The sequence below is a fragment of the Mustela lutreola genome, chromosome 15 (assembly GCF_030435805.1).
Source record: "Mustela lutreola isolate mMusLut2 chromosome 15, mMusLut2.pri, whole genome shotgun sequence".
In the NCBI taxonomy this organism is placed as follows: Eukaryota; Metazoa; Chordata; class Mammalia; order Carnivora; family Mustelidae; genus Mustela; species Mustela lutreola.
In genome coordinates, this window is record NC_081304.1 from 20,542,666 (window position 1) to 20,660,081 (window position 117,416).

The window sequence follows — 117,416 nt, forward strand, 5'->3', positions numbered from 1 at the left end:
GTGTGGAGGGAGCACAGAGATGGAGGCGCTCTGCTGAGAGCCAGTGATACAGTCCTGGGTCTGCCATCAATTCACTGTGTGATCCTGGGAAACCTGATGCCCTCTCTGCACCTGTTCTCCTATGTATTTAATGAAGAGGATGGGCAGACCAGCTCTTAGGTCCCTGTTGATTTGAAACTTCTATAATCACATGAAAAACAGGTAAGAATGCTACTGCCCCCAAACAGGTAGGTCATATGGCTCAAGAGAGGAGAAAATCTGTGCCTGCCTCTCCCCTCACTCTCTAAGAATTTAGAGCTTTCTAGTTTGGGACATTAGAAGCTGTATTTCTTCCTTCCTACTTCTCCTGGACCTCTATAGAGGCTTGTCTCAATTTTTCCAGGTACACATGCTCGTTGTTTACGTGATGAACAGGATCTAGAACTCTGGGGATAAAAGTAATCTATCTACTCTTCCATTCTCCCCCATGTTTCCCCCTTCTGCCCACCCTCCCACCATCCAGCCATCTATCCACTCATCCATCCATCCAAATGTCCATCTATCCATTTATTCACTCAGTCAGTTTAATGAATGACTAACCTCAGTGTTGCCCTTGGCAGACATAGTGATGTAGCAGACTTGGTCTCTGTCTTGAGGAGTTCACAGTCTAGCCAATTTGCTGTTCCCACCTGTTCCCCTTGCCTTTACAAATTCTGATAAACAGCCTCTAGACATCCTGTTTCTTCTACCCCAAACCTCTTCCATCTATTTATCCATGTGCAATCTTAGCTGCGCAGGGAAAAATTCAGTTTTCACCTCCTTCCTGAAGTCTTTCTTGATCTCCTATAGCCTTATGTCATCTTTCCTTTCCTTGAATTCTTCTATGATAACTTTGGATGTGGTAGTTGACTGTGGGCTCTTTGAGGAGAAATATCTCATTGATCTCTAAACTCCACAGTGTCTTTTGTAATATATCTTTAAATATTTGTTGAGTGAATGAATGAATGAATGAATGCCACACTGAACATCCTTGCTGAAGCCCATGAGAGTTCTGTGGGTCGTACCAGCTGTTGGAAGCTCCTTCTATCTCTTAAGCGTCTTCCTGGATGGAGTCCTCATCTCTTACAGCTCTGCCTGGCTTCTTGCCCTCCCAGCAGGGAATCATAGCAGGGGAGCATGAGTTCCATGCCATCTCCTCTTTTTTTTTTTTTTTTTTTTAGATTGTGAACATCACAGTGAACAGTAATAAGACTCTCTTGGATATTGACAACACTCGCATGACACTGGATGACTTCAGGATGAAGTGAGTTCTGCTCCCACTCCCTCTGTTGTCATCAGTCTTTCCCCACCCTGTAGTGCTGTGAAGGTCCCTATAGGGACAGGTGCCCTCATTCCCTACTGTGGCTGGTGTGCAGGTATGATATGGAGAACAGCCTACGAAAAGGAGTGGATGCTGACATCAATGGCTTGCGGAAGGTGCTTGAAGATATGAACATGCAAAAGTCTGACATGGAGATGCAGTATGAGTCTCTGCAGGAGGAAATGATGGCCCTGAAGAAGAATCATGAGGAGGTACGGCCCTGGGTACTTGTGGCTTATTGAGGAGAGGGAGGAACAGAAATACAGAGACAGTGAGGGGACAGCTATGGGGCACTGCTTGGGAGACACCCTCTCCCTGACATATGAGGACACTTCCAGCGCCTCCTTTGCACTGCCTATGATGGTGGTTGTGCTTTACCTTCACAACTGTGCCTCCTTTTTGAACCTCTGGGGAGGGAGAAGGTGAAGGCTACAGGTTGGTGGAGAGGATCTCACCCCTTGACTTCACATCTCCTTTGTTCCTGGCAGGAGATGAATCAGCTGACTGGGCAGAACTCTGGAGATGTTAGTGTGGAGATAAATGCTGCTCCTGGCAAAGATCTCACCAAGATCCTCAATGACATGCGTGAAGAGTATGAGCGGATCAGTGCTAAGAACCGCAAGGACATTGAGGTGCAATATGAGACTCAGGTGAGCAGAGTGGGCTGTCCATTCAACCTCTCTCTCTCTTCCACGGATCCCTCCACTCCTCCACCCCATCTCTCTATTCGCCCACCCCTCCATCTCTTAGTACAGCTGTCACCTATCCATCTTCATTCATTAAACCACAAACATAATTATTGGGTAGCCTGTCGGTAGCAGGTTTTATGTGAAGTCCTGATGTCTCAGAGATGAGCCAGATAAGACTGCTGCCCTCAAGAAGCTTATGGATTATTACATATGTGAACCAGGCAGAGCATGAACAACTCATGTAAGGCTATGTGCCCTCAGAATCTAGTAGAGGTACATAGTATGCTTCTCATGCCACACTGAGCTCTCTGATGACTCCCTTCCTCCTTGGGCCTCCAGTGCTTAGCATAGACCCTGGCACACGAGAGCATGGTCTATAGTGTGTATGTGTTTGGGGGTCAGTTTGAAATAAGGTTAGAAAGGTGGTTTGGGGACAAGTATGAAGAGTCTTGAAGCCTTGCTGAGAGGGAATGTTCAGTTGGGGGAATTTGATTACCCTGGCTGGCTAGCAGACCCAGAACTCAGGATTACTTGTCTTTGTTTTTGGTTCACTCTTGGCCCCAGAGGTAAAGGTCTGGGGGTTGGGTGCAGAACTTTGCCCATGGAAGTCTCTGGTGCAGCCTGATTCTCATTGAGCTCTTGGATTTTCAGATGAGCCAGATGGAGCAGGAAGTGATGACCAGTGGCCAGGAGATGGAGTCCAACCACAAGGAGGTGACCCAGCTCCAGCGCAGCATTCAGGAGATGGACATTGAGCTGCAGTCTCAGTTCAGCAAGGTTGGTAGTTCTGCTCTAGACCCTCTGTCAGGGTGAAGCACCGAAGGCTTGGCATGATCCCTGGAGTGGGAAGGGAAGGGGCTATGATGTAGCATCCCTCTTACAGCCTCCTTCTGCCTCCTAGAAATCAGCCCTGGAGAAGTCCTTGGAAGACACCAAGAACCGCTACTGTGGCCAGCTGCAGCAGTTGCAAGGGCAGATCAGTAACCTGGAGGGCCAGCTCACGGAGATCCGGCAAGAGATTGAATGCCAGAATCAAGAATACAGCCTTCTGCTCAGCATTAAGACACGGCTGGAACAGGAAATTAAGACCTACCGCAACCTCCTTGAGGGTGGCCAGGAGGACTTGTAAGTTCCCTGGGACTCTGTGGAATCCCTAAGAATTTCTATGCTCCTGACACTATATCTGTCCCTCTAGATAGAGGCATCTGGGGAAGTTCCTGTACACAAGGGTCTGATGGGTTGATGTAAAGGAACCTCAAGGCATTTGGGTTTTGGGAAAGGAGGTTGGTAAAGATGAGAGAAGGGACTAGTCTTTGCTCCAGGGAGAGGGAGGCTCTCTCTTCAAGTTGTGATGCCAGCCCGGCCTGTCCTCTGCTTTGCAGAAGGAAACCTTAGGAAGACTCATATTTGGGTCTTGACTCTGTCCAGGTCCATCCTTGAATATGTATGTGGGGTCACTAATTTTTCTCTCTGTGTTATCTTTCCTTCTCAGTGAATCTCATGAATCTGGACGAAGCCACTTTGGAGGTGGCAGAAATAGATATCAAGGTGGAAGTGGAGGCAGTCATGGAAGAGGATCCTGGGGAGGAAGTGGTGGCAGCTATGGTGGAGGAAGCAGTTCTGGAGGAGGGAGTGGAGGCAACTATGGTGGAGGGAGTAGTTCTGGAGGAGGAAGTGGAGGCAAGGGAGGAAGTGAAGGCAGCTATGGTGGAGGGAGTAGTTCTGGAGGAGGAAGTGGAGGCAAGGAAGGAAGTGGAGGCAGCTATGGTGGAGGAAGTAGTTCTGGAGGAGGAAGTGGAGGCAGCTATGGTGGAGGCAGCAGCTCTGGAGGAGGAAGTGGAGGCAGGAGAGGAAGTGGAGGCAGCTATGGTGGAGGAATTAGCTCTGGAGGAGGAAGTAGAGGCAGCTATGGTGGAGGAAGTAGTTCTGGAGGAGGAAGTGGAGGCAGGGGAGGAAGTGGAGGCAGCTATGGTGGAGGAAGTAGTTCTGGAGGAGGAAGTGGAAGCAGCTATGGTGGAGGCAGTAGCTCTGGAGGAGGAAGTGGTAGTGGCTATGAAGAAGGCAGTGGATTCAAAGGAAGTGGAAGATCATCTCAGTCCCAGTCCTCTTCCTCCAAATCTGGTGAATGTGATGATAAACAAGGTAAGGGACAACTCTAGCTTATGAGGTCAGGGGGACATGGGTTTTAAGCTGTCAAGTTACCACCCCTTTTTGAGTATCTTTGAGCTTTCTGGGAAATGAATATTCTGAACAGATCTAGATTTTAGGGAGGTGTGTACACTCTAGTGAGGTGTAATACATTTATTTATTTCTGAATTATCATTCATTAATTTTGACAGTTTTGGGTGAGGCTAGGACCAAATCTACACATGTTCTGAGTCTCAATAGCATAGGAGATGGGTTGGAAAGTGTGCATTATCTTATATATTTCCCACCACACTATGAGGTGGGTATTGTTTTACCTATTTTAGAGATAAGGAAAATGAGGTTCAGAGAAGATATGTAGCTTATTCAAGGTCCTAAAACTAACAATTGAGGGACTCAGCTCTGTGGGTCTCTACAGCCAGTACTTTTAATCATCATGAGGGTGGGGAGACCTGGATCAGCATTAGTTCAGGTAGAAAAGAGGTTCAGGTGTTGTAGCCAATGGTTGGCTCATACAAGTCTGTTATATGGTGCAACCATCTAAAACAGATACTGAACATAATAATCTAAATGTAGAAGAGTCACACAGTCAAGTGGTCTCCAGGTCAGAGAAAGTTTCCCCTCTTGTATGTTGAATTTTATAAAATAAAAATTTAATATGAAATTGTAGTAAAAGCCTGGGTAACACAACTGGGAATGTTTAGCTCAGAGAAGCCTTGAGGTGTGTGGGAGCTCTCCTTCTCTAAGGTGTCTGATGTGGTTTTTGTATGTTAAGTGGCACTGCAGGGCCATGGATGTGTTTGAGGCCTTGCCTCAGTATATAAGAAATTTACTAATATTGCTGTTGAGTAGAGGAAGGGCCAGGCTCATGAACCTTCATCCTCAGAAATGGAAGGGTATTGGGGCTGAGACTGGGTGGCTCAGTCAGTTAAGCATCTGCCTTTGGCTCAGGTCATGATCTCTGGGTCCTGAGATTGAGCCCCACATCCAGCTCCCTGCTCAGTGGGGAGCCTATTTCTTCCTCTCCATCTGCTGCTCCCTCTGCTTGTGCTCTCTCTATCTATCAAATAAGTAGAATCTTAAAAAAAAAAAAAAAAAAAAAAGAAACGAGAGAGTATATGTTAGGGCCGCTGCAAGAGAGGTTTAGGAATTAGATGGGGGCCACTGGGACCCCAGGGTTCTTCCAGCTCTTTGAGCTCCAGTCTCCTTGCTCCCAGTGTGCCCTTCTTTCTTTAAGTCTCATTCTCTCTTTCTCCTCTTCTAAGTTCTCTCTTCACACTCTTACCTCTCTTCCTCTCTCCACAGGCTACCAGAATCAATATTAGAGCTCCTGTAAATGTTCCTGGCCCTGCCCCAGCTGAGTGTCCTCCAGACAGGCGGCCTCCCTATGAAGCCTGCTCATTGTCTTCTGGCATCAGGCACAGCTGGCAACGAGCCCCAGAGCTCATTTGGGACTGCCTTGAGTGGGTCTCTCTCTGCCCATTGACTCCCTCCCTTGGGAGGGTTGGGGAGACCTCTCTTCCACTGTCTGGTCTGGGGGTGATCCCACTCCTTGCCTGATTTCAAGTTCCTAATAAAGCATTCCTACTGCAAATAAAACTTGGGCTTTGACTGATTTGTTCTTTGGGATTAAAAAAGAGCAGAAAAGGGGCACCTGGGTGGCTCAGTGGGTTAAGCCGCTGCCTTCGGCTCGGGTCATGATCTCAGGGTCCTGGGGTCGAGTCCCGCATCGGGCTCTCTGCTCAGCAGGGAGCCTGCTTCCCCTCTCTCTCTCTGTCTGCCTCTCCGTCTACTTGTGATTTCTCTCTATCAAATAAATAAAATCTTTAAAAAAAAAAAAAAAAAAAAGAGCAGAAAGGAGGTGAAGGGAGAGCCCACTGAATCCACTTTGAAGCGTGTTAGTTAGGTTTTCTGTAAGTTGACCTTTGCTTGTAACAAAACAACCCAACATTTAGTGAATTCAGATGACAACCATTTATTTAGCTCATGATTTTGCAGTTGGCAGTGTAGACTCGCAGTTCTATTTTCCTTCATGCATCTATGGTCAGCTATAAGTTGGCTAGTGGCTCTGCCTCTGGGGCTTGGCTATGTGTTGTTGGGGCGTTGGGGGATGAGTGAGGCACATGACTCTCATCCTCCAGCTGGCTACCCCAAGCAAGTGTCCCAAGAAAGTGAGTAGAATATGCAAGACCTCTTGAGGCTTAGGCTCAGAGTAATCACTCTGGCCGCATCTTACTGTCCAAAGCAAGTCTCAACCTTGGCCAGATTCAAGAGCAGGGGAAATAGACTCTTCTTGATAGTGGGAGCTACAAAGTCACATGGCAAGGGCATGGATATAGGAAGGGCCATAATTGAGGGCAGTTTGTGCAAATGGTGTGCCATAGTCTATTAGCAGGTCATGTGTTAGGTACAGAGGGAAACAGGACAAAACCAATGTGATTTTGCTTTGGAAGATTTCACAGATGGTAACAAATACAGTGCAAATAAAGTGCTCCAAGGCACAGTAAGGAATATTCCACAAAACAACAGCCAACAATGTTCTCCAGGGATTCTGACCAGGCCTGATACAAAACTCCTTGTTCTAACTAGGGACAGATGGCCCCTCAGCCTATGTTTCAGAAATTACAACTGCTTATCAAACCTTCCCAAAGTTTGGAGGCTTAAAAGAATTACATTTGTTTGAGGGCTTGGTGGGGACAGCTCACCTCGTCTCCACTTGTCACTGTGGCTCACAGGCTAAGGGCTGGAGTCATTTGAAGTCTTGCTCATATGTCTGGCCCATGGGCTAGAAAGACTCAGATGTGGGGCTGGCCCCACAGGGGCTCCTTAGCAGCTCTATATGGAGATTCTCAGTGTGATCCCTCCAGCAGGGCAGCTTTGGGGTAGCCAGATTTCTTCTATGCTAGAGCCGGGAAGAAGCTATTTTGTTTTATTCTCTAGACTCAGAAGTCATGTTGTGTCCCTTCTACTGTAGTCATGGACCTGCTCAGATCCAAGAGAGGAAGCATAGACCTTGCTGTGGGAAGGATTCTAAGATGACCCCAGTTATTCAAACAAACACCGATCTAGGTACTGCTGCGAACGGATTTTGGAAAAGTAATTAATGTTTCTAATGTGTTGACCTTAGACAGATTACCTGGTGGGCCTGACATAGTCACATAAGCTTTTAATTTTTTTTAATTTTAATTTTTTTTTATTTTTTAAAGACTTATTTATTCATTTTTCAGAGAGAGAGAGAGAGCGAGAGAGAGAGAGAGCGTGCGCACAAGCAGGAGGAGTAGCAGGCAGAGGGAGAAGCAGGATCCCCACCAAGCAAAGAACACTCTGCAGGACTCGATCCCAAGACCTTGGGATCATGACCTGAGCCGAAAGCAGACGCTCAACCAACTGAGCCACCCAGGCATCCCCCACATAAGCTTTTTAAAAGGAAAGAGTTTTCTCTGGCTTGTCATAGAAGAGAAAGTCTGAGATTTGAAGCACAAGGTTTTGACATGTCACTGGTGGCGTGAAGATAAAATGTGCATGTGGCAATAAATGTGGATGGCCTCTAGGAGCTGAAAGCCACCAAGAAAAAGGGGATCTCTGCCCTCCAGTTGCAAAGAACTGAATTTTTCCAAGAACAAGAAAGACTTTGGAAGCGGATTTCTCATCGGATTCTCCAAATGAGAACTCAGACTGGTCGATACCTTGATTTCAACCTGGTGATACTCTTTGTAGAGAACCAGCCACACCTGCAGAGCTGTGAGCTAATATATGGGTGCTGCTTTAAGCTTCTGCATTTGCAGTAATTTGTTAAGCAGAAACAGAAAACAAATATAAACTCCATCTCAAGATGGAGGAGTGTCAGTATCACACTGAAGATCAGTGTGTGAATGGGGATATATTGATCTTTGGAAAACACAATTTGCCACGATTGGCCAAATTATTGGGGGAGAGGTTACATAAAGGTAAACATAGGACACCAATGGCACAGAAGCTCAGGAAAAGTCAAGATCCTGGGGTTTATGAAGATGGAAGCTGAGTGGTATCTCTGGGTCCAAGATGGCTCTAGCTGGATGCTGGAGCAGTGAGAGTTTGTGATTCTTTTGCTAGTACTCCACCCCTTACTGTGCAGCTGGTTACTCTGTTTCCTGGTTCTCTTCCTGCTCCTAGTTGTCTTTCTCTCCTACCACTTTATATCTTCTCTCTACCTCTACTTGGAGAACTGCCCATCTTGAGTCTGAGGTTACCCAAGGGAAAAGCCAGAAACTTGTTTTCCCAAACTCCCTTGCAGCAAGGGCATGAGCATGTGACACAGCTCTGCCAGTCAGGTGCTCCCACACAAGACTGACTTGAATGTGAAGGAAGCGCTGGGTAGAATCTAATATGGCAGGAACAGAGCTGATGCAGAGACACATGGTTTATTGGGGCAACAGAAATGGTGGCTCTGCAGGGATATTCAGTGCCCAACATCAACTGTTTGAGCTGCAATTCTGTGCCCAGTAACAATGGCAGTAGTGTTTTCTTGGCACAATCCTTTAGAGTGATTTGAGCAATGTTTCTGGTTGCCTATACCCCAAGTCTGATTCTCTGAATATCCTGGGAATGAAGTACTGCTTTCTCTGTAACTGAAAGCAAACACATTCTGTTATTCTTTGCTTATTAGGGTAAAGAAAAAAGAGTTTTCCACATCAGAGTCCAGGGATGATGGTGGTCTGTTCTGGTAAGTAGACCAAATCTGGATCAATGATTGCTATTGGAATACCTATGTGTTAAATTATAAAGTAATCATTCCCTAATAACTGTCTGTATTCTACACAGGGAAAATGGCAAGTTAGTTGGGAAGTGATCAGAGTCTGCAATGCTGAATTTATCAAATCAGTGGCACTAATCTCTGTCATTCTCCTAGCGGTGTAGTGTAGTGTTATTGGCTCTTCTTACCACAATAATCCTTACTGTATGAATCAGGGAGCCATTTACTGACTATATCGATTCTGCTTCAGACACTAGGAAATAACAACAGGATAGGTCCGGTGTACTATTGGGTTCACAAGAAGCAGACTTAAATCAAAACTCCATTTGCTATCTGATCTTTTGTACAGGTCAGATTCTCAGTTGCAACCAACAAAAGCTACTCTCCCTCTTCTTATTTTAAGAAGTAAGGGATTTGTAAGAGTTCTAGATAACTTGAAAAATCATTAGGAGGGTGGGAGAAAAAAAATCAATACTGAATTTCTAACATCTCCCCAAATGACACATCAGAATGGGTCTGCCAAGGGAGTTGCTGCCTCTCCATGAGTAGGAAGTTTCCAAGTCAGGATGTGGCCAGCTGAATTAAGAAACAGCATCCAAGCTAAGACCTCAGAACCATGTTTTCTCTGTCATCATGCCAGCAAACTGGCTGCCCCAAGTGGAGCCCATTTGCTCAGATAACTCCCTTCTAAGTTTAGGCTCACATGGTACAGAACCTCATTTTAGTGGCAAAGGAGGCTGGGAAATGTAGTTTTTGGATGTACCTGGGAAAGAACAGTAATCAAAATGATATAACATATTCCCACATTAGCTTCCAGTCTAACTGGTAAACCACAGAGTTGTTATGCCAACCTCCAATTTTCAGAAATTAGAGTTAGTGTGGAGTTAGTGTCCAATAATCCACAAAGGTCTGGGTATTTCTCTTCCCCCAATATATGGCTACTCTTGTAAATGCCCACTGGTTCCTGTGGGGAAGATTGGAGGTAGACATACACTATGTGCTTATGATGTTATTGCAAAGACCTTCCTCAAGGATACCTGGACTTCCCTTTATTCAAAGTCCTCTGCATCCCTGAGCTAGTTCTGGTTTTGGAATTAGATGAGTCTGTCATTCTCTATCATGGGGTTAATACAGGCCTCTTTTTGACCCAAAGTTTTTTTTTTTTTGGAGTGTGGGATAGGGAATTGGGGGCACATATGGAAGACCCACTAGTTTATATTGGTCACACATGCTTCCAGGCACATTTCTGTACTCTAAAGCCTGGTAATCTTAGACCTGGCTTTCCCAGACTCCCTTATAGCTATGGCTGTAGGTGTAATTTAGATTTTCCCAATCACGTATGCTTCAGTGGGACATGAGTCGAGTGGGGAGAGGTCTAGAGTGGGCAATGTTTTTGCTGGTATATATCTACTAGGTACTATATGGTTCTGGGGTCAACAGATCCAGTTTTGGCTTACAGATCCCCAGGCTTTCTGATTGTGACAGACCAGGAGTTCCCTTGGGTGCTGGTTCTGTGATGTTAACCTGGGAGCTATTCCTTGAGGCCCAATCTAGAGTCTGCTTCTCCAGTCTTCTTATGATTTTGTAAGCAACTAATGTTCTGTATTAAATTCCTTTCTGTTAAAAAAAAGTGAGGTTTGTTTATGTTACTTAAAATGGAATCCTGGCTGAATCAGGACCCTGGTGGGCTGCTCATATATTTTGGTCTTAGACACCCTTGACCAACTGACCATAATTATAGATCCCTACAGATTTTTATCATCCTATCTACTATTCTAACCCTCCAGCATTAAAATTCCCCTACTTGTCCTCTGACACTTAGAATTCCATTGTTATCAAAATAGGGATCTTCATTCAGTGGGAGTATCTCTCACCCACATCCTCGGAGAACACTGCTACTGTGCTTTTTAGAGATTCTGTGTTCCCTCTTGTCTAGGTATTTCTTTATTTTATTTTTTAAAAAATATTTTATTTATTTATTTGACAGACAGAAATCACAAGTAGGCAGAGAAGCAGGCAGAGAGAGAGAAGGGGAAACAGGCTCCTGTTGAGCAGAGAGCCCTATGTGGGGCTCGATCCCAGGACCCTGAGACCTTGACCTGAGCCGAAGGCAGAGACTTAATCCAGTGAGCCACCCAGGCGCCCCTTGTCTAGGTATTTCTTAATTGCCAGAGTCTACACAGTGTCTTCTGGGCTCTTGTAGTTGGAGAATTGTTAAATGGGTTCCACATGATAACTCCACTCCAACATTCCTGTTTCCCTAACTGGTTGCATTTTTTTCTTCTTTATTAAAACAGGAATTTTCTGGAAACTCAATTTTTTTTTTAAAGATTATACTTATTTACTTGACAGAGAGAGATCACAAGTAGGCTGAGAGGCAGGCAGAGAGAGAGAGAAGAAGCAGGTTACCTGCTGAGCAGAGAGCCTGACATGGGGCTCGATCCCAGGACCCTGGGATCATGACCGGAGCCAAAGGCAGAGGCTTTAACCCACTGAGCCACCCCGGTGTCCCTGGAAACTCAATTTTATTTTGTATAGGCCACCACTGAGTTCAGTGTCTGCCACTCAACTGAGCAAATATTTAGACCCACTCCCAGATACTCGAGCTAGTAGTTGAGCTGTGAATCTCTGGTCAATGCCTCCATACTGGTCAACTCAGCCTGATTAAAAATGAAAATTAATTCTCAAACCCAAGTCTTCTCATTTCTGCTGATACAGATTGGCAACATCTTGAAATTCTCTTGGTGGGTAACCCTTTCTCTCTAAGCTTTGATTTTATAATGTACCTTCTTTTCCAGAGCTCTGGCTTATTTATAATTTTGGAGGGAGTAAAGAGTGGTAACATGGAGTATGAGGATAACTTGGAGTTTGGGCTATTGTAAGTCAATGAAATCCTTTCATATAAGCCCATTCCAATTTTGTGAGTGCCCCTGTTTCCAGATCAACAGTCTAATTTTTATGTAGGAGACTTGGCAAGGTTGTGATTTCAACTGGTGCTGTGACTTAGCAACTTGGGGAATTCCTTTGAGATGAACTCTTACCTACTCCAGCCTGGTAATTACAGGGAATAAGAGACCTTTTTAGTGTAGCCATGGAAAGTTCCTGGTCTTCTGACTGCCCATAAAGTCCAGACTTAGGAATCGGAGCATATTACTCTTTCTTTAATCTCTCCAGTATTGTTAGAAGAAACTAGACAACTCCTATCGCATCACTGCCTCTTTTGGGCTTCCAGAGCTCCATATTTTAATAATATTAGATGAGTAAGGAGGCCAGTGTAGTTGGAAAAGAGCAAGTGAGGAAATCAGCAGTGGAAGATGGGGGTCAGAGAGGGAAGGCATGGCAATATCATAGAGGGCTTTGTGGGGTCACTCTGAACAACTTGGCTTTGATGCTCAGTGAAATGGGAAGATAAGGAGGAGATACAACTCAGCTCATAATGGTGTCAACAGACCTTGTAATTCAGCGTGTTCAGCTTTCAACTGAAGGCCCAGTTGAAAGCAAAGGAGTCCAGGGGCACCTCAGTCACTCAGTCGTTTGAGTGTCTGTCTGCCTTCGGTGCAGGTCATGATCCCAGGGTCCTGGGATCACGCCCCGGATTGGTCTCCCTGCTCAGGGGGGGAGTGTGTTTCTCCCTCTGCCCCTCCCCCTTCTCTCCCTCTCAAATAATTAAAATATTAAAAAAAAAATGGGGCGCCTGGGTGGCTCAGTGGGTTAGGCCGCTGCCTTCGGCTCGGGTCATGATCTCAGGGTCCTGGGATCGAGTCCCGCATCGGGCTCTCTGCCTGCCTCTCCGACTACCTGTGATTTCTCTCTGTCAAATAAATAAATAAAATCTTTAAAAAAAAAAACAAAAAAACGACAGAAAAGGACTCCAAGATGGTAGATGGCAGAGGATAGAAGGAGCCTGAATGCCTGATTTCATCGTTTGGAGGGAAGATTTCAGGAGAGCTGCCCAACCTGGTTGTTCCTTATGTGAGCAAGTGACAAACGTTCATCATGTTAAGCCAGTGAGGTTTTTGAGGTCCTTACAGTTAGTCGTAGTGAGCACGACTAACACACAGGGGTCTCAGCAGAGGTGTGGCACCATCTAAATGATGGCTTAAAAGGATCTCCTTGGCTGTTGCTGGGTAAGTGGTCAAGGAACCAGGGGTGGAAGCAGAGAGACCAGTCTGGAGGGAGGTAATGCAGGCGAGAGACTGTGGCACTCACAGCAGAGATGGTCAGGTCAGTTGGTTCTGGATATAATTTGAAGGTGGCTTCCACAGGATTTTTGAATGACTGATGCTGGTTTAAAAGAAGGGAGTCCAGAATGTCTCTGAATCTTTGGTCTGAGCAACTAGACTAGAGGAATTTTTCCCCACTGAGATGGGAAGTCTCTGACTGGAGGCCAGCTGGGGTGGAAGATGAGTCATTTGGGGGCACGCTGAATTACAAGGTCTGTTGACACCATTATGAGCTGAGTTGTATCTCCTTAAATCTGTATGTTGAAGCCTTGTCCCCTGTTACCTCAGGAGGTGACTGAACTTGGAGATGGAGCCTTTAAAGTGGTGATTAAGGGGCACTTGGGTGGCTCAGTGGGTTAAGCCTCTGCCTTCGGCTCAGGTCATGATCCCGGGGTCCTGGGATCGAGCCCCGCATCGGGCTCTCTGCTCAGCAGGGAGCCTGCTTCCCTTCCTCTCTCTCTGCCTGCTTCTTGGCCTACTTGTGATCTCTGTCTGTCAAATAAATAAATAAAAAAAAATAAATAAAGTGGTGATTAAGTTAAAGCGAAACCATTATGGTGGGCCCTAATCCACTCTCACTGGTGTGCTTATATGAAGAGGAAATCTGGACACCAAGGGGGATGGCAGGGTTGTGCTCTTACAGAGGAAAAGACCACAGGAGAACACAGTGCAAAGGCGGCCATGTGCAAGCAAGGAGAGAGGCCTCAGAACAAACTAAACCTACAACACCGTAATTTCGAATGTCTAGCTTCCAGAACTGTGCAAAAATAAATTCCTGTTGTGGAGGCTGCCCAGTCTGTGGTATTTCTGTATGATAGCCTGAGCACGCTAAGTGAGTCGGACACCCAAGCAGAGATTTCTTAGGAGCCTTTAGTTAAATTCTGAATCAGTCAGGGTTTTTACCTGCATAGATTGGAAGCCACACTCTGAAGCCAGTTTGTTAAGGGATGGTTGGTATGTCAGAGAATCCCCTGGAAGAACTCCCAAAGAAGGAGGCTGGCAGGTCATGCAGCTGGAGGAAGTCCCATGCTTGCCATCATCTGTGGGCCCAGGTTCAGTGGCATGTTCTCCTCGGTGCTACCGCTAAGGCTTGGGCATTACTGCTCTGGGTGTCTCTGTGGCCGCTCCTGCCAGAATGGATGCCATGGACACCTCCTTCATCAGATTATTAGCTCTTAGTTTGCAGGCTTAGGCCAGAGGTTTAGGTTGGGAGCTGGGGTCAATGTGGAACCTCCCCCCCCAACCCATGGATTTGAGTCATGCATCTTTGTTCCAGCTGCCAGGGAGCCTGGAAGGCTAATTCTGGCTTCTACACTGGGGAGGTACAGCCACCACGTGGAGATTCCCTTTGCAAAGGAGCTGGGTGACAAAGACCAAGAGCAAGAGAAAGGGGCAGGGAGAAATATTTATCAAGCTCTTAGCCATCAGCAAGGCGCCGTGCTAAGCGTTTCCTATATATGACCTTCCTCAGTCCTCCGAGCGACCTCATGATGCCGTTCGTGTTTTCGTTTCATGCAGGAGGAAACATGTTTCAAGGGAGTCAATGACTTGCCAAGAAGATTGCGCAGCCTGTAAGGGGTGGAGCCAAGATGTGAATCTAGAACTCTGTTCCAGCAAAGCGGAGATGATTATGCCCATTTTACAGAAGAAGACACTCTAGCTCAGAGAGCTCAGGTAACTCATCTGAGGTGGCACCGCTTCTAAGAGACTGAGCCTCAAATCCAGCTTGGCCTATCTCCAAAGCTGCTGCTCTTCCCACCCTGTCCCACCTCAAATAATTATTGAGCCTCTGTGAACACAGAGGCAAGCAACGCCGGTAAGCAGAAGCTTGTCAGAGATGTCCTGTGTGGGAAGCAGTGACGGCACAAAGAACTGAGAAGATGGGCAGCCTCGCACATGTGGGCTCTTTCCTGGGACCTCAGTTTCCCCCCTGCCAAGAAGGCCCTAGGTCTGTGCCTGCCAAAGGGAAGAAAGGGTATGAGTGGATGGTGGAGGAATGAGGAGTGACAGCTGGATGGCCTGGAAAACCCTCTGGGCTCCAACGGTTCTTGTTCCAAGACTCGTAACTCTCCGGAGCTTTGATCTCACTGAGGCCCCTGCCCCTGCGAGTCTCTCCTGCAGGTAGAGGCTGCTGCTGGCCTCATGGCTTGGGGCTCTGGTGCTCTCTCCCCACCTCAGGTCCAGGCAGGAGCAATGTTTCCTTCTCTGCTCCTCTTACTAGGCTGGGGACCACTGGGACTGAGGAGGGAGTCTCATGAAACCAAGGGGAAGTTCAAGGAGATGGACACGTCCACCAAGTACAAGCCAAGACGCATGGTACAGCGTGAGGTTAGACGTTGGTGAGGAAAGGGCTGTCTGGGTGGCTCAGGCGGTTAAGCGTTGGATTCATGATTTCGGCTCAGGTCACGATCGCAGGGTCGTGAGATTGAACCCCGTGTCGGGCCCTTTGCTCAGTGGACTGTTGGCTTGGGATTCTCTCTCCTCCCTCTGCCCTTCCCCACTATGCTTGCTCTCTCTCTCAAATAAATAAATCTAATAAAAAATAAAAAATGATAAATAAATAAATATTAAAATAAAGTTAGGAAAGGCAAGGCGGGGGTGGGAGTCTCAAAGCAGCCTCTTTAGGAGACTCTCATTAGATCTTCTATTTTCATCTCCTCTTCAAATAATTTCATTCATCTATTCCTTCATTCCACAAATCTTTCTGGTGACTTTTCTGCATTGGGGCCAGAAAGAAACAAAACTGGGGGGAAAAGGGATACAGTGTCTTTTCCCGTGGGGCTCTCCATCTCATGCTGGAGGCAGACGTGAGGGTCGGAAATTGCAGAAAGGTGCTGTGAGCTTGGTCCATGGAGGGTCGAGCCTGGCCAAGGCAGCTGGGGAGCATCCTGTGGCAGGAGCAGGACAGGGACGTTCCGTGTGTCACCGTTTCTCAGAACACCTCATTTCTCACAACAGCCATGGGAAGGAGATACTGTTGCTTCCATTTGTTAATGAGCAGACAGGCTCAGAGAAGGGGAGTCACATGCCCAAGTCACATATACCAAGGCATTGCCCACCAGGACTCTAACAATTTTTGGAACTTTCTTAGGTCAGTGATAGGCTTCCGATGTTTTGAGACAACCGTGCAAACAACCAAGAGTGAGATCTGTAGTTTCTGGTCTCAGTTTCCCCCTGAGGGCATTTTGTCTGAACTTGTTAAAGGAATGAGTGAGGGGATGAAGCCACTGGAACAGTTGGTGCCTAAGAATCCCTCTGCCCCAATGGTACCTGCTTTTGACCTTCATACATTGCCGGGTGGCTTTGATCTTCCTGAACTTCCTAGAATCTCTCCCCCAGTAATCTCTGAACCCATCTTTGCTGCCACCAGCACCCTCAGCATCAAGGACATGCCATTTTTACTTGGACTCAGACCAAACCGAGCAGAACATGATCCTTTCGTGGGTTCCCCTCAGCATGGCTGAGATGTGTTGGGGACCTCAGAGCAGGGAAGCACGAAAACAAAAACCCCATAGGAGAGTGTCAAGTTTGCGACAGACCCAAAGGTGAGGTGGGGGTGGAGAATAAGTTGGCGCCTCCGGGCTCCCTGCTCACGGAGAGCCCCAAGTGGAGCCCTGATCGACTTTGATCAAGTCATTGTCCCTTTCATTCAGCAGGTGCTTATTGAAGGACTGCTCTGTGCCTGGCACGCTACTCGTTGCTGGGGCCACGGGAGTGCCCCATGCAGACACAGGCTCTGCCCTGTGGGGTCTTGTCAAGGAGACCAGTGAGGACCAGCAGCCATCGTGCAGCGTGCTGAGAACCTGCCGGGGGAAGTCTGTGGGGGCTCTGGGACATAGCGGGAGTGCCTGACCTAGTCTTGGAACATTCCGTGGAGGAAGTACTGGTCTAGGACCCAACGCATGATTGGGTTTATCCAGGTTGTGCTGGGCTTGCTGGGGTGGAAGGGTATATTTTAGGCTGGGGGACCTGCACCTGTCAAGGCCTGGAAATGGCACTGAGTGTGGCACAAGAGAGGACCCAGACCATGCTTCCCAAGGCAGAGTGTGAGGAGGGGCTGCTGAGAGACAAGGGGGATTGGTGGGGACGCTGAAGTCTGGGCTTGTTCAACACATGTGCTCAAGTGTGACAGATGCAGGAACCCCTGGCTCTATTGATTAGTGATTCTGAAACTCATCAATTTCTTTTTCTTTCTTTCTTTCTTTCTTTCTTTTTTTCTTTTTTTTTTTTTTTAGGATTTTATTTATTTGACAGAGAGAGAGCAAGTATACAAGCAGGGGGAGCAGTAGGCAGAGGCAGAGGCAGACTCCCCACTGCAAGGAGCACGAGGACGCGGGAAATGATCCCAGGACCCTGGGATCATGACCTGAACCGAAGGCAGATGCTTAATCTGAGCCACCTAGGTGTCCCTGAAACTCATCAATTTCACAGAAAACTCGCATTTCCCAAGCTTTCTCCTTCCTGCGGGGCCTCACCTCTCTCTCCAATGTCATAGCTCTCCTCTGTCACAGGGAAACGCTGCTCTAGTTTTCTCTTGGGTCCGAACACCAGGAAAGCAAAATACTCTTTTTTCTTACCTTGGTTCCCTTCCTTTCTCTTCTTGCTGATGTCTGAGATGCTTTGGAATTTTCAGACGAAAGTTTGGCAACCCAGGGAAGGCTTACTAAAAAGCAACGAGTATTCAGAGCGGATGTAACCCTATGAGATGGAGTCAAGCTTGCAGGATTCAGGGATCGGGAAAGGTTTAGAAAACCATGCAAGGGAAGTGGGACCACTGAAGGTCCTGTGTTCGGGCTGTGCAATCTCCCAATGTCAAATTACTCGAAGGCTTCTCCATTGCCCACATTTCTTACTGTGTGGGGAAAATGCTGGGGGATAGGAGATCTTGGTGGAGGGTCCCCTGTTCCAAACACAGACCCACCACCTCTCCCGCAGAATGTCTACTCCCATTGGGCGGTTCTGGGAGGTTCAGTGACTTGTCTTAGACCAAGAGCTATGGAGAAACTCACGATCCTCCTGGATTTGAACCCGAGTACATGGGATTCCGTGACTAGTGGCTTTTCTTTTGGCATCCTGTCTCAGCCCTTTGCAAAAGATTTAGGGCTGTTTCTAGGTCTCCTTGGATATAGGCTCCTATCTGCCCTGCTTTCCTTGGGTTGATCTCCAAGAGTCGTAATCAATTCCACTCCCAATAGAACTGGATTAGGAAGATTGTCCTATTCCTGGAAGTGCTTAACCATTCGGGTCACACTGTGATTCCGGCAGGTCTGGTACTGGGAGGCAGGAGGCTGAGCTGAAGCCACAGGGGCACTAAGGGCAGGGAGTTGGGCTGGGGAGACGCGGGTGCCAGCTTCCTTCACGGCTGTGGCTGCAGCGGCCCCTTGTGGCCATTTTACACACGGGGAAACTGAGTGTTAGATAAGGGGAAGTACCTTCCCTTAGAGAGATGGCCTCCTGCGCTCGTTTGTTGCCCAGAGATGGAAGGACGCATGCCCGGGGTCGCACAGCTGGAATCCAGATCCTTGGACTTCCAGCAGTCCCCGAACTCCTTCTCCTGTTGTCTCTCTCAGCTCAATGACCTTTCGTTGTGCGTAGGAAGGCCGGGGAGTAGCCTGAAGTGTGGGGTCTGCCCTTGCCCACATAGGTCCCCTCTGGTCCTTCTTCTCGCTTCAGAAATGAGCAGGATCAAGGGTCCGCAAAGAGGGGTCAGGTGGCAGGAGGGAGGGCGCCTGGTGGCAGGGCAGCTTCTCCGAGCGGCCTCTAGGGGCCGCTGTGGCACCGAGTTGGCCGCCCCTGGGCTCCCGCTGCAGGGGCGGAGCAAGCTCGGCACGGGGAGGACAGAGGGCGGGCAGCCGGCCTGAGGAGCGTGGGGGAGCCCGCGCAGGCGGCAGCCTGCCCTGTGCAATGCTGTGTCTGGCTCCACAGTGGACACCAACACGTCTTTCCGTGGCTCAAGATGCCAGACCTCTAATCAACCTTGGGACCCCCTCCTCGAAACTGCCCTTTCCAGAAGCTACCTCTTCTTGTTGAGTTTCCCCACATCCAGGGAGGTGGGCAGGCAGGACCACTGTCCCCGTTACTAGGATGGCGAACAGTTTCAGAGAGGCGGAGGTCTTGGCCAGGTCCTCCCAGCTGATAAGGGGGAGGCTGGCTTCCAACCAGAGCTTCAGACTCTAAATCCAGTCCTGTTTTCTACACTCTCAGGTTGCTGTGAGTTTGGCTCGGGGTAAATGGGAAGGTGTGCTGCGATGGGAGAGGGGGCTTTGAAGTCCCCTCCACTACTACCTGCTGAGGGGGCCTTGGGCAAGTCACTCAGCCTTTCTGTACCTCCTCTTCTCATCTGTAGAATGGGTGGTCATCATTTCCCTTGGGAGGTGGTAGTAAGAAATGGACATAATGATGGAAAGAGGCAGCCGGGTACCTGGTCTAGGATGGCCAGTGTTGTAAATGCTGGAGCCACTAGGCCCTGTCCTCTGTATAACCTTCTCCCTAGGGATCCAGGCTGGGAATGGCAGAGCCCTGCTGTGCCTCTCTGAGGCAGGGGTGTGCTGGTCTGGACTCTGGGGTGCAGAGCGTGGGGCAGGCATTGCTCAGATTGCTGGAGCCACGCAGCAGTGGAGCTGAGAGGGGCCAGGTTGGCTGGGGTCAGGGACAGGGCAGGGTGTGAGGGATGCAGGGTGAGTCACTCACCAGCCCAGATGCTGCAGAGTGAAGGGGAAGGAGTGTGGGGGCTGGCCAGGCCTGGCAGCACCAGGCACCAGGATACCAGGCAGGGAGGGTGGCTGCCCGGCAGTGGGATAATCCGATAATCCAGGATATTCTCTCCAGTGCAAGACCCTTAACTTCATTGCATCGACAAAGTCCCTTTTTGCCACAGAAGGTGCGGGTTCAGGTGTTCTAGGGACATGTGTCTCTGGAGGGCCATTATTCTGCCGACTGCAGGTGGCGCCTGGAGGCAGGGTGGGGCTTAGCCGTGTGAGGGCTGAGGGAGGGGCCGACCGGGACCTGAGGACGGAAGCAGCACCAACCAGCTCCTGGTGTGTGGCTGTAGGAAGCTGTGTTTTGGGGGAACAGCCCTGGGGAAGCTGAAAGGCCAGGGCCCACTCCATGTCTAAATAAACCCAGCCTGCCTCCGAGGTGACAAGGCCGACTGGCCCCTGAAGGGTGGTGGGGCTGGGGCAGGACTGTTCCTCCAGGACTTAGCACTGCTTTTTTCGGGTACGGTGCCCAGAATACCCTGGTAATTGTTTCCCAGGGGTGCCCTCCATTTAGCCCTGCCCCCTCCCACCCATGTGACTCCCACAGCAGACTTCCTCAGAATCCGCACCATCCACTCCTTCCCTCTCATCTTCCTTTCCTGCTCCAAATGGTGGATCTGAAGCCTGTTTCCCCTTTGTGGCCTGCGCCAGCCTCCAAGTTCGGATTATTTCTTCCAGCTTGACTCCCCAGCCACCCTGAACGGTTCCCTGCTCCTGAACAACCCCCTTCGGCTCACTGGTTAGGCCCAGACCATTCTAACAGCCCCTCTCCCCCTTCCCCACTATTCAGCCTCGAAGCCTCAGCTCTTGGGAAGGCTGCCTCGCCCTTACCTCCTCTCCACCAAGCGTGGAAGCTGTGAGCGGCTTCCAAGGGATCTTATATGATAGCCCGTGCCTGCTGAGTGGCCGTCCAGTGCCTGGATGATGGACACATCACCTTCAGTCTTCCTGCCAGGGGTGAGCACTGTTGACTCTTGAAGGCTTACTGTGTGCTGGGCACTGTTCTTCTTCTTCGTCGTCCTCCTCTTCTTCTTCTTCTTCTTCTTCTTTTTTTAAAGATTTTATTTATTTACTTGTCAGAGAAAGAGAGAGCACAAGCAGGGGAGCGGCAGGCAGAGCAGGCAGAGGGAGAAGCAGGGCCCCTGCTGAACAAGGAGCCTGATGCAGGGCTCGATCCCAGGACCCTGAGATCATGACCTGAGCCAAGGCAGCTGCTTAACCGACTGAGCTACCTGGGTGTCTCCCCGGGCACTGTTCTTGACGCACCGTTTTGACTTCTCCCCAACAAACCCTCTGAGACTGATCTTATTGGCTGTAACTGGCCCAGTTATTAAATCTCCCCTATAAAATGGCTTATATGATAGCCCGTGCCTGCTGAGTGGCTTTAAAATAAATAGTGGATCCATGAATTAAATCCAGGCCTCATTTTATAGGGGAGATTTAATAACTGGGCTAGCCTAAGGAAACCAAGGTGTGGCTCGTTTCAAAGGCCACGCTTGTCGCTGTCTCACTACATGGTCACTCATTAATCTTAATGGCCACACAATGCCACTTAGCCTCTGCCTTGTTGTTTGTACAGATCTCTCCTACCCCACTTTCCCCTTGGCGACTATCTGCGCAGCTGGTTGGGTGCTGGGCCTGGGTCTCTCAGCTCTGTGTTCCATACCCAGCACAAGTCTGGCTCAGAGCACAAGCCTGGTCAGATGAGTGAATGGAGAAGTAAATGATGCTTCCCCGGTCACGGCTCTGGGCAGAGGCCACCAGCAGCCACTGAGATCCGGAGGGGCTGCAGGCTTGAGGCTGTGCGAGGTACAGACCCAGGGTTCTGGCCCCTCCACATTTCTTGGCAGATTCAAACATTCAAGTCTGCTTTTTTAAAAAAAAATTACAAATATGTTTTATGCATAGTTCTGGGAAGAGGTAATACACGCTCAGTAGAATATAAAATTGTAAAAGGACAAAAAGGATATACAATGAAAGGGTCATCTCCCTGCCTCCTGTGAATCCTGTGTTCCAGCCCCGGCTACAAGCAGCAGTCTGTGCTGTCACTTTCTTATGTGTCTTTCTAAACATATCCCTGCACTTAAAAACCTGTTTGCGGCTATGTTCTCCCCAGGAGCACGCATACAAGGGGTGGCCATTGATGCACATGGCTCTGCGGTCTTACTTTTTCATTTAATAAAATATTTTGAAAAAATCTTTCCTATCAGTCTGCTGGACACATTCTTTCTGGAGGTTGCACAATATCTTATTGTACAGGAGGTATCCTATGATGAATATACCGGTATTTTCACTCTCGCAACTACAAATAATGTGTCGATGAATATCCTGGTACGTGGTGTCATTTTGCACGTGTGCAAAACTACACCTGAAAGATAAAACACCTGTAAGAATGGTTGACAGGACAAAGAGTGAGATTTAAAATCTTGATAGATATTGCCAATCACTGTTCATGCAGGTTCTCCTGATTTTACCTCTACTGACAACGTGTGGGTATCTGGCTCCCCCTGTTCTCAACATACAGTAAGATATCAACCCTTTTCCTCTTTGCTGATCTGACACCTGTAAAAAATGAGATTTTAGGATGGTCTAAATTTGCATTTCTCTTACTCTGAGGCCAGATGCTTTCATGTATCTAAATGCCGTTCGTATATTCTCTCCTAGGAACTGTTTGATTTTATTTTATGCTCTTTCCCTCCTGGGTTATGGATCTCTTATTCAGTTCTTTGTAGGAAGTCTTTATATGTGTTAAGGATATTGAACCTTGGCCCATGATGAAGGTTGCAAATACCTTCCCTATTGTCATTTCCGCAAAGTCTGTTGTGAAAGGCTAGCTGCTTATCACTTTCCACCTTTGACTTTGGTGCCTTGCCTCCCTGCTTTATCTCTTCCGTAATTATGTCTCCTGGGCTGGGTGTCTTCCTCTTGTGAGACCTGGTTTACAGCTTCTAAGCTCCATGCACTAAGAATTCCCATTTATGTTGGGAGACAATTATCCACAGATCTGTCCCATGTATTCTGTACACCTCGTGACCAGGGGCACTGAATGGCTTTCGATGTGGTCTGTCTTCTCCAGAATGTTTTAGGAGCTGACTGCCTTGGAGGGTAGAGAGAGCACCTTCCACTGTTCCGCGTAATAATGACAATGCTTCCCGCTGGAGCGAAAACCTCCCAGGTCTGCTTGCTGCTCCTTAAAAAAGATCTGGTTTCCCAAAGCTTGGGGTTTCTCACCTGTGAATCAAAACCCATGGCAATATAGAGCACCCAGCTGGGTCAAGCTTTGCATCACCCCATGGTCCCTGATGGACAGGGTGAGGGGTGTCAGCAGCGCAAACACCACACTGCAGCTGCTTGCTATGCCTTGAGCAATCAGATCCTTTGTCTCTGACCCAGGAATCTCTGGTCTGTCAGCACCCAGAAAACTGTGGCAGGCTAACTTGTCAGGTTGCCGAAAGAGTAAATCTCAGACCCTTACGGTTGTTGACAGTTCGGCAGCTGGACAAGGTGAGGCTTTGTTCACCTGAGCCCAAGGTCACCCAGATAGAATGCAGCAAAGCTGGGCCTGGAATTAGGTCTCTTCCTTCTGAGCTTTGGCTATGCATAGCCTTCCCTCGCTGGCAGGGAAGCTGGCTACATCTAGGCTCTTGAGGCAGATTTATCTTCGTGTCTTTCCTATGCCTCCTGCATGGTTCCAGCATGGCGGTTCGATGAATCTCATTCTGACGCTAGTGGTTCTCAAGCTGCAGTGAGCCTCAGAGCCATGGGCATATAGAAGCTGTGGACTGGGGGCGCCTGGGGGGGGGCTTCGTCATTAAACGTCTACCTTCGGCTCAGGTCGTGATCCCGGGGTCCTGCAATTGGGCTCCCTGCTCGGCAGGAGGCCTGCTGGTCCCTCTCCCACTCCCCCTGCTTGTGTTCCCTTTCTCGCTGTGTCTCTCTCCCTGTCGAGTAAATAAATAAAGTCTTAAAAAGAAAAGAAGATGGGTACTTATTGAAAATGTAGGTTCACTGCCAGGGATTTGATTCAGTAACCCTGGGGCGGGGTGGGGGGCACCCAGGCATCAGCGTTTTAAACAAGCTCTTCTGGTGATGCTCCCGCAGGGGGAGTCTAAGGACCCCAGGCGGGGAGTCACTGCTGTGAGCTGGCGGCCACTGCAGTTTGTGCGCAGAGTGACTTGAAGGAAGCTGGCTGGAGACAGAGGAGCCTGGTACTGGGAGAGGCAGTGGGGATCAGCCCTGAGGGAGGCACCGCTGTTGCTGGCTCTTGAGGTGATAAGGCTTGGACTGGGGGGGGCGACAGAGGGAAGGAATGAAGGGGGGTATGGGGATGCTTAGCTGGGATCATGGCCCTGGGGTCCCAGCTTCAGGGCATCCTGCAGTGGCTGTCTGAATCATCTGACACTTTGCATGTGTCACCTTGCTTCTGCATTCCAAAAAAAAAAAAAAAAAAAAAAGAAAGAAGGAAAGAAATCCGGTAGTCTGGTCTGCAAGGTCCTTCCTTGTCTGAGTCAGCTCTGCAGCCTCCACTGTGCTCATCCTTTTTTGGCACAGAGGTTAGAGGTTAGACCATGAATCATAGGGCCAGGCCTCCTGGGTTCAAACCCCAGCTCTGCCACTTACCAAACTCTAAGCTTAAGCCAGTTGGCCTCAGTTTCCTAGTCAGTGAAAGGGGGAGGTTGCTATTGGCCACAGTGTCTACAGCATAGGAGCCCTGATGATTTAAACAAGTCAGTGTATGTCCTGCGCTTAGAGAGTCAGGCCCGTAGTAAGGACTTGATAGATTTGGATCCTTTGTTCCTGGGACTTTCCGCCCATCTGCCACCTCCGTGAGCTCACTCCCTTCACTGTTTATGGTGGTTCGCCCCGGGCTCTACTCAGAGCCCTCCTCCTCTAGGAGGCCCTCCCTGCTCACCCTAGGCCTCCCTTGGGGCGTTGTCCTTCCCTGAGCCCCAGGAGCCCTCTGATTTGCATCCCTTCTCTAACCCTTGTCCGGAACCTGTGGTGTTTACCTTACTCTTCTGTGAGCACGGATCTTCCCTTAGGGGCAGACAGTCCGGATCTGGGACACCTGCCTGTGGGGCCCAAGTTCAGCGGGAAACCAGCTGTGTGAGCAGGGCCAGGTGGAATATCAGCTGCTGCATCAGTTTTCTGATCTGCAGACAGAGGGAGTTGGGCTGATGCACCAGCTACGGGAGTTTCAAAGAGGGAGACCTTCTGCTTAAGCAAAATCCTATGGGAAGCGGTTTGTATGTATGTATGTATGTATGTAGCGCAAGGGAGGGCTGAGCTGCCCTGGGTGAGTGTGCACACGTGTGTATGAGCGTTGAGGTTATGAGTGAGCGTGTGAGCATGTGAACACATAACAGTGAGTGTGGAGGGTAGGCGAGGGTGTGCGAGCGTGTGTGCATGAGTGAGTAGAGTGTGGGCGAGTGTGTGTGTATACGTGACTACACGTGTGTGTGAGTGTGGCTGGTCAGCAGCTGCTCTCTGCTGTGGGCTTTGCGGGCCACGCTTGGAAACCTCTGGGTGAGGAGGTTCCGACACTCCCATCTTACAAGGGTAGGAGTTTGTCTGATTCATCTCGCTAGGCTCCTAGTAGATTTTTTTTTTTTTAAAGATTTTATTTATTTATTTGACACACAGAGAGAGATCACAAGTAGGCAGAGAGGCAGGCAAAGAGAGAGGGGGAAGCAGGCTCCCTGCTGAGCAGAGAGCCCGATGTGGGGCCCCATCCCAGGACCCTGAGATCACGACTTGAGCTGAAGGCAGAGGCTTAACCCACTGAGCCACCCAGGCGCCCCTCCTAGTGGAAGCTTAATGCTTCTCAGTGGTCAGGAGGAGGAGAAGGACAAGGGAAAACAGGCCTGGCAAAACTGGCAAGTTCTATGTTCCTGAAGCCTCCCCCTCCCCTTCCTGAGCTCAAACCCTTCCTTCAGAAACCGCAGATACCGATCTGTGTGTGTGAAGGCGTCTGTTTGGTTTCTGTGTGCCGGGGGCCCTAGCTGTGTGTTTACTGAGCTAGGGCTGATGTCTTTGCTGGATGTTCTGGTCTCCGCAGGCCCCTGCCCTAATCCCAGATGAGGTCTGCAGAGGAAGTATCCCCTCCCCAACTCTAGCACATTCCAAGGGTGGGGGGCTGAGTCTCAGGTAGGACTGGAGGGCTTCCTAGCTGCTTCCCAATGCCTTTTCAGTGTTGGCCTGGTCGGAAGGCCTCAGGTTGGTGCTCAGGCACCTTGGTGAGGGCCGGGCTGGATAGGTCCTGCCTCGACTAGCCGTGAGGTGCCCATGGGAGCCAATGAGGCTTTGTCCTCTGGTAATGGTGTGTGTGTGTGTGTGTGTGTGTGTGTGCGCCTTGGCTGGGGTATAGATACCCTTTCTCTCCCAATCCACTGTCCACTGATACCAGGTGCCTGGCAGAGGGTGGGGCCTCAGCTGTTCTTTCTCTGAATAAAGGGCATCTCACCCATCAGACCCCAGACCTGGGCACTCCTAGTGTTCCCAGCTTCTGGCAGCCCACCTTGCCATGGGATTCTTTGCGGTGTCTGCTAACAAATGTTTATGCTGCAGCCGGCTGGAGCCAGGAGGGGCCAGGCGAGGCCAGGAGAGGGGGGCTCAGCATTTTGTCTCTAGAGCAGCTCTAAATTCCAGCTGCTCTCAAGAATGCCCCCGCGCCCCCCTCCCCCCCCGCCTGTCTTCCTTTCGGAGGAAGAAGCAGCTTTTCCAGAAACTCAGCTAACCTGACCATCCCTACCCCAAGGCTGCGGGGCCCCACTTGCCAACTTGAAGCCAGTGGAACGTGGGGCAAGTCAGAATTGAGAATATATAAACGCCCCTCATCTCGGATTATAGAGGTGATATCCATTCATTGTAGCTTTGTTGACAATGGAGAAAACCCTAAGTCAGAGATCACCTCCCTACTCCTTCCCCGATCTGTGGGCTTCCTGGGTGGGTACAGCCTTCGTCCTTCCTCTCCTTCGGGGGGTGTCAGCGTTGCCAGGCTTGGGCACAGTGAGGGCTTGGTGCTTGGTGAGAGGAACCCAATGAGAACCTAAGGCTGCTTGAGGACCCAGCTCTGGGGATGACCCTGGGGTGATCACTGTCTATCTGGAGGGGCATCAGAGAAACCGTGGCCCCTGCCGACCTGTCCTCTGACTACAATGCAAAGGCCAGCCTCAGACCTCAAGTTCGGAGTCACCTGGATGCCTCTTCTTCCCTCTGCTGCAAGGGAACGCACCCGTTCCCCCTGTTCAGAATGCCCCCAAACCACCTCTCACATGTACGCATGCACGGTTTCCCCCATGGCCCCAGAATAAGCTCTCAGCATCTCTAACTTTATAAGAGTCTCTTATCAGATTTCCAGCTTCAACCCTTGCCCCCCACCTAGCTCCAGAGAGCAGCCCCAGCGGTCCCAGTGCTGCTCTGAACAAAGCTCTCAGGACAAAGTCCAGCCCTTGAGAACAGGACTGCAGCCCCTGCTCTGTGCTCTGGCTTGGCCTCCTCTCCTGCACACCCCTCCGCCAGGGTACCCCTCCCAGGCAGGGGGTGATGGCAGTTCCTGGGACACACCCTGCTCCTTCTTCCTCCAGGACCTTGCCCCTGCCTTGCTCCCCCAGGGGCCTGCAGGCTCCTTTGCCTTATTGAGGTTTCTCTGTCCATGTGCCACTTCCTCTGTTCTGGCCCTCCCAAATTCGATGGCCACTCTCCGTTAGTGGCTCTTCACCCCTTCCCCGACTAACTCCTCCCCATGCACCCTTGTATGTTCGCCCCACCCAGATTGAAAGCTCAGGAGGGCAGGGAGTTTTTGACCATTTTGTTCCCGATGCCCAGAATCTGAAAGGTGTGTGGCACAGAGAGGGTGGTCCATAATTATTGGTTGAATGAAAAAAAAGGGTTTCTCCGTGTCTTCCTTCTCAGCAAATCTTCATTAATCATTCGCTAGGGCTGGAGTCAGCCCCTGGGCCAGAGGTGGGGTAAGCTCCGAGGTCATCTAGTTGGGGAGACAGGGCTGTGCCTCTAATGTGGAGAGTTCAGGGGTTGTTGGGGGAGGGGGGCAGTAGTGGGAAAAATTGGCCTGGCCTGAGTGCATCAAGAAGGACGTCCTGGAGGAGATGATGCCCAGGCTGGGCTCGGAAGAGGAGCTGGAGTTCCTGACATGGAGGGAAGGGGAAGAGGCAGGTGAGGAGCAAGGATTCTCCAGGCCTGAGGAAGGGCCTGGTCCCTCCTGGAGGGCAGGGATGTGGCCCTCATGGCCACACGTTGGCCTCTGGCTCACAGTAGGTGTTCCCAGAAGCAGCTGAGGCAGCCAGTGTGATGGAGCCACACCTGATCTTGAGGAAGACCATGTCAGCTGCCGGATGGGAGTCCTGTGGGGGTGTGGCTAGCAAGGGCTCTGTAGAGCTCTTACTTAACGGGATCCGGTGAGCTTTGAAATGGACAGAGCCCCAGGTCTGAGAGTCTCTGTCCCCGAGGGAGGCAGCGCAGCTTCCCTGGTGGGAAGGACTAGCTGGCTGGAAAGGGAGGACCATTCGGACAGAATCAGGGCAGACACCAGACACTCTTCTTTCTAGACACTCTTCTTTCTCTCTGTCAGTCTCGCGTCTGGCCCTCTTGGTGTCCCAGCCCAGGTGGGATGGGCTGAGGTTTGGCACAGAGCTCCAGATGGGGCCCAGAGAGCCCACGGCCAGGACAGATGCAGAGAGACGCACCCCTGGCCAAGAGGACGCCTAGTCCCTCCTTGTGTGCGGAGGAGCCTGAGGCTGGTCACGTACTCTGAGCCCCTCAGGAGGGGTGGGGTGGAAGGGAGAGGCAGCCGGTCTTCCCAGAGTGTGGAATGTGGCACCTGGGGGGGGGGGGGAAGCTGACCCTCTCCCTTCCCCCACTGCCTGGACAAGGGGCAGTTCCCTAGGACTCAGAGAGCTTCTTCCCTTCCGCCAGGATTGGCTCTGGTTTCTGTCAGGCTGGTTTTTCCTCCCCTGGGGGTTGAAGAGGAACACCAGGGGCCATCCTGACCTGGCCTGCCCAGCCTCACCTTCCCTGGCTTCCCATGGTGCGGGGAGTGACTGAGATGAGCTACCACGGAGGCAGCCAGACCTGGGTTGCTGGCCTTGGGGCCCTATAGCACCAGGCACCTAGCTGGAGCAAGGTCTTGAGTTCCTCCACCCCTGGGTGGGGGGGGGTCTCTCTTTTCCCCACATCTGCTGCTGCCCTTTCCAAAACTTCCTCCCTAGTGTATGAGACGAGGATGTCAGTGGTGCACCGATGGAGAGGAGTCAAATGAGGTTGGTTCTCAATGTCAATCGTATAATGTTTCTTAAGATATTATTACCTGTTCATACATAACATGAAACAGGTTCCACATGAATACATCCTTATAAAAATAAGAACAGCAGAGATAAGTGTGGGTTCCCCTTGACACAAGCCTCCCCTTGACTATGAGCCTTCATTCGGCTTCTCTCAAAGGAATCCCTTGTTTTCAGGCTGGTGCATCTCCTCCCACATCTATATGCTTACATGCATAATCATATGTATATCATATATGTTTATGAGCACAATCATATGTACACCACATGTACTTATGGGCACATAGGCACATCATATGCTTACATGCATTATCACAAGCAACCATATGTGCTTATGTGCATAATCATACTGTGCATATGTGCATAATATGTACATCTATATGTGCTCACACACAGTCATATGTATATCACATATGCTTACACGCACAATCATATGTACACCATATGTACTTATGGGCACATAGGCACATCATACATGCTTACATGCACAACCATATATAATCATATGTGCTTATGTGTCTAGTCATATGTACACATGTGATATGTATATCCATACGTGCTCACATGCAGTCATATGTACATCACATATGCTTACATGCACAACCACATGTAATGTGTGCTCACGTGCATAATCATATGTACACATGTGCATATGTGCATAATATGTACATCCATATGTGCTCACACGCAACCGTATGTATACTACATATGCTTACATTCACAATCATATTACATCATATGTACTTACATGCACAATCACATCATATATGCTTACATGCATAATCATATGTACATCATATGTCACTGAGTGCATAATCATATGTGCATCACACACATATGTGCATAATCATATGTACATTAATGCCAGCATTAATTTATCATGTGTGTTGCTCTCTTGCCGCTTTTATCTACGACTTCATTCTTTAGGGATTTCTGTGTCACTGTAAATTGACATTACTCATTCTGTTTATGTTACCCAGTTTACTCAACTGTCACCAGTGGTTCGTCTTTCCACCCTGACAAACGGCGCTTCCGAGAGCATCCTTTCATACGCCTCCCTGAACACAGGGTAGAGCGGTTCTTTGGGGTAAATGAGAAAGTGTGGCACTGGTGGACTTTTGTGGGAAGAACCTGCCCAGTCAGCCCGCAAAGTGGCCACAACAGGTCCCCTCCTGCCATGTTTAAGGGAGTTCATTGGCCCCCCCAGCTTCCCTAATACCTTCCATGATAGGACTTTGTAACTCTGCCTTGGCTGATGGGAAAGAGTGGAAAGATGGAAAGCTGCTGTCTTCTCCTGGCTGCCTTTGGTTGGGGAGGGAGTCTGGGAAGGGAGCCTGGTGCTGTTTATGGAAACTTACAGCCAGACTGTTCAGTCCGAGCCTCCACTGCCCCACTCAGGGGACCTGGCACCCCAGTTCCTGAGCTCTGAGCTTCCTGCCCCGCCCTCCTTTCCCTATGCTCCCAAGCTCTGGTCTCAGCTTTCTCCTGTCTCTTGTGAGTTATCATTTTGGGGGTTTCAACGTTTTGTAGGAGTTAATCATCCTCTCTTGCCTCTTGTTTTATTCTCTCCAATATTCCTTAACTGTCAGCTTAACACGGTTTCAGGAAGGAGTGGAAATTAATGTGAGTATTCAGTCTAACACATTTCATCAAAACTAATCCATCTCTATAATCCCCTGTGGGGATTGTTAGCTTCTGAGAGGCAGCAAAAGCTTGTATATCCTTCTGTATCTCAGCACCTAGTACTATGCCTGGCAGACAGGGGACAGATACAGGGTCGATGAATGGAGGCACAGGTCAGAAAGTACCTTTAGCATCCGTGCTCACCGTCCCTGGAGAAGGGGATGGTGTCTAGGGAAGGGTTGCCAATTTACACAACAAGCAAGTTCATGAGATCTCCACTTTCTTTCTTTCCTCCAGCTTATGAATTCTGTTCATGTGCACGAGCCCACCTCCTCTGTGGGGCTGATCTTAGAGCTTCGCTTGAATGACTCACTGACTAAATAAATAATTGCATATTGGAATAGGAAGGACAGGTTAGGATCTTAACAGGTGACCCTATGTCTTTCCCGGCTTGATGGCTCTTGCTCCAGGCCAGTGGATGAAGGACCCGACCTCCATCCTGTGAGAGGAACACAGCTTTCCTTTGGTGCTGTGGCTTTAGGGTATTAAAGGTCTGGGCTTGAATACTTATAATGATAATAAACAAATACATGTAAGTATTTATTATATAATATTATGAAATATCGTGATATTACTATTTCAGATTATATAATAACATTTTTTGGTGCTCAGTATGTGTCAGGCACCCTTACAAGCACCATCTCATTTAACCCTCAAAACAACCCCATGAACCAGGTTGTTACTATTATTACTTTTATCTCTATTTTATAAGTGACTCAGAGCATCAGAGACTTGGGTACCATGCACTGATACTCTCTAACGAGCAGTGTTTCTGATCTTATTGGATGGAGCCCCACTTTCCTGAAGGGACCTCATGATTTCAAATTCCTGGGGCAGCAGGTTGGGGGCAGCTGGGCAGGATCCACTGTGGGGTCCCTTCATGCTTTTATATTCCCTTCCCCCTCCTGACCCTGTGTGCACCTGCCATGGAGAAGACAGAATCCTGGCTCAGGGACCAGAGCTTGGGAAGGGAGTGTCTCTGGTCAGGTTTTGCCTTCAAACGGCCAGGAGCGGATCTGAGACTCCTGGTGGTGGGCAGTCCATTACTGACGCCCTCAGTTCCATCTCTGGGGAAGGCAGCCTGTAGAGATCGTTCTCCTGAGTTCTTGATGAATCAGAGAACTGGTCAGAAGCCACAGGTCATGGTGGAAGATGCTGGGGACTCTGCTGGGAAGAGACTGGGAATGGGGGATTCCTGCTGACTCCACCTGCATTTCAGTCTGGGGCTTCCTGCCCTGGCAACTGGTATACGACTTTGGAAATGGGACCCAAAGGAGTGGTTCTAGAACTGGGACCTCTTTGGAGGGGAAAGCAGAGCCTCTGTCACATTCAGGAACCCAGGCCACAGGGCTGAGGGTTGAGAGGCTGGAAGCCGGACTCTGACACACCTGGCTGGGGACCCAGCAGGTCACTACTCCTCTTGAAGCCTCTGTTTTCTCTTGTGTGAAATGGGCGGGGCTACCAGAGGATCCGATGAGACCTACGGAGACTGTAACCTGGACACCCCCAGTCAGTTGTTCTTAGGACTATGGCCCTGGGGTGGGCACTGGGACCCGAAGCTCCTCTGGAGTTTAAGGAACTCACAACCCCTTAATATCTGGGGGTGGGGATTGTTGGTTCTGTTATTTTGTTTCTTAACACAAAGTCCTTCCTATCAGGCCAGAAAACCAGAGATCCCAACTGGGGCTTGGTGTGCGTAGCAACTATCTGGCCCATGAGGAACAGGCCTCCTTCTCACGGTCAAATAAAGGGTGACTCACCTCAGACCAGCCCTGGCGGCTACAACCTTTGTGAAGGCCCAGCCGCACCCTACTTTCATGGCCAGCTTGGATCACGCCCGTCTCCTTTCCCTTTCAGGCACCTCGGACCCACTTGTAGGTCTGATTCACTAGTTTAAACAGCCTCAGGCTGGCCTTCCTGAGTGGGTCAGGGCTGCTCCGATGGATTACGGGGTGTGTAGGCAGTTTCCTGCCCCTGTTCCTGGATAAGTGGGTGGCTGGAAGGCAGTTTATTGGGGAATGGTGAGGCTAGGACAAGTCTTCCTTTAGCCACAGGTGATCCAGGTGATGATGTGTAAAAGGAGGGCTGAGATTTCACTGGGGGAAACTGAGGCCTGTTGCTGGCCCACCTCCCTAACAGCGTCTCCAAAGGGCTTGGGGCCCCCATCTTGCAACTATGTGACTGCTCTGACCTAAGGAACCACCGGAGCAGTTCTGAGGAGGGGTGAGGTACTTGGGGACAGGAACTGGGGTGAGGCGCAGGCAGTGTCTGGTCGGGGGCCCGGCCCTTTCAAGTGATCAGAAAGGATGGGTAGAGTTATTGAGCAGGGTGAAGAGCGGGGATCATGGAGAGGAGGGCTCCTTCCTCTTATTATCAAAGCTGTTTGCTTTGTCTGGGAGCACCCTGCAGGGCCTAGCAGCCCACTCACTGATCCAGGGACTAGATCCAGGACTGAGCCTGACACACTCCTTCCAGATGCTCACAAGGAGGGAGGGATCCCAACCCGTTTTCCCTCTCTGGGTGGCAGGTGCTACATGTCTCATGGGCAAGTTATTTGCCTCCTTTAGGCTCAGATCCCCCCATCATGATTTCAGGAAATCTGTGATGAATGAATGCATGATTTTGGAGCTGGAGGTTGGGGTTGTTCTGGAGGGGTGGGAGGTAAGAGGCCCCCAGTGGGGGTAGGTGGGGGCAGGCTTGAGCTTGGGGTTGCCAGGAAGTCCCTTACAGTCCAGGGACAGAAGCCTCCCTGCAGCTGTCCCCAGGAGCCTCTGGTGGCCCCTGGGCTTTGTCTGGCTCCAGCAGGGTGGGGCAGCTTTGTCTCTGGAGGCCAGCGGCCAGGGCACCCTCCTCTGGGGGACTGAGAGGAAGTCAGGATGTGGGTGAATCCCCAAGGGGCAGGCTCTGAGAGGTGTAATTCCAAGTGGGGTTTAGGAATCTCCTGAATGTATTGAAGGAAAGTGTTTAACTCCAATCCCCAGAAAGGGGCTTCAGAACATAATTCCAGAGGGGGGGGGGGTCTCTGAGTGACGCGGGTTTAGAGGGAGGACAGGGTTTAGGAGTCTACTCTCTGGGGCACTTAATTCCTGGGGGGTTTCAAGACTGGGGAGGGTCAGAATGTGAATGAGGGCGTCTCTGTGTGTGATGGGGGCGAAGAAAGGAATGAGTGCGCTGGGAGGTGAGGAGCAGTGCAGTCGGGGCTCCGGAGGAGTTGGGGTGGGGCAGTTCCCCGCAGGGCCGCGGGAAGGAAGAGCTGGAGGTAGAGCCGCCAGGAACTGACCAATTGGAAGAAAGCCCATATTTGTACCCAGGAGCCTGCAAATTCCTCGGGGCTCAGATATCCGCCCCTTCTCCCTCCCCCTTTCCCCGCCCGCCCCGGGCATAAAAGGCGCCAGGTGAGGCCCTCGCCATTCCTCTCGCCTACCGCTGCTCCTCTGACCAGTGTCGCCCGAGTCCTCCTTCGCCATGACTTCCTACAGCTATCGCCAGTCGTCCGCCACCTCGTCCTTCGGGGGCCTGGGCGGCGGCTCCCTGCGCCTCGGGGCGGGAAGTGCCTTCCGCGCGCCCAGCATCCACGGGGGCTCGGGCGGCCGCGGCGTGTCTGTGTCCTCCGCCCGCTTCGTGTCCTCGTCCTCCGGGGGCTACGGCGGGGGCTACGGCGGGACCTTCGGCAGCAGCTTTGGGGCCCGGTCCGACGGGCTGCTGGCGGGCAATGAGAAGCTCACCATGCAGAACCTCAACGACCGCCTGGCCTCCTACCTGGACAAAGTGCGCGCCCTGGAGGAGGCCAACGGCGACCTGGAGGTGAAGATCCGGGATTGGTACCAGAAGCAGGGGCCCGGGCCGGCCCACGACTACAGCCACTACTTCAAAACCATCGAGGAGCTGCGGGAGAAGGTGGGCGGCGGCCCAGCTGCGGGAGGTGCACCTGTAGCGCAAACCTGGCCAGCCCCGCGGGCCGGGCGAGGCCGGAGGAGGGACCCGCGCCACCACCCGGCCGGGCGGGAGCTAGCCCGTTAGAAGGTGGGAGGGCCGCAGGGTGGGGCCGAGAGCAGGGGCAGGTAAGGAGGGGTTGGACAATGGGGCAGGAAGTGGAGGTCTAGGTATCGGGAAGGGGGCGGGTTAGTGGGTGGGGTGTGCCGAGGCGGCGGGGGCGGGGCTGGTGGGTGGGGAGGCCTGGGAGATGGGGTCCGGAGGAGTGGGAGGAGGTGGGACCAGGCTGTAGGCTGCCCAGGGGCCTTGGCTGGGGGCGCAGTTGCAGCAGGGACAAGCAGGAATTTGGCCTGAGAGGAATGCAGTCCACCCCGGGCCGAACCTACCCTCTGCTGCCCCCGGTATGGGCCCGTCTGCATTCCTTTTCTCTGGTGGGGCAGCTCTGGTTTCCATCAGGCTCAGGCTGAAGCCCCTCCTGCCCCGCCCGGGCTGGGGGCAGGAGGGCACCGCATAGTTAGAAACTTCAGAAAAGAATGGGAGGGGACATATGCTAATGGCCTAAGGATCTGGTAAAGGCGAGATAACACACGCAGAGCCACCCCCCCCCCCCCCCCCGCCTCAGCCCCGTCCTTTTCGGGGTTGGGGGTGCTGGAGCCATAGGTCTAACAGGGAGCCCCTAAAGGCATGCAGGGTGACTGGAAGAAATATATCAGTAACCAGCGGGACATGTAATGATCCCACGTGCTGGGGCTCCAAACATGCAGCTCCCCACGATGTCGCCCAGTGCTGGCCAGGTGCTGGGTGCCTCGAGCATGGAGCAGGTTAACCAGACGTGTGGACAAGGAGGGACAGCTAGAGTGGTAAACAACAAAATAGAATACTGCTTACACACTTTAAATTGTAACCTGACAATAATACATTTTACCATGTATCTTCTTCACCCATTCTCTGTCCTACACACACCCAAAATGGAAGCAAATTTCCTTTTTTTTTTTTTTTTTAAGATTTTATTTATTTATTTGACAGACACAGCGAGAGAGGGAACACAAGCAGAGGTAGTGGGAGGGCGAGCAGCAGGCTTCCCTGCCTGGTGCAGGGAGCCAGGACCCTGGGAAGTTCAACGACTGAGAAAGCCTGGCTCCCCCTACTTTTCTTTTTTTTTTTTTCTTTTCTTTCTTTCTTTCTTTCTTTCATTGATTTATTTATTTGAGAGAGAGAGAGAGGTGTGGGTAGGGACAGAGGGAGAGGGAGAGAGTTTCCTCAAGCAGATTCCCCTCTGAGTGTGAAGCCCTGTGCAAGGTTCCATCCCAGGACCCTGAAATCATGACCTGAGCAAAGCCCAGGTGCCCTAGCGAAACTTTCTTGAAACAATACTTACTGTACTGTGGGTGATCTCATATTTTATATTCTGTTCAAGTTCATTAAATAAACTATGCAAATTACCTCCCAGTACAATGACTAATGAGTCATGACTTGCTCTTTGAAAAACATAAACCCAAGTACCTTAATCAATGGCGTAAATATGTCCATCACAGCAGAGGGATTTCAGGCCGGGGTGAACTTGGACAAGGAATCCTGAGCTTCATTTCTTGCCTCTATAAAATAGGCATACCCACTGACCTGGCGTGAAAGATGAGGGGCAAAGTGCTTGGCACATAACTGATACCCAAGAAATGGGACTTTCCTGAGGCAGAATGTGCTTTGAATGGGGCTATGGACAAAAGGACCCCAACACTGCATCTGGTCGGCAGATCGCTAGACACTGCCTCCCATAAGACCATTTAGAGTTTCCCTGGGTACAGTTCTCAGACACTTTCCTCCCAGACTTACCTCCCTGTCCTCCTGCACCCGTGCTCTACTGTTGGCTCAGCGTCCCTGATGATGGTTTCTCTTGCTGCAGCTCCCGGGCCTGGACTGATTTCGAGACCTCCCAGAGAGCTGGCCAACGGACGGCTGAGACATGGCTGGGCTTTGGTCTCTAGGGATTAGAGGCATACTCATTTGCTCTCCTCTCTTTCCTAGGAAGAAAGGGGGTGGGCAGTGCCAGTACACTAAACTGGTGCCAACTTCCTGCCTCTTATCTTCCAGATTCTTGGTGCCACCATCGAGAACTCCAAGATTGTCCTGCAGATTGACAATGCCCGTCTGGCTGCAGATGACTTCCGAACCAAGTGAGTATGTTTGCCTTGGTGGGTTGCTGAAGCCGGGGCAGAGAAGGAGGGGCGATCCCAGGTCCTTTGGGGGCTTAGTGCAGTGGGGGGACCAGACTCTGTCCTCACTCCCCCTAGGTGGCATGAAGCAACTGCCCCCCATGGACTCCTGAACCCTGCGGGAGATGCGGGGAAGTCTTCAGGGGTTCAGAGGAAATGCTGCTCTGACCATATCTATTTCCTTTGAAAGGTTTGAGACGGAGCAGGCCATGCGCATGAGTGTGGAGGCTGACATCAACGGCCTGCGGCGGGTGCTGGACGAGCTGACCCTGGCCAAGAGTGACCTGGAGATACAGATCGAGAGCCTGAAGGAGGAGCTGGCCTACTTGAAGAAGAACCATGAGGAGGTGGGTTTCAGGTTGGGCCATCTCTCCATCCCACCCCAACTTCCCAGGGCTGAAGACATTTTTATCCTGTATCTTCTTGACCTTGGCCGTACCTGCTGCACCCTCGGTATGGCCCCGGGTGTGGAGCGGGGCTCCCAGGGCTCCAGCAGTGGATGGACGGTCCACTAGTTTGTCTTGTCGGTGGTGCTGGCTCTGAGGTCTGCCCCTGAACCAGCCCCTTCCATCTGGGGAATGGGGGAGTGATCTGGCCCAGGCCCAGCAGGCTCTGGGCTCTAACATGCCCATCTCTGCTGTGTCTTTCCAGGAAATCAGTGTCCTGAGAGGCCAGGTCGGGGGCCAGGTCAGCGTGGAGGTGGATTCCGCTCCAGGCATCGACCTTGCCAAGATCCTGGGTGACATGAGAAGCCAGTATGAGGTCATGGCTGAGAAGAACCGAAAAGATGCTGAAGCCTGGTTTATCAGCCGGGTACGCAGTGGGTAGCAGGTGTCCTTGGGGGAGGTGGCAGGGAGAGAAAGCTTCATGCTCTCAGGCAGAGTTCTGCCTCAGTGCTCATTCCTTCTGCCTCTTCTCTTCTTGCAGACCGAGGAGCTGAATCGGGAGGTGGCTGGCAACACAGAGCAGCTGCAGATAAGCAAGTCGGAGGTCACGGATCTGCGGCGCACCCTCCAGGGTCTGGAGATCGAGCTGCAGTCTCAGCTAAGCATGGTCCGTATGCCCAGTCCAGTGGGATGCATAATGGAGCCCACGAAGCCTTGCATGGCCTGGGCTGTGGCTGTGCCCCTGCCCTCTCCGGGAACTAGTCTCCCCTGAGTCTCTTTCCCTCTCCCTCTCCTCAGAAAGCTGCTCTGGAAAGCACGCTGGCGGAAACAGAGGCCCGCTTTGGAGTCCAGCTGGCCCAGATCCAGACTCTGATCAGCACCCTGGAGGCCCAGCTGAGTGAGGTGCGTGCGGACACTGAGCGCCAGAACCAGGAGTACCAGCAGCTCATGGACGTCAAGTCTCGGCTGGAGCAGGAGATCGCCACCTACCGCAGCCTGCTGGAGGGCCAGGACGCCCAATACAACAACTTGCCCACCCCCAAGGCACTCTGAGTCCAGCACCTCCTGGCTTCCCGCTCTCCTGCAGAGGGGACCCCTGGGTAGGGCCGTGGGAAGGGAGGGACCTTACCCCTGACTCTTTCCCCTGACCTGCCAATAAAGTTTTATGGCTTGAGGATGGTTGTTGGGTTTGGTTTTTTTTTTTTGGTCGTTAGAGATGGGCCAGAACTTCTTGAGCCTGTTTTGGTTTTATTTAGATCAGAGTGCACCCTGCCTGTCCCAGGGGCCGGTGGGAGGGTGCTCACTAGCAGCTACTGTAGGGTAATTCCTGTTTGCGGAACTCTTTGTCTATTTAACCTCCTGTTCTTTAAAACAGGCTTGTGAAACAAGCATTGCTCCCCCGGCTCCCGCCCATTTTTGAAAGATTTATTTATTTGAGAAAGAGAGAGGGAGAGCGTGAAAACAAGGGTAGTGTGCATGACTGGGGTGGGGGTGGCAGAGGGAGAGAATCCAATCCCTAGGCAGACTCCCTGCTGAGCACAGAGCCCAGCGCAGGGCCAGGTCCCAGGACCCAGGAGATCATGACCTGAGGCGAAACCAAGAATCAGAAGCTCAACAGGCTGAGCCACCCAGGCACCCCACATTGGCGCCATTTATGGATGGGTAAAGTAAGGGTCAGCGATTAAGTGTTTTGTTATATATGTGACTCTTCTAACATGGCAAAGGTGGGATTTGAAACTGGGTTTTTTTTTTTCTCTTCAGGTTCAGTTTTCTCTCCACTTCACTTCCTCATGGGTTGGTATATATTTATGTGTCTGAAACTAATGCTTAATTGAGCACCTAGTATATAACCATTTGATCAAACAACCCTAAAAGGCAGTTCAGATGAGTAACATCTTATAGAGCAAGAAACAGGTTCAGAGAGGGTAAGTAACTTGTCAAAGGTCACACAGTGACTTAATGGCAGAGCCAGGACCAGAAACAAAGTTTCCTGATGGTGCCACCCTATACCCCAGTCTCCTGGGATTGATGCACCTTATGCCAGATCCTTAGTACCTGTCAGTTTTGCTCCATGTGAGGGTCTGGGACTGCAGTCCTCTGGGCCAGGTCCTATCGATCCATTCCTCCACCTAACCGAAGGAGAGCCTGGGGTTTTGTGGGTCAGAGCCTGAGTGATGGGGGCAGGCCTCCCACTTAGAAAGCCAAAGAGGGTATACCTGTTGGTGTGTGTGTGTGTGCATGCACTAACACATTCATCCATCCCTGGGCAGCCCCACAGAAGCCCCTTACGCCCACCACCAGCTCATACCTGGGCCCAGAGCCCGGAACGGGACCCAGCTGTGACCCAGACCTCCCGTACAGACCCCCAACCTGGCTTGCCTGAAGTTGGTCCCAGGCCAGCAAAGGAACCTAAGTCCCAGCTTCTCGGTCTAACTCTGCCCTTGTGTGGGTATGGTCTTGCCTCTGTGGTTTACAGTTCAGCTGCCAAGAACTGAGGCCAATTAAAGGTGAATAAGTAGTCCCACTTCCCCTTGGCTGAGAGGTTCAGGCTGAGTGGGTCTGTTAGGCCCCATGGATCTGTCTGATCCTGTGCTGGAGGAGGCTGGGGGGGAAACACTGCACCCTGTGCCCTCTGAAGGTCTCTTGGAGGGGCACACGTGGCCGCCGAGAGTGCCCAGCGCTGTACCAAGGAGGCTGAGATCCAGTCGTACCCTGTGCTGAGGACCCTGAAGGAGGCGCTCTTGTTGCCAGTTTCCTATGGGTCTTAGAGACGTTCCTTAACTCGCTTCTGGTCACAGAACTGGGGACCCCAGAGCCCAGCTCTTCCTTCCCTCCTTGGGCCAGGAGCTCCTTCGGCCCCTCCCTAGCTATTCTGCTGTGGCCTCCGGCACCCACAGCCACACCCCGCCCCTGCTTAATGTTAGAGGTCTGGCTCACCCCCAGGCTGGGACTGCCCAGATACTTGTCCCCTGTTCATGAAAGTCTCTGTTGTCACAGCTGAAACCCTTCCCTATACCCCAGAGGCCCCTGGAATGTGGCTGTGGGGCGGGCTCTGGGCCCCACACAGGTGGGACAGGTGACCGGGTAGCAGGTCTGGATGTCAGGAATGAAGCCTTCCTTTGTGTGTGTGTGTGGGGGGGGGAGGTGGGGGGAGGCAAGAGCTGGGACACTTGTCTGTCTCAGTTACGGAGCTGAAACCAGGGGTGCCCTGTTGACAGAGAGGCTGGGATGGAGAAGAGGGAGAGGGAGGGAAGGAGAGAGGAGGGGAGAGGATTCAGGGGGCGGGTCTTTCCCTCCTTGCTGGTCCTTGTGACCGCTTCAGTTTGCGGAGCGTTTCCTGTCAGTCACAGGCATCGCTCTACCCCTTCGGGGCAGACAGGGCGGGGGTTATTCCCATTTTCCAGATTGGTAGACTGAGGCTGAGAGCAGCAGCTGGATTACTAAGTAAGCCACATACCTAATAGAGGAGGAATTATCCAGGCCCCGGGGAGTGGGGAGTGAGGCTGGATGTCGAGGACCGAGCTGCTGCTGTGTGTCACTGGATGCTCAGTGGCACTCCCCAGTAAAACTGAGTGTTAATGGCTCCATTGTCTTTTTGTGTATTCCGGCAATACACACACTGTAATTGACCATCTCAGCCATGGTTAAGCGGGCAGTTCTGTGGCCTGAAGTCCGTTCACGTATGGTGCCACCAGCATCGCCGTGCGTGCTCAGGACGGTTTCCATTTTGTAAAACCAAAACTCTAAATCTGTTAAACAGTTAACTCCTTCTGTTGTTCGGACTATCCTGAGTTCCTCATATATGTGGAAAGATGGCCCAACGTTAAGTTGGGAACCTGGCTCAGAGAGGTAGTCACACCCAGAGGTGGAGTCCAGCCCAGGCTTTTCCACTGGGCTGCACATGCCATCCCCAGGAGAGAAGGCCCCGGGGACGGCACGTCTGCAGTGGGCCAAGGACAGAAACTGGCACAGCGTCCTGGGCGTGCTGCCTGGGGCAGGGCCCTGGGCTGCAGCCTGGGCTGGAGCCAAACAGAGCTGGGTCCCCACCCTTGCCCAGCCTCCCCATCTGGGGCTAATGAGCCCAAGACCTTGAGCTCACAGGAGCTGTTTGCATTGAAAACAGGGATCTGTGACTGGGGCAGCTGCCACGCCAGATAGCGTGTGAGAGCCATCTCTCGAGGGGTGCTAGAGGGGAGTCAGAGTGCAGAAGAGGGGCTGGCTGGGGCCCAGCCCTTGCGCAGCCTGGGGCGATGGCGTGTAATCATTCCCTTGTTAATTGCTGGGGCCGTGATGTCTGCAGAGGCTTTAATGAGCTGAGGCTGATCTGAGTTTGATTATTTTTCTTTCGGAGGAAAAGACAATACCCACCCACCCACGAGACAATACCGCCCTGTCTGCGCTCAGTGCTCAGAGGCCGGCTCATCCACCCCCACTCACCTCGGCCTGAGCTCCTTCTTGTACCACCCCAGCTCGCAGGGGAACCCCAGGTCCTGAGCCCCACTGTCTGCTTCTTTAGAAGATAGGGAGGCAGGAGGAGGCAGGCTGGGGGCTCTCAGGCCTCTGGTGGAAGCTGAGAGTGCCCCTTGCCACCGGAACATGCCACGGGTTTCACAGGTAGTAACTGATGGAGCCAGGATTTGAACCGCCGGAGGGACTCCAGAGCTCACTGCACGTCAGCTCTGGACCAAGTATCCTTCTGATTCTTCAGATCAGCTTTGCTTCCCTCCCTAGCACCCCCGCTCCCCTGGAGCCCTGGAGCCGGTGCCGGCTGGCCAGGATTTATATATTATGTATCCCTGAAACAGGCCCCTGGTCATTCAGCTTCCCTCTCTGGCCTCAGTGTCCTTCTCTGAGAAGAGGTGTCTTCCAATCTGCCTGCCAGGCGTCCCCGAATCCTCCCTCCCAACACTCAGGCACATAGAGCCCTCGGAGTCAGGTCCCTCCCCAGCCCCAAAGCGCTTGATGGGACAAAAGGAGTTCATGTGGCCCTGCTCTGCAGGAACATGCCTCCCTCTGGAGAAGGCAGGGGTTTTCTGGACTGTGCTTCAGTCTTATCTGCAGAGGTTTGCCCCGACGCGTCCCGGGAGCAAGCAAAGGTTCAGGGACATGTGCGGTTGGCAGGTGGCGGGATTATCAATCAGCGCCTTGTCAGCCCTGAGCCTCCTGGCCTTTGTGAGAGTGCCAGGCCAACGGGGCTGGGGGCTGGGCGGGGGGGGGGGGGGGAAGGGGAAGAGGCTTGGTGGAGGAGAGTCCTGACCTGTCAGGGAAGTGACATGTGTAGGCCTCTCTGATCACCTTAGTTGGAAATTGACCCATGACCTCCCACCCAGCCTGTCCCCAGAAGCCCTGCAAAGCTTCCCCCCACTCATCCCCCCACCCCCAGGCCACTGCTTTCCCTGGAGTCTGAGAGTGGGACAACACAGAGCACTCTCCCCAAACTGAGAGAGGGGAGCTAGCCGCCTTGCGGGGAGGGTCCTGGCCTGGTGGCAGCAGAGAAGTCTGGTGAGGACAGATGGGGCCTGAGCTGCTCCACCCCTGGGAGCTGTAGGGTGACACGGCTTTGCTCCCCGCTACTCTCCCCACTACTCGCTACTCTCCAGGTTCTCCCAGAGTGTGGAGATAACCTGCCAGCGAAGTGTTAAAACCATGGCCCTGGGGGCAAAACACCATTCATTCTGAATCATCTCTTTTGTTGCATTGAAAAAAAAAGAAAGAGAGACTCCACTTCAGCCTTGAAGAGGTGTGCAGGCAGTCCCGTTTGAACAAGGGAGTTGGCCTCCCTTTGGGGGAGGAGACACGGTCCCACAACCTCCTCGGAGGGGTATATAAGGAGCCCCAGGCTGGGGGGTGACAGGGCAGCGCTCCGCTCTCAGCCCAGCCTCCTCCTCGCCAGCGCCTCTGTGCTTGCTGAGAACTCCCCAGCCACCCAGCCATGAGCACCACATTTCTGCAGACCTCTTCTTCCACCTTTGGGGGTGGCTCTACCAGGGGGGGCACCCTCCGGGTTGGGGGAGGCGGTTTTGGTGGGGGGAGTCTCTGTGGGGGCGGTGGAAGCCGCACTATTTCGGCTTCTTCTGCTAGGTTCGTCTCCTCGGGGTCAGGAGGGGGCTATGGGGGCGGCATGAGCTGCGGCTTCGGTGGAGGGGCTTGTAGTGGTTTTGGGGGTGGCCTTGGAGGTGGCTTTGGTGGGAGTTTTGGCGGTGGCTTCGGTGACTACGGTGGTGGTGATGGAGGCCTCCTTTCTGGCAATGAGAAGATCACTATGCAGAACCTCAACGACCGCCTGGCCTCCTACCTGGAGAAGGTGCGGGCCCTGGAGGAGGCCAACACAGAGCTGGAGGTCAAGATCCGGGACTGGTACCAGAAGCAGAGCCCCAGCAGCCCGGAGCGGGACTACAGCCCCTACTTCAAGACCATTGAGGAGCTCCGTGACAAGGTGAGTCCTCAGGTGGCAGGGAGACGGGAGCAGGTGGCTGGTGCTGATGTCTGTAACATCAGCGCTCCAGTTGCCTCAAGGAAATGCTTTCCTGCCTGGGCAGTGAGTGTCGGTGTATAGCTTGGAGAGCAGGGAGCGCTTTCCCGGTGGGGATGCTGGCACACATCCGCTCCATCTGGTGGTGTGGGAAGATCCCAAGACTGGTCAGGACCAGGGGGTCCGAGGTGGGGGCAGTGACACACGCCAGCAGGGCTCTGCATCCAGTCCCTCTTTGCTTCTTTTGCAAGAATGGTTAAGTGTTGCCTCAGGAGCCCAGAAGGTCAGGACCACCTGCCTCACCCTTTGAGGATATCTTTGGTGCCCAAAGCAGTATTCGGGCTTAGAATACCTCGAACTCATGATGTGCTCTGCCTGTCACTTACTCACCCTTCCAGCCCACTTGGACTAGTTTCCTCAGCTGCAGCATGCCTTTCTGACCTGCCCTCTGGGGTTCTCCTGGCTGTGGGGATGTTCTGTGGGTCCATGGCTGTGTCCAGGTGTGCTGGAGTCCAGTGACCGGGGCAGGCTGGTGGACTATCCCTGAGAGGGCTATTGTTAGAGCCCCCTGAACCCCACCACAGCCCCTCCTGGCCAGACAGTTCCCACGGGGGAGTCTGGGCACTCTGGATTCCTTGGTCTTTCACGGCCAAGGAAGGGTGGCGTGCAGGAAGACCTCATGTGGGTACTTGAGGGGCGTCTGAACTCTGTCTTGGGGAGCCTACAGGCTTCTGGGTCTGGTGTCAGTGGGGAGACTGTCGGCCAGGGGTCTGACCTGGGGCACAGGGTGGGGAGACACCAGGCAAGACAGAACACTGCTCCAGGGGCCGACTCCCTGTCTCCTGCAGATCCTGGCGGCCACCATTGACAACAACCGGGTCATCCTGGAGATCGACAACGCCCGGCTGGCGGCGGATGACTTTAGGCTCAAGTGCGCTCCTGCCTCCTTTCCCCTCCTGGATACCCCGCCTCCCCGCCTCCCTTCTCGGCCTTCTTTCCTTCCTGCAGCTCCAACAGCCCCTTCCTTCCTCTGGGCTCCCTCTCTCTTCCCAGGTACGAGAACGAGCTGGCCCTGCGCCAGAGCGTGGAGGCCGACATCAACGGTCTGCGCCGGGTGCTGGACGAGCTGACCTTGGCCAAGACCGACCTGGAGATGCAGATTGAGGGCCTGAACGAGGAGCTGGCCTACCTGAAGAAGAACCACGAGGAGGTGAGGGTTGGCAGGGCTGCTGGAGGTGGGAGGCAGAGTGGGGCCCCGGCACCTCCTTCTAGTTAGCAGAAGGGCTTAGTGGTTCAGATATGCTCCCCTCTAGCAAAACAGGGATCCCCATGGAGAACAAGGGGTATTATCCTTTGGGGACCCAGGACCCCTTTCCTTCTCAGATCCATAGCTGGGCCAGGGGGCCAGTGTGACCTGCTGTCTTGATTTGTGTCATGAGCTCAGACAGGGGGTTACACTGTCTTGAGGTCCTCCTGTAGCATCTGGCAAGGAAGAGAGGCCCTCAGAGCCAAGGGGCCCACGTGATTGAACCTCTTCACCTTCAGCAGGAAACAGAGGCTGGGGTGGGTACACAGGAATGCGAAGGGTGTGCAGTGAGTTAGGGACAAAGCCAGGATGGGCCTGTGGGAACCTAGGCTCCCAGCTCTCCCGTCAGCCCGCTGTCCCTAAACGGGCCCTGTCCACCCTGCAGGAAATGAAGGAGTACGGCAGCCAGCTGGCCGGCCAGGTCAACGTGGAGATGGACGCGGCACCAGGCGTGGACTTGACCCGCGTGCTGGCCGAGATGAGGGAGCAGTATGAGGCCATGGCGGAGAAGAACCGACGGGACGCCGAGGCCTGGTTCTTCAGCAAGGTGGGCCTGACCTCGCAGCCCTGCCCCAGCTCCCCAGGTCTCCTAGGATGCCTGTGGGCTTCACTGGTCTTGTGTGTGACCCACAGACAGAGGAGCTGAACAAGGAGGTGGCCTCCAACACAGAGATGATCCAGACCAGCAAGACGGAGATCACAGACCTGAGGCGCACGATGCAGGGGCTGGAGATCGAGCTGCAGTCCCAGCTCAGCATGGTAGGGCCACCTGCCCCCCAGCTCACCTGCAGCCTGCCCCAGCCTGCCCCAGTGCCACCTGGCCTTTCCCATCATCCAGGGCTGGTTAAGTCTTGGGTTCCCAAGCCCCGGCCAAGGGGCTCCCCTGTCCTCCATTCAATGCTGGTTCACATGCTGCGGCAGCTTCTTTCCTGGCCTGATAAGTCTGTTGATCTGCTGCCCGCCCCCAGAAAACCGGGCTGGAGGGCTCACTGGCTGAGACGGAGTGCCGCTATGCCACACAACTGCAGCAGATCCAGGGGCTCATCAGCAGCCTGGAGGCCCAGCTGAGCGAGCTCCGCAATGAGATGGAGTGCCAGAACCAGGAGTACAAGACGCTGCTGGACATCAAGTCGCGGCTGGAGCAGGAGATCGCCACCTACCGCAGCCTGCTGGAGGGCCAGGACGCCAGGTGGGGGCGAGAGTGCAGGGGGGAGGGATGAGGGAGGGGCCGGCTGGTCTTCCCCGGACAGCAGTGGGACAGCGAAAAGGAAGCGGATGGGGTGTTAGTGTGATTCGGAATCTATCTGCTTGAGGGTGGCAGGTGTGGACAGGCTTTCAGGATGTCCCAGCCTCTAGAGAAGTCACATGTGCGGCTGGTGGTGGGGGCCGCTGGAGTGGATTGCTTGGCCAGCCACCGGGGACTCCCTTCCGGAGACCCGGGCTCACGCCCTTCTCTTACATCAGCTTCCCCTCTCTTTCAGGATGGCTGGCATTGGCGCCAGAGAAGGTAAGAAGGCTTCAGGCTTCCTGAGTGGGGTGGCAAGGGGGCTGTTGAAGCCACCGTTCCCTCTGGAATGGGCTGGAAGGAGAAAGACACCCAACATGCCAGTTGGGCAGGGACACGCCCATCTACATCTCTTCCACAGGGACCCTCTATCAGCCCCAGCAGAGTGGGGGTTAAAGATTTCTTGAGAACCTTTCAGCTTGAGCAGGCTTTGTCAAAGGAATAGCTTCCCAGGGCCCACTCAGGGCCCACCTTCTTGCATTTAATGCTAAGAGGCCCCCAGTCACTTCCTGTTCACTTGCAGTTAAATCCCTGGCTTTCTTGCTCACTGCGGGGCATAACTTGCTACCAGCTGCCTCTATGATGAGTGACTCAACACCAGACCTCCTGGCCACTCTGGAAGGATTGGCCAGTGGCCATTCTCCAGGGTGCTGTCCAGTTCTCCCTGAGCTTAGCCAAGGTCCTGGCTGCCTTGGGAGGGAGAAAAGTGAGGGTCCCCCACTCTGAAGCTTGCTCCTTCTTCCTACAGCATCCCTGGGAGGCAGTGGCGGCGGCAAAGTTCGCATCAATGTCGAGGAGACAGTGGATGGGAAGGTGGTTTCTTCTCGCAAGAGAGAGGTCTGAGTGCCCGGTCTAGCAGAGATGTCCCTCGTCACCTCCCCGCTTCCCAGGCTGAGTGGAGGACTGGCTAGAGGGGCCAGAAGAGCAAACCCTAGTCCCTGCTTTCAAAGGGTGAAGCCCTCTTTGTTGAGTGCTCCCCCTCCCACTCCCCTCCAGCTCTCCCCATCTGCTTTTGAGCAGCAACGGGCAGGAAGCCGCTGGATTGTGTAACAAGGTTGTTTGTGCCATGTGTCCATGCAATAAAGAATTGCTTTTCTTTTTGCAAATATCTTTGGTAGTATGTCCAGTTTTTCTTGTTGGGGACCTTGTGGGTCTAGGACTCACAGGCTGACATCTCTTTTTACTTTGGCTTTTTCCCTGTATGGTCTTAATTCACTCTTTGGGGTGCCTAGGGCACCTAGGACCAACTCAGGCTGCACAGGTGACTTGCTGTTCTGGCTTATTCCAACCAGTGGTCATGGAAGCAGGAGTTGGGGTTATCCTCAGAACATCTGGGTGCACCCAACACTGTACTTGTCGCTTTGAACAATTATTTACCAAACAATTGACTGTATAGATTGTATTGGTTCACCCTTGTGTGGGTTGGCACTGTGCTAGGCAACCCCACCCATGGGTCTTGTTTAATGTGATTGTGGGTGGTCAGGATTTATGATTCCCATCTGAGAGATGAGGAAGTCAGAGAGGTGAATGACTTTGCCAGGGACCTCATGGATTATAGTGAACAACAGGGCTGGGACTGGCCCCATATCTGCATGACTCAAAGTCCACCGCTTGTTCCGGGAGCCCAGGCCTTAGCCCTTCACAGGTCATTGCCAGGACCTTCCTCCTTATTTCTGGCCCTCCCACATGTGTTCCTAGAACCTCCCTTTTTTTCCCCTCCAGGCACACCTGACCTCCAGAGTGACTGAGCCACCCAACATCTCTGCCTTCTGCAAAGAGGGACCTTATCCACCCTCTCACCCCCTGAAGTCACAATCTCCTTCCCATAAAGCAATTAAGGGGAAATCAGAGGGAAAGACACCAACTCCAGGAAGCCCTCCAAGATTTTTCCAAGCTTAAGTCCAAAGAAACATCAACCCCTATTGTCCTCCTCAGTCCAAACCCTGCTCCTGATCCCCCATACCCAGCATCTCTGACCTTGGGCTCACTGGAGCAGCCACATTCACACACACTTAATTTGCTGCCTCAGGTCTGACACTGGTTCCTCAGGGATTCATAACCCCAGACAGAGGGCAAGGAATGAGGAAGCCGAGAACTCTCGGTGCTGTGGCTGGGCTAGGCTCTGGTGAGGACTGAGGGGAGAGGGAAAACCGGTTTCTTAGTCCTGCTGGGAAGAGGAGGTTGGAGTTTCCTCTCTTCTCCTGAGAGTCAGATCATTTTCGGGGGGAGATTCAGGCCCTCTGAGAGGACCTCCATGAGTCTTGCTGGGTGAAACTCCTTGTCCAGCAATCCTGTTTGGAGAGGGCAGGGCACCTGTTTTTTTTTTCTGGGGAAGATTTAATCTAGAATACATCTCCTGAGTACACACTCTGAGGCCAGACTTCTCTGGGGCTGGAGGAACAAAACAGAACTTATTAAACATCTACACTATGCAGGGCTCTGGGCAGAGCATTCAATGGATAGCATCTGATTTGCTCCCCCAGAGGTTTTGTAAAAGTGTGGTATTGAGGGCATGAGCCAGGAATCCGTGAGGCTAGGCCTGGGACTGGTCTCTCTGCGTTCAAACCTTTGCTTTTTCCTGGATGTCGTGCAGGTCACGGAAACTGGCAACATATTTCTTTCTTTTCCTTCTTTCTTTCCTTCCTCCTTCCTTCCTTCCTTCCTTCCTTCCTTCCTTCCTTCCTTCCTTCCTTTAAAGATTTTATTTATTTATTTGACAGAGATCACAAGTAAGTGGAGAGGAGGGTGGGGGGGGGGAAGCAGGCCCCCTGCTGAGCAGAGACCCCCCCCCAATGTGGGGCTGGATCCCAAAACCCCAGGATCATGACCTGAGCCAAAGGCGGAGGCTTTAACCCACTGAGCCACCCAGGTGGCTCTGGCAACATCTTTCTTAGGAGGGTGTGTTAATCTGAAGCCCCTTTCTTCACCTCTTGGGAAGCCTGTTCAAATGTCATCCAGCCATTACTGCTAAAAAGATCATTCTCAGTCTCTCGCAGACAGGGCTTAAGCTCCTGATGAAGCTGTCATGTCCCTGACATCCTGAAAACGGCCAGACCCCTTCCTGGGTCTCCCAGGCCCAACGGCCTGATTGCTGCTCCTGCTTCACTGGCCTCCGGGGCTCTCTTGAGGAGTCTCAGATCTTCAAAGCAACCCACCAAGGGTTTCCTCAGCCCGTAGTTTGCCAAAATAACCTCTGCAAAGCTGCAGAGACGCAAGGTGGGGTTTCCCCCCTCATCCAGCGGGCTTTCTCTCAGGCCAGACCCTGGGCTGGAGAGGGGAAGCTGCTTCTGTTCCCTTGGAGGGCCCATTCCTGCTCTCCAGGGATCCTGGGATCCGAGAGAGGTCCTTGGACTTGCTGTATCCTGTTTCCTGCCTGACCCTGGAGAGAGACGCTCACACCCCAAGATAGCTTGTTCCTGGCTGAGCCCTTTAAGTAGTCTTTGGGCAGAGATGGCCCGCCTTCTGCCTGCCCCTGGGCTGAGGTCAGGCTTGGTTTCCAACCAATCTGGGAAGCAGGCAGCAGGCCTCCCTTCCCCCTGAGAGAGAGGCTAGCTTTGGGGCCAGGCCTTAGGGACGTAGGCTAGTCTCAGGCGAGGCTAGTCTTCCCAGAGCAGGCACAGGGACATGACTACGCAGCTCCCTGGGGACTTTGCCAGGTCCCTGACCCTCTCCAGGTCTCAGTGTCCTCAGCTTTAAACTGGGGAGGCTGGCTGGACCAGACTCAAGGTTCTCTATGAGTTCATCTGTATCGTGGGACCTCCGAGGGGAACCTGGCCTGTGAGATCGGTGACAGCAGGGGCAGTGTCTCCTCCTTGCACTTCTGAGCTCTCGGAGTGGGAGCTTCATAAATATTTGTTGAATTAATGCATGACCTTGCTTCTCCTTTGTTTTTTCCTGCCTTAGACATGGCTCTGGACATTCCCTAGTGTGGGCCTGTATTTGGGTGAGTGTGGGCCTGGTGGTCACCTGTCCCTGCACAGGCAGCTGACAGCATAGGGGGAAATCAGGGGTTGGCAGCTTCTTCCATGAGATTTGCGGCGGGGATGACCCCACTGGATACTTGTCTTGGTCTCCATTTCCTCTCCCCTAAAGCCAGCAAAGTCTCCCTGAACCTGCTTCTTAGGCATTTGATAGCTTCCCTCTGCCAGGAGTAGTATTAGGGGCTGCTACTCAAAGACCTTTTCCTCAGGGAATGTAAAGCTGAGTTGGGGAAATAAGATACGAATGCCACCAACTGTCACTTGTCTGGTCCTTGTGGGCACCTTGCTGGCTGAAGGGACCAGAGAGGGAAGCACAGCAAACTGGCCCAGAACGGAGGCCCAGGACAGGTCACGACCCTAGGATGAGTTTGAAATTCCTCCTTTGTAAAAGGAAGAGCCTGGCTAGCAACCTTCTGCCTGCCAAGTTTTCCCACAAGTCAGGCGCTTCTCCAATGCTAACTCATCTAATGTCTGGTTTTCAGCTGTGGCCACCAAACCACTGAAAGGTTGAATAACTTTCCCAGGGTCACACAGCCAGTCGATGGCAGATACAGGGTTGAAACTCAGTTCCACCTAATTCAAAGCCTCTGACAACCTCCCTGGGTTCCTGGGAACCCCGGGTGGTGTAAAGGATTTTAGAAAGCTGGGGATTATAGGTATGTGAAGACTGGGGGCCTTGACACTTGGCAGGAGAAGGCTGCTGAGTACTGCTATGGGAAGCAGGTGTTTCTGAGGGTGAGGGTGGCTGACCAGACGGCCCAGCTTCACTGTCTGGGGAAGGTCTGCTTTTCGTGAGTGGCTCCTTTTCTCCGTGGGGGAGCCTCGAAACATTTTGGGAGGTGGGTCAGCCATCCTGGGCTCTAGACCCTATGTGGTCTAGGGAAACAGGAGGGAGGGAGGAGCCCGATCCAAGAGCCAATCGAGGGTCCCTGAATTCAGAGCTGGGGGGACAGGATCGAAGCCTCAGCTGTGCAGGTGAACAATCTGGCAACTTTGGACAAGTCCTTGAGAACCAGAGACCCAGCAAGGCATTGCACAGGAAGACTTAGAAATCATTCAACATAAGGCCCCCGGGGAGCTGGTGGTAGAGATGGAAAGCCGCATGTTTCTCCTTGCTTCCTACTGCCTTGGGCCTTGGCATTCTGGGTCTGGCACAACTCTGTCTTTGACATTCTGCACTGAGTACCTCGCAAGCCCCCAAGCTTTGGAGCTCACAGTAGGACAGATAGAAGTCAGGCTGCTCCGTCAGGCCTTCAGCTGCACAGGCCCAGCTGCTGTGGGAAACAGGACCCTCTAGCTGCTGGGCCTGCAGTGTCAGGAAACCTGGGAGCATGGTGGGTGACAGAGGACACTCCTGCTTGGGTGGGGTGGCGCTGAGGCTGGCCTGAAGGGGGGTTAGCAGGCAGGCGTGAAGAAGGATGCAGACCCTGGAGCCAGAGGTTTGCATCTTGGGCAAGGAATTTAGACTTTTCTGGGTTTCAGCGTCCTCAGGTGAAAAGGGGTTGTGCCCAATGCCATAGGGTTCTTTTGAGGTTACACAGGTAGAGTGTCTAACACAGCATTCAAGAAATATTAGCTAATGTCATCTTATTATCTTTAAAAAATACAGAATGTAACATTCAGAGATCATCTACCGAGTTCACATCAAGGCTCCAAGGCACCATTAGTCGGGGTAGAGAGAGCCAGAGACGAGCTTTGAACCTTGCCTTCATGGTGACCTTGAGCAAGTAACTCAGCCTCCCCGAACCTCAGCTGTAAGATGGGGCCAAGAACACCCCTTGCCCACTGTCGTGAGGACCCAGTGACAGTGTGAGAAGCCCGCCTTGTTTGTGGGGCTGCTCACACATGTGGCTTCCCCTCCTCTTACGACGTTGGTGTGATTTTGTCAGAAACCAAAGAAGGGGGTCTCTGCCCCAGGACTTTTTTCCTGCCCCATCAGGAGCAGGGCCAGGAGCGGTGAAACTGGGGCCCCAGGATGGGTCCTTGCACAGCTTCCTCCAGAAGGGCCCTGGGGTTCACCGTGGGTCAGAGGAAGACATTCCTGTGTTATGCACTGTAAGTGCCTGCTCAGGGAGGGGACGGGAGGGGAGGGGAGAGACCGTGCCCTGACCCTGCAAGGGAGGCATGTCGCCACCCCCCTGTGTTTGTACTACTGGGACTTTGGAGGATCTGGGGCATTGTTCCTCTAAGAGGCGTTGGTCTCAGCCCACTGTCAGCCCTGGGGGGGAGGATCGTCACTCCAGGCCTGGCAGGTTTTATTAATCACCTTTTTGTCAGTTTTGATCCTCTACTGAGAGCGAGAAGAGAGGGAGAGCCTGAGAGCTCCTGCTTTGGGCTGAATCACACAGCTTTTCAGAGAGAGGGAGCGCTGAGCTGTCAGTTTGGGGCAGGAGGGCTGGGCAGGGTCAGAGGTCAGCCTGAAACCCTGGCTTCCCTGTGAGACCCCAAGCATGCCGTGGCCCCCTCCCTGGTGCTGACAGCTGCTGGATGAAACACAGGCCTCCTTCCCTCCCTGCAGAAGACGAAGGGCAGGAAACCCTGACTCTGAGCCTTGTTTCCTGGCTTGCTGAATCAGCAAAGGGGTTCTCGGGATCACTTCGAGCCTGGGTCACCCTACCCTAGTCCTTAGCTTGGTGCAGACCCCCTGGCTGCTGTGGGCTAGCAGGCTACCCCCGAGAGGCCATTCATGGTAAGTCTGGCCACCTTGGTGAGTGGGAGTTGTAGCCGGAGTCCAGAGTTCTCTATTCTTAGCCCTGGAAACTTCTCCATTTAACTTGGGCTCTGAGAGGCCACCTCTAGGCCCTTTTATTCGGGCCTGAAGCCTTCTCTGGCAGGGAGATTAAGCAGTCCCTGAGTTTTAGCTACATCTGAGGCTCCTCGGCAGAGACTATATCCTCCCATGTGGCTCTTGGTCAAGCGCTCACAAGCTGGACAGATGTCCCGTGACCGGGGGGCTAGAAGGAGCCCTGTCAGGCATTCCAAGACTTCCTTTCCGGGCTCAACCATGCCTCGAAGGCAGCTGATATAAGGGTATGATTGAACCCCGGGGGCAGTCTGATCCAGCCCTTCTCAACTCCATACCATTGACCTTTTGGGCTGGGGAATTCTTTGTTGTGGGGGCTGTCCCGGGCATGGCAGGATATTTAATAGTATCCCTGGTCTCTGTCCTCTAGATACCTGTGGGATCCCCCTGTTGTTGCAACTGAAATGTCTCCAGGCATTGTCAAACGTTCTCTAGGGAGAAAAAGAGCTCTTAGCCGAGATCTTCGAATTAATCTAGGGGGGCAGAAGTGGGAATCGTGGTCTCATTAGGGGCAGGGGGTGTAGGTAATTGACTGGGAAAGGGTACAGGGCGCTTTATGGAGTGCTGCAAATGTTCTGGGTGCTGGGTACATGTGTTTGAGGCTTCCTACATAGGTAAGCATGCATGGAGTTGGACACAATTAGTTTGTACAATTTACCATATGAATTATATACCTAGAAAAGGAGTCTTTGTGTCAGTGTGAACCCAACTTGGGTTTTAGTTCTGACTACTCTTAAGCCTTGGTTTCCCCCTGTGTAAAATGGGGTGACTTGTAGGACCTGCCTCACCAGGTTGCTACAAAGATTGAATGACACAGCGAGTATATGTAGCTCTGTGCCTGCTTATGGTGAGGGGTCTGAGTGTGTTCTCTGTCATGTTATGATGTGCCAGGCTGCTTGCTTCTGTATTCTGTGCCTCAGTTTCCCCCGCTGTGTTAGAAGGTCCCTAAGTTCCCTTGTCACTGGGACTTTATCGGATTGTCTTGGCGCTCCCCTGTTGCCCGCCATCAGCCTAAACAGCTACAAGGGGGTCAATTCTACAGGACCAAGCCAAGTTTGTCCACAGATTCGCTGGGAGCACCGGAGTAGGAGAAATGCTGAGAAGGATGTAGAACATCCTAGTCTGAGGGTTTAGAAATAGAAAGAAGGGGGCTGAGGGCTGCCCGGTGTAGGAGAGATGTCCCTCGTCACCTCCCCGCTTTCCAGGCTGAGTGGAGGACTGGTAGAGGGGCCAGAAGAGCAAACCCTCTGTCCCCATTCTAGTACTGGGTGGAGCTGAGAGCCTGTGGAGTGAGCTCCCTAAGTGCAGAGCTGAAGTGGAATTCAGCTGTCAAAAGGGTAGTCTCAGGCAGAACACTGTGCCCTCTGAATCATCCCTTTTGTTAAGGATTTAAAAAAAAAAAAATAAAGCCACCCCCAAAGGCACAACCCACCTTGGAGAGCAGAGGTAACTGGGCTTGTGGGAAACAGAGTGCAGCTGGCAGCAGTCAGAGGGTGGGGAAGGGAGGAGAGAAGATGGGGCAATTGTTCAACCTGCTGGAGGACAGTATAAAAGGCACCCACTCTGGGGAAGAGCCACAGTCTTCGGCCCAGGCCAAGCCCCGCTCCTGTCCACACCTGCTGCTTCTTTTGCTCTCACCATGAGCTGCCGCCTGCAGAGCTCTTCCGCCAGCTATGGTGGTGGTTTTGGGGGTGGCTCTTGCCAGCTAGGAGGAGGCCGCAGTGTCTCTGCCTGCTCAACCCGCTTTGTCTCTGGGGGCTCAGCTGGGGGCTATGGGGGCGGCATGAGCTGTGGCTTTGGTGGAGGGGCTGGTAGTGGTTTTGGAGGTGGCTTTGGAGGTGGCCTTGGAGGTGGCCTTGGAGGTGGCTTTGGAGGTGGCCTTGGCGGTGGCTTTGGTGGGGGTTTTGGCGGTGGCTTTGGTGACTACGGTGGTGGTGATGGAGGCCTCCTTTCTGGCAATGAGAAGATCACTATGCAGAACCTCAACGACCGCCTGGCCTCCTACCTGGAGAAGGTGCGGGCCCTGGAGGAGGCCAACACAGAGCTGGAGGTCAAGATCCGGGACTGGCACCAGAAGCAGAGCCCCAGCAGCCCGGAGCGGGACTACAGCCCCTACTTCAAGACCATTGAGGAGCTCCGTGACAAGGTGAGTCCTCGGGTGTTGGCGAGCTTTCTTCCTGCAGGGCAGAGCTGCAAAGGCCAGGGAACACGGCATCCCAAAGGACCAGAAGATGGAGTGTGGTGGAATCCTCACCCCGCCTTTGGAGGAAAATTCTAGTCTTTTACTACCAAGCGTCTCTACTCCTGATAAGCTTTCTTTCTTTTTTTTTTTTTTTTTTTTAAGATTTTATTTATTTATTTGACAGAGAGAAATCACAAGTAGACGGAAAGGCAGGCAGAGAGAGAGAGGGAAGCAGGCTCCCCGCCGAGCAGAGAGCCCGATGCGGGACTCGATCCCAGGACCCTGAGATCATGACCTGAGCCGAAGGCAGCGGCTTAACCCACTGAGCCACCCAGGCGCCCCCTGATAAGCTTTCTTAGGCCACTGCTCCGAAAACGCGTTCTTTTACTGTTATTACTCATGTCAACATTTTTACTGCTTCCTAAACAGTTATGTTATTATTAATGACTTGATCCCTATAATTCCAACCCATGGAGATGTTTGGAAACCATGACAGTTTTAAAAACCATGAAGAATGACTCAAATCAGCAGAGAAAGGAATACTGGTCTGGGAATACTAGTTGATTTTGTAGGGGTCCCATTTAAACTGTTATTCTCAGCTGGCTAGGAGGAGCAGGAGGGGGAGGCAGAGGCCCAGGCCGTGCTAAGCTGAGCTGAGATTGCTTCATCAAGGCCTATCTGTCACGCTGGGGTCCCAGCTTGTTGGAACAGAAATCCACCAGCCTGGGCTGGGTCCCAGCTATGTGGGGTGGGTTTTAACTGCTTCGGTATATGAGAGTTTAGACAAGGAATTCAAATGGACGGGAGTGTTTATTGGCTCTCTCTTCTGCTCAGCCGGGAGGCCAGCTCCAGTGAGCTTACTATGAGCTGTGTGGACCCAGGCTGACCCCCTCCTGACCTTAAGGAGAAGGCTGTCCCAATGGTGAGCTAGAGAGGTCGCTAGTCCGAGGCCTTCAAGACATGACTAACCAAAGAAGTCCTGGGCAGGGTCATTCCCCTGAAATGTACATTCTGATCTTCCCCATCATGAGCAGGCATAGATAGAATGTCAGAGTGACAGACTCAGAGGAGGGACCTGCTCTGCCCCTCACTTCACCGAGCTCAGAGAGCAGGGCCTTATCCCGGTGCCTTATCAGGCACCCAGGTGTCTGAGGTCAACAGCCCCGCCTGTGTTTTCTCTTCCTCCTCCTCCAGCTCATGGACCCTCCCGTGATGACCCTTTGTATTTTGCAGATCCTGGCGGCCACCATCGACAACAACCGGGTCATCCTGGAGATTGACAATGCCCGGCTAGCGGCGGATGACTTCAGGCTCAAGTGAGTTCCTCGTCCCCACTGGTCTTTCCAAACTGTCTTTTATTTGAGACAGAGGCTCATCTGAATACTGAAATCGGAGCATCCCAGGCATGAAGGTCTTGGAGACTCCAGTGCAGAAGTAGGGGAGGGTCTAATATCATTTCTGTGTAGCTTTTCCAACAACAACAACAACAACAACAACAACAACAAAAATCCTTTAGGTACGAGAATGAGCTGGCCCTGCGCCAGAGCGTGGAGGCCGACACCAATGGCCTGCGGCGGGTGCTGGATGAGCTGACCCTGTCCAAGGCCGACCTGGAGATGCAGATTGAGAGCCTGAACGAGGAGCTGGCCTACCTGAAGAAGAACCACGAGGAGGTGAGGGTCGGCAGAGGCTGCCATGGCTGAATCACCTCTAGTGAGAAAGGGGAACAGCCAGACTTAGCCTTCTGCTGGGTGACCCGGAAGCACTTCCCGGAACATGCTGGAAGCCCTCAGAGCTGAGGAGGAGGACGGGCGGGGAGCATCATGTGTCTTCCTCTTCTGTCGCTGTAGGAGATGAAGGAGTTCAGCAGTCAGGTGGTAGGCCAGGTCAACGTGGAGATGGACGCCACCCCGGGCATTGACCTGACCCGCGTGCTGGCCGAGATGAGGGAGCAGTATGAGGCCATGGCGGAGAAGAACCGGCGGGATGCCGAGGAATGGTTCCACAGCAAGGTGCCCAGCCCTCTTACCCCATGGAGCCGGGGGCTGCCAGGGCCTTCCACGGGGCTCCTCCATGACCTTTTTCCCGCTCTAATTTCAGAGTGCAGAGCTGACCAAGGAGGTGACCTCTAGCACTGCCATGATCCAGACCAGCAAGACAGAGATCACGGAGCTGAGGCGCACACTCCAGGGCCTGGAGATTGAGCTGCAGTCCCAGCTCAGCATGGTACACCCGAGGCCCTCCATCCGGCAGCCACCGCCTCTCAAACTTAGCCTGGCCGGGCTCCCCTCATTGCTTCTTTGTCGCCCCCCCAGAAAGCCGGGCTGGAGGGCACCGTAGCAGATACGGAGTGCCGCTACGCCACGCAGCTGCAGCAGATCCAGGGGCTCATTGGCAGCCTGGAGGCCCAGCTGAGCGAACTCCGCAGTGAGATGGAGTGCCAGAACCAGGAGTACAAGACGCTGCTGGACATCAAGTCGCGGCTGGAGCAGGAGATCGCCACCTACCGCAGCCTGCTGGAGGGCCAGGATGCCAGGTGGGGGCCTCTCAAGTCTCCCTCTTGGGAATGTGACCACAGGGCCCTTGGACAGCAGAGCGGGCAGGGCCTTAGGGATCAGGTCCTCATGGCCCTCCCAGAAGGGGACCTTCTGAACTTAGACTGGATACAGATCCAGGACCAGAGCTCCCTGTTTTCTAGAATCAGGCTGTGGGGCATTTCCTCAGCAGGCTGCAGGGTCTGTCCCTTTAAACTCTGTAGCTTGGGCCTTTGGATTAGATGGGCAGGAATAGGGACCACGGACAGAACATCTCATACTGGAAGAATATTACCTTGGGTTCAGGTCAGCTGAACAAAGCTATGAATATGGTGATTTAACTCCCTTCAGACTGTTTATACGGACCAGGCCAACCTTGTGGGCCCAGGGAGAGGGATTGTGGGAAGGGAGTGGTACCAAATGGACCAGAAGGAGGACAAAACTTCCAACAAATGTGCTGGATTTGGGGCCCGAGACAGACAGCGGACAGGCCTGGCAGGTACCAGCTGCTGCCCCTTTGGCTAAGGGCAGAGTTGGTAAAAAAGCCCAACTCAGGGGCTCTGAAGGATGATCTGAGTTGCTCCCCTGGGGACAGGTGAGCCACTGTCCTCTGGTGCCTTCTGCTCACATGACCTCTCTTCTCTCTCCCAGGATGGCTGGCCTGACCTCCTCAGGAGGTAAGGAGACAACCCCAGGGGAGGGTGGGGAGGGATGAGTCGGGCTCCTGTTCACTGCCCTGGGGGGCTGGGAGATAGGCTGTGCTGGACTCCCCAGTGGAGGGAGGGAGGGAGGGGGCTCTGCGGGACGTGGCCATTTGCTCGTCTCTTTTCTTTGCAAAAGAGCTAGGTCTGCCCACTGGGATATATCCCACTGGCATATTTTCGAGGGAACTAGCTTTGGGGACAATAACATGAATCCCTATCAACTGACCTTCAACTTGACCCATGAGGGGGCTTGGGGCTCTCCTGGGGGACCCTGACCTGCCGAGGTGGGTCTTCTCCAGCTTAAGTATGTCTTGCCTCCTCCATGTCTCAGGGAACTCCAGTGTCACAGTCACCACCACCAGCAGCAACTCTTCCGGTCGCCGCACTTCAGGCACCGGTAGGCTTTAAATCCACTCGGCATCTTCTCCCTCTGTCTTCAGCATCCAGAGGAGAGAACTGATGGGTCCCCGCTGGAGAAAGGGGGAGACCGCAGGGTGCTCCCTGGCCCCGCACTTTCCTGAGGGCGGGCGCTCCCTGCTTCTCTCCCCGTGGGCTTCCTCTTCTCCCTTACCTGGTTCCTCAGGCTTCTCAGCTTCTCTACTAAAAAGAAAAGATAATTCAATAAAGTTTCCTGCTTTTTTTTGCAACTGTATTTTGATTCCGGTCTGGTCTCTGAGGGTAGCACCTGCCAAGGTCCTGATCTGGGGTGGTGGGTGAATGGGTGCCGTTGGCTGGGTGCCCCCCCCCCCCCCCAACAAGTCTGGCCCAGGGAGCTCCTGGCTGGAAAGGACACAAGGCACCCGGACCAGCCATCGGGGCTCATCGATGATGGTGCTCAGCAAACACAGACAAATGGGGTGAACTGGAGACATGGGGGAACACGTGATCCAGTTCTACACCTTGTAGAACATATGTCAGCAACGGGTTCTGTCAGGTGATGGGGAGATGTGGGAAAGAGGCACAGAGGGCTCTGTGGCAAGCTTCAAGGAGCCAGTGCAGGGCTGATTGAAGGAGGAGACAGGAGACCCAAGACAATTACCCCAGGCCCAGCATTCTGCCTCCTTGCTTTCTGCAGAGCCCTTCCTCCTTTTCTTTCTTTCTTTTTTTAAAATTATTTATTTATTTGAGAGAGAGAGAGAGAGCATGCACACACATGAGTGGGGGTAGGGGCAGTGGGAGAGGCAGACTCCTGCTTGAGCAAGGACCCTCATGGACCCTGGGATCATGACCTGAGCTGAAGACAGACGATCAACTGACTGAGCCACCCAGGCTCCCCCAGAGCCTTTTTCTTTTAAGATGAGGGACATCCAGACCTTCAGTTGCCCCTAGCTCCTGGCCTACCCCAGCACTCAATGCATCAGCCACATGACTCAATGAGAAGCCTCCATCTGAGCTGACCTTCCTCCCCAATTCCCCTCCGCAGCCCAGTGCCCCTGCCTCTCTCGGCCCAGCTCAGACTTGCAACCTCCTCTTGCTTGGCTCACTCCTTACATGGAATCTGATCCTCTGAGTTCTGGCACAGGCAGACTTTTTCCTTTTCACTCTTCCCTTGGCCCATCTGGAACATGTTCTTGGTCACAATTGTCAAAACATTCTGATGACACGCCAGGGAGGCCCCTTTCCTCCGCGCCAGACTCTCAGGCCCACTACACTGGCCGTTGCCTCCTCAGATCTACTTGTCGGAAGGAGCACCCCTCATCCTCCCAGATCTGTGCCTTCCTGGTCCCCCATTCCAGAGGACCTGGTAATCCAAGCCAGGAGCCCAGTAGTCACCTTGGTCTCTTCAATCCCTACTTCCCTTCCAAGTTCATCCTGTGGTTGCTGTTAGCTATAATGTCCTCACAGCCTCCCTGTCTCCAGTCTGAACTTCTCCTGCATCTCTGCTCCACACTCCAGTGCTGACGATTGCTGGAAATGGAAAGTCTTCCTCCTGGCCTAGCAAAGCTTCCGTAGCTACCCCCCACCCCCGCCACAGAGGAAAACACCAACTCCTCCCTGGCAGAGGGTCCCCGGGCCTCTTCCTGCCTCTCTCCAGCTCTGAATTCTATAATTGCCTCCCCACTCCCTGCTGTCCTGCCAGGGCAAACCGCTCTCGGTGACCCAGCCATGTGGCTGGGAACCTTGGGCCCTTGTTCTGTGAGTGATCTCGGTCTGACCTTCCTGCACTCTTTCTCTCTGGATCCCCATCTTAGTGTTATTGGAGATGACCAGGTTTTTATTCAACATTCTGCCTGAGATGAACAGCCCCTCCCCTGGTGCCCCCGGAGAGCGTGGGGTATGTTCAGGTGTGTGCAAGCCTGCGCTTGTACAGTGTTGACCCTGGGCTTGGAGGGCCCGGCTGTCTCTCTGTCTCAGGGCTGGTCTGCTGCCGGGGTTCAGCCCCGCTAACCAGCAGGAGGCACAGACAATGAACTGGGCAGTGTCTGTTTCCATTGTGGGGTTTAGGCCAGAACGTGGGTGGGCTCTGCCACCCCTGTCAGCTGTCCCCTTTCCCTGCCCCTCCTCATTTTCTCTCTCTTCCCTCTCCGGCCTCCTGCCCAGTTTACTCCCCTCATTCTCTGCCCTTCTTCTCCTCCTCCAATCCCCAGACTGTTGTGGGCTCAGCTGGCTGGCTTTGTCCCGCAGGGGTCCCTCAGACACGGCCCACCCCGGCTGACTAAGTCAGATGGTTTCAGATCCCACCTCCAGCAGAACAGGCAGGGCCGGGTTCTAGCTCCCATGCCTAGAACTGTGCTCGAGCTGAGGTCAAAGAGAAACAGGACCTGGTCTCCACTCCTCACAGCTTTGTACCTTGTCTGCGATTCAGTTTCATCAGCTGCTGTTTGTTGAGTGCCTGCTGTGTGACAGGTCCGGTGTGGGGACCTGGAGAGAAGAACAGAGGTGGCGTCTGTCGTCAAGGAGCTCATGGACTGACTGACGGGACAAAGGGAGTAGACACCCCCCAAAATAAATGATTGTAACCTTCAAAGCTCAGCGTATGCTTCATCTTCTCTGGTTTCCCCGCACCACTCCCAGCATTTCCGATCTGTCCCCACAGCCTCCCCATGGTCCCTATCTGTCCCCCCTGTGTTGATGATGATCGCAGCAGTTATTGGAATCACAGGTTCTGGAGAACATCTGTGTGTCCCAGCTCTGCTGCATGCTGTGTTCCTAACCCTGGCCAAGAGACTTACCTTGTGGGCTCACTTTCCTCACCCCCGCCCCCAGAGCTATTGCCCTTGGAGGCTCAAAGTCAAGTGCTTAGTCCCCAGCACACAGCTGGTGCTCAGTAAATGAGAGCTTTCCCCCTCTCCTCCCTAACCGTGAGTTCTTGCAGGGCAGTTCTTTGTGGTCATCCTCCTCCTCATACCCAGAATGTTCTAGGAGCTCAGTAAACCTGCTGGATGGAGGATGGGAGAGCAGATCCATGACAGAGTGGTTAAAGACGAGCCCCGGGGATGAAAGAGGTAAGGAGGTGCACTGCACTGAGATCACCCGGGGAAGGGGTGTCCCCCAGGCTGAGGGAGGGACTTGGGCCAGAGGAGCTCCTCAGGGCTGAGCCCCATGGCTGATCCAAGGCCCCTGGGGTCCATATCCCAGGCTTGCTGGGCCAGGAGCAGCCCCTCTCCCCGAGACGTAGGCCAAGGCTCTTTAAGGGGGCAGCCCCACTTTTTTGAGCTTGTTTTGAGGAGCCTGGTGGGGTTTGAGGTTAGTGGTCCATGTGGAGCAGTGAAGTGAGCTGGACTCTGGGCCCGGTAGGAGCTCTGGTCTGGGACCCTTTCCTCACCCAGACCCCAGGGAGGACCCTGAGAATCTGGACTTCCCCCAAAGTGAGGCCCTATTGGGAGTCCCAGGGAAGCCAGGAGGGAAGCCCAGGAGGGGCTGTACCCGCCAACCCAGGAGGCTTCCCAAACTGGGAAGAAGAGGTTACCTCAGTAGTGCTGCTGAGGGGACTCAGTCCCCAACCGGGACTCCGTTTTCTCCCCATCATCTGCAGGTGGTGGCCATTGGAAGGGGGACAGCTTCATCAGGGCTGCTGGGTCCATATTTCCCTCCCCGGTTGTCTAGGTGCCCCCTGCCCACCCTGGACTCACACCCCTGCTCCTCAGGGCTACGGCTATGAGCGACTGGCTAGACTCCATCATGATTGCCACGGAGCACACAGGAAGGCAACCCAGAGGGGGTAAAAATAAAGGGGAGAAGAACAATGTGTCTAGCACTTGACTCTTTACAAAACTCCTTTTCATTCTTTATTTCATCTTTATAAACAGGCCCATGAGCTGGCACCATTGTGCCCATTTCACACATCTGAAGACTGAGGACCAGACTGGTGAAGTGGCCTATCGTGAGAGCGGGAATCCGTGTTCCAAGGCGCTTTCCAAGACCGTGGCTGGCCTTCTGTCAGAGTCAAGTGATCAGCCCTGGGAATCTAGGGAAAGAAGTGAGGCTCCCTTCTAAGGCCAGTGCTCAGGGGACAAGGGCATCAACCTCGGAATGTTCCTGTGGCCTCCCAGTGCCTCAGAGCTGGCCAGGCCCTGCAGGCGAGTTGCTGCCACACGGTAGGTGCCACCCAAGGGTGGCTAGTTGCTGTGTTGCCTCTGGCTCCTGGCTGCTTCAGCCACCTTGCCCTGCACCAGCAGCAGAAGGTGCCTCCCTGTCCCTCAGGCTCCACCCCACGGATGCGGGCCGTGAACTTGTGACGCTCAGTGATGGGGCTGTAGGTCCTGCCTGGGCCCTGCAGGGGGCAGGCTCACCCCAGGAAGCAGATCAGCTCCTCTTGGGCCACCTGCTGGGACCCAGGCTGGAGGGACAGAGCCCCAGACCCTATCCTATCTGGGCTTGGTCTCGACACAAGGGCCTGGCCAGTCCCTAGCCTCGTGTTGGGCAGCTCTGGAGAACAGGGCATGGTGGAGGCTAGAACTGTAGCCCCAAGAAGCCTTGGGTGCCTCTTTTCTCTCTGTTTTGGGTGGCAACCTTCGAGGGTCCACAAAAGACCCAGAGTGTGAGACGAAGCATGCCTTGGGCTTTCTGGGAAGGGGAATCTCAGGTCCTTCCCAAGGGAAACTCGAGGGAAGAAGAGGAAGGGGTATCACAGGAAGGCTGTGGTGAAGGACGTGTGACTCTGCACAGTTCCATGTTTCCCATGTCAGCTGCTGGAGCGTCTTGTCTCTCTGCCTGGGTCAGCACATCTCAGGGCTGCCCGGGGACCTGCCTCCTAGTGGATGGTGTTCCTGGGGCTGTTAGTGGCTGGAGTGGAGCAGGGTATGTGGGTGGTGTCCCTTTGAGCCGTTCCTCTGGGAGGTTCTGCAGGAGCTGAGCACGCATCAGACTCCATCCTCTGCAGAGGCTGGGAGGGGTCAGGTTGGTGGGTGGGTGCTGAGACCCATACAGGTACCCACGGGAGGGTGGGGAGAGGGAGCAGTTGGCAAAGAGCTGGTATTCACTCTTCTGGTCCATTTTTATGAAATGCTATAACGACTCTGCGGCTTCTTTCATCCAGGGATCTCAGACTAGTTTGAAAGTGGAATCTACAGTATAAAGCGTAGTTAATTACAACCTGGTGCCCACAACCTGGTTTGCAGACATGCTGTTGTGAGGAGGAGATTCTAAGACCAAGGGCACACCAGGTCCTGTAAATGTGGACGGGGGAATCCAATTAAAGAGGCTGTTTGGGAAATTGGCTTTGTAGTTCAGTTAAGTGGTACCTGAATCAAGGGGACGCGGGACACTGAGGTTCTGTTTCTTTCTCCCAGTGGGCTTGGCTGCGCGTCTCCCACAAACCACAGGTTCTCTAGGCACACTGGGGAGAGCAGTGACAGCTCTGGAATTTTCCATAAAAGCTGGGTGGGGGGAGTTAGGGGCTGAGTGGATCTGAGCAGGAGGCCCTGGGCTCTTCCAGATGGGAACTGTCAGCCGACACAGCTGTGCAGGAAAAGCTGGCTGTCGGTGAGGGACGTGGGCCCTGGGACGCCACAGGTGGAGTCCAGCGAGAGAGAACCGGAGAGGTATGGCTGAAGATGGGGGTCAGGGTGGCTCTCTGGGCCTCCTCCAAGGCCACAGAAGTTTGGAGCTGGATCCTGAAGCCTTGGGCAATCGCCAACATTACACCGCAGGGAGACAGAAAGCACCTTTGTATTTTGGGGGGAAATGAGAGTTCTGGGGGAGTTCCAGGGCTGGTGAAGTGGGCGTTTCAAGGTCTAATCTGGGTGAGGTCCAGGCCCAGTGGGGGACTGATTCAGGACTGTGCAAGGAGCAGTAGGCTGGGAAGCCACATCCCCAGAATCCCTGTAGAGCTCTTGAGACCCCGAAGGGGCCACTACTCAGGGTGGTGGTCTACTCCTCAGCTCTCCTGAGGTCCCTGAGCATGGGTTCTGAGCCCTTTAGACGGGGAGGGAGGAGGTAGGGACAGATCACCCCAGCCACTTAGCATGTGTCCCGACTGTCCTGAGTCTGGTGAGGGCAGGCAGCAGCAAGGGGTAGGTGGAGGTCTGGGGCTCAGACTGGGAAGGTGAAAATGAGCAGAGACGGACTTGCCAAATCTTGCCTAAGAAGATCTGAGTCACCTTGCTCAAGGCAGCTGCTCCGAGGGTGGAATGCCACTGAGGTGGCCAGGACGAGAGAGAGGACAACCCAGCGGGGTACATCTGAGTCGAGCTCTCTGTTGCCCGTGAGGGCAAAGTTGGCAGCCCTGCCCAGTTAATTCAGAATTGCAGATAGACAATAGAATAATTTGTAGTACAAGTATGTCCCAATATTGTATGCATTTTTATTTGCTGAATCTGGCAACACTATCCTTAGCAGGTCTGGGAATAGCTCTGAGTCTCCTATCATCAAGACTAAAGAAGCAAGACCTTTCTCTGATTCTTTGGACAAATCAAACTGGTGGTTCAGAATGTCTTAATTGAAGGTTTTTTTTTTTTTTTTTCCTCCCATGATGCTTCCTTCAACTTTGTGTACCTGTTACTGCATGTCTACACTAGAACCCTACAGCTGGCAGCAGATCTGGCACGAGCTTTTGATGTGGTTATTAGAAACAGAATATATAGTAACTGTGCTTTTCAGGGAGGAGCCAGGAACCCCAGGCACTTTGTTGCTTGGAGAAATGGAGAAGCAAGTTGTGTGGGGGAAAGAAATGAAGATCAGTGTGGGTCTCCCCGTCTCTGGGTGGGAGGGGGCTGGGTAGGGTCTAAAGTGTTGAAGAATTGGGATCAGCATTTCTGCTTTAAAAAAAATTATTATTATTATTTTTTAAGATTTTAAAAAAGATTTTATTTATTTATTTGACAGACAGAGATCACAAGTAGGCAGAGAGGCAGGCAGAGAGAGAGAGGAGGAAGCAGGCTCCCTGCTGAGCAGAGAGCCTGATGCAGGGCTTGATCCCAGGATTCTGGGACCATGACCTGAGCCAAAGGCAGAGGCTTTAACCCACTGAGCCACCCAGGTACCCCTTAAAAATTATTTTTATTAAAAAAATATTTTCTGAAGTTTTTGTTTCTTTAAGTAATCTCTATACCCAACATGGGATTTGAACTCACGACCCCAAGGTCAAGGGTCACATGCTTTTCTGACTGAGCCAAGCCAGGTGCTCCTGGGATCAGTATTTCTTAGATGCCTCTTAGAGTGGGAAATTCTGCAGAACCTGTGTGTATGGGTGTCAGAGATCAAATAAGTACCAGGAGAAAGCTGGGAAGCTCAAGCATAAGCCAGCAGTCCACTCTGAGAGAGAGAGAGAGAGAGAGACATTGTGCTTCTACAATGATCTTACTCCTTTGGGTGCCCATTTGTAGGTGACCTGTTTGCCCCATGGTCCATTGTCTGCTTCCTCTGATGCCTTTGGTGATGGCAACTGGCACCTTTTAACCACAGCCCTGAGAAGCAGGAAAAGAGGAACGCTGATTTCTTCTTCAGGCACACTGACAGGTTGTGCCTAGTCCCTTCCACGTCGAAGGGACTGATCCACTGGGAGGGAGACTCAGGCTTGATTTCTTGGGTTGCTGCCCACGGAGAACCTTGGCTTTCAGACGGAAGCTCATTTGGGAATGGAAACTTCTTTTTACCAAAGGAGGACCCACAAATCCAGTGGTTGATTTTGAACTTGATGGCCTTCCAAGGTGGGCTTGGGCAAAGCTAGGGTGTTTCATGCTCCCACAGCAGCATCTCCTTTTTGCCTCTTGACCCTGAAGCTGGGGCTACGGTGGGCAGAGAGCATCCTGTCAGCTCCATAGCCCTAAACCCAGCACTTTGTGCCAGCAGGAAGTGGAGGTGGCTTTGGAAGCTTCTAGAATAAGGGTCAGAGGGCTAATCTAGGGGTTCCTGCTGCTCTGGACACAGTCCCAGCCACAGTCTTCCCTTGCACAGCTGGGCTTGGTCACTATCCCATGAAGCCAGGGTGAGTGGTTTGTGCCCTTGGATATAGCATGGATATAACACTCAGACTAGATGGGCTCTAAGAACAGGATTTTTTTTTTTTTTTCAAGATTTAGAGTATTTTATTTTTTCCTTTTTTTTAAAAATTAAATTTATTTCTTTTCAGCATAACAGTATTCATTATTTTTTCACCACACCCAGTGCTCCATGCAATCCGTGCCCTCTATAATACCCACCACCTGGTTCTCCCAACCTCCCACCCCCCGCCACTTCAAACCCCTCAGATTGTTTTTCAGAGTCCATAGTGTCTCATGGTTCACCTCCCCTTCCAATTTACCCCAACTCCCTTCTCCTCTCTAACTCCCCTTGTCCTCCATGCTATTTGTTATGCTCCACAAATAAGTGAAACCATATGATAATTGACTCTCTCTGCTTGACTTATTTCACTCAGCATAATCTCTTCCAGTCCCATCCATGTTGCTACAAAAGTTGGGTATTCATCCTTTCTGATGGAGGCATAATACTCCATAGTGTATATGGACCACATTTAGACACAGGTTTTTTTTTTTATAATTAAAAAAAAAAAGATTTTATTTATTTATTTATTTATAAAGTTTTAAAAAAAGATTTTATTTATTTATTTGACAGAGATCACAAGTAGGCAGAGAGGCAGGAAGAGATAGAGAAGAGGAAGCAGGTTCCCCGCTGAGGAGAGAGCCTGATGCAGGGCTCGATCCCAGGACCCTGGGATCATGACCTGAGCTGAAGGCAGAAGCTTTAACCCACTGAGCCACCCAGGCTCCCCCTAAGAACAGTTTTGATCTCTTAAGTCCATGACTCCAGTTCCTATTTGTCATGCATGTTTCTATTGACTTCTTCTTTTTTTTTTTTAAAGATTTTATTTATTTATTTGACAGAGAGAGAGAGATCATAAGTAGGCAGAGAGGCAGGCAGAAAAAGAGGAGGAAGCAGGCTCCCTGCTGAGCAGAGAGCCCAATGTAGGGCTCGATCCTAGGACCCCGGATCATGACCTGAGATGAAGGCAGAGGCTTTAACCCACTGAGCCATCCAGGCGCCCCTCTATTGACTTCTCACAATCCCGTGAATGTGGTGCTTCTTGGGGAAACCCGAGGCTCAGAGTGGCTGAGTGGCTCAAGCCGAGGTCTGGCTGCATTCAGGCCCAGGGCCCCCCTGCTGTCCAGCCTGACACTATTGGAGCCCCTTTTTTTGCAAGTCTGTCCTGGCTCAGGTGGCCAGAGATGTCATTCCATCTTGGACATGCTGGGCTGCCCACACGTCATCCCGGTGACGCTGTCCCTCCGAATGGGGGCTCCTGGGAAACAGCCCTGGGAGGTGGCTCAGTGTGGCTTCTGCCTATGAGGGAAGGACAGGGGGAAGCTCGTGCCATAGTCTTGTGCTGTGTAGGCTGGAGGCAAAGGGTGACCTGGGGTCCAAGGGAGGGTGCAGAAACAGAACAACAATAAGAGATGAAACTCTATGTCATGAGCTTGATGATCCATAACTTTATTCTTTTACTCTTTTTGCTGTATTCTTTTATTCTTTATTATTTTATGCTGTAGGTCAGCGGCAAAGAAAAGGATGGTGGTTGTGAGGGGTGGTGAGAGTCACCAACATATCTGGTGACGCTTGGGCCCCTGCACAGGAAAGGCCTATAATGTCTGAGACGGAAGGGCCTCAAGCTTACCTTGTCTAGGCCCTTCCTGTTCAGACTGGGACTCTGGGGTCCAGAGTGGACGGGGCTCACTCAAGGAGTTTGGGGCTGAGCTTGGCCTGGAGTCCAGGCCCTGACTCTTAGCCCAGTGTATTTTAGATTAACGTTAGAAATAAAACCTGATGAGTGGGACTCCTGGTTTACTTCAGACCAAACAGGTGGATTTTCTCCAAGGTTGGGGAGTGGAATGGGCAGATCTCCGGGCCTGTGCTGGGAGATAAGCAGCTCTGTGAGTCCCGGCTTCTCTTCCCTGACACAGGTAGAACATCTGTTCCACGTGATGGTCCTGGCTCCTGGGTGGAAGAGAGCAGAGGAATTCCTCCCAGGAGACCTCCTCCACACTTTCCTCCGAGAGGTGGCCTTGTGGCCTACAACATGGAAAAAAGGCAAGGGACCTAGGGGGGCCAAAAGCCCTTCTCTGGTCCTCTCTGCAGAAGGGGAATGTGCCTTTCCTCACAGCTTGTAAGACACCTGCCTGGACTCTGGACCTCGGGGGTCCTCCTGGCACAGCAGCTGAGAGTGATGGGAAAAGCCAGAGCAGCAGCTGCCCTGAAGGAAACCTGGCGTCACCTTCAGATACAGATGGCACAGCAGAGGGGCTTAAAAACCCCAGAAAATGAAAACATCCCTTTTAGATGCCTGACAGCCAGACACCCCAGAGAAGAGCCGCTTCGGGGCTCGGTGAGGGCTGCCCTGAGAGTGAGTGCCGTGTCGCCCATGAAATATATCGAAGCCTTAAGGACTTGCCTGCCTGGGCCCCGCAGGGACCCAGACTCGGCACCGGTTTTCCTAGGAGTAAAAGGCAGTGTCTGTAGGAGGTCTGGTCAGAGCCCCCGTTCCTGTCCTGATGGTCCAGTGGTTCTCAAACAAGGGTCGTTTTGCCTCCAGGGGATACCCGGCAATGTCTGGAGACAGTCTGGGTTGTCACAGCTGGGGGAGGACGTGGCTATTGGCATCAGGTGGTGGAATCACAACTAAGCACCCACCGCGAAGAATTCAGCAGTCTACGATGTCAACAGGGCCGAGGCTCAGAAACCCTGAGGCCGTGCTGGGACAGCAGGGACGCTGGAGCTGCTGTAGGAGCCCAAGGTCCTCGCTCTCACTCCCAGGAGGGGCTGCTCTCAGGCCTCCCGTCAAGGTGCCCACTGTGTTGGGCGAGGCGTGTGCCCCACAGCCAACCCTCCTGAGTAATTCCAGAGAGAAGCTTATAAAGCGTTTTAAGAGGTTGCTAAATTACAGCTTCAGAAGCACATAAACGCTTCCATAAACGCCAACCCTGCAGACCAAGTCCGTGTGGGAGAAGAGCAAGCCGATTGCCGGAGCCTTGGGAAGTCCCACTTGGTGAGGCGGAAGAAGGAACTTCCCCGGGGCCGTGACTTCTCGAGTGCCCCTCCCATCCCGCTGGTCGCCCTGGCAGCTCTTTGTTTGTCCTTATTATTCCTCCCCTGTCCAAAGAGTCTGTACGGACCCATGACTTGGGGACTAGGGGGTCAGGGCAGACTGCCCCAGGATCGAGGTCTCTACTCCTCTAGGTTCAAAGAACTGTGGGTCACAAAGGAAAGTGCCTTCCAAAGCAACCCTTCAGAGGGCTCACACTTGTGGTCCTTGGCCGGCCACAGCCATAAACCATCACCAAGGACTGTCCCGTGTAAGCAGTATTTCTATAGGGCACAGTGGCTTTCAAAAACACTTTTACTTCTGTTCTGTTGATGTTCCTCGTATCCGTGTAAGGCAGGCAGGGTAGGCTGATGACCTCCACCATCCTGATGAGGATGTTCCGGCATGCCAGAAAGGGACATATGCTCACATGACAGAGTCACCATTCAGACCTAGGTTTCTGGTCCCTAAATTCTGGGTGCCTACAGTTGCCCTTGGTTGTAGGAGAGAAGTGTTGGGACAAGAGTGTAGGATCTGGGATCAGAGAGCCCTGGTCTCAGTTCCAGGCTCCATCACTCATTGCCTGTTTTCCTTGAGCAAGCTTGTTCTTGGCCATTTGGCGTCTGTTTCCACGTCGGTGAAATGGAGACAGATCGGTCACCTCCCAGGACTGTTGCGAGGTATAGAGGAAGTAACCAGGGCCTGGCGCGTAGGAGCTCCATGAATTGTAGTTCCCTTTTAACCATCCCGGGGGTCCGGGCATCCTTGAGCACCTGTGAGTGCAGGGAAAGTGGGTGCGGGTGACAAGTGGGGTGACCAGGATGCTCAGGGGAAGGCACAGGACAGAGAGGAGGAACCAAATGTCATTTGTGAGGCCGCTCCCAATTTATGGGATCTGGTGCAAAGACTTTGAAGAGGCAATAAAATTCATATTCTCCCAGGAAATGACAACAGATGAGAGTCCTGACTTAGCAAACGAAATTTAAAAAAAAAAATTTTTTTATAAGGTAAGAAATTCTGGATGGGTGGCAAAATTCACATTCTAATGAGATTAGCTTTCTGGAAGAGGAACAGGCTTTCCCAAGACTAACATGCCAACACCCCACAGAGAATGTGTATAAATACTCCAGAGAGGCCTTGGGAGCCTAGAACCCAAGCTCCTTGCTAAATTATAACCTGCCTCTGCTAGGATCATGGCCACCCAGGTCTGCTCCCCGGTCTTCTCCTCTGGGTCTGCCAAGGGCCTATGCAGCCCAGCAGGCGGCCTCTCTCGGGTGTCCTCCGTCCGCTCTGTGGGCTCCTGCAGGGTCCCCAGTCTTGCTGGAGCTGTGGGGTCTGCCTCCTCCATCAGGATGGGCCTGTCCAGCCTTGGGAGCTGCTTTCCTGGCTCCTACCTGTCTGCTGGGTGCCACCCCTCTGGTTTTGTTGGGAGTGGGGGCTGGTTCTGCGAGGGCTCCTTCAACGGCAGCGAGAAGGAGACCATGCAGTTTCTGAACGACCGCCTGGCCAGCTACCTGGAGAAGGTGCGCCAGCTAGAGCGGGAGAACACAGAGCTGGAGAAACGCATCCGGGAGTGGTACGAGTCTCAGATTCCATACATCTGCCCAGACTACCAGTCCTACTTCAAGACCATTGAGGAGCTCCAGCAAAAGGTAACGGGGACCTGGCCCCTCTCCAGCATCCCCAGCCCTGGGGGTCCCTGTCTCATCTCAAGAGACTACCCAGAGATGGTAGCTCTTGGGGAATTCTCTGTCCAGGGCAAGCTCTTCTGTCTGGAGTCCTGGTTTCCTGGGAGACCCACACGTCTGTGCGAGTCCTCTGCTTGCTTATAACTATGCCAGCCATCCTCTCCCCTCCTCACCATCTCAGCCTTAGGAAGGGCAATAGCCTATACCCAGCGACTACAGGATGTAGGCGCCGTGCCTGATGCTTGGTATCCATTGGATTATTTATTCCTCATCTTGGAGAGATAGCTATTACTGGACCCATTTAACAGATACAGAAGTTAAATATCAGGGCGGTTCAGTAACTTGCCCAAGATTGCACAGCCTCTGAGTGTTAGATGCAGAATCAGAATCCAGGCTGGCCTGGTTTTTTCCACCTCGCCCTGAGGCATCCTGCCGTGCCACTCTGGGGCCTACTTCTAGGGGTGGCCCTCCTGGACTGGTGATTCCTCCATACATGGGCTCAGGGCTGGGGCTACCTAGGGTACTGGTGGGATTTAGAAGCATGGCCTTTGTGAGCTGGGTGATCCCCGCCCGCCCACCCCACCCTGCGGGGCCTTTCCTAGCTCACGGGATGCCCCTTGTTCCTCAGATCCTGCTGACCAAGGCTGAGAATGCCAGGCTGGTCCTGCAGATTGACAACGCCAAGCTGGCTGCTGATGACTTTCGGACCAAGTGAGTGGGCCCCAGTGGGGAAGGTCTGCTGTGCTTTCCCTTGCCTCTCTCCTCGGCCTTGGGAGCTGGTGAGCCGGGAGGAAGGCCAGAGGGAACCGTAAGTGGGAATACAGCACAGGCCCTGGATCCCTTCTGGGTCCGAGGAAAGGCTCACTGTGCTTCTGACCCCAAGTCAGCCCCCTCAGCTGATGGAGGGCAGCCTGTGCCTGGCTCCCTCCCTGCAGACTCAGCAGGGCTCTGCGCATGCAGGTACGAGACAGAGCTGTCCATGCGGCAGTTGGTGGAGTCGGACATGAACGGGCTGCGCCGGATCCTGGACGAGCTGACCCTGTGCAAGGCCGACCTGGAGGCCCAGGTGGAGTCCCTGAAGGAGGAGCTCCTGTGCCTCAAGAAGAACCACGAGGAGGTGAGGCTGGTGCTGTGCAACCTTCCAGCGTTTCCCAACCTGGGTGACCCTTGGGCACAACGACGGTGACCATGGCTCCCATAGGAACTCCAGCTGGCATCTGTTGAGGGCATACTGTATGCCAGGAGCTATCTGAAACTCTTTGCATTAAAAAAATTTTATTTATTTATTTATTTGATAGAGAGAAAGAGAGCACAAGCGGAGGAGGGTGGCAGCAGAGGGAGAAGCAGGACCCCACTAAGCAGGGATCCCGATGCAGGGCTCCATCCCAGACCCTGGGATCATGACCTGAGCTGAAGGCAGAGGCTTAACCACCTGAGCCACTCAGGCACCCCTAAATACTTTGCATTTTGTTCTCACTTCATTTCATCCTCACAATCGTCCCATTTTACAGATGAGAAAAACGAGGCACAGAGCAGTTAAGTCACTTGCTTAAGGTCACACAGATCCCATATTCCTGCCCATGACACTAAATCTTCCTCTGGACGTTAGTGCCTGATAACATTTCTTCTATTTGCCTGACATTTGCATCATCTTTGACTCTCCTGTATCCCCAGAGGAGGTAGGTGTATGTCCATGAAGGGACCTAGGCTCAGAGAAGTTAAGATCCAAGTCTGAGGTCACACAGCCGGCCGCGGAGGGAGGAGGATTTGAACCCAGCCTCCTGTACCCTCAATCCAGCGTCCTTTCCACAATCTTGGTGCCACCATGCCTCCCCTCCACAGGAAGTCAACGTGCTCCGTTGCCAACTTGGGGACCGACTGAACGTGGAGGTAGATGCCGCCCCCCCAGTGGATCTCAACAAGATTCTGGATGATATGAGATGCCAGTATGAGGCCCTGGTGGAGAACAACCGTAGAGACGTGGAGGCCTGGTTCAACACCCAGGTGGGGCTGGGGCCGCCTGGGACCATAGGCTCCTGGGGCAGTGGTTCTCCTTGAAAGGAGCGTCCCTTGGTCTGACCACACTCTGGGGCCTCTTGCGTTTCAGACCGAGGAGCTGAACAAGCAAGTGGTGTCCAGCTCGGAGCAGCTGCAGTGCTGTCAGACGGAGATCATTGAGCTGAGACGCTCAGTCAATGCCCTGGAGATCGAGCTACAGGCCCAGCACAGCCTGGTGAGTGGCCTCTGCCTGAGGGACCAGCTGCAGCTCCTGGCAAGCCCAGACCCACCAGCCTTGGCACAGGACTTATCCTGGGGTGTGATCATGCAGGATGTGGAGATACCTGGGCAGGATTTGGAGATACCCGGGGCTTCGGGGATCTGGGTGGGACTACTTCCTGTGAGCAGCCCTTCCTCTCTCCCCTTACAGAGGAATTCCCTGGAATCCACGCTGACGGAGACTGAGGCCCGCTACGGCTCCCAGCTGGCCCAGATGCAGTGCCTGATCAGCAACGTGGAGGCCCAGTTGGCCAAGATCAGGTGTGACCTGGAGCGGCAGAACCAGGAGTACCAGGTCCTGCTGGACGTCAAGGCCCGGCTGGAGTCAGAGATCGCCACCTACCGCCGCCTGCTGGAGGGCGAGGACTGCAAGTGAGTGGCTGTGGGTCCCAGAGAGCCAGGTGTGGGGACAGGGCTCCCTGGACCACCCCTCGGGGCCTCGGAGAGGGTGTCAGTCTCTGCAGAGGTTAGTGCACAGAGGACGGGGATCTATTCAAAGCCTTTCTCTAGAGATCCCTTGTCGTCCCAGCTTGGTCATCACAGTGGGGACAAGCTGCCCCCTCCTGCTGCCACAGCTCATCCCCAACCGTCGTGCTTGGCTGGGGGCTCCTTGTCTTCATCCCTGTAGCCCTTGGGGTTTTTAGAGGCACTGAAGCCATTCGTCGTTGTCACCCACCTATAGTCACTCTATCCCCTAAATCTATTTAACGGGGATCTCAGTCCCATGCCCCATGCCCAATGCCCTCTGATTGATTTCATTTCCTCAGGCTGCCTGCGCACCCTTGTGCTACGGAATGCAAACCTTCCATGAGGGGACCTTACGTCTCAACCGGGCCCTGTGCTCCAGCTGTGCCCTGCGGCCCGGCTCCCCAGGTCAGCACCCAGATCCGCACCATCACCGAGGAGATCAGAGATGGGAAAGTCATCTCCTCCAGGGAGCACCTGCAGCCCTGCCCGCTGTAGCCAGCCTCGGGAAGGACATGCCTATGGCTCTCAGCTTTAAAGGACCCCCCCCCCCCCCCCCGTTCCCTAGAGAGGCTCCCCGCTCAGCAGATTTTTTTCTACCAAAATACTTCTTATATTGTGTTTCTGGACTTCACTGTTTTTATGCTATGCAAAACTAGTTTCCTCTGGAAATATACCCAATAAACTGTGTTCTCTTGGCATTGCAAACTTGACTCTGTTCTTGTGAGGTTAGCTAGTGCGGATGTTTGATCAAGGGTCTCAGGTCTGTCTTCCTGCGTCTGAGTGGTAGGAAGTGACAGGACGATTAAAATATTTAAAAATGGGGATACCTCAGACCCTGGCCTGTGTGAACAGATGGGCGTAGCCATTACCCACAGGCTCGGCCCTGCCCATGGGTACCCCCCTGGGGCGGCCCCACAAGGGACAGTCTTCCTCAGTTCCTCAAGCCAGCCTTCCTCAGTTGCCCTGTCTGGATCTGGGGGCCCCCTCTCCTCCCCTTCAGCTTCTCCTCCTTTGTCTAGCTTCCACCACCCTGCTGGCTCGTCCCCAGGCCTGACCCTGGTGACAGTTCAGGAGAGCAGTTTCCAGGACCGAGTGGGGAGAGGCAGACCGCAGCCAGCCAGCCTGGACTGACCACCTCAGGGAGGGGAGCTCGGGGACGAAGGCAGGAGGGCCAGCTGACTCCCAGTGCCGGATACAGGGCTGAAATGATACAGGGCGGCAGGGACAAGGACTTGTGGGGGGTCAGACAGGGAGGAGAGGGAAGGAAGCTCGCTGTGGGGCAGAAGGTAGAGCGCCCCTGAATTCTCCTGGCTGAGCCGTGCCCTTCTTGGAGCCCAGCCTAACTGTGCCGGCCCCAGACACCCCTCTGAGCAGAGAAGCATGACCTGTGAGACGTCTGAGAGCCCCATGGCTTATTCTTTGTCCCTCTGATTTATTCTTTGTGGAGAACACAGGGCTGGAGAAGGCAGCAGCTTGCTCCGGGCCACACAGCAGTGAGTGACAAAGAAGAGGCCATGGTCCGGCCATTCCTGTTGGGATGCTGGTGCTCTTTTCCCTAGTATTGTCGCACCCCTCCCCAACGACCTGAGTCATTACTACCTGCTGGACAAAGTCAGCGGGGCAGCCCTGCCCTGTCCTGCTCCTCCCTGTGCTCCATACCCTTGAGGTCCGCCTTTCTCCGTTCTGGCCTGAGGCTCCGGACAGGAGAGGTGGGCTGCTGGGGGTGCAGAGAGCGTGTCCCACCCTTGCGTGCTGGTGCACGGAGACAACCAGGGATGGGCAGGGATGGACGTCTGTTCTGATTTCCGCCCGAGCTGCCTCCCTCCTGCTGCTGCAGGCAGACAGACCACACAAGGCTGTGTCCGGACCAGCAGTCACAGCCAACTCCTACCCCTGCTCCGAGCATTGTCTGAATGGGCTCACTCCACAGGGTATGGGATGCCTCATCTCGGGCGCTCACACCGTCATGTGGGATTGTGGGTGCTTTCTCTATGTAGCTTTCTCTAGCTTTTCATGAAATTTTCAGAGCATCTGCACTGGGTAAGGAAGCCCTCCTAGTCTCAACCTCGTAACCTACCCTTAACTGAGTTCTAGCTTAAATTCCTCACTACTGGGCAGACCAGATCTTAGCACCGCCAGGGCCCACACCGGCGCAGCGAGGGGCAAGCTTAGGATGCCCTCTCAAACTTTTAGATGCCCATGTCATTGCTCTTTTCTCGATAGCAGAGAGAGAGATGATAGGACACATTACATTTTATCGAATTTCCCCAGAGTGAACATAATCCTTTTTTTTCAAGGCATTTCTGATCTTGTGGATACTGATGCCAAGATGCCACCTGGCTCATTGACACACACTCAGGTCAATTAGTCAACAGATAGGTACTGAACACCCCGCGTGTGGGAAACCCAGTGCTGAAGCAGGGGCACATCTATGGAGAAGTGGGGACGTTGGAGAGGCAGCTGGACCCAGTGTGGGATCCCAGGCCTTGTCCTCAAGAACCTGATGGCCCAGCTGGGGACACGACGCCTGTGCTGCCCCTCCCAGCACTGGGCATGGCAAGTGTGCGTGTGGGGCAGGCTCTCGGGTTCTCAGGACAGGGAGAGATCAAGGAGGGCTGGGGGTGTACGGGAGATTTGGAATTGGGGAGGCCTTGAAGGATGGGCAGAGCAGGAAGGAGGAGAGCAAAGGGTTTTTAGAGCATGGCTATGTTCTGGAGACAGTGCAGAGCCCATCTCAGCAGAGGACGCAGGTCCTGGAGGGAAAGTAATTCAGAGACTTACTAAGCAAGATTGGTTCTTGCCAATAAGAGGTTCCAGGTAATTATTTTGTTCTAATAAGAAGAGTGCTAAGGAAGAATGGAAATAGTCCAGAATGATTTAGAGGTTATCTCATAGTATTAATGATTAATATTACTTTTTTTTTTAAGATTTATTTAAGAGACAGAGCAAGTCAACGAGTGAGCACGAGCAGGGGGAGGAGCAGGAGGGGAGGGGGAGAGAGACTCTCCCGCAGACTCCCTGCTGAGCCCAAGTCCAGATGTGGGTCTTGATCTTGTGACTTTGAGATCATGATCTGAGCTGAAACCAAGAGTTGGAAGCTCAACTGATTGAGCCACCCAGGCGTCCCTAAACATATTACTTCTATGTTTTATAAAATTAATCTCTTTCCATCTCTGAGCCTCAGTTTCCCTATGTATAGCAGTAGAGAGAGTAAGACTGACTTTGGAAGTGTCTTTCTCTTCTAGCTCCCTACCCACTTTTTTTCTCCTTCCTACCTTATTCCTTCTCTCCCCTTTTCTTATATTCCCCTTCCCTCAAAATCTTTCCTTTGCTTTCTTAATTAGCACAATTCACCACAGGCGAAGCATTCATTCATTTATCCTTTCCCTCTGAGACATCTGGAAACCAGCACTGTGCTTGAACAATAGATATTTCAAGAGAAATAGGAGGTCTGTCCTTGCCCTCGAGAATGTACAAGTCTCCCTGGGAAGATAGGGCTCCAACACCAGACAATTTGAGCACATCAGTGAAGGGAGGGTCAGCAGATTAACCACTGGTCACTGCCATGGATGTTCAGAGCCCGGAGGGCAAAGTGGGGCTGGAGCAGGGGTAGGCTCCAGAAACATTCCAAGCCTCAGTTTACTCATCTACTAAATGGGGCTATTGGCGATGCTAGTCTCATGAGATTGTTGTGACCTGTGAATGAGACAATGCCTGGAGACAGCTCAGTACGAGGCCTGGCAGTCCTAAGCACTTAGCGACGGATGGCAGGTACCATTAGACTTGTCATTAATTGGTCTGTGTCGGGGAGACAAACCTGTTCTGGGCAGCCCACGTGTGGAGCCCTGCCTAGGAACCCATGTGACCCCCAGGGGTGTGTAAACAGCATGAGGTTTCCCAGGCCTTGGCTGCTGTGGCTTTTCTGGGTCCTGTGGATCCAGGGTAACCCTCACTGAGCCCAGAGCACGGGAGGCTGTGACTTAGCAGGGCGTGGGTGGAGCCCTGTACGCACATGGATGGGAAACATGAACGGCAAAGGTGGCTCATCCGGGCTCTCAGCTCAGCTGCGTCCTTTGCACTGGGGCATGGATTTCCAGGGAGGAGAAGGTGAGGCAGCCAATGGGTCCTGGGATTTTGTTGGGCGGGTGCCGGTCTCACCACGCTCCTGGGTGTGGGAAGGGCATGGTGACTCATGAGAGTTCTAGATCTGAGGCCCCCAAACACAGGCACCCGGCCTGTGGGATGGTGGCCCAGGTGCTCAGAGCCCATCCACACTCCCCAGTGACAGCTTCTTAGCCTTGTCACCTTGACTACAGCAAGACTCCACCCATGTGGGGACCAGTAATCATAGTGGTTGCCGTTCCTGAGCACTCACTACGAGCAGGTGCTGTTCTAGATGTTTCCTTGGCTCTGAGGTGGGGGTGACAAGCCTGGGCTCACAGGGCAACATGAGGGGGAAGTGAGACCATGCATGGCAGAGCTGTGAGTCCCACACCAGGAAGGCTGCTGGAGCTCAGCTTGCTGCTGTTCTCCTGACAAGAAGGTAAAAGCTATCCCTAGAAGAGCCAACAGGACCCCAAACCGCAGGGCTGCCTGGAAGGCAAGTTACATGGGGCTCCTCCTGATGAGGCCCCATCCGTTGAAGCTCCACCTGTCCTCTGGCTCAGCTCTTGGCCCCTCTCCCAGGCCTCGCTCCCTTGGTACATTGGGTTTTCTGGAAAAAGAACCCACCCTTGTCAAGCTTTCTGGACATCTGCCCAGACAACTCCTGTAGCAGAGCTGAAACTCTGAAGTTCGGACTGTGTCTCCTGAGGAGGTCTGTGATCATGCCCCGGCATTCTGTCTCCGTCCCCAAGCAGCCGCAAGAAAGGCTGCCCCACTTCTCATACAGGGCCTGGGAGACATATCTTCCTATGTAGGGTACGTGTCACCACGGGCTGGTGCTCAGTTAGCTGACCTCTAGTTTTTTTGGCTGATGTCGGGGCTATACAACCAGTCAGATTTCCTTGTGAGGGAGGGAGGGAGGGAGGAAGTGGGGGTGTATCTGTCCCCCAGGGCTCTGCTCTGTCTGGGGTGACCAACTTTCCCATTTTGCATGGGACTGAGAAGCTCCCAGGGTTAGGGGACTTTCGGTACTAAAACCAGAACAGTCCTGGGGAAACAGGGATAACTGGTCGCCATGGCCCTATTTCCAGGGTCATTCTAGAGCCTTCTGTGTCTCCTTGGGCATGAGGTCTCTGCTTCCTGCAATAACTAGGCTTGCTCTTCCATCACCCAGGGGCCAACCCAGGAGCCTCCTCTACACCTCCCCCCGCCCCCGGGCCCATAAAAGGAGATGAAGCTAGAGAAAGTCAAGACTGTGGCTGTGGGTTCCCACACCTCCTGAGGCTGAGGCTGAGGCTGAGGTCTGGGCTTGGATGACAGGCCCCTTTGAAGAACTGAGGATACTTGGTCTTTTCGGCAGCACGGGGCGGAGGAGACGTCGCGACGTGGCCGTCAGTTCAACGGGACTCCTAGTTTACGAGGCCGGGAAATGTTCATGGGAAGCTAACTAACAGGGTAATGAGGGGTTCTTCTAGAAAGTGGTATTAACTTTAATGAGGAGAAAACCCTTTGTAAAGGCCAACGCCCACTGGAGCAGAGGTATAAACCTGGGGTGAAGAGCGGCTTCTCTGCACTGGGGGGCATCCGGCCTTGAAGACCTCTCTCACTTGCGTCTGGGCGGCTGAGGCCATGGCTTCCAAGTGCCTCAAGGCCAGCTTCTCTTCAGGGTCTCTCAGGGGCCTGGGGGGAGCTGGCGGCGGCTCTGCTCGCGTGTCCGCGATGTACTCCAGCAGCTCTTGCAAGCTCCCCAGCCTCTCCCGCGGGGCCCGGAGTTTCTCGGCGTGCTCCGTCGGGCTGGGTAGGAGCAGCAGCAGGGCGGCTGGCTGCTTGTCTGCTCTCTGCCTCCCGGCCGGAGGCTTTACCACCAGCTACAACCTGGGTGGGGGCTGGTTTGGGGATGGCGTCCTCACCGGCAGCGAGAAGGAGACCATGCAGTCCCTGAATGACCGGCTGGCCAGCTACCTGGAGAAGGTGCGCCAGCTGGAACGGGAGAACGCCAGCCTGGAGGGCCGCATCCGGGAGTGGTGTGAGCAGCAGGTGCCCTACCTGAGCCCTGACTACCAGTCCTACTTTCGGACCATTGAGGAGCTCCAGAAGAAGGTAAGGGGCTCAGAGTGTCTCTGGCTGCTCGGGAGTCTGAAGCCATGAGCCCCGGACTGGAAGCTAGGACACCCATGCTGTTGGCCCTGCTCCCATGGGACACTTCAGAGATCATGGAGCGTGTGCACATTTGCACATCTGTGGTCTCATCTGCTCCTCCCTGTCATCTGATGAGGAAGATATCATTAGCCCATTTTACAGATGGGAAAACCAGAGCTCAGGCTGATTAAGTGACTTATTCTAGGTGGTCCGGCTGGCAGCTGGTGGAGCCAGGCTCTGTGAACTCACTGACTGTATAACCTTTGCTAGCATGGTCTATCTCTATGAGTTTTAATTCTTTCCCCCCTCTTTTTTTTTTTTTTTTAAGGCGAGGGGATTGGACTTCATTTCTTTGGAGCAGGTCAGATTTTCTATAAAGAACTCAGGGAAGGAAAAACCCATCAGCAGTTTCCTTTTTGCCCAGCCCACATCCTCTGAGGGTCCCTGCTGGCTCCTGGGAGGGACCATTTGTGACCAAGGAATCAGAGAGTATGCTGCTGTTCAGGACCTGCCCTGAGGCCCCAGTGGCCTGGGAGTTAGGAAGGCAAGAGTTAGCCCCCCTGCCAGTCTTGGCTGCAGCATTTCCTCATCTCCCCTAGTCCATGCCGGGTTATGGGTCTCAGAGGCTCTACACTGGGTGGGGCTGTAGAGGCTTCCCTGTCTGATCCCTACTGTGTGCCCTTAAGACTTCACGGAGCCTCAGAAGCCAGGAATCCAGAGATGGTTGATTCCTTCCCTCTGGAGGTGGCTCTTGCCAGCTTTGGGGAGCTCTGGGGAGCTCTGGCTAGCAGACTGTCCTTCCTTTCACATGTCACTTCTTTATTTTCCCAGACCCTGTGCACCAAAGCAGAGAACGCCAGGCTGGTGGTGCAGATCGACAATGCCAAGCTGGCCGCAGATGACTTCAGAACCAAGTGAGTGTCCTGCTTGCTCCTTGGTTGGGGGCTGGTAGACCTGGATATTGGCAATGCCAGGATGCAGGGTTTTTGCTGTCTTAAGTCACTGAGGTATTAAGGAGGGACACACAGAATGAGGACAGCCTGGGGTCAGATCTGACTTGGACATAAAAAGGAAATGGAGCTTCAGGCATCCTGTTACGTATGTGGCAGGTATGAGACGGAGCTGTCCATGCGGCAGCTGGTGGAGTCAGACATGAACGGCCTGCGCCGGATCCTAGATGATCTGACCCTGTGCAAGTCTGACTTGGAGGCCCAGGTGGAGTCCCTGAAGGAGGAGCTGCTGTGCCTCAAGAAGAACCACGAGGAGGTGAGCACAGGGGAGGAGGGGAGCAGGTGAGCATGGGAAGGAGGTGAATATGGGGAAGGAGGTGGAGATGGAGAAGGTGAACATAAGGGGGAAGGTGAGCCTGGGGGAAGCAGGTGAGCATGGGAGAACAGGTGAGCATGGGGGAAGCAGGTGAGCATTGGAGAACAGGTGAGCATGGGGGAACAGGTGAGCATGGGGGAACAGGTGAGCATGGGGGAAGCAGGTGAGCATTGGAGAACATGTGAGCATGGGGAACAGGTGAGCATTGGAGAACAGGTGAGCATGGGGGAACAGGTGAGCATGAGGGGGACAGGTGAGCACAGGGGAACAAGTGAGCATGGGGAGCAGGTAGGAGTAGGGGAGGAGGGTGAGTGAGGCAGCGGGTTGGGACAATTGATGCTGACCCTGATTTGTGCCACAGGAGGTGAACTCGCTGCGCTGCCAGCTTGGTGACCGGCTCAACGTTGAGGTGGATGCTGCCCCACCTGTTGACCTTAACCGTGTTCTGGATGAGATGAGGTGCCAGTATGAGACCCTGGTGGAGAATAACCGCCGTGATGCTGAAGAATGGTTCAATACTCAGGTAGGTACCTGGAAAGAGTCAGTGCAACAGAGACATGGGGTATCAAACAGAACTGACCTTGGGGCTCCGAATCATGAAACCAGGTTTGAGCCTCAACTCTCTTTGGACCTTGCTGTGCACCTTGGGCAGGTTGCTGTCCTCTTAGCAATAACGTCCTCAAGGACGAAATGAATGGGTTGGAGTGGGTGTTCTGGAAGGTCCTTCTTGGCTCATGATTCTGCGCGGTCTCCGTGGACCTCTGAAGCTAAGTCCTGATGCTCCTGACTAGGTCCTGTGTGTGTATGTTTCAGACTGAGGAGCTGAACCAGCAGGTGGTGTCCAGCTCGGAGCAGCTGCAGTCCTGCCAGGCGGAGATCATCGAGCTGAGACGCTCTGTCAACGCCCTGGAGATCGAGCTGCAGGCCCAGCAGAGCATGGTGAGCCCGAGGCTTGAGCAGGGCTGCTGGGGGACCAAACGCAGCAGCACATGGGCCCACTGGGCCTCCATGCTCTGACCACACAGGCCGACTCTGGGGATTCAAGTTCTCGTGCTTTAGGAATTTTCTGTGTAGGGTGGAATGAGGTCCCAGCCCCTATTCACAAATGTCCTGGGGGGAAAAGACGGGAGACCTATAGCAACAGTAGCTCCTGTCCTTGTGTAAATAGGTTCATTCTGAGTAATTATCACTTCCTCAGAGATCTCATTACTAGGGGAGATGCTCTCTAGATCAGGGAGGCTCCAGGGGCTAACTGGCAGTCTCAGATGAGATGTCTGATTATGGTTCCTCCGGGTTCAAAGTGATTCTCTGAGTCTCTGTTCTTGGATTCTGAGGACTCACTGAGACCCACGAGGATTAAGTGCATCTTCTCTGACCTCTCACCTTCTCCTTTTGCCCTCACAGAGAGATGCTCTGGAATCCACCCTGGCAGAGACCGAGGCCCGCTACAGCTCCCAGCTGGCCCAGATGCAGTGCCTGATCAGTAACGTGGAATCCCAGCTGGCCGAGATCAGGAGTGACCTGGAGCGGCAAAACCAGGAGTACCAGGTGCTGCTGGACGTATGGGCCCGGCTGGAGTGCGAGATCAACACGTACCGGGGCCTTCTGGAGAGCGAGGAGGGCAAGTGAGTGCATCTTCCCGATGCAGTCTACAAAGTTCTGGGGAGACGCCTTGGTGCCTGGGGAGAGCCCAGCATTTGGAGTTTGAGCTCTGCTTTTACTATAAATTTATCACGTGACCCCGGCCAGTCCTTTGTGGGCCTCCTTTTCCCATTGGTAAAACAAGGGGGGCAGGACTGGGTGATTTTTAAGGTGCTCTGAGTTATTGAATCAAAAAATCACAGTAATGTGAACTTTCTCTTTCTCTTAGGCTGCCCTGTAACCCGTGTGCCCCTGACCACACTCCTGCCAAGTCGTGCCTCCCCTGCCTTCCCGCTGTCTCCTGCGGACCTGGGGCGGTCCGCTCCACCTGCAGCCCCCGCACCATCTGTGTGCCCTGCCCGGGGGGCCGGTTCTGAGAGGAACTGGCCTAGAAAGCTGAGGTCATTGTCTCCAGGGGCTGAACTTGGCCTTTGCTCAACCCTGACCCTAAAGACCAATCCCCTCTCTCTGTGCAGAGCCCGGGGCACCAGGGCCTGGCTCCAGGAGGGCTCATTGCAAATATATCCCTCCAAGTCTCTCCAAGCCTGTTGCTAAGGCTGGCTGTCCCTGGAAGCCTCAATTCCTCATCATTTCAGTGGGTGCCAGCCAGGCTCTCTGTTCTGAGGCTGCCTCCTGGGTCAGGTTTCCTTCTGGGTGTTGTTGTTGTGGGTTCTGAAATATACTAGAGCACCTCTGTGGGTAGAATAATAAAGTGTATTGGCTTTGGCTCTCGATGCCTAACGGCACCGTTCCGGTGTCCCTGTTGTGTGTCTCTGCTGCGTGAAGAGGGGTGACTCCTGGCCAGGTGGATAGGGATGTTTGACCGCATATGACCCGGGGGATGACAGATCCTGTGGCCCTGTTTGGGATGACTAAGGGCCTCCCAGGGGGCTTTTTTGTTCAGTGGCTCAGCTCTCCTGATGAAGACGCTTCTTCAAGATTCCTATATGGTGATCCGTATTACCAGACCTCCCCCACTTCCCTCCTTGGTCTACATGGCCACTCTGGGATCCCAGAGGAAGGTGGATAAAGCCAGGAGGCAGTCCAAGGTGAAGCATGTTAAGCTGGTTTTCATTTCATGCCTGTGGTTCTCAAAAGAGCAGCAACATAGACAGCCCACACCAGGGTATTTTCATTTCCTTCCTTCCACCGTGATACTATCATATAGCTCTCCAGCTCAGCAGGTCCCTCCAAGACCTACACCCCTTCCGGTGCACGAGTAAGCTGGCCATTGTGACCTCCAGCTACAATTCAGAGATTCTTGTCTGTAAGAGACTCATCGTGCTCAGTGTGCCTGTGGCATCTGATGCTGCATACAGTGCCTTTGGGTACCAGAGCATTTCCACATGGAACCTTTTTGCCCAAAGGTTCTCATTTATGTCCAGACTATCCTCCCCCAACAAACTGGAAAATGCCAAACTCCATGGATTCCAGTGGGACATGACAACGAAGGTAAAACTTCCTCAGGTAGAAAGGAAGGTGCGTTGTCTCCAGATAATCCAGTGTTCCTCATAAGATGCCAAGAGCACCACTATGGAAGTTGAGTGATGTTAAGAGAGTTGTAACAGCACACAAGGTGGAGATTGGATTATGGAAAGACAGATGACCCAGCGGGCCTGAGACTCCTACCCCTGAAGGGGTCCTGATGTCATTCACCCTGATTTGACTTTAGAGTCATTCCCTTCCTAAGCCCCCATAAAGGAGAGCCTGGGGCTCTGGTTTCTCTCAGCCCCCTCACTCCTGACTTCCTCCACTGCCTCGACTTTGGTCTTCTTGGAACATTATGCCTGGTTTTGTTGAGGTTCAGCCCCCCACCCCGAAGAGGATGATGGTCTCTTGATCATTCACTTCATTCAACAAATCTTCACTGGGCACCTCCTTGGGCCAGACAGGGTTTCAGGTGCCCGGATCTGGATTAAGCCTTGTCAGAGGGGGTCTGGGGGTGGGAAAGGAAGGGTACCCACTCCCTGCCTCAGTGGTAGGAGGAGGCCTGCTGAAGGGGTCATGGAGTTAGTGTGATGAAGACGGGCACCGAACATGGAGTCAGACTGATCCAGGTTCAAATCCCATCCCCAGAACTTCCTGCCTGTGGGAGATTAGCAGGGGGTGGCCCCTTGTTGAGTCTTAGTTTCCTCATCAGTAAAACAGGGGCCAGGACACTGAGCGTACTGTGAGGTCCGTACTGCTTTCCCAAGCATATGCTGGGCCTTTGAAGCTGGCTCAGTATTGTTGACCGTCTACTCTAACTGGAGGTCTGGGTTGTGCTGAGGCTGACATCTGCCTTTTCCCTGCCCAGAGTGTCATTTCTGAGCTTTCCTTCCAGGTAGCAATTCCAAGCAGCCAAAGGAGAGATGCCGTTCTGTGGCTTACTATCTTTTCTGACTCGGAGGAAAGTCGGGCATGGGGGACCCGCTGTCAGCAAGCCATGCAAGGGTTGAGTGAACTCCAAGTCCCATCAGCTGCACTTCCTCCTTAATGACATCCTCTGTGGTCCAAACCCCTTCCAAAGTCATCCTGTATCCCTCCAAGATGCAGCGAACCAGAGGCTGTAGAGCCTTGCCTCATTAAGTATTCACGCCATCTGCTTATGCTCTTTGAATATAATGCTGCTTCCATCAAGTCACAGATTCTCAGATTCTTAGCCACACACTGGAATGACCTGGAAAGCAGACGGGTCACTGGTCTGACCCCCAGCAATCCTGACTTAGTTGGTCTGGGATATGGCTGAGTGTCGGGGTTTTAAAAAGCTTCCCAAGTGACTCTAGTGCACAGCCAGGGTTGGGGCCTTCTTTGTTAGGGCGAGGGCCTTTCTGCACGGCAGCTGGGGGTCTCAGGCTGTGAGCCCTCAGTCCCAGTGGATCTCTGACAGGTGCTTTGGACCACCCCTCAGCTCTGGCTTGTTTTTCTGCTTTAGTCTCAAGCATCTGTGCTGAACTTTGAATTTCAGTTATCATATTTTTAATTCCAGAGAGTTATTTTTTCTTCTCTGTTTCTCTTTTTATAACATCCAGCTCTTGTTTCATGACTGCTGTTCTTAATTCTGAGGTCATTAAAAAATACACACACGTGTCCGTGTTAGTAGATTGTTCTAGATTTCTGCATTGTTTCTGTTTCCTCCAGTTTCCTCTTCACTGTTCCATGTGTTTGCTTGTTTTGTTGTGTCTCTGTCTGCAATGTTGGAAACTTCTCTCAAATGTCTGATGATCCTTCTGCTTATGTTTGTCGACACAACGCTATAGGCAGGTTGGCAAACTGATTTTTTGGATGACAGAACTACCTAAATTCAGCTCTGATAGGTCTTTTGTCTGGGGCCAATCCAGTTTTTCAAAGAACGGTGAGAACGAGACAGTCTGGGGCCAGGCCCCCATGTGCATCCTACCTACCTTTATTTTTATGTTTATAAGTTTATTTTTAAAGGTTTTAATTATTTATGAGAAAGAGAGCAAGATAGAACAAGTAAGAACAGGGGGAGAGGGAGAAGCAGGCTCCCCGCTGAGGGGCTCCATCCCAGGACCCTGAAATCATGACCTGAGGTGAAGGCAGACGCTTGACTGTCGCCCAGGCACCGCCCACCTACCCTTGTTTAAAGGGGCCCTCCACCCTGAACATAGTCAGTTCCCAGCTCTCAGTTTCTTCCTTTGCTCCCACTTCCTTGCCCTTCTCTGAGCGACTTTCCCTTCTCTCCCTTTTTCAAATACACTTCTTTGCCCAGTGGTTGACTTTGGCCTCAGAGGCGCTGGTGTACAGTGGCTAGGCTCTGGAGTCAGATCTGTGTTTGAGAACCGGCTGCGCCTGCTCCTGCCCTTGCGCTACCTGTCCCTGCCCCCGACCTTCACCCGATCTCGGCTTTGCACACCGTTGTTTTCCTTTTTCACACACACTCGGGCGTGAGACCCAGTCCTTCCTCTGTCATGGGGACCGGAGGTCATGCCAAGAGTTTCGATTTAGTGCATCTTGCTGAAGTTCCCGTGGATGCCTCGGGGTGGGACTGCACTTCACAGCACGGCCTCTCAGCTCCTTCCTGGTGTCCGTCCTCCTCACTCCTGCAACCCTTTCCCCCACACCCTTTGCTTCCATGATTGTCCTGGGAACTTCCAACTCCTCTCCCTTGTCTCCCTCTAATGTCTTGCCAGTCAATATCCAGGCATTTGGAGTCTCATCTTCTACCCCAAGAACTTTATGTATTTTTTTCAAGTAAAGACAGTTCTGGGACACCTGGGTGGCTCAGTCAGTTAGGTGTCTGCCTTCAGCTCAGATCATAATCCCAGTCCTGGGATCGAGTCCTGCGTCGGGTTCCCTGCTCAGCGGGGAGTCCGCTTCTCCCTCTGCCTGCTGCTCCCCCAGCTTGTGGACGCTCTCTCTCTTTGGCAAATAAATAGATAAAATCTAAAAAAAACAAAAATAAAAAAAAGATTGTTCTTTCTGCAAGAGGAATGCTGGTGGCAGGTACTGAGAGATGCTCCTATACCTTAGTGATTCTCAAGCCCACCTGGAGAACTCACTTAACATAGAGTGAGTTGGGAAAGGCACCTGTCTTACACAGATGGCTGGGCCCCACCCTCAGGGTTTCTGACTCAGCTGGCCTGGGGTGGGTGTGAGGAATTTGCATTTCTAACACATTCTCAAAATGATGCTGCTGGTCTGGAGGCCACACTTGGAGAACCATTGCTACATCTTATTACAATAATAATTATTTTACGTTTTTTGGGGGGGGTGAGGATTAAGTGGGCAAATTAATGTTAGGCACCAAGCTTGGTGCCTGGTGCTTGTATAGATGTAATAGATGCTGGTTACGATTTTGCAGGCTGGTCCAATGAGTTTCGTTCCAGCTAGCTGGTATCGTCATCGTAACCGCCTTCTATCTGATGCTACTGTCTTCTCTGAACAGTTAATCCAGACAAAAGAACTGGAAGTTATGGTTGGTGCAACAAATTTCAGGGAACTGGGCTACACGGCATTTCCCCTTCCCTGGCTCTCTGCCAACATTTCTAGAAATAGATGAAAAAAAAAAAAAAAAGGCAAGTACTTACACCCTAATATTATACTGAGAAGCTGAATGAATAAATAGTGGCTCTTGGGGCACCTGGGTGGCTCAGTGGGTTAAAGCCTCTGCCTTCGGCTTGGGTCATGGTCCCAGGGTCCTGGGATCGAGCCCTGCATCGGGCTCTCTGCTCAGCAGGGAGCCTACTTCCTCCTCTCTCTCTGTCTGCCTCTCTGCCTACTTGTGATCTCCGTGTGTCAAATAAATAAATAAAATCTTTAAAAAAAATAGTGGCTCTGTGTCCAGAGTTTGTCTCCCCGGGTTGGAGAGATGATACAGGTCTAGAAGCCTCCGAGGTTCTGTTTCCTATCTCCTTGGATTTATACCATAGCACTGCCATTATCCATGCAGCTTCCAGCACCCACACACTTCCTCCTTAGGGGGCAGGCCTGTCCCCACAGGGAACGCTCTCATTAAAAGGAACAGCAGCTGCCCCACAGAACTCCAGCCTTTCTCAGGGCCTGAGCAGGTGGGGGTGCAGTGGGCAAAGCCATTGGCGGCTCAGGGCCAGGTGCTGTGGTCTCCTGGCAGCCCCGCCCTAGTAATGAGGGCCCAGCCACCGAGCTGATCCTTTGAAGATGTGTCCCAAAGCTCTCCCCTGGTGATCAGTGACAGGAGCCCGGTGTCCTGCTTTAGCCAAATGACTAGCTTAGCCTCTTTTATGAGAAAAGGAACTCCTTATTGGAAACCAAATTATAAATTAATTAGCAGCTTCTTCTGGGGCTATGCACATCAACACCACCCCATGATGACTTTCTAGAGCGAACCCCCTCATTCCAGGGGTATAAAAAGGCCCAAGCAGGTTGGGGTCTGTAGACACCAGCAATCCAGGTGGCCGCCGCTGAGGAGAAGGGACCTTCCCAGACATGACTTCCAACTGTTCAGCTTCCATCAAGAGCTGCCCACGGCCCTCCTCTGTCTGTTCCAGCAGCATGAGCTGCCGGCCCGAGATGTGCCTGGGTTATGTCTGCCAGCCCGTGAGCTGCGTGCCTTCTGTCAGCGTGCCCACCACCTACCGTCCCGCCAGCTGCTTCTCCAAGACCTACCTCTCCAGCTCCTGCTGGTCCAGCAGCTGCCGGCCCTCTAGCGGCATCTCCAGCTCCATGGGCACCTGTAGCTGGTTCTGCGAGGGCTCTTTCAATGGCAACGAGAAGGAGACCATGCAGTCCCTGAACGACCGCCTGGCCTGCTACCTGGAGAAGGTGCGCCAGCTGGAGCGGGAGAATGCGGAGCTGGAGAGCAAGATCCAAGAGGCCTGCCAGTCTCAAGTGGCCACCATGAGTCCTGACTACCAGTCCTACTTCAGGACCATTGAGGAACTCCAGCAGAAGGTGAGCGCAAGCAGCGAACAGACTCACGGGGAAGGCAGCCAGAAGGGCTAGCGCTCCAGATTTGAATCTCGTTAATTCATTAAGCCACATTCAGGGGAAAGACACTTCCCTAGGGCATGGGGTTATCTCATAATTTGAGTGTTCAGCTAGAGCCCTTAATGCAGAAGAGGACTGGGATCTAGTCTCGGCTCTACCACTGCATGACTTTGGGAGGGCCCTTCTCTTCCCTAGACCTCAGTTTCCTCATCTGTAAAATGGGGATGAAAAGAGCTTTCATCTGGTGGCGCTGGTAAGAAGATTCCAAGAATCGAGGCAAGTAATGTGTTTACCATAGCCTCTGGTAAACGGCGAGTTTTCCGTAAATGCTAGTGCTTATTAAGGGTCCGTCTGTCCCATGAATGACTTCAGACTTAATGAGATTCTTTCCTTCCACAATGTTCATTGCAGCCAAAATAGGGGCAGTTGGATTCATGAAGACCTAGTGCTTAAAAAATAAATTTTGGGGGTGTCTGGGTAGCTCAATGGGTTAAGCCTCTGCTTTTGGCTCAGGTCATGATCTCAGGGTTCAGGGATCGAGCCCCGCATCGGGCTCTCTGCTCAGCAGGGAGCCTGCTTCTCCCATCTCTCTCTGCCTGCCTGTCTACTTGTGATCTCTGTCTTTCAAATAAATAAATGAAATCTTAAAAAAATAAATAAATTACATGTTCTCCAATGATTAGTGGTTCATCTAATATTCTCTAGAGCTCCAGGAAAACAGGGCTTCTGCAGTGTGATGGGTCACAGGCTGCTGAACCCCATCAGCTACTGGCTTCTCATTTGGGATCTTTTTCCTTTTCCTTGTCCTGGATTAACCACCTCTTGTGCCTTGGCCCCCACCAGGTTCTGTGCACCAAGGCAGAGAACGCCAGGATGGTCGTGCACATTGACAATGCCAAGCTGGCTGCGGACGACTTCAGGACCAAGTGAGTTTGGCGGAGGCGCACGGGCCCTCCCCTCCCTGCAAGTCTTCAGGGAGCAGCTCTCCATTAGTTTCAGAGAGGGCTGGAGAAGCCCCAGCAGCTCCAGGCCTTTTCTGAGTTACGGTCTTCAGCTTTAGCCCTCAGTTGCTGCCCCTGCCCTTGCCCAGGTATGAGACGGAGCTGACCATGCGGCAGCTGGTGGAGGCCGACACCAATGGCCTGCGCCGGATCCTGGACGAGCTGACCCTGTGCAAGGCTGACCTGGAGGCCCAGGTGGAGTCCCTGAAGGAGGAGCTGCTGTGCCTCAAGAAGAACCACGAGCAGGTGAGACCTGAAGTCAAGATGACGTTGGCCCTGGGAAGCCGAACGGGAAGAATGAGAGGTTTTGGGGTTGAAATTCCCAGGGACTGCCATGTAAAGTTTCTGGGACTTGCCCAGTTTACTGAACCTTTCCGAGGTGGATTTCCTTTTTCTGTCCCCACCCTGTTCTTCTTCTGCTCTCCTGTTTGCATATCCAAAAGCTGCAGGTCAACCCTTTATTTTCTGATGTTCCCCCCTCGTCGCCGGCAGGTCCTTGAAGGGAAACTCCTCCACCCTGGGCACCGATGTGCTGCAAAGCCCACTGGAGGTCTGATGTTTTCCCTCTCCTTCTCTGAAATGGATTCTCAACCTCTTGACTTGGGATTTGAAAGAACAAGTGTTTTGGAATCCTGGCTGGGTCTCCTTAGGCTTAGATGTAAAGTAACAATCAGTACCACATACTCACTGAGTGCCCTAAGGTAACTGACTCATCCTGCTTAAGTCAGAGAGCTGGGAACCACACCAAGAGGCCACTAATGAGGCATTATCACACACTCCGGGCAGCCTCCGAGACAACTTTCTCTCCTTGGCAGCCAAGCCTGGGGCGGGGGGGTTGCCTGCTCACACTCAGGCCTTGAACCAATTGAAGCCAGGCTCCTGCTGCCCTCTGTCCCAGATATACACAGGCTGGGAGGGGGGCTGGCGATAGAGGGGCACGGGTTTCCCTTTTCAGCCCAAGGAGATCAAACAAATCCCGTCGTTGCTCTCAGCTTCTGCCAAAGTGACAGGGAGTGCGATGGACTGCTTCTGCTGTTATGGGAGCACCCGGCCGGCGCTGGAAGATCACAGGGCACGTTTCACAGTGGACTGCAGTCCTCAAAGGGCTCCTCGAACCTAGACATCTTAGCTTCTTCTGTTCCATCATTTTGTGTCTCGCTGGGGTGGCGACCGTTTGACTTCACCCTTGTGCCTTTTCAGGAAGTCAGTGCCCTCCGCTGCCAGCTGGGGGACCGCCTTAACATTGAAGTAGACGCTGCGCCCCCCGTGGACCTGAACAGGATGCTGGAGGAGATGCGGTGTCAGTATGAGACTGTGGTGGAGGCCAACCTCAGGGACGTGGAGGAATGGTTCAACACACAGGTGGGCCTCTCGCCGGTGGGCCGGCCTCCCTCGGATCCCCAGGAAGGTACACCTGCCCTTCTTCTATCTCCCCCCATTGCAGATGGAGGAACTTAACCAGCAGGTGGCCACGAGCTCCGAGCAGCTGCAGAGCTACCAGTCGGACATCATTGACCTGAGACGCACGGTCAACACGCTGGAGATCGAGCTGCAGGCTCAGCACAGCCTGGTGGGTGCTGCCCACTGGGTGGTCTCTGGAACCCTGGGTGGCATTGTGCTTAGAGGCAGGCATTCAGGAGGCAGATGGAGGCCCAGATTCAGCCATCATGGCGTGTCTCCCGTCCGACATGGGGCAGGTGGGCGCTGTTGAACACAACTCCCCAGGAAGGCTTATTCTCCGCTTGGTCTGTGCTTCCAAACCCATGCTGCCTGTCGGAGTTTTACCACTTCCCACGCTCAGGCTCCTCTCTGGATGAGTGAAATCAGAGTCTGTGGAGTTGGGACCTAGGCCCCAGGATTCTCTGAAAGCTCCCACGTGACTTCAATGTGCAGCCAGGGCTGAAGACCACAGATCTGAATAATGCCGTAGGGGATGAGCCTGGTGAACCTCAAATCCAAAGTGTAAAGCCAGACTGAGGCTGAAGAAGAAATAAGGGATTTATGATCACACGATCTGGGTTCAAATTCTAGTCTCTCTCTCTCTTTTTTTTAAAGATTTTATTTATTTATTTGACAGAGATGACAATAGGCAGAGAGGCAGGCAGAGAGAGAAAGTGGGGGAAGCAGGCTCCCTGCTGAGCAGAGAGCCCAATGTGGGGCTCGATCCCACAACCCTGGGATCATGACCTGAGCCAAAGGCAGAGGCTTTAACTCACTGAGCCACCCAGGTGCCCCCAAATTCTAGTCTTGTTACCTGCCAGCTGCTTAAGTTTGAATAAGTCACCCCAACCTTTTGGGGATTAGTTTTCATGGTGACTTAGGTGGGGAGGGGTCATTCCCAGCCCCAAAGAGAGAGAGGTGGCTCTTCTTGGTTCTTTCTGAACCAGGAAAATAGGTCTATTCCTCGGCAATTTTGTCTTTCCCTTTGCCTTAGAGAGACTCTCTGGAATCCACCCTGGCAGAGACCGAGGCCCGCTACGGCTCCCAGCTGGCCCAGATGCAGTGCCTGATCAGCAACGTGGAGGCCCAGCTGGCCGAGATCAGGTGTGACCTGGAGCGGCAGAACCAGGAGTATAAGGTGCTACTGGACGTCAAGGCCCGGCTGGAGTGCGAGATCAACACGTATCGGGGCCTGCTGGAGAGCGAGGACTGCAAGTGAGTGGGCCTGGCTGAGGCTGTATGGCTGTAGGCGAGGGCTGGAGGAGGCTATGGGAAGTGACTGGGCCTACCCATGAGATGGAGCCCTGCCATGATTAAGAAACAGTTGGGAAGCCGGTACGATCCAAAGAAAGTCGGGCAGGTGTTGGTGCTGCCGTCCCAAACCCGGCCCACTGGAGACTGTTGTGTTCCTTTCTGTGTCGGCACACTCCTTCCAAGGGCTTTCCAGGGGCAGGGCACCATGGGGGACAGGGGGATAGATGGTGACCAGCCCTCTGCTCTCAGGTTGTTTCCATCTGTTTAGGGAGACAGACAAGCAACTGGAGGTCATACTTGGGGTAAAGGTTTACTGCACTTGGGAGGACAAGGTAGCTTAACATGACTGAGCTATGGTGGGAAGGGGAAGAGGAAAGACCGGTGAGACCCGTTCCTGGAGAACCACGAAGTCCATGCTGGGGAGGGAGGACCTTATTTGATAGACAATTGAAAGGCCTTTTTTTTTTTTTTTTTTTTTTTGAGGAGGAAATGATAGAATTTTCTCAACTGTCTATCTCCCCAGTGAGATGGTTAACACCTAGAACTCAGAGACATTATAAATTTTCTTTATCTCCTACACCTGGCACACAGTAAATGCTCAGTAAATGTTCCTTGACTGAGTCCATGAAAACTCAAAGCTGCTCTTCAGGAAGATGGCACAGATGGCTGCAGGGCGGGGGCATCCCAGCAAGGAGCGTGTTCAAGAGGCCCTGGCCATGGTCTAGGCAAGCAGTAGGGAGGGTCAGAAGCTGGGCATTGCAGGGAGGCTCAGCACGGCCTGCTGGTTACCTGGGCACAGGATGCCTCGGACCGTGGACACCTGGTGGGCTGACCGCTGTTGTAGACCTTTTCTTATTCTGCATTCAGCCTTGCTTTTCTGTCATTTAGTCTCACCCCCTGGGGCAAGAGTTGCTTAAGAGTTGCTCCTCTTCAGGGAGCAGGCTGTTACCATGCACGAGTGACATGGGTCACTGTGGGACTGTGGAGGACCAGAGAGCTGTGCCTAACCCAGTGAGGGCACTGCCCGCCTCGGGGCCATTGCTAACAACCAGTATTGTTAGGTCTTTCAATTGTTCAAGAGAAGCTGGGAATCCTGATGTCTTTTAAACATCAAATTCTTCTTATTTTTACATATTTTCAACAAATTAGAAAAAAATACAGCACCATACGAAACATATTTCAGGCTGGATATGGTCCCTGGGTGCCTGTCCAGTTTCTGGGCTATCTGGTTCCCATATATTGTCTAGTATGTTGTTTCTGGTTTTGAGCCCACATCTGCCAGTCTCTGAGATCACCCTTTTTTCTCTGCCATGTATGCCTTCTGCATGAATTACTTATCTCTTCTTATTCAACACATTTTCATGACGTTCCTGCTCCAGGCCAGGTTTGTAGGGTGTGCGTACGTACATGGCTGCTGACCTCACTGTTTTAGGGGACACAGACTGTAACAGAATAATCATGAATCATTCTGGGAGGAGGAACATGGTAGTTCTGGGGGACTTCATACAGAGAGATCAGGGAGGGCTTCCAGGATGTGGCTGTTGAGTTGAAGGAAGCTGTTCTTCATCATGGCCCACATGGAGCAGGGAGAGGCACACTTCTATTTGTATTTGTAGAAGATCGCTCTGCCCTCGAAGTTGACAGTAGTTAGGAGGGTCAAGAGTGGAGCTTGGGAGACCAATGAGGAGGCTGCTGGGGTCATACAGGCAAAGATGGTGGAGGTGGGACCAGGGAAGCTGAGCGGAGAAGGTGAGCAGTGGGGGAGTTTGAGAGGCATCTGGGGGGCAGAACCACGGCATGTGTTGCTGAGTTGGACTTTTTTCTAATCCTGCCCCACACGTCTTTCTTCTGCAGGTTGCCCTGTAACCCATGCTCCACTCCCTCCTGTCCTCCTTGTGCACCTTCCCCCAGCATGCCCCGCACCGTCTGTGTGCCCCGCACCGTCTGTGTGCCTTGCGTGCCCTGCCCTCAGAGCCGCTTCTGAAGTCTCTCATATTGATGGATCCTGAAGACACCAGAGCTGGGTGGCTGGAGCCTCCTCAGGCAGAGTCTGACCACAGTCCCAGGCCCCAAGGAAGCCCTCCAGCAGCGGTGCTGGGAGGTGGGCTTGTGCAACCCGCTATGACCTGCAGGGGGCGCCCTAGCTCCCACTTCTTAGACGCTGCCTCTCCCTTCCACCTGCCCATTGCTCTTTGCTGATGTTCATGGTTGTCTGTTCGGCCTCAAGAGCATATTCTTTTAACTGGTAAATAAAGCCTCATCCAGTGGCCCTGCAAACACATCTTTCTCTATTTGTCGCTTTGTTGCTGTATCCACCAGCCAGTTCTACTCAGCTGGGCTCAAGAGAAACGTCACCAAACTCTGTATTTATTTTTATGTCCCGTCTGCTTCCACAGGCTTGGGAGGCACTCGCTAGAAAGACCCACATGCCATATACTACGTAAAGCTAGGCCATCGGTCCAGAGCCAAGTAATAAAAGAATAAAGAGAAGAGGGAGATAATTAAGCCAGAAACCTAGGCCAAACTACTGTAATTGAGAATACTGTTATAACCCCACCCCTCTACCTCATTACAGCTGGTACAATACGATCATTCATTCACTCATTCAAATAACCTTTACTATGGCCTCCTATGTGCAGATTGGGTGTTAGGAGCCGGCGAGCCCCTGGGTAGCCCTCCAGACATTTGTTCATGCCTTGCTTGCTCCTTGCGACAATCTGTGAGAAAGGTACCATTATTTTCTCTTTGTAAATGAGGAAACTGAGACCCAGAGAGGTTAAGAAACTTGCCCAAGGTCACACAGCTAGTAAGAAGTGGACCCAGGACTCCGTATAGGCTGTTAGGCCCCAGGGACACTCAAGCAATTCATAATTCTGAGTCCTCATATTTGCAAACTAGAGCTGGATGCAGGGGTTACAAAAATTGCAAGTGATCCCTACTGTCTAGATGTCTAGGATTGGAGAGGGGGCTGAGGGCAGTGTGTATAAGGCCCCACTCTTCCTCAACAAAGGCCAGATAACAACAAAAACAACAATGACAATAGTAATAATCATGACAACCCCTTCCGGAGCACTTACGATGCACCAGGAGCTGTGCTGAGCACATTACGTAAATCAGCCTACAGCAGCTCGCACAATCACCATGTAAGAGAGGCATCGTGTCTATTTAGAAAAGAGAAACCAAGGAGTGGAAGATGGGTCAGTTGCCCAAAGTTCCATGCAAGGACAGAGATTCAAACCCAGGTCCTGCTGTTTCCACTGAAAAATTTATTTGAAACACTCTGTTGGACAGCTACCTTCCCACCGAGAAAGAGCACACACTAGCAAAGACTGGGAGAAAGTACTTGACTGGGGAGAGTAGGAAGGGCCTCAAGCAGCTTGTGGCATTTGAGATGGGCCTGAATGTCTACAGAGCAAACGAGAGGTAGCCACGTGTGGGGCCTGCATAGAAGCAGAGGTCGTGAGTGGCTGGGGCAGCAGGTGTCCCTGTGGAAGCCTGGTGGGAATAAAGCTCATGTGGTAGGGAGATATCAGACTATGGGGGAGGCGCCTTGTGTACCCAAAAGAGCCCGGACTCCATCCCGAAGGCAGCGGGAGAGCTGCTGCAGGTTCTGGGCCCCAGGATGGCATGGCTGGAGTGATATTTTAGAAAGTTTCACCAAGGAGTGTCAAAAGGATGACTGAGAGGCAGGGGGAGAGCTCATACGAGTGTGTGGAAGAAGCTAAGGGGACCTCAGCTCAGGTTGTGACAGTGGGAAGGTCAATGTGAGAGGCTCAGTAAAGAACCCCACTTGGCAAGGCTGGCCATGGCAGATGACGAGGAGAACGCCAGAAATGGGAATCTCGCACCCCTTTCTGAACCTCAACCTCCAAACACACCGTTCTTCCTTAATGAGCTGAGGTGATGTTTCTATTAAAGATCTACCTTCTGGCCTTGCCAAGAAATGACGAGAGACGGATTGGCTCCTGCCACTGCCTGGGGCTCTTAGGACATGATCCTGCATGCAGACCTGGCAGGAAGGGCCTCGAGCCTTACGGGACACACAAACACACTGCTTAGCCAGCTGTGGTTTGTGAGTGTGGAGGTGAGGGGAACATTTCATCGAGCTGGAATGCCAAGGGGGAGGAGCTTCTGGCCAACTGGATAATCTTGTAACTGAGTACCAACCATCGGCCGTTCTTGTTTTCAATCCCTGTGCAAATTTGCCTAGAATGTGCTTAGCTTGATAAACACAATAGACTGAACAGAACCAGATCTTTGGTTCTAAAATCCTGGGCCTGTTCTGTCCAATATGGAAGCCACAAACTACAGATGGCTTTTGAATTTTTAATTAAATAAAATGGAAAATTCAGTTCCTCAATTGTACAACCCGTGCCTCAAGTGCTCACACGATGGGGTACCATACTGGATAGGGCAGATGTAAAGTATTTCCATTATTCCAGAATGTTCTATTCACCAGCACTGTCCTAAACTGTCAGAATCATAAGGAGACTTCCAGATGATCTAGCCTAGCCTCTTCCATTCACAGATGAGGAGTCTAAGGCCCAGAGAGTTGGAAAGATGTGCTCACAGACATACAACCAACAGATGAGAATCAAAGTCTGGTGGGTCTCTCTGAGCCCTTCATGTTTTCTCCTAGGACCAAGGTTTATTATTATTTCAGGCTAATAAATATTTTTCCTTTCTCCTCCTTTCATGTTCTTAAGAGCAGAGGCATTTTCTCTGAGATGTTGAAATTCGATTCTGGGATGATATAGTTCCCCTTAAAAAAACAACAACAACAACAATAACCGGAAACCACCAAACTTAGAATTGCCTTATTGTTGGAGCATGTGGCTCAGTAACATCACAGACCCCAGGCTGCGGCCAGAGCCGTAGCAAGCACACAGGGCTTGCAGGCCAGGAGTCCGGGCCCTTGGACCCTTTGTGGACTTCTGCAGGTTTCTTTTCCCTCAGAGCGTCCTGTCCAATTCATCCAGGTCTCTGTTTCCACCCTTTTGTCATCCAACTTGCCAAGACCTGTATGACCACCAAAATGCCTGTTAAAGCTTTTTATATGATACCAAGCCCGGAGTGCGGCCCCCTCTGCTGGACATGGGTGGCCACCATCTTCTGTGTTTGGATGGTGCTACCAAGTGAGGGAGCTTGCGAGCTATCCTCCTGCCTAGCCCATCTCTCTTTTTTGATGGATGGAAAAACCAGGGGTGTAGACTTTGAGAGATCGTTATACTCACCAGCACCAGAACCTCCTGGAAAGTGGACCCAGGGCTACACATATGGGGATTCTCAGAGGAATTCTGTCCTCATTTCTAAGCATTCGGAATTAATGACCTCCAGTTTATAGGAAAACTTAGGCAGGACTAGAGTAAAGTAGTAAAACCGCTGGCATATTTGATGTTTGAGAGAAACTCCCACAGGTCGCTGGATCCTCCCTGAGTGGGGACTGGAAAAGAAAGGACATGTGTTTCAAAGATGAGACTTTCCCTGAGGCCATCAAGGGGACAGGTGCACAGCCTTGGGTCTCACTGCCCTAGAGCAAGGCCCCCTTCTCGGGGTAGGAGTGAGGGCTGACCAGGGCAAAGCTGGGTTCAGGGAAGCTTCCAGAAAGGCCCAGCTGTCGGACACACTAAGAGAATCGGCAGGATAGTCTGTGGACTGAACTGCACTGGATGGTACCCTCCCTATGATATTGGGAAGGATGTCTGCAATAGAACCAGAAAAGGAGATGCCTGTTGAAAATTGGGAAGATCATGAATAAGAAAACAATTTTTTGTGTGTTTCGTAGATTTTAGTACCAATCCCGCAACGATCTCAATTTTGCTAAGTAAAAATTTCCTAAAATCGTTTGAATTTTATCTTTTGGAACAGCTGGTCCAGATCAATTCATTTCCGAAAAGTCCTCTCCCTAAGCCGTAAATAAGTAGCCAAATACACCAATGCGCCTCTTGGCACAAGGGAAACTATCAGCAACTTTGGCTTCACAAATCCAGTGCTGGGATCCCAGTCCTGCCGCCACTAGCTGTGCCACTGTGATGGGTCCCCTAACTCCATGCATGGCAGTCTATCTCCTCCACGAGTCAGTGGGACAGAATGCCTCTTAACTGTCCATTATGATGTCTGGCAGACCCTAAGCGCTCAAATTATGTCAGTTAAAAATCGGCATTGACAACAGGTCCCTCTTGTGACATCCCCTAGGGACTATGGCAGCTGAGTCACTTTTCAGAGCCATTTCACCCCCAAATTCAGAAAGAACAGTGACACCACCACACTAACCACCACTGTCTGAGCAGCTTTGTCTTCTTCTGAGGTTGAAGAGCTTCTGGATAGATTTCTGGTCTTGGTCTAAATGGTTCAGTGCAGTGAAGGGCCCAGTGTCCGAGGTCCAGTGCCCCAGCCCTCAGCCCTCAGCTCCAGGGCAGGCTGACATGAACCCCACGTGCTCTGAGGGATCCAAGTTTTAGGCCTCATTCACTGTGCTGCGGAGAGCTGGGTTGGCAAGTGACAGCTCACAGGTCACATCCAGTTGCTGCCTGTTTCGGTCAAAAAAGTTTTATTGGAATACGACCCCTCTCATCTGCTTCTGTACCATCTGCATTTGTCCTATGCTACAACCACAGCCTGTATGGCCTGCAAAGCCTAAAATAGTCACCATTTGGCTTTTTAATAGGAGAAGTTTGATGTAGGGGAAAGAGAGCGTTCTGGAATCAGGAGCCCTGAGCCACCGTCTGGACCCTGTGGCTGACTAGCTCTGTACCCCTGAGGAGCTCACAGCCCCTCTTGTCTCTGGCTGAAGCAGGAGGGGGTTGAAGTCACTCGTATTTTTATTTAGTTCCAGCACCTTTGCTCCTCTCTGTTCTACTGTTTGGTGTCTCTGGGGCCTTGGTGTTGAGTGTCTGGGTTGCAGAATGTCTTCAGTCCACATGTCACTCCCTCAGGAAACACACAAGGGCATCCCATGACCTGCATCCTACACGGCCTCAGAACACCTCCTTCTTGAGCCCAGTCTTCGTGTCCATGAGAGGCTGGCAGGGTTGCAGTGGATCCTCTACCTGGGGCAGTGGGGATCCTCCTGTCACCACACATGAGAGGGATGCAGGAACTCAGGGACTCACCTGTGGCTGACGCCCACTCCTGAATGGCTCATCTCTGAGGTGGGGCGCCCTTGCGGCTCTGCAGCTTCTCATGACTTCCACATGTGTTTTGACTTTCAAGTTTTCTTAGTGGGGCCATTTTCCTTCTGGAGCAGTTGGGAAGCTGCTTCTCTCTTCTGGATCCTGGCCAATAAATTAAATGAATACATGAACATGTGAAGTTGCCTACTGAGTGTGTCTATTGTTGTCAGGTTATTTCACTGAATTACAGCGTTACTGGGTGTGGTGTATTGGAAACTATGGCTGCAACCCATTGATGATCTGTGAAGTCATTTTAGTGGATTTTGATCAGAGAGAGAGAACAGAATAGAGAACAGAATAGAAAATAATGTGTGTGTGTGTGTGTGTTAGGTTGCAAAATGTGCAATGTAATTCTTACTTGGGTTGTGCTCAACTGTTCAAGCCCATGGTCTCTTCTAGAGTCTGCATTTTCAGTGGGGGACTGGGGACCAGAAGAACTGGCTGACTTGCTTTGGGCCACCTAGCTAGTGAGAGGCAGAGCTGGGAGAAGAAACTGTCTAGAAATACCCCATCCTTAAATGAAAACAAAGTCCTAATCCTGCCTTGTCAGCGCTAGAAGGAGGCCCTTCTGGGATGGAGAAGGGGCCAAATAATTTGGTCTTGCCGTCTGGGTCACCTGCCCTTAGGGACTGTTCCAAGCACCACAGCCAGGACTTGGGAGCCTTCTATCACTCTGATACTGGTCAATAGTGAATAAAGGACCCCAGGTTCCCTGCCACTGTGTGGGAGACGGGTGGTTGAGAGAGGATTCAGCTCCATGTTGATGACAGCAAAAGGGATCTATGGGTCATGAGTTTAGATGACCTGGCTCACCGTCTGCTTGTGGGACATATAGACCTGTCCTAATCGCATGGTTTTGTGAGGAAAGTGATCTTGTCTGAGATCCTCTCCTTCTAGTTCTTATTTCCCTGTGTTCTGGACATCATAACCAGCCCCTCGGCTCCCAAGAGCTCCTTCCCAGATGCTGGACCAAGAAGGAGCTGAGCCTTGAAGTGTCTCTTTCCTTTCTGTGACTGCCCCTCCTATGCCAGTGATGGACATGTTGAATGGGTACCCACATAGCACAGGGGTGTTGCTCTACCCCCACAGACTTCAACCACACCAGATTCAACATATTAATCCTGGAATTCACTGCAAAGATACCCCAAAAGCATGAGAGAGTGAATTCCTTACAGAGCCCCAGTGGCTGGGGGATCTTTCTCCCAGACCTCAGATAACTGTGGGGAAGACCTTGTGAATGAACTCCTTACCGATTCTGCCGTGAAGTATATGGATAGTTCTACTAAGTGGGATAAATAAACACTAGACAAAGACAAAAAAGTTAGGAGCGAACTTCACTTTTCAGAATGTTTTGGATCTCGGAATTGCACATAAGCTCTTATGGTCTTATCCTGCTGTATTAGAAATAGTTTCATTAGCAACTGAAATCTGTTTTCTGGGGTGTGTAAATCCTCCCAAGTAACTCCCAGGGAAGATTTTATAACCTTCACTTTCCACTGGAGAAAATGAAAACTCTGTGGCTTAAAAAACTTAGTCGAGCCAGAATGACACCTGAGTGGCTCCAAAGTGATGTTTTTCACAAATACACAATGGTTTTCCCATTCTCTCTTTCCTTGTTCTTCTAAGTCACTGCTTCTTAGCCTTGCACACTGGAACCATTTGGGGAGCTTTAAAAAAATACTGATGTCTGAAGAAGAACAATGCAAGAGGCATTATATTCCCTGATTTCAAGCTATATTATAAAACTATAGACATAAAAACAGCATGGCACTAACATAAGCATAGACACATAGACCAATGGAACAGAATCAAGAGCCCAGAACTAAACCCATGTATATACACAGCCAATTAATATTTGACAAGGGAGACAAGAATACTCAATACAGAAAAGACAGTCTCTTCCATAAATGGTCCGGAAAACATGACCGTTCACCCCATCTTATACCACTCACCCAAATTAACCCGTAGTGGATCAAAGACTTAATGCAAGACCCAGCCCCATTAAAATCCTGGGAGAAAACGTGGAAAAAAATAGGTCTTGGTCTCGATTTCTTGAATATGACACATAAAGTGCGAGCAACAAGATAAAAAACAAGTGGAACTACATCAAAAAGTTAGCATACATTCATGTATTTATAAGCCATCCTGATTTTTATTTTTCTGAGAACACTAGGCCTTTTAAAGGGGGTAGTGGTGATAGTTGGAGACCCTGAAGTGGAAGGGAACTGACATTTATTAAGTGCTTACTCTGTGCTAGGCATTATGCTAGGAGTTCTATCTAGCTGGTACCTTAACTCTTAACCAGTAGCCCTGGGTATAAATATCATTGTAAGTGTTCATAGGAGGAAACAGAGACATTTAAAGGTCATGTAACTTGGTTGAAGTCAGGCAGCTCAGAAATTGAGGTTTGGGTATTTTCTATTCCCATTGCTGTGAAAATTATATAAAAAAAATATGTATATTGTTCTCCTGGTCCCAGTTCCTGGCACAGAACTCCTAAAACTCCTGTAATTTCGTAAGTGATAAGAACATTAGGAGCATCTTTAGTTCTAATATTTCATTTTTGACCCTGATTCCTGACACAGACTCCAAAATCCCTTGGTATTTTGTGGGTGATAGGAGTGTCTTTTGTTCTAATGAAGCCACTCTTGGGACTTCTGGGTGGGGGCTGGGCATCACAAAGACCAAGCTGTTAGAATCTTGGCATTTTTCACTTCAGTGATCGATCATGCCTACATAATAATGCCTCCATAAAAGTCCCCAAAGTACAGGATTTATAGAGGTTTTAGGATGGCGAACATGTGGTGGTTAGGGAATATGGCTTGTTCATAGAAGGTCTGAAAGTTCTGTACCCCTTCCTACATATCTTGCCCTATGTGTTTCTTTAGGCTATTCATCTGTGTCCTTTATAATAAACTATAAACATAAATATTTCCCTGAGTTCTGTGAGCCAGTGCAGCAAATTATCAAACCCAAGGAAGGGGTCATAGGAACCCTGACTTATAGCCAGTCATTCAGAAGGACAGGTGACAAACTGGGACTTGAGATTGGTGTCTGAAGTAGAGAGAGTCTTGTGGGCCTGAGTCCTTACCTTGTGAGATCTGATGCTAAATCCATGTAGATAACATCAGAATTAAATTGATATATAGGACATGCAGCTGGTGTGACAGAGAATTGCTTGGTATACAGAATAGGCAGTTGTGAAAGAAAAGTAGATTTTGCTCTTGGGCCATCAACAGGATAATTGGAAAAAAGATGGCGACATGTTTGCAGACCTCAGAGTGAGTGTGGCACCACCTGCATGATCTTTCCCATTTGTCAAAGCCTGAAGAGTTGCATACCAAGAATAATAAATTGATTATTTATTACTTACTATTACTATTTATTACTCTTCTCTCGAGAGACTTCATGATTTTCTTGACCTTTAATTCTCTCTGGTACCATTTTCTAACATTGAAGAGACATGACAGTATGAGGCTCCACACACAGGAGCTGGCTTCAACCTTTGCAACCACTGTGTTATATGATGGGTAAAGTTCCTACACAGGGCATGAACACTTCGAAGCTCCATGCATCTTCCCGCAGCCATGACATAGAAAGGTAGGTAGGCTGTGGGTTAGGCACAATTTCTGGGTGCTAGTCTACAAGTCCACATCATTCCCTCCCACTGGTTGAGATGCATCCATCTGTAACTACGCCATGTTTGAAAATAGCATCTCAAGACATCACTTGGGCTTTCCATCTGCAGTAGGCTTCCTGCCTCTAGAGACTGGTATTTCTAAAGTCAGAATCAGTGAGATAACTTTGTGCACATCATGAGTGAAGCAGGGTTAAAGTTCCTGTCTCTTACACTCCATCTTCACCACTTCTTGTCACTGAATCTGGCTCATATTTGGTCAATAAGGGCCATAGGGACTCTTTCCAAAGGGTCAGGACGAAAGATGGTCTTAGATATGAGGGAAGGGATCCTCACCTCACACTGACCTTCTTTGAGAAAAATGCAAATCAGTGAAACCAAGCAACTTTACAAAGAGACATGCAACATCAGTGTCATTATGCAAAACAGCATACTCAGTAGAAGTGCACGCCAGGACCATGAGGAAGCCTCAGTAGAGAGGAGTGTCACCCGGATGTAGACACCTGCAGCAGTGACATTAATGAAGTAACAAGTGTTGTGTATCTTGAGATGGAAGAAATAATGAGTTTTAGTTAATGGAATGCATCCTGCCAGAGAATAAGGCCAAAAGATAGATTCTATTTAGTGAGTAAAAAAAAAAAAAAAAAAAAAAAAAAAAAAAGAAAAAGAAAAAAAAAGACTTTATAAGTTTAGTTCTTTGGTTTATAGAGAAGCTTGTTGCTATGTGATGAGGCAGAGGAGAGTAACAAAGGGATGTTTGAAGATGTAACCTATGCAGATTGCACCCAGAGGCCTCTGAAGGGTGAGACTGCCTCACCTGGTGATGTCTTCTAATTATCATGTCTATAAAGAGTTATTCATTGATGAGCTCTGAGTAACCCTTAGGACAGAGCTGACCACCAGTTACCTTTCCTGGGAAACCCAATCTGGAAAGAAGTCTCAAATTCTGTATTTCTTCTTGCTAGAACTCCAATAGCTTAGGTTTCCCAGATACATATCTCACCCTTATAGAGATATTTGTTCAGGTTTTGCTCAATGCCCAGAGGACTGGAAAATATTCATTTTCACAAAGATATATTTATAACCACTTTGAGGGGGTCTTATTCCACATTAGGTCTTTCTCAGTCCTAGGGGACCATCTATCTCCTGCCACAAATTTTGAGAGAAAAGTTTTTGGACCTTAGCAATCAGTTGCTTTGTTCCCCCAGTACCAAGAGCTAGTGGGGTGTGGGATGTAGTACAATAATAGAGATGAAGCTTTCTCCTGGGCATCTTTCTGCATGGCCCTTGAAGAAACCCTGCCCTACTGCTTTGGTACTCCAACATTTGTATTTTCTGAGATGCAAAGAATCACATAGAATGTCAGATTCTTATTTTGTCTTTTAATTTTAACTTCTAACCCAGTTTCTAGACCTTATAATCTTTCTTAGTTCTGGCAATGACACAGTTGTTCTCCTTTTGGGGGGTGGGATGAGGGATGAGGTGGTGGTCAAGGTTAAGAGAAAAAGAATGCACACAGGAGTCAAAAGAAACTGAGAACAGGCTTTGCCACTTCATAGTGGGGGTAGAGATTAGGAAAAATGACTTCACATCTCTGGACTTTAATGCCTTATTTATTTCTTTTGTAAAATTAAGATAAGAATATCCACTTTATAGAATGGTAGGAAGGATTAAACAATATTTTTGATAAATCCCCCAACACATATGGTAAGTGCTCAATGAAGAACTTCAGAATCAAGGAAGTAAGGCAGGAAAACCACCCCCATAATCGATAACTCCGATAACTCAGTGCCCCATTGAGTTCCATGACCAGGTTCTTGTTTGGGATTAAAAAAAGATTATTGTTCATTTTAATTTGTTTCTGGCTTATTGAACTCATCTCTCCTGGTCCAGATCAGGCAAAGTTCAGGGTCATCCTCAAACTGATGAGCTTCTCAGAACAACCTATTGAAAACATCAATGGCTACCCAAGTTTGAGTTGCATCCTGATGGACAGGAAATAATCCAGGCTTAAATAACTGTATGGCAGGTGTGTGGCATAGTGCCTGTCACATAGAATGTGCCAGGAGATACATGTACAATGAATGGACTTATTAAAGTTTTATTGTTCCTCAAACTAATTTTCAAAGATACACAACTGAAGAAAGAAGTAATGTGAAATTTTTGGTAATCGAAACCCAGCAAAGAAGCAGTTTCTTCCCTGGATAGGGAAGGCTGGGTTACTCTTAGCCCAGGTGAGCACCACTGTGGTCATAGGGATTTATCTCTTTTGTCACTCCTGTGACCAAAAGGAGCAATCATGCCTTCAGTGTGAACTCTAGTCAAGGAATAAACCTCTGATGGCCAAAAGGATTTTGTTCTTTGAAAAACGATGAAAAGCTTCTGACTTTCCATCAACAGACAAGCTGATATCAAAGAGCCAGGAGGCACCTCAAATTCATCAACATTCCTTTAATGAGGCGGTGAACTCTTAATGGTAAACTCAACAGCTGAGTAACAGGCTGATGTTATAACAATAGGGAGAGAATCAAGGCACTGAGGTCAAAGCATGGAGCCAACACCCACCTGGGATGGGGGTATAAAAGGCCCAGGAGGGAAGGAGATTGTCAGACTCAGTGGCTTGGCCTTTCCAGCTGCTCTCAACCTTCTGTGCAACCTCAGCCTAACACCATGACTTCCTGCTACATCAGCTCATCCCAGTGTCCGGGCAGCACCAGGTTGCCTGCCCCAACAAGTGTCTATGGCCCCTCCATGGACCTTGTGACCCAGCCTGGGGCAGAGGCCAGGGCTGCCTCCCTGTGCCTGTCAGCCACCGTGGCACATGCCAACCGACCACGTGTGGGGGCAACCCCTCTGGGCAAACCCAGCCTGTGTATGCCCTTCAGCTGCCGCACTGCTTGCCCCTTGCCAGGGACCTGCAACATTCCTGGCAACATTGGAGTCTGTGAGAACTATGCGGAAGGCGCCCCGAATGGCCACGAGAAGGTAACCATGCAGTTCTTGAATGACCGTCTGGCCAACTACCTGGAGAAGGTACGCCAGCTGGAGCGGGACAATGAGGAGCTGGAGACCAAGATCCGAGAGTCGAGCAAATGCCATGAGTCTACCATGTGTCCAGACTACCAGTCCTATTTCCAGACTATTGAGGAGCTCCAGCAGAAGGTGAGGTTTAGAGTAGCCTGGGGTGTGCTGGGTCTGAGGAAGGTAAGGGCTTGGGAGGCAAAAATTTCCTGAAGGCTCAAGGAGCTTTGGGTTCTTGGATTCTCTCGTATATGAGTGTAGAAGCTACCTGAGCTGGAGCCCAGAATATGACGTTTTGTGTGCTAACTGTCTTCCTGCTTTTCCTCAGATCCTGTGCAGCAAGGCTGAGAATACCAGGCTGATTATCCAAGTTGACAATGCCAAGCTGGCAGCTGATGACTTCAGAATCAAGTAAGTAGGGCCAGAAGAGGGCTCAGAGTGACTCCTTCCTCCACCCTAACTCCCAATGGCCGAACACTTGATTAACAGAATTATTGTCTTATGTCTTCCTTTCTAAATTCACCAAACAAAAATTTTAATTACAAACAAAACTAATAGAAGCTGGATGAGAAAAAAATACCACCAAGTTTAGCATGTATAGTATAGCCTAGAGTTAGCCTTTCTTCATTTATTTTCCTAAAATGGAAGACAAGGCTTCCTGAGCTCACTAACTGGGGGCAGAATAAGGTGGCTTCAAGAATAAACTGAGCAAGGACAGTCACTGAATTTCATATGTAATTAGAGGATCAACTTACAGATGGGCCAGGGTCCAGATTTACCTATGGGGCCTCAAATACCAGATATTTCTACTAAACAAAGATCAGAGATAGAGAAGTAGTCCAATACAAGGAATAAGGGAGCAAAGTGCTGACTTGGCACCTGGTTGTTGCTTATTCTGGTGAAGTGATAGTAGCTGGTGTGAGTCCGGTCTTGGATCCTAAGATACATTGTCATAGGGAAGCCAGGTAATCTTTTGGAATCAAAGTTGCCTCAGTGCCCGATGGCAAAATGATACCCACTAGGAGTGCTTTGCTAGACCGTGAGCAGAATGAGTAGAAGGGTGGAGTTTAATTCATCTCTGAGGCTAGAAATGAGCACAGTGAGCAAATGAGAATTCTGGTTGGTGAAGGAAATGGGAAGGAGGGGCAGCTGAGAGGGGATGTCCTTGGCGTCCTGCTGACCTTGCATTTCCTGTGCTGGAAGGCATGAGAGTGAGCTCTCCCTACGCCAAATGGTGGAGGCAGACATGTGTGGGATGCACAAGCTCATGGATGACCTGAGCCTGGCCAAGGCTGACCTGGAGGCCCAGCAGGAGTCCCTGAAGGAAGAGCTCCTCTGCCTCAAGAAGAACCATGAACAGGTCTGGGCCCAGGACTGCAGACCCTTGGGGGAGGGCCCTGGGCAGGAAGGAGAGTACTGCTCACCTTGGGGCTCTAGGATTCGAATCTGGGCTCAGTTGGCATCGGGATGAAGAGTTGATCTGGGTCTGGGAGGCAGGCTGACTGTGTGGGAGGTGGTGGAAAGAGAGTTTCTTGTCTGTAAAGGTTTGCCTTGTCAGTTTAGGAAGGCGTCCAAATGGGCTCTTCCCAGCAAGACCTTTCATATCAGCACACAAGTGGGGGCACCCCTCAAGCTATTAGTCTGGAGGAGAGGTTCAGGTGCCATCTGCTCTGTCCAAAGCCCTTTCCTCACTCAGGATGTGGTTGCTTCTGTTCCTGCAGGAAGTGAGCATTCTGAGGAGCCAGCTTGGGGACAAGCTCCAGATTAAGCTGGACGTGGAGCCCACTGTGGACATGAGCAGGGTGCTTCAGGAGATGCGGTGCCACTATGAGGCCATGGTGCAGACCAACCACAATGATCTGGAAGAGTGGTTCAAAGATCAGGTGAGGACACTGCCTTGGAGCAGGGAGGGACCTTGGCTTTCCCGTGGGAAGGTTGCTGATCATGTCTCTGTGGCTTTGTGCTTCAGTCTGAAAGCATCAGCAAGCAGGACATGTCGTGCTCCGAGGAGCTGCGGTGCTGCCAGTCAGAGATCCTGGAGCTGAGACGCACAGTGAATGCCCTAGAGGTGGAGCTTCAGGCCCAGCACAGCCTGGTAAGGTCCTACACCCGCACCACGCTGCTAGGGCCACAGACCATGGCCTGCTAGTGGCATCTTTCAGGAGTCCCACTCATCAGTTCCACTGACAGGCAGAACTCAGGGACTGGGTCCCTCTGTCCTTGGGGAAGGTGTCTTGCTGTCAAGGTTAGTTTGATCCTGAAAAGCAGTTCCTTTTACAAGTCAACTCCACTTTCTTTAGAATAACATGTGGAGGTTCAGGCACTCATTCATTCCACAAGATTTCACTGGGTTTCTACTTGTCAGGTAATGGGAATCCAGGGATGACCAGGACACTGCTCCTCAAGCTAGATTTTTTTGTGAAAAGTCATGGTGACGTTGGCGGTGATTCCTCTAGAGTTGTGGGAATGTCCTGTCACCTCTTGGAATGTGCCCCATGGTGAGACTGGCCATGATTTTCACTGCTGAATTTTGGGACATCTTGGTCTCTAACCCCATTATTTCCCATTACAGAAAGACTGTCTGCAGAACTCCCTGTGTGAAGCTGACGCCCGCTTTGGCACTGAACTGGCCCAGATGCAGGTGCTGATCAGTAACGTGGAGGAGCAGCTGTCTGAGATCCGGGGTGACCTGGAGCGGCAGAATCAGGAGTACCAGGTGCTGCTGGACGTCAAGGCCCGGCTGGAGTGCGAGATTGCCACGTATCGGAAACTTCTGGAGAGTGAGGATTGCAAGTATGTGTGATCTAGGCACTTGGACAAATCATTTGTTCAATTCTAATGAGATTCTCAGGGTAGTGTTCTCAGGCAGTGTTGTCTACAAAGAAGAAGGCAGTCTATGCTTCTGCTGAGTGACCCATTGCTCTGTCCTCTTCTTATACTATGCATTGTTGAGAGAATGTGAAGGGAGTGACTGTCCACTGTCCATTGCCAGGTCTTCATTGGGGCTGCTTGGCTTAGCCACTGACTGGGGAGAGCAGATATGTAGACATGTGGCTACACTTCCAGCAGGGGATTTGAGTATAGTCCCCAGCAAGACTTGCTTTTGCTCTCTTGTCAACCCTTCTTTGTATTTTCTATCCTGTAGGATAGAACCTGATTCTCATATAGAAAACCTCATTCTGGAAGGCATTTTAAGATTACTCAGTCTAGTCCTAGGGATGCACAGTAGGGGTCAATGGCCAGGGCTTCTGTTGGGTCCCTGTCCTGTAGTTTTGGAGTGGGGACTTCTTCTTTGTTCTCCATCACATATCACTCATTTCCCATCCCTAACTTTGTTCACCTTTTCTATCTTTCCACAGACTCCCTTGCAATCCATGCTCCACCTCTGCCTCCTGTGTGACTACCCCCTGCGCACCTCGTCCAAGCTGCACACCCTGCAACACTTGTGTGCCTGGGCCAGCCTGTGGAGCCAGCACTGGGAGCCGGTTCTGAATTCCCCTGTACCAGCAGGGGCGATTAAAGTGAGGGGATGCCAAGGAGAAATGTTTATTATACATCCAGGCAGTATGGTTTCTAACTATTGCTGACTTTCTCTATGCAGAGGCCTTTCAAAGGCCACAAGATATCAGGAGAAGTAGAATCTTAGTTGAGAGTCTTCCTTTTTAGCTCTGAATTTTCCCAGATCAGTTCCATGACCTTAGTGGCTGGATCCCAGCCACCAGTGGTGGCTTGGGGATATCTACATTGGAGAGACTCTGGGATAGGATCAGATTGAGGAAGTATCTTGGAGGAGAGGATAGGGTGGGACCCGAGATTGCATTTGCATTTCAAATACCAATTTTAGTTTGAAAACTTTTCAGTTTGTGACCAGGAAAGTGAGGAACAAACTTCTGTGTTTGGGATTCTTCCCAATGTACTAATTATCACATCTCCAGCCTTGGGTAATGGTTCTTGCAAGGGGGCAATGGAACTAGATACTACGTATCTGACTACTTCCTCTTCTACTTCCTTTCTCCTATCCTCCTGCCTCCCTGCCTTGGAAGTGGCTCCATTTCCTCTCTAGGGTTAAATGGGAGCTTCCCTTGTATCATATCTGAGCCTCTTCACTCAGAGTTTCATCTCTGACAAAGGACCAGGCTTGCCTCTTGCTATGTAAAGGGAACTTTCAGATTAAAAAAAAAAAAAAATCTTCTCCAGAAATCTCGACTCTCCTAACAATTATCTGGTTATATCTATCTCTTCATTTAATTTTACAGTAAAATTTGAATGCTAACTTTATTTTTTCTAGTACTTTCTCCTGAAATATTAAAACCTATTGATTAAATAGGTCACACTGCTTTGTGTGACAGACTTGATGATGTAGGGTAATGGAAAATACAGCATTACGATTGTTTCAAAATTTTTAGTCTTGCTTACTTTCTATGCCCCCACATCATGTCTTCCTACCCTCTCTTTCCTCATCATGATGCCACCACATTGGCCAGTGCATTCCTTGGACATGCCTGAGGCTGGTGCCTGTTCTTCTTCCTCCCTGGAATGCTTTCTCCCTCTTTCTTGTTATTCAGGCCTCAGCAGAAATGTCACTTCTTCTGAGGGCGCCTGCTTGGCCATTGGTCCACAATGACCACAGCCTTGTCATCCTCTGTCCGGCTTAGTGTCACCATGGTAGCTCTCAACAACTAAAATTGCCCGCTTCTCCATTGTTTTTTCATTAAAATGCTTCCTGGAGATTAGCATTTGTCCACTGCTGCTTCCCCAGAGCCTCGCTCACTGCTTGGTAAAGAGTAGATGCTTAATAAACATCTATTGAAAGAACGAATGTGTCTTCCTGACTTTATCTCTGACTTGTTACGGGGCTTGAGAATCATCATGTAATTCAGCGTTTCCCCCCTGCTAGGGAAAGATATGTCATCTTTCCTACTTACATCCTAGATCTGTCATGGATTCTATGGGTGAGATGACAGAAATTTAAAAAGTCTGAAAAGGAGAAAGCACCATATTAATTTCATCCAGAGCCAATGTCATATAAATAGGAATGTGAGTGCTGAGCCAAACTGCTCAGAGTTCACCCAGGGCCTCAGGGTTTTTCCTCTGGGCAGCTAAAATGAATTTCCTCCAGCAGCTAAATACAATCAGAAACAAAATGGCGCACTTAATAACTTGCTTTCCAGAGCAAACTTTGCTCTGGAAAAAGAAAACTTTGCTCCAAGGGGTAGATAGAGCCTTCTTAGCAACTCCTTTCTATTGAATCTATCCAACAACAGGGGGCCCAATTTTGTGGGTGCTCTTACTTCCTTTTTTCTTCCTTTGGATCCACCATTGTTGAAGTGATGGGAGAATACACTCTAGTCCCCAGAGGCACTCACTAATTCTAAAGGCTACTATGATTCTTGTAGAACTCCATTTTGGAGGCTTTGTTTTGGGGGGAATACAGATTATTACCATTTGCAGCCCTGTCTTCTAAATGTGGTTAACAGCTAAAAAAGAATAGCTAAAAAAAAAAAAAAAAAAAAAAAAGAAGAAAAAAAAAAGGAAAAAGAATAGCTCCTATTAGCCTCACTGCTTCTCAGGTCTTGTGCCATCATCATAAAAGAAAAAAGCAACAAGGAGAAATGAAGTCACATTGACCACCCATGTCAGAGTAAAGACAGGGATGGCTCAAGGCAGCCATGGGGACAAACTGCTTGTTGGCATTTTGGGCTATAGATACCAGTCCTGAGTGTGTCCTGGTGCTGAGGGGTGATGTTCAGGAAGAACTTCTTATGATATCAACTCACCATTTTGTCTGAAGTGGATTGACTGGCCTGTGTTGGGGCAGGAACAGGAGTCTTTCCAGAAACTGGTTTGGTTTTTTTTCCCCCATGAACTGGAAAGCTTCCTCTGCAACTTTTGCTTTTTTCTGAGAAGTGAAATGAATGAGATGGGAACTGCTGTATTGGTGCCCACCCCTGGAGTACTGCCTTTCAGGAACGATCCAGTTTCCTACTTTTGCCCAGCTTCAGTCCCCTCACTTTGTATTTCTTTCCTTCTTGTGAAAAGCAACATCTACATTGCACAGAGCCTGCTTTGCTCTCCTCCTCTTTGATGGTTAAATATTTGAATATAACTGCACAGTTTAATTAAAAAAATTTTTTTCCTTTTTAAAAAAATTAATTTAATTTAATTTGTGTGTGTGTGTGCCAAAATTTATTGTTTATGCACCTCACCCAGTGCTCCATGCAATAGGTGTCCTCCTTAATACCCACCACCAGGCTCACCCAACCCCACCCCCTCCCCTCCAAAACCCTCAGTTTATTTTAACGGCACAGTTGTAAAATGGAGTTTTACATAGTTGTGTCTTCCTCCCACCCAATGTTAAATGCTGTCTCTTCTTCCCAAGAACAGAATACCACTCTCCAGCATTCTTGTAGGGCAGATGTTATAACTGCTTTTAAAATATGAAGCAGTGACGCTCACAGAAGTTAAATAGCTTGACTATAGAGGTAATTTGGCAAGTGGCTGATGTAGGACTCAGATCTGAATTTCACTGGCTGTAAAGCAACTCTCATTTTATCACGTAACACATTTATCCTCTGTTCCTTTGAATGAGTGAGCTGCCTTCTTAAAGAGAGACACTTATAAAAGAAATTGAGGTTGGGGGAATCAGGTCGTGGGTATTGGAGAGGGCACAGATTGCATGGAGCACTGGGTGTGGTGCAAAAATAATGACTACTGTTACGCTGAAAATAAATAAAAAATTAAAAATTAAAAAAAAAACATGAAACAAGATGGGATTGGGAGGGAGACAAACCATAAGTGACTCAATCTCACAAAACAAACTGAGGGTTGCTGGGAGAAGGGGAGTTGGGAGAAGGGGGGTGGGGTTATGGACATTGGGGAGGGTATGTGCTTTGGTGAGTGCTGTGAAGTGTGTAAACATGGCAATTCACAGACCTGTACCCCTGGGGATAAAAATATATTATATGTTTATAAAAAAAATTTAAGAAAACAAAAAAAAAACAGCAAAAAAAAGAAATTGAGGAAGGCACAAAAAGATGGAAAAACATTCCATGTTCATATATTGGAAGAATAAACATTGTTAAGATGTCTATGCTGCACAGAGCAATCCATGCTTTCAAAACAATCCCTTTCAAAATACCATTGATATTTTTCACAGAGCTGGAACAAACAATCCTAAAATTTGTATGGAACCTGAAATGACCCTGAATCACCAGAGGAATGTTGAAAAAGAAAACCAAAGCTGGTGGCATCACAATGGTTGACTTCAAACTATATTACCAAGCTGTAATCATCAAGACAGTATGGTATTGGCACAAAAACAAACACATAGATCAATGGAACATAATAGAGACCCCAGAAATTGACCCTCATCTCTATGGTCAACTAATCTTTGACAAATCAGGAAAGAATAGCCAATGGAAAAAAGACCGTCTCTTCAATAAATGTGCTGGGAAAATTGGACAGCCACATATAGAAGAATGAAACTGGACCAATTTTTTAGGCCATACCCAAAGATAAACTCAAAATGGATGAGAGACAGGAATCCATCAAAATCCTGGAGGAGAACATAGGCAATAACATCTTTGACTTTGGCCACAGGGACTTCTTTTTAAGACACGTCTCTAAAGGCAAGGGATACAAAAGCAAAAATGAACTTTTGGGACTTCAAGATAAAAAACTTCTGCACAGCAGAGTAAATGTAAGAAAACTAAGAGGCAACCCACAGAATGGGAGAAGATATTTGAAAATGTCAATACAGATAAAGGGCTGGTATTCAAGATCTATAAAGAACTTCTCAAACTCAACACCCTCCAAATAAATCATCTTTTAAGAAATGGGCAGGAAAAGAAGACATCCAGATGGCCAACAGACACATGAAAAAGTGCTCCACATCACTTGGCATCAGGGAAATACAAATCAAAACCACAATGAGATACCACCTCACACCAGTCAGAATGGCTAAAATTAACAAGTCAGGAAATGACAGATGCTGGTGAGGATGTGGAGAAAGGGGACCCCTCCTACACTGTTGATGGGAATGCATCTGGTGCAACCACTCTGGAAAACAGCATGGAGGTTCCTCAAAAAGTTGAAAACAGAGCTACCCTATGACCCAGCAATTGCACTACTGGGTATTTACCCTAAAGATACAAACGTAGTGATCCAAAGGGGCACGTGCACCCAAATGTTTATAGCAGCAATGTCCACAATAGCCAAACTATGGAAAGAACCTAGATGTCCATCAACAGATGAATGGATCAAGAAGAAGTGGCATATATACACAATGGAATACTATGCAGCCATCAAAAGAAATGAAATCTTGCCATTTGTGACAATGTGGATGGAACTAGAGGGTATTATGCTTAGCGAAATAAGTCAATTGGAGAAAGACAACTATCATATGATCTCCCTGATATGAGGAAGTGGTGATACAATGTGGGGGGTTTGGGGGGTAGAAAAAGAATAAATGAAACAAGATGGGATTGGGAGGGAGACAAAACATAAGAGACTCTTAATCGCACAAAACAAACTGAGGGTTATGGGAGAGTGGGGGAGAGGGTGGTGGGGTTATGGACATTGGGGAAGGTATGTGCTATGGTGAGTGCTGTGAAGTGTGTAAACCTGGAGATTCACAGACCTGTACCCCTGGGGCTAATAATACATTATATATTTATAAAAAAATTAAAAAATTAAAAAACAGAAAAGAAATGGCCAGAAGACATGAAAAGACACTTCTCCAAAGAAGACATGCAAATGGCTAACAGACACATGAAAAAATGTTCAACATCACTAGCCATCAGGGAAATACAAGTCAAAATCACAATGAGATACCACTTCACACCAGTTAGAATGGCAAAAATTAGCAAGATTGGAAGCAACAAATGTTAGTGAGGTTGTGGAGAAAGGGGAACCCTCTTACACTGCTAGTGGGAATGCAAGTTGGGAATTGCAAAATTTTTAATTTTTTGAGAAACCTCCACACATCTTGGAAAATAGTGTAGAGGTTTCTCAAAAAATTAAAAATAGAGCTACCCTATGACCCAGCGATTGCACTACTGGGTATTTACCCTAAAGATACAGATGTAGAAAAGAAGGGTCATAGGCACTCCAGTGTTCATATGCACCACAATATCCAAACTGTGGAAAGAGCTGAGATGCCCTTCAGCAGAAGAATGGATAAAGAAGGTGTGGATAATATACACAATGGAATATTACTCAGTCATCAGAAAGGATGAATATCAAACTTTTGCATCAACATGGATGGGCTTGGAGGAAATCACTAAGTGAAATAAATCAATCAGGGAGAGACAATTATCATATGGTTTCACTCATGTGGAACATAAGGAATAGTATGCAGGACCACAGGGGAAGGGAGTGAAAACTGAATGGGAAGAAATCAGAGAGGGAGACAAAACCATATGAGACTCTGGACTCTGGGAAAAAACTGAGGTTTACAGAAGGGAGGGGGTGGGGGATGGGGTAACTGGGTGACGGGTATTAAGGAGGGCACGTGTTGTGATGAGCACTGGGTGTTATATGCAACCAATGAATCATTTAACACTACATCAAAAACTACTGATGTACTATAAAAAGATAGATAACTCCTTTCCTCAAAAATTTAAAAATAGAATTACCATATGATCCAGTAATTCCACTACTGGGTATTTAAGCAAAGAAAATGAAAACACTAATTTGAAAAGATATATGCATCTCTATGTTTA

General features: G+C 51.4%; 8 protein-coding genes across 8 annotated transcripts in view; all 8 read left to right on the forward strand.

Moving 5' to 3' along the window:
• KRT9 (keratin 9) overlaps window positions 1–5,498 on the forward strand; it is a 6,801-nt gene extending 1,303 nt beyond the window's left edge. Inside the window, exons 3-9 of the mRNA XM_059149655.1 lie at window positions 1,200–1,282; window positions 1,395–1,551; window positions 1,828–1,989; window positions 2,680–2,805; window positions 2,930–3,153; window positions 3,521–4,170; window positions 5,479–5,498. Of these exons, the coding sequence (XP_059005638.1) occupies window positions 1,200–1,282; window positions 1,395–1,551; window positions 1,828–1,989; window positions 2,680–2,805; window positions 2,930–3,153; window positions 3,521–4,170; window positions 5,479–5,498 (1,422 nt within the window). The remainder of the gene's footprint in view (window positions 1–1,199; window positions 1,283–1,394; window positions 1,552–1,827; window positions 1,990–2,679; window positions 2,806–2,929; window positions 3,154–3,520; window positions 4,171–5,478) is intronic.
• Window positions 5,499–34,251: 28,753 nt separating this feature from the next.
• Window positions 34,252–38,572, forward strand: KRT19 (keratin 19). Its single transcript, XM_059149440.1, has 6 exons — window positions 34,252–34,765; window positions 36,890–36,972; window positions 37,202–37,358; window positions 37,663–37,824; window positions 37,939–38,064; window positions 38,196–38,572. The coding sequence occupies exons 1-6, from the start codon at window positions 34,334–34,336 to the stop codon at window positions 38,448–38,450; spliced, it is 1,215 nt and encodes a 404-aa protein (XP_059005423.1). The 5' UTR covers window positions 34,252–34,333; the 3' UTR covers window positions 38,451–38,572.
• Window positions 38,573–43,246: 4,674 nt separating this feature from the next.
• Window positions 43,247–47,568, forward strand: LOC131816571 (keratin, type I cytoskeletal 15). Its single transcript, XM_059149435.1, has 8 exons — window positions 43,247–43,833; window positions 44,718–44,800; window positions 44,923–45,079; window positions 45,561–45,722; window positions 45,809–45,934; window positions 46,144–46,364; window positions 46,657–46,682; window positions 47,209–47,568. The coding sequence occupies exons 1-8, from the start codon at window positions 43,330–43,332 to the stop codon at window positions 47,301–47,303; spliced, it is 1,374 nt and encodes a 457-aa protein (XP_059005418.1). The 5' UTR covers window positions 43,247–43,329; the 3' UTR covers window positions 47,304–47,568.
• Window positions 47,569–51,973: 4,405 nt separating this feature from the next.
• On the forward strand, window positions 51,974–59,305 carry LOC131816572 (keratin, type I cytoskeletal 13). The gene is made up of 8 exons (XM_059149436.1): window positions 51,974–55,389; window positions 56,659–56,741; window positions 56,942–57,098; window positions 57,276–57,437; window positions 57,526–57,651; window positions 57,741–57,961; window positions 58,611–58,636; window positions 58,995–59,305. Exons 1-8 carry the CDS (start codon window positions 54,883–54,885, stop codon window positions 59,069–59,071), a joined length of 1,359 nt encoding a protein of 452 aa, XP_059005419.1. The 5' UTR covers window positions 51,974–54,882; the 3' UTR covers window positions 59,072–59,305.
• Window positions 59,306–71,311: 12,006 nt separating this feature from the next.
• KRT36 (keratin 36) lies at window positions 71,312–75,046 on the forward strand. The gene is made up of 7 exons (XM_059148228.1): window positions 71,312–71,770; window positions 72,435–72,517; window positions 72,767–72,923; window positions 73,649–73,810; window positions 73,914–74,039; window positions 74,235–74,455; window positions 74,851–75,046. The coding sequence occupies exons 1-7, from the start codon at window positions 71,312–71,314 to the stop codon at window positions 75,044–75,046; spliced, it is 1,404 nt and encodes a 467-aa protein (XP_059004211.1).
• Window positions 75,047–80,284: 5,238 nt separating this feature from the next.
• On the forward strand, window positions 80,285–84,138 carry KRT35 (keratin 35). Its single transcript, XM_059148300.1, has 7 exons — window positions 80,285–80,755; window positions 81,626–81,708; window positions 81,904–82,060; window positions 82,482–82,643; window positions 82,934–83,059; window positions 83,525–83,745; window positions 83,991–84,138. The coding sequence occupies exons 1-7, from the start codon at window positions 80,285–80,287 to the stop codon at window positions 84,136–84,138; spliced, it is 1,368 nt and encodes a 455-aa protein (XP_059004283.1).
• A 5,530-nt stretch (window positions 84,139–89,668) lies between these two features.
• Window positions 89,669–95,848, forward strand: KRT32 (keratin 32). Its single transcript, XM_059148313.1, has 7 exons — window positions 89,669–90,133; window positions 91,013–91,095; window positions 91,260–91,416; window positions 92,371–92,532; window positions 92,615–92,740; window positions 93,605–93,825; window positions 95,719–95,848. Exons 1-7 carry the CDS (start codon window positions 89,669–89,671, stop codon window positions 95,846–95,848), a joined length of 1,344 nt encoding a protein of 447 aa, XP_059004296.1.
• Window positions 95,849–107,343: 11,495 nt separating this feature from the next.
• On the forward strand, window positions 107,344–111,186 carry KRT38 (keratin 38). Its single transcript, XM_059148189.1, has 7 exons — window positions 107,344–107,835; window positions 108,023–108,105; window positions 108,898–109,054; window positions 109,416–109,577; window positions 109,664–109,789; window positions 110,267–110,487; window positions 111,054–111,186. The coding sequence occupies exons 1-7, from the start codon at window positions 107,344–107,346 to the stop codon at window positions 111,184–111,186; spliced, it is 1,374 nt and encodes a 457-aa protein (XP_059004172.1).
• The last annotated feature ends 6,230 nt before the right edge of the window (window positions 111,187–117,416 follow it).

Excerpts from the sequence above, each read along its gene's own strand:
- KRT19 (XM_059149440.1), top strand. The coding sequence starts at position 34,334 with ATGACTTCCTACAGCTATCGCCAGTCGTCCGCCACCTCGTCCTTCGGG. Across the intron at positions 37,825-37,938 it reads AAGCCTGGTTTATCAGCCGG|ACCGAGGAGCTGAATCGGGA; the intron begins GTACGCAGTGGG and ends CTCTTCTTGCAG. Across the intron at positions 38,065-38,195 it reads TGCAGTCTCAGCTAAGCATG|AAAGCTGCTCTGGAAAGCAC; the intron begins GTCCGTATGCCC and ends CCCTCTCCTCAG.
- LOC131816571 (XM_059149435.1), top strand. The coding sequence starts at position 43,330 with ATGAGCACCACATTTCTGCAGACCTCTTCTTCCACCTTTGGGGGTGGC. Across the intron at positions 45,935-46,143 it reads TGCAGTCCCAGCTCAGCATG|AAAACCGGGCTGGAGGGCTC; the intron begins GTAGGGCCACCT and ends GCCCGCCCCCAG. Across the intron at positions 46,683-47,208 it reads TGGCATTGGCGCCAGAGAAG|CATCCCTGGGAGGCAGTGGC; the intron begins GTAAGAAGGCTT and ends TTCTTCCTACAG.
- LOC131816572 (XM_059149436.1), top strand. The coding sequence starts at position 54,883 with ATGAGCTGCCGCCTGCAGAGCTCTTCCGCCAGCTATGGTGGTGGTTTT. Across the intron at positions 56,742-56,941 it reads GCGGATGACTTCAGGCTCAA|GTACGAGAATGAGCTGGCCC; the intron begins GTGAGTTCCTCG and ends AAAATCCTTTAG. Across the intron at positions 57,099-57,275 it reads TGAAGAAGAACCACGAGGAG|GAGATGAAGGAGTTCAGCAG; the intron begins GTGAGGGTCGGC and ends CTGTCGCTGTAG.
- KRT36 (XM_059148228.1), top strand. The coding sequence starts at position 71,312 with ATGGCCACCCAGGTCTGCTCCCCGGTCTTCTCCTCTGGGTCTGCCAAG. Across the intron at positions 72,924-73,648 it reads TCAAGAAGAACCACGAGGAG|GAAGTCAACGTGCTCCGTTG; the intron begins GTGAGGCTGGTG and ends TCCCCTCCACAG. Across the intron at positions 74,040-74,234 it reads TACAGGCCCAGCACAGCCTG|AGGAATTCCCTGGAATCCAC; the intron begins GTGAGTGGCCTC and ends CTCCCCTTACAG.
- KRT35 (XM_059148300.1), top strand. The coding sequence starts at position 80,285 with ATGGCTTCCAAGTGCCTCAAGGCCAGCTTCTCTTCAGGGTCTCTCAGG. Across the intron at positions 80,756-81,625 it reads TTGAGGAGCTCCAGAAGAAG|ACCCTGTGCACCAAAGCAGA; the intron begins GTAAGGGGCTCA and ends TTATTTTCCCAG. Across the intron at positions 82,644-82,933 it reads AAGAATGGTTCAATACTCAG|ACTGAGGAGCTGAACCAGCA; the intron begins GTAGGTACCTGG and ends TGTATGTTTCAG.
- KRT32 (XM_059148313.1), top strand. The coding sequence starts at position 89,669 with ATGACTTCCAACTGTTCAGCTTCCATCAAGAGCTGCCCACGGCCCTCC. Across the intron at positions 92,533-92,614 it reads AGGAATGGTTCAACACACAG|ATGGAGGAACTTAACCAGCA; the intron begins GTGGGCCTCTCG and ends CCCCCATTGCAG. Across the intron at positions 92,741-93,604 it reads TGCAGGCTCAGCACAGCCTG|AGAGACTCTCTGGAATCCAC; the intron begins GTGGGTGCTGCC and ends CCTTTGCCTTAG.
- KRT38 (XM_059148189.1), top strand. The coding sequence starts at position 107,344 with ATGACTTCCTGCTACATCAGCTCATCCCAGTGTCCGGGCAGCACCAGG. Across the intron at positions 109,055-109,415 it reads TCAAGAAGAACCATGAACAG|GAAGTGAGCATTCTGAGGAG; the intron begins GTCTGGGCCCAG and ends CTGTTCCTGCAG. Across the intron at positions 110,488-111,053 it reads CTGGAGAGTGAGGATTGCAA|ACTCCCTTGCAATCCATGCT; the intron begins GTATGTGTGATC and ends ATCTTTCCACAG.